Raw genomic sequence first — 144,179 nt, forward strand, 5'->3', positions numbered from 1 at the left:
TCATTGAGAATGATCACCATAGAAACATGCATCAGATCAGGCCATTCCTTTGCTTGAAACTGTCTGATGAAGTTGATTGGTTTGTTTGTAATTATCTAATTGGCAAATACTGTATGTGTTTATGTATGTATATAATGTACATCTTGTTTTGACATATGTACCTGTCGGATGGCTAAATAGAGTTAATCAGCATATATTTCCCCATGTCCTTATTGCTTTGTGATGAGAACACTTAACATTTTATAGTCAGCATTTTCAAGAATGTATCACTTTTGCCAGGCATAGTGGTACACACCTGTATAAGAGATCTCTAAGTGGTTCATGATATATGTTTAGTTAACATTCATTTGCTGAAACAATATGCAACTTGAAGCATCTCTTGGACTATTTAAGGTTGGTCAACCCATTGTATCAGTACAAAATGAGCTGAAATATGTAGCAATAATATGCACCTCCAAATCTGATTGTTTTCTCTTTTACTAAGCTCCATAGGTAATGTGAGTTTCTTTCAAAATTGTTCAGCTATATGATAATCCTTAGATATGACAATAAGAATTGCATCTATTTCTATGCAGTTTGAAATAGTTTCTATGCAAAGCCACTCTTTTTTATTTTTATTTTTTATTTATTTTGTCATATTTATACAAACATGTAGTACATCTTCTAATTAGGACCTCATTCTTGTGATTTTACATGATGTGGAATTCACTAGTCATGTATTTCATATAAGAACATAGGAAAGTTATGTCTGATTCATTCCACTGTCTTTCCTATTCCTATCTCCCCTCCCGTTCCTTCATTTCCCTTTGTCTAATTCACTGAACTTGTCCTCTTCCCCTTTCTCCCCCATGCAAATTGTGCATTAACATCTGCATATCAGAGAAAACATTCAATCTTTGGTTTCTAGGGATTGGCTTAACTCACATAACATGATAGTCTCCAGTTCCATCCATTTACCAGCAAAGACACAAAGTCATTTTTTTTTTTAAAGTTGAGTAATATTCCATGGTGTATAGAAACCACATTTTCTTTATCCATTCATCTGTTGAAGGCACCTAAGTTGGTTCCATAGTTTAGCTATTGTGAGTTGAGCTGCTATAAACATTAAGGGCTGTGTCACTGTAGTATGCTAATTTTAACTCCTTTGGATATACACCAAATGGTGGTTCCATCCCAGGTTTTCTAAGGAATCTCCATACTGCTTTCCAGAGTGGTTATACCAATTTGCAGTCCAGCCAACAATGTAAGAGTGTACCTATAAGAGGCAACTAATGATTACAGGTTTATTTGAATGGTCCTAAGGCACAGGCGATACCTTCTGAGAACTCGGGAAAGGCACCGATGGAAATTGCTTAGTTGATGGTGATACTTGTTCAAAGGAGATTCTGAGCAGCTCACAGAATTCGTTGGTTCATGAACTGGACTTCAAACACCAATGGTCTGAAGAAGAAGAGATATGGGTGCAAGCTGATAAGTCCCAATTAGGCTGTTTGACTCACAACTTTTTTTTTTTTATCTTGAATAAGCTTTCTCACAGTACATCCTTCTGATGTTTAATCCTATATAATAAACATGTAGACCTTCATGGCCAGTCTCCTCTATCAGGAGTTTGGTTGATCCACCCAGTCTCACTTTCTCTATATTTGTGTCTGTTTGTCTTTTTTTCCAGTCGTCTGACTGCCTCATTCATGAAACTGGATAAACATAGTGCTGGCTACAACATATACCCTTTCCCCCACATCCTTGACAATGTTTATTGTTACTTGTATTCTTGATAATTATCAATCTGACTGGAGTGAGATGAAAACTCAGTGTAGTTTTAATTTGCATTTCTCTAATTGCTAAAGATGTTGAACATTTTATTTTTATTTTTTGGTATGTTTGTTGAGTATTTGCATTTCTTCTGGAAAGTGCCTATTCCATTCCTTTGCTCATTTATAGATTGGGTTTTTTTTTTTTTTTTTGGTATTAGGTTTTTGAATTCTTTATATATCCTGGAGATTAATGCCTTACCTGAGGTGCAGGTGACAATGATTTTCTTATTCTTTAGGCTCTTTCTTCATGTCCTTGATTGTTTCCTTTGCTGTGAAGAAACATTTTAGTTTGATACCATCCTATTTATTGATTCTTAATTTAACTTCTTGCAAGTCTTGTTGAGGAGTCAATTCCTAAGCCGGCATGATGGATAGTTGGGCCTACTTTTTCTTCTAGGAGGCACAGGGTCTCTGGTCTAATGCTTAGGTCCTTGATCCACTTTGAGTTGAGTTTTTGTAGAGTGAGAGAAAGGGGTTAAATTTCATTCTGCTAATATAGATTTCCAATTTTCCCAGCAAAGTAGCAGGATATAAAATTAACACCCATAAATCAATTGCATTCCTATATAGCAAAGATGAATCATCTGAAATAAAAGTTAGGAAACCTATCTCATTCACAATATCCTCAAAGAGAAAAAAATAAAATAAAATACTTGGAAATCAATCTAACAAAAGAGGTGGAAAAAATATCTACAATAAAAGCTACAGAACACTAAAAAAGAAATTGAAAAAGAGCTTAGAAAATGGAAAGAGCTCTCATGTTCTTGGCTAGGAAGAGTTAACATTGTCAAAATGGCCATACTACCAGAAGCACTATACAGATTTAATACATTTTCTATAAAAATTCCAATGATGTTCTTCATAGAAATAGAAAAAGCAGTGATGAAATTTATTTAGAAAAACAGGAGGTCCAGATTAGTCAAAGCAATCCTTAGCTAGAAAAGTGAAGTAGGAGGCATCACAATACCAGAACTTAAATTATACTACAGAGCTGTGGAAAAAAGACAGCATGGTATTGGCACAAAAACAGACATGATGTCCAATGGAACAGAGACACACCCCCATAAAAACACTTGTCTCATACCAGACAAAGGCACCATAAATACACATTGGAGGATAGCCTCTTCAATAAACAGTGCTGGGAAAACTGGATACCATTGTTCTCTTTTGTTTTCCACAAAAGAGAACAATGGTATCCAGTTTTTTTTTTTCCATTTCTTCACTCTCAGTTCATATGATACTTTAATGGTAAAATCAGTCTCGCCTGGACAGCATACACTTGGGTCCTGTTTGCTTATCCATTCAGACATTCTATGTCATTTAATTGGAGAATTTAATACATTCACTTTCAAGATAATTATTATTAAGTAAGGACTTACTACTGCCATTTTATTAATTTTTTGATCATTTCATGGAGGGTTTGTTCCTTTCTTTCTATCGTGTTGGCTTCCTTAGTTATTACACTGAATGATAATAAAACCATAATGCATTACATTCTGTGGTATGCAGCTAAACAGGCTTTGGATGGAATTTAAAATTTTAAACACTCATATGAAAACTTTGGAGAGAAATCTATAGCTTTAAATGCCTATCTGAGAATTTAAAAAATTTACAATAAATCATCTAATTCTCTACCTAAAGAAGCTTAAAAAGAAGAGAAAAAAAGGGTATATCCCAATAGAAAGAAATGAAAATAAGAGTAGAAATCAATGGAAAATATGTTAAAAAAGAAACATAAAAAATAGGTAAGATTAACAAAGTTGAATCTTCTGAATTTGCCTTTCAGAACATTACCATACCATCATGCTGACACTAGAATCTGGAAAGAGAGTTTTTTCATGATCCAAGGGTCTGTGGATGAGGGAGAGTTTTGAAGCTCAGAATCACTGCTGAGTGGTAACAGATGTTTGTCCAGAGAGCAGCCCCTGGATTGCCTCCAGGAGCACAGAGAACCCATTTTGAAATTTAGAGTTCCCAGCTTCTAAAGCATTGTTAGGTGCATAAAACCACTGAATACTTTATGAAAGGCTATTTGATCACAATAAATAGGGCTGTTTTGCCCAAATTCTCCTATTAAATATATTATGCTGGGTGAAAGAAGTAGGTAAAAGTCACCAGCCTGGGAAAGACTCAGGGGATTCATGTGCACGTGTGAGCATAAAAGAGAAGTCTTAAGTGATCATGGGGTTTCAAACTTTGATCTTCTGTTCGCTCAGAATGTTCTGTGCCTTACCAGTGTTTTATAGAATCTGACAGATGTGACATTTAATTATTACTAAGAACTGTTAAGTGGAAAGATATTCTGGGAAATGGCCTCTCCATAGGCAATCAAAATTACATGAGTGCAAGATGTTCAAGCCACTAGTTATAAAAAAAGAATATGATTTGTTTCAAATTTATTTCTTTGTAATTTGAAAATATAGACTGTAAAAAGATTCAGGCAGTAATATCTTCCTATTTTTTAGGATGATATATACACAGAAGAGTAATTTGCAACAATTTTCATTATTAGTTTTTCATTTCCTGGAAAGTCACTTGACACAAAATAACAGGATTTCATCTTTATTAGGGAAAGACTTCAGTTGTAATAGATTTATGATATATCATATAAGATAGGAATATTGAGAGAAAACACAGTGACAAAGTGATTACAGATTTATATAAAAGTTTTGTTTTGTTGGAGTAAGAAAACTTAAAGATCTACCCTCATCACAAATTTTGTGTAGAATACAATATTGTTAATTATAAAGACTATGTTGTGTAGCAGAGCTCTACAACCTACCCATCTTGCTGTAGTAAGGGATTTATGTCTGTTGATTAGCATCTTTGTATTTCCCCATCCCTTGTGAATTGGTCATCAGGTCAAAGATCTGACAACAAAAGTACAGGGAGAAATAACAAGCAGGATGACATTGAACCAATATGCTTATTCATAGCAAAGAAGATAATCAACCAGTGAAAAAGCAGTCTGCAGAATGGTAGGAAATATTTGCAAACCATATATCAGATAAAGGATTAATATCCAAATTATATAAGGAACTCCCACAACTCCATGGCAAACCAATAACAAAAACCCTCTAATAACCCAATTAAAAACAGGACAATGATTTGAATAGAAATTTTTCCAAAGAAGACATACAAATTGATGTGTAGGCAAAATGGGTCCAATTTCATAAATTATCAGAAAATACAAATCAAAACCACAACAGGATATCACTTTATATCTATTAGAATGAGTATTTTACACACACACACACACACACACACACACACATGCACACACTCTGTTGGTGAAAATGTAGAGAAATTGGAACTCTTGTATAACAATTAATGGGAAGACAAAATGGTGTAGCCATTGTGGAAAACTATGTAGAGATTCCTCAACAACTCTCATCTGGGTTAGAATTCTTATGCCTAAACTTTTTATTTTGAAAGAAGTATGTAACAATTTGCAAACAGTTGCATAAAATACTACTGATAGTTGCCATGTATGCTTTACCCAGTTTCCCCATTGTTAACATTTCATAAGATTATACAGCCAGGATAATTGCCAGGATATTGGCCTTGATATATTTAAGAGACAGAATATTTTTATTATTGCATGTTTTTTTTTAATATCACACTCACTCCCCCCTCATATGCCTTTAAACACTGGTCATCACTGTTCATCCATTTCTATAATGTTTTTATTGTAGGAATTATATAATTTCGGAGGTTGATTTTTTTTTCACATGGCATAGTACACTGGTACTTTGTTACTGTGGAGTATCAATAGTTTATTTTGTTTTATTGCTGAGTAGTTTTCCATGTTGATGATATACCACAGTTCATTTAACCATTCATTTATTGAAGAACATTTTAATTGTTTTTAGTTTGTGGCTATTGTGAATAAAGTGCTATAAATATCTATGTACAGATTGTAGTTAAAAATAAATATATATTTTTTTGTAGTTGTTAATGGAGATTAAGCCCAGAGGAACTCTACTAGTGAGCTACATCCCACATACTACCTTATTTTTACTTTGCTGAATTGCTGAGGTAGCTTTGAACTTGCCTCACCTTCCTGAGTTATAGGGATTACAGGTGTGTGCCACTGTGACTGGCAACACAGTAAGTCTTACTTTTTATGAGATGAATGCCTAGGAATGTAATTTCTAAGATTATAGTAGCTGCATGCTAAATTTTAAAAATTTCAACTATTTTCCTGAGTAGGTATCCCATTTTAGATTCTCATCAGCAATGTCTCAATAATTCAGTTTATCTTCATCCTCATCAATATTTGGTGTGGTCAGCTCTTCTGATATACAGAATATCTTCTCTTTGTAGTTTTAGTTTTCATTTTCACAATGGTTAACAATATTGAATATCTTTCATGTGCTTATTTCACAATTGAATTCCTTTTTTGAGATGTTGCATGAACATATAACTTTCCATATAGAGGAAAACTATGTTCTTCTGCCCATTGATACCTAGGTCTGAAAACCAAGTATATCTGAAAACAGCTAACAGTACCTTTTCCATGGCAATTTTTTATTTCTTGAACTGGCATTTTCTAGATAATCTTATGCATCATCATGGGAAAGCAGACCAATTGCTAAATGTGTGCTAATATCTTCCAACACCTGGAAAGAAAAGAAAAAAAAAAGTGATTTCTATCCCTTGAATGCAGTGCCTATAGTAGGCAGAATAATGCCCTTTTCTAAAGATGCCTATATCCTATTCCCTGAAACCTAGGAATATATTTTATTATACAACAAGGGGGTTGATAATCAGATGACCTTAAAAACATAGGGATTAGCTTGAATTATGTGGAGATATCCAACCAATGAAAGGCATCCTTCAAAGAGGAAGAGGGAGGCAGGAGAGGAGACTGGAGTCTGAGAAAGATCTGAAGATGTTGTATTGCCAGATGTGTGAACTGGTCACAAGGCAAAGAATGAGGGGAGATTTTAAAGAACTGATAAAGTGAAGAAAAGGGATTTTCTCCTCAAAGCTTCAGAAGGAAGTCAGCCTTGCCAACTCCTTGATTTTAGCTAAGTGAGACCCATTGTGGAATTGTTACCTCCAGGAATATAAGGTAATACATGGGTGCTGTTTTAAGTCAATCAGTTTGTGGTAATTTGTCCAGAAGCAAAAGGAGACTGACTCAATAATGAATTATTATTATTATCAACAAATTAAATTGATATAATTTAAAAAAAAAATTCCTCAAATTCTCAAAGTCTCTTATCTATCCATATTCTGTCATTTGTCTCTGGGGTTTACTGATGGATTTCCAACATCTGGTATTGAGCATAGTATGTATAGTTGCGTAAAAAAAAAAAAATGCTGATTGGGGGCTGGGATTGTGGCTCAGCGGTAGAGCGCTCGCCTAGCATGGGTGGGACCCAGGTTTGATTCTCAGCACCACATAAAAATAAAGGCATTGTGTTGTGTCCATCTACACCTAAAAAAATGAATATTAAAAAATATTAAAAAAGATACTTCCCTTTTTAATACAATAGATCTTGTATTTATTGGATACCAATTATGTACCAATCATTGCAATTTTCTGGGTGCTAGGGTTAGAAAAAAATATTGAATCAGGTACAAGATATTCTAGGAAGGAAGAGGGATAAAAAAAAATTGTACCATACAGAGTGGTGAGGAATATGAATAGAACTTTGAAAATTTTATTGGGTATATGGAATAGGGTATGATATATATATTTTTCTGTCCAGAAGAGAATAACTGCACAAGACTTCTTAAAAACAATGACACATGAGATAAATTCTGAAGGATAATTATATAGTTTTTGTGCAATGCCAGAGGTTTTTAGGCAGAAGAAACAGCATTTGCAAAGGCACAAAGATGTGAGATCAAAAGGCATCTTTGGGAAAGGGCTCATGGTTGAATGTGGTGTGTGAAAGGGAAAGACACTGGAAGAGAGGTTTGTAAATAATCTTGAATGACATTCTGCATAATTTGAATTTTATCCTGAAGGCAGTATAGAGGGAATAATTGCAGCATTAAGAGTGACACTCAGTAATCATTCTTTTAGAACAATAATGCTGTCTACCAGGTGGAGGATGGATTGGATAGAGGCAAGAAGGCAATTAGGAGGCTGTCACCCTAGACAGGACTCTGTGTGAGGGGGCTGAAGTAGAGCAGTGAAGAGATGAGAGAGTTTGCAAAACCCTTTGGCAGGAGCTGAACTGATGGCTGATTTGTTTGGGTATATGGGGTGTGAGGGAGATGTAGATGTCAGAAATTTTCTGAATTGAGGTGACTGGGTGGATGTTATGATATATTATGATCTGTGATACACCCTTAAGGAAGAACCATTTGAAGGATCAGTGAAAATTAAAGTTGGAAATCTGAGTTTGATAGCAAGAAATACAAGTAAAATATGAAGTAGGTAGCTACATTTCAGGAAAGAGATTAAACCTAGGAATATTGATATGAAAAATCTCAGGTATCATATTGTGGTCTGCCTCCATGGGAGCATGTAATGGTCAATAGCTTTTGCAATTAGATGAACTTGAATTTGGATCCCAGGTCCACCACTCATTACTAGGGTAAAATTATGTACACTTTCTTATCTGTGGAATAAGTACAACAATCCTATCTCAAAAAATTTGGAAATTTTTAAAATATATAATGTACATAAATTATCAAACATTATATATACAAAAAGACTTTTCTTCTTTTGTAAATTCTTTTTTCCCACCCATTTTTTCCCCACTGGATGTTAAAGTTCTTGATAATGGAGTTACTTTATTAGTCATTATATAACTAAATACATTGCATATGCTCAGTTAATATCATGGGTGAATATAATTGACTATTTAGAATATTTTAGATTGAAAATTTATGTTAAAAAGATTCAAATTCTAGTTGTAAAATTACAAAAGAATAAAAATTTAAAAATTATAAAAATAAATTCAAAGTTGAATAAAAAATTTCATTTTCTGCAATCCATCCTAATGTGGCTAGATACTGTCAACAATTTAACATAGTGAAGATTTTTTCCTCCACAAGCATTTATAAATAACAGATCCATAGATTAGTAAAATGATGTCATTTTAATATATTGTCCTGCAATTTGCTTATGTCAGTTAGAAGTGCCTTTACAGTAGATATCATTCAGAATATGACTATTTTTTTAAACTGGATGAACACATTTTATAGTATTAATATACTACCATTTATTTAACCATTCCCTTACTGGTAGATATTTGCATCCTTCCTAGCCTTTTGCTATTAAATATTATGTGAAGCATGTTCGCTTTACACTCAATACCAACTAGACGGAGTCAATGAGAAAGAACAGCCATATAGACAAGTTACATGAAGTAGATTTATCACAGACAGGTAGCAGAAGAAAACAGAAGGCTTCATTGTGACCTGGTTCCTCAAGGCTTAGGAAAGCTGCTCAGCACAGAGGGAGTCTTGCCTGCAGGTGCCCCATTTATACCACAGCTGAGAAACCCCAGAAAACAGCCTTCCCTGGATTTTGTACCTTGGGGGCAACGTGACACACTGGACTGAAGTGTTGAAGGACAACCTGTTTCTAGGGGAGACTGAAGTGGAGCCTGAGCTGCTCTGGTCAGTGCAGCCGTATCACAGGATATTGCATGCCCAACATATCTTACTTATTCCTTGAAGTATAAATGGGTAAGGGGAGAACTGGGCTGGCGCAAAGCCACCCACAGAACTGTCCTGCATGCTGCAATACATATTCTTAAATATACCTTTCTACACTTATAATATTTTTATAGAATATTTTTATAGAATATTTACTTACTTATGTAAAAGTGAATATTTATGTACTTATGTAAAAGTGAAATTACTCAAAAATGGTTTTGAGTGTGTATATAATTCATTTAATAGACACTCATCACATTTTAAAATGGTGATTAAAAATATTCACTCCTCCATTGCATAAAGTCATGCCTGCATTTCCCCCTTCTTGCCAGTATTTTTATTTATAACATCCAAATGGTAAGCAAAAGTTATTCAAATGTAATTTGAATCAGATTTTTAAAGTTATGTGCCAGGTTGAGCTTTTGGGACATTTATGTATTTTTAAGTCTGTGAGTGATTGATTCTTTATTTGTTGTTCAATGATTTCTTTATTGTTTTCCCAATGTGATTATAAATGGGCACAGAGAAAATGTTTCAGTATTTCTTTAAAGGAATAGGATAGACCTGAATTTTGTATAAAAGTGAACCTATTTTCTAAAATGTTATATTAAGGTCCCAAAGATTGCCATTAACAGTGACATGTTGTGATCATCTCTTGCTGTACAGAAAATAACCTTGTGGGGTAAAGGACATATATGTGAATTCTGTTTCTTCCTTTTAGGAAAATATTAAGACAAAGGAAGAGAAACAAACATTATCAGACAATTTCTAAGTGCCACATTTGTTACACACTTTATCTTATTGAATTTTCTCAGTAATCTCATTATCCACAGCATTTTACAAATGCATTATCAGAGGTACAATGACACTAATTAAGTGTCTCACATTCACACATTTTTTAATGTAACTTTGAGTTTAAGTTCCAGGCAATGCAAAAATCTTTACTCTTTGACCATGCGAGTGTACCCCATGGTTTTTTGTTCATTTATTTTTAGTGGGGATTGAACTCTGGGGTTCTACTGCTGAGCAACATCTCCAGCCCTTATTATTTTTTATTTTGAGATAAGTTCTCATTAAGTTGCCCAGTCAGGCTTTGAACTTTCAATTCTCCTCTCTCAGCCTTCTGAATAACTTGAGGTACCACATAAGCTTGCTTCATGTTTTTTAAATAAACAAATCCTAAAATTTTTAAGCAGAAAACTCCTTGTACTTATACAATATTGTGGAAGATTCTTAAAGGACAGTTTGACTTTTAGCAAAAATTGAAGCCAAATATACTACCAAGGTAGCAAATGACTACTCAGTGAGTATTGTACATAACAGCACTGCTGTAGCTCAAAAGAAGAAAGAGAAGAATATCAGCGATGGTGGGTCTCTAACTAGTCTTAGAGAGGAAACAGTTTTGACTATGTAGAACAGATGTGAAAAGGCAAGACAGGGCCCTCTAGCTGGGATGCTGGGTTAGGCAATAATGAGTGGATATATAATATTGTGTGCCTGGGTATGGACAATTTTGCTTTCCTGCTGGTTATGATTGAAAAAAAAAGTCATAAGTGAAGGGATCACTTTTTCTCAGTTTTCCCTGAGGCATGTGAAAAATACTATGTGTATAAATACATGATGGTGGCATTTACCTAGTCCCATTGGAATTTCCCAGACAATGATAATAAATATTATAAGTAGAGGGGTATTGCAAGTACAACAAATACTACTGCACGCAGTATCCACAAGAATGAAAGGATGCAAAGATTCTTCTCTACTGCTTTAAAGTATCACAAATATATGTGAAGGTGAACCTAAGTTTTTGCAGAAAAGCTGACTGAATAAAAATTACTTAAAAGCAAATTGAAGATAATACAACCAAGGTTGCTTTCTCTGGTCATTAGAGGTATATATAGAGAAAAGACTATTTCATAGAGATAAGGAAATGGCATTAATGTTTTCTGATATAGAGTCATCAAAATCTATTTGATTTTTATGGCTAGATTAAGTTTTTGACCTTATTGGGGACTTCAAAGACAGATAAGTGGGTTGATAAAACATCTCAACAGAATTTAATTAAAGCTATAATGAACATTGGTTTTGTGTTATCCAGATGAATTTCTAGTTTCTTGCAATTTGTGTAATGCTGGTAGGCTTCACTGTAGTCAAGTTCTGCATCTGTTTGTGAGATGTTTGTTGATGGTATCCAATGAACTGAATAATCACTTAGTTCTACTTAGAGCACCTTTACTTTCTATGACACCATCACCATGAAAGCTATTTGTAGAGCTGTAAAGGTCAAAAAGCACAAGATAGTAAAGTTAATAGCAATTAAATTTTATTGTGAGCTTCTTTATGCCAGGGATATTACATTCATTAGCTCATCTGACCTTAATAATATCGAGGTAAGTAAAGATAATAATTAACTTGATTTTATAAGTGGGGAAACTGAGGTTAAGAATAGTAATCAGTTTACCTAAGACCACCTGCCTAGCAAGTGGCAGAACTGAGATTCTAATCCAAGTCTGAGTAACTTGGTAACGTGAGTTCTTAGCTACTCTGCTGTATTCTTCACACTATGGTGGACATCATCTAGTTTAATTTGGTAAGCAGCCATGGGGAAAAGGACAGAACTCTGAAGAATCAGAAGGACTCAGTTTGTAACTATTAACAAATCATTCCCTGAATGCCGATTTTTAGAAATGTCAAACACAGACAGCAAAAGCTGTCTACTTGTGGGGCTTTAGAAGTAATAGATAAGACAACACACATGAGAGTGTCTAATGCAGTACCCAGCAAATATACATCAATCTATTGAACACAGACTATTGGCCTGAATAAGCACATGCTTTGCCATCAAAAGAAGATAATAGGATGGAAAGGAGATCCTACATATGGTAATTATACCATGACATCACATGACCTAATTATAGACCTCTCCGGACTTTTTCTCTTTACTTTAGATGTCTAGGTGTCTCATCTTCTAAAATGGTCGAGATAGAAAAGGATTTGGATTTAAACACAACCAAACACAGATTTCAACCCAGTTTACCTTCCTATTAATAGCACTAATGTTAATATTGGTTCTTCTTTCTAAGCTTAGCTTTCTTGTTTTTTAAAAAATGGTACAATGATAATGTTATCACTGTTTCGTGAGAGTTATAAATACATATGGTTGTAAAAATACTTTTCAACTCTGATCTACTTTTTTTACTAAAAATGGAAGCTCTTTGAGGATAGGTACAATGTTTCTTCATCTCTCTATTCTTGGAGCCCGCCAGCAGGTGCTCACGTAGGCCTGACAATTGATAAGGAAGATTTATAGTTCCCTAGGAAGCTATTCTTTGCTGATTTCCATTACTGAAACCTTTCACACAACTTTTAAAGACCTATTTGGTATGGAATTAATCACTTAGGATTTGTGGTGACTGTGAATTATTTTCCTTCTGATTAAATGCAAACTAGACTACTATGAAAATTTGGTCTTGTTCTCTGGTATTCTGGAGAGTGAATTAGAGGTCAATTTACTCCAACAGTAGAGGTCAATCTTCAGCTTGTACTCTCAAGGGTTGAAACCAAATCTTGGAATATTTTTTTTCAGAAGCTAGACATTGTCTTCAAAGCAGTTTTTAAAATAAATTCTGATGAATAAATACAATAAGGTAAACCTTCCATGTTACCATAGTATTAAGAGGTCAGGGGCATATTTGTATAGCAATTATCCTATTCATCCAAGTAAAATTACTCTGAGTAGATTCAGAGTTTGATAAAATTGCCCCACTAAATCATGATGGAAGTTTATGAGCCTTTTCACTCTTCACTTTTGTTTTATTATGGGACATATTGACAATAATACCATTTACTTGTTTGCATGAACCTGTAAAGGCTGAAAATATTTCCAAATGCACATTATTTTCTTTATCAGAGAGATGCTGCTGTGTGAAAAAGCCATCTCAGTAGAATTTACTATATCCAAAATCTAATAGAAGTTGTAAAAATTGTTGTATATGTCCAACTAAATATTTTAGAAGTAATAATGTTTTTAACCACATATGTATACTTAAATATATATCAAATAATTGAGTCATGATTCAGTCATTTACTCATTCAGGACCAAACATTTATTGGATACCTATTTATGCACTAGGTCTTGAGGAAAAGGATAAAACCTTTTTATAAATCAATTATTTTTAAGAAAACACTCTGATAAAAGTGATTTGTGGGTTGTGGATGTGGCTCAGCAGTAAAAGTGCTTGCCTGGCTTGCATGAGGCCCTGGGTTCAAATCCCCAAGCACCAAAAAAAAGTGATTAATGACCAAATATGTCATCAATATAAAACTAGGATGTACATGCAATAGTAGAGATAGCTGTGTGAAAAATGACACAGAGACATGATTCTGCTTGAATGTCGAAAGAATTCTTTATGGAAGATAGAAACAGTTGATCTGTGTCTTGTGAAATGCAAATGATCAGAAACAATAAGGTTGGAGAGGGCAAAGAGCATCATAGTCAAAGTGGACAACAAATTGAGAGAAAGTCAGACATCCTGGCCAGGGTACCATGTCTTTAATGTGGGAAGCTATTGGCAGTTTGGGGGAAGAAGTGTTCCATGATCAGAAAGTGATTTACAAAGACACATGCTGCTATAATATTGAAAAACAGGAATAAAGGAAGGAAAACCAATTTGATCATTACAATATTTTAGGCCAATGGGAATAGAAGATATGAATCTGAGAAGGGACTGGTTAACAGTGGTAATGCAAAGTGGAAATGTATGGGATTTGAAATTAGGTTGTAGGGTAATGAGAGAGGAAATGTAATATGTTTTACACTATGATTCTTTGTGACTAGGGAGATAGAAGTGGAATCAGCATAGATTCAATAGGAAGTAAAGGGAGAAAGTAAAGGTAAGTCCCCTTTTAGATGATACACATGGAACACCAGCCACGATTCTACTGCTGCAGGAGATGCCACACAGCTTTGCTCAGAGACGAAGGCTTCCTACAGCTGACATCCAAGCAGCCAACATCTTTGCAAACTGGTCCATGAATTTTAGGAAATCCAAATGCTATGCCAGTAGGAGCATATTGCAACAGAAATTCACATTTTATCTTTAATTGACACACAAAGGCAGTAAATAACATAATTTGCATTTTGGTGACAAAGCCAAACCAGTGCTGAGTTGGAGACAATGGTTGGGATCTCTATCTGGTCACACAGTCTTTGCCCACACCAATGAGCACAAATGTAGCAGGCATTTTTTTTTTTTCTGTGTATGACTAATAATGCCTCTTTTTAGATTCTGAGCAGATTTTGTTTGCTTGTTCATTGTATCTTTTCTGATTTGGGCATGTTATGTGGCATCACAACCCCTATTCCAGCTGCAGGAGAATCAAAGAAAAGTTAATCAAGTAGGCAATTTACATACATCTTCACAAAATAAATTCAAACACATGAACAGAAATAATGCTATGCATGTAGCATGATTTTAAAAATATATGTTTCCTAGTTGTGAATGAACAGGCATTGTCTTCTCTCATATAGCTCTTTTACAGAATATCAAGAGCAGTAATCATAGTCAAAACCCAAATAAAAAATACCTTAGAGTTTCATCTCCAGCACACACACACACACACACACACACACACACTCCATATATATGTATATGGAGGCAGAGACACACACACACACACACACACACACACACACACACACACGTGTGTGTGTGTTGCGGGGAGTGCGTGCAATGCGTGCAAGCATCCTTATGACACACGAGGGGAGCTTTTGCCTTTCCCACTGGTCTCCATCTGGAAACACTGAAAACTCCTCTTGCAGAGATCCAGATCATGTTGCTTCTAAGCTCGTCTTGAACAGTGAGGAAAGTAGTCATTTAATTGCTCAGCAGTTTCAGGTCTTTCTTACAATAGGATATGCAGTTAGTAGTGTTGTCTATATCACTTGTAAGGGACAAGGTTTCAAGGGACAAGATCAGACAACAGGAAAACTTGGTTTTACTAAACCATTGATGAATTTCACCACCAAGCCTACCCCATAAGAATGACCTTCTGCCTGAGCTTTGCTGTCCATCACCACTCAGGAGCATCTATTACCTCCCTGCATATGTACGTCTTCGGCTGTGGAAAACAGAGCTGAGCCCTTGCAGCTGCTTGTACTTAGCCTCCAGAATCAACCCAGGTTTTCTCCCTACCATCTGCTTTGAACCATGTCTCATTTGGCGTTGGGTCTTTATTGGTACTTTCCCTACACTCTTTGGGACGATAACTGAATTTCAGTCACGTTTGGCAGTGTTGATTGTCTCTGACTCATGTTGCCACTGCAAACATTGCCCTGTTCTAGATGCCATTTTGCCAGGTGTGCTAAACCTTACTTCTGGATTCACAGGAAGGAAGAATAATCACATAGGGACTCCTCCTGAGCCCCAGAGTTCAGGTTGCCCACCTTCCTCTTGAGGTGTGGCTCTTCCAGGATCTTGGATCCTGCTCTCAAATTACATCCTTCTTTTCCTCAGTCTTTTTTTATGAATGCATGATATCCTAGAAAAAAGAATGCTACCCAGTTAGCTTCTATCATCAGTCCCGACTTTCTTTCTGTAATCACTTTATTAGATGTATGGGAAAGTCATGGACATTGAATTCAGAAGTACCTGGGTTAAAATCCTGGAATTCTATTACATATTTTATTACACATAACTTTGAAAAATTATTTTTTTTTTAATTTAAGAGTCAGTTTTCTTATCTGTCAAATGAAAGAAATAGCATTTCTACATTTTTCTCGCACACAGAGAACTTTCTCTAAATTACTATGTTCTTGTCTGAATAAAGTAATTGAATTTATAGGTTGTTTAGTACCACATAGGCACAGTCTTATTACACAATTATTTATGTCTCTTTTCTTCAAAGTAACAGTATCTGAGAACCTCATAATTGGAAAGACATTTAAATAACTTTGAGACCACGAACTAATTCAATGTATAAATGATAATTGTAACATCCCCAGTAAATGTCCATCAAATATATATAAACAAACACACACACACACACACACACACACACATATTCTTTTTTTAAATTTTTATGGTACTGGGGATTGAACTCAGGGGCACTCAACCACTGCAGTAGTTTGTAATTTATTTAGAGGCAGAGTCTCACTGAGTTGCTTAGCACCTCACCTTTGCTGAGGCTGGCTTTGAATTTGCGATCCTCCTGTCTCAGTCTCCCGAGCCACTTTGGATTACAGGTGTGCACCACTGCACCTGGCCATCAATCATAATTTAAACATGCCCATCACCAGGACAACTCTTTACTTACAATCTAGCTTATTCTGTTATTGAACAAGTTTGACAATTGGAGGTTTTTTTCATGTAAAATCAAACTCTACTTCTGATTATAATTTTTTCTTACTCTTATTTGTTATATTTATTAATTTACTTTTAAAACTTTTTTCTTCCTAATTTTTCATTTTTTTTGTCCATTATGTTTGTATTATATAAACCTGAATTAGAAAGAGTTACCACCACTTGATTGGCTGTTGAATTTGCAATTTTTATTTATCACTTTAACAACATATGTAAACCATTAAGAGGGGAGTGAAAACCACCAAAAACTATGTTTTAAACATTCTATATTCAAAGCCATCTGCTATATCCAAAAAAAGACAGAGTTGACGGACAAGACATAAGGGGTTTCTTTTTCATAAATGAATCCCCAAATGACAGACTTCCAATAAGCAAATCAGTTTCTCTGCTGATTTCTGGTGGGATCTAGTGAGTTTGTTTTGCTATGATTATGAGAGCTAAGGGATTTGTTAGGTGGTCATTGAACTTGTCAATCAAAATCTAATACAAATGGATGACCCTTATAGAGACTCAAAAGGAAAGAAGACAGCACAAACAGAATCATACAACTCCAGAATATCATACTATGTAGCAATTATTTTGGTCTAAGACTAATTTCATTTGCATAAATTTTAAAAAACAAATCTTTGTCTCCGCTCTTGAATACTTTCCCTGGCAGGAAGCTCAATCCCACATATGCAGGTAGGTCTACTGATGAATAAGTCTGATTGTACTAAAGTTTTTCTTTTCTTTTCTTTTTGAATGACATGTGGCTCTCCTATTTTTTAATCATTTAGATCAAATTATTCATATCAGGGCTCGTGTTGTGGCTCAGTGGTAGAGCACTTGCCTTGTACACATGAAGAACCGGGTTCAATCCTCAGCACCACATAAAAATAAATAAATAAAATTAAGATATCGTGTCCATCTACAACTAAACAAAATTAAAAAAATTATTAATATAAACTCATTCATTCAAACTTCATTCATTCTTTTTTTAATTCAAGAATATTCTTTTTATTAGCTGAAAAATAGTTCTATTTCTTCTTAAAAACATTTTTTGAATTGAAAGTATTAGTTGATTTGGAATACAATACAAGGAAAGATATACTTTATAATATCTTTTTACATAAATAATTTGAACTTGTAAGTTTTTTATTATACATGTAGTTTTTTGCATTACAATTCTTATTACACATATATATCACAATTTTTCACATCTCTGTTTGTATATAAAGTATGTTGACACCCAATTCGAGTCTTCATACATTTACTTTGGATAATGATGTCCATCATATTCCACTGTCCTTCCTAATCCCCTGCCCCCTTCCCTTTCCCTCCCATCCCTTATTTTATGTTATTTTCTTTGAAAAAAGTATTTATTAAATTTTTTTTAGCAAAGATCAGCCTAAAACCTAAGGATGCAATACTAAATAAAGTAATGCTAGTTTATGCTCTCAAGGCACTTGGGAATATGTTTCCAATAGTAATTGGAAAATTGCATTAAAAACTAAACTTCAAGTTGCAATAATTACTATGGAGTAAAACTATTGTGATTTATAGATTATGTCACTGAGTGAATAGACCAATTGTGGTAGCAGAGGACATAGAAGTGGTGATGATGGACAAGACACTTGCTGAGGAGGTGATCTTGAAATGTCAAGAGCTTTGTAATGTTTTGAACAACCAATAATAAAAAAAAAGAAAAAAAAGAATAAAAAAAAAGAAATGTGAAGAATGAGTCATTGTTAACCAAGTAAGAGTTGGGAGTAGGAACAGGGAAGAGTTCTGACCTCCTGGACAGGGGATAGCTGGTGAGAAGAGTTTGAGTTGGACGAGATTAGGACAAGTATACAACATTCCTCCAAGGCAGGGCACTGCTGCTCTGTTTGAGATCTTTTCAGTCTACATATCTTGTGTCTTTCAGCTTTTCCACATGTGGCATGAACTCCAGAACTCTCACTCCTCTTTTTAGTCTTTTCTGTCTATGCTTTGGCTCGTCTTTTTCTCCTTCATGTATTTTCATAACAACATAATGCTCCAGTTATGCATGTGTGTCTGTCCCAAAATAAATGTCTCTGGGCCAATGGCCTGTGACTGGGGAGGATACAACTCAAGTTGTAAAAGGGACACCAGGGAAGCCAGTATTTACAGAAAGGGAGAAGCTGTCACCTCTGTCCATAGAAAAGGAAAGAGTTGACTCCTCAGTTTCTTCACTGGGAAAAAAGAAACAAAGCTGAAGAATTTGGAGTCTGACTTCAAGTAACTTTGGTCAATATAAAGAACATTTTGAAGTAGAACAAAAAGTGACAGAACAAAAGAGATCGTTCATCAATTTCTACTATCTTTAGTGGCTGGAGTTGTGGCTCAGTGATAGAGCGCTTGCCTGGCATGTGTGAGGCTCTGGGTTTGATCCTCAGCACCACATATAAATAAATGAATAAAATAGAAGATCCATTTACAACTAAAAAAGTATTTTTTTAAAAAGTATCTTTAATTTTTTTAACTTCTTTTCCTTCAACTTGAAGTTACATGGGGCCTGTTTTTCTTCACAAACAGTTCTTTCCTTAGACTAGAATATGCCACCATTGGCAATGAATCATTCCATGTGCACAAGGTGCCAAGTGGCTTCCAAAGGTTTCTGGAGACTTCAGCCAAACAGATAAGAGGAAATGTCCTAGGGAGAGGGGGCTGATCTGGTAAATAAAAATTGACTGGCCTTAAGTATTTAATGTTGTGGTTGGCTCTGTGAAGCCAGTACATAAAATGCCTAATGGTGCAGCATCCACTTGGGCTTTACTCCATGTCTGACGAGCCCCAACTAGGCTGCATGACATTAAATCATCAGTGACAAGTTCTGATAGCCATGGCAGCTTGAGAGGTTTACTTTAAAGCAAGCAGAAAACACTACAGGTTCTTTTTTTAATAAAGTAATATTCAGTTAAAGAGAAGAGGAAAGGCAGTGGGATATAGTCAAAAACTCTGGAATCAACCAGGCATGGGTTTGAATTGCTGTCCCTGTTACTTATTGCTGTGTAATCAATCCTTTGGCAAATTGCTTCACCACTCTGAGCGTCAGTTTAATAATGAGTAAAGTGGCAATAACCTATGTGTCCAGCTCATCTAAGGTAAGGTTCTGAGGAAACAATCTCTGTGATGAAGATTTGTGTTCAGGTCATTTATTGTGGACTGTTATTGGAGATGGCAACTACAGGAGAGTGAGGGTATTGTGTTGAGCTGAGAGAGAAGCTACCTTCCTTTAACCATTTGTAGTGGTACCAATTTAATTTTTAGTGCTTAGTGTTCAATTCAGCTGAAAAAGTTCAACACTGTCATAGGTTAAGTCTAAGAAATGGATGGAGCTTGAGAGAAGGTGGTTTATTGGGGAGAAGGTCTCAGGTGTACCTCAAGGATCAAGGGAAGTAGGATTGGGGACAACAAAAGATGGTTCTGCAGTGCAGTTGTGATTCAGCTAATCCCATGAAGAGCTGTGACACCAGGAAAGCACTTCAAAGGTGTCTCCCATTGAAGCAAAGGAGCTGGGTCTACGTCAGCTGCATCAAGACTAATCAATAAATGCTGGCTGCCTTTGTGGATGTAACTTTGGGAAAGATTGCTCCTTTAGGATTTGCACAATTCCCAGAGGTGGTCTTCAGGTATGAACCATAAGCAGATACCACTCTTGGAAGCCAGGAGGTAGGTACCTTGGTTTTAAATAATCTACCATACACACTGATTAGATCCAATGCTTCATATTTTGCATGCATATTTAACTGAGACAGTTTCCCTTGATCTGGTTTGGTTACTTCCTGTAGACACTCACAGAGAAAGATTAGCAGATTTGTCTAGTAATCTGGGAGTGATTGTGAAAGCTGGTAATCCCAGTGATTGAGGGACTGAGGCAGGAGGTTTAAGTTCAAAGCCAGCCTCAACAATTTAATGAGACCTTCAACAACTTAGGGAGATCTTGTCTCAAAATAAAAATTAGAAAAGGACTGAGGACTTAGTGGTAAAGTTCCCCTGGGTTCAATCCCCAGGACAAAACAACAACAACAACAACAACAACAAAATCAAAACAAAAAAATAGAATTGAAAAAAGTAGTCTATATTACTTTTTGTATGTCAAAGCTATGATGAATAGAAACCTGTCCTACCTGATGTCTAGATGGTATTTCTATTTACAGTAGTGTTTTTAGTCAATGACACAAATGTTAATTCCTTTCCACTGGCTTTCAATTATATGTGGTTGGAATAAAAAAAATCCTTTTGATTACCCTCATGATCTCTAGGAGAATGTGTCAGATAATAAAGGTAAAATGGAACAGAGTCTTGAATGTACTTAGTGTACTCTTTAAATTGAATTTTTTTCAGTGATTCACACTTCCCCCATGTTGGAATGGGCATCTTTGATTACATCTTCCCTAGTGTTGAGGTTGTTCATGCTCTGACAAGTGAATAATATGGAGTAGCATAAACAGTTGTGGGCAAATGAGGAACCAAGGAACCCTTTAATTCTGAAGCATTTTAGTGTGTAGTAAGACTAAATGAAAAAGGAAAGAAAATAATATGTTAGTTCTATCATGTGCCAAATTCTGCAGGATGCTCTCAAATTACCTTGTCCCAGTAACTTACCATGACACTTTGTGAAGTAAGAGTTATCTTCAATTTAATTTATGAGAACACAGAGCCTTTAAACATGTTACGAGTTTCAGAATGTTCTGTTCAAAGTGATATATATATATATATATATCGAGAGAGAGAGAGATGTATATATATACATCCTTTTTTCTCCATTAAATTTTCCGTATTTTGTTTTGTGTGGACTGTTTATAAATTGTGATGTTTCTTCTTTATTATGTAAAAACATGACACCACTGCAGAGATGTGATGCTTAGCCCTTCACGTTGGTAAATAGTCCAATTCCATCTGTTGGTTTAATACACATGAAGCACAAGACATAGGTAGACGGTGATATTTTCATTGCTTACTGTGGCTTGAGAAGACTTTTTAAAATCTTGGTTAACTGTGAGTTTTACTCTTTCTCTCTCTCCCTCCTTATTTTGCTCTAGGCTGCTTCTTTTTCTAACCAAGCTTTTATTGAGTGTGACTCTGTTATAGGCATTGTTCCAGGCACAGGAACTTCAGTGATGAAGAAAGCAGACAACATGTGTGCTCTCATGGAGCTTGCAATCCACTTAGGGGAGGCAGGAAATAAGCAAATAAATAAGTAAAACTTTGACTTCTGCTAAGTTCTTAAAGACAAAACTATACATGGCAATATAGTGGAGGAGTGGGAGGGAGAGGCAGCTTTCTGACTGGGCAAACAGCACTTTCTGAGGAAGTATAATACTTGCATTGAGTCTTGAGAATGAAGGATGCATAGATCTAGGGAAGAAGCTTTGAGACTCAAAAGACAAGTGCTAATATCTTCTGGTAGAATTGAATGTGTTGAGGAATCCTTTGAAGACAATGTCAAGAAGAAAGTTAATAAAAGGTGAGATCAGAATAAAGAAAACAAAGTCTATTTGGAAGCATTAGAGTATTTATAGCATGTAATTAATTTTACCTGATTTACTTATTTAAAATCATCCTTCTAGCTATTTAGACTATGTGTAAAGAGTCCAGTTAAGAGGTTACTGCCATAATCCAGATAGAAGATGGTTATATCTTTGGCTAATGTTGTAGACACAATAGGGAGACTCCAACACTTTTTACCAGTAAAGCTGACAGTGATTGCTGATGATTGAATCAAAAGAGGTTAAATTTCCAAAGCATGACATGAAATAATATGGTTTAGTTTAACAAATGGTGATTGAAGGTGTCATCTGTACCAGATATTTCCAGTTCTTGTTGGAGTTCTAGGAGTGAAAATGTCACAGTTCCTTCCTCAAAATAGATTGGTGAATTTCACCTCAGACTTCCTATCTTCATCTCAGACTTATTGTATTTCAGTCACAAGCATAGGAACCTAAATCTGATGTAGTTCAGTAACCATTTATGTGCTGAATACACACTTGTTTTCTCATAATAGAAGGAGAGAGGGACAATAGAAAATGGAGCTGCCATCTACATTATCCCTCCAGGGAAGAGACAAGGCTAGGGGAAAGTCCACTTGTGCAGACAGTTCTTCATGAGAGGCTGGGCACTGAAAATAAAACAAGAGGGGTTATATGCAAGGTAATTTGAGGAAGAGTTACTCATGTGGGAAGGCAGATATTGTGAGAAAGAATTAAGATTACACTTGGAAAGAAAGTAGCATATGCCTGTCTGCAGAGCAACAATGACAAGGGAAGAGAAACATCAAGAAAAAGAAAGAAAACATCAAGAAGAATTGAGAAAATTACAGACTGAGTTTCTGAATGAGTTGTGTATTTCAGAAAATAATTTGATAATTGAGAATATAAATCTTGCTGTAACAATTGGTGAACAAAAATTTGCTAAGCATGAGGGTACAATGGTTTCATTAGTCATAAACTGTATTGTTTATTATCATAAGTTTTATATTCATTAATAATTAAGTAACAGTTGTGTACTTTTTATGAGGAATAAGGTGATTTTTTTTAAGTGGATGCACTGTGGATGAATCAGGTCAGGATAATTAGCATGACCATCACCTCAAATATTTATCAAATTTTTTTGATGAAAACATTTAAAATCTACTCTGTTAGCAATTTTGAAGTATATAATGCTTTATTATCAACTATAGCCAAGACAGGGATCAACTTAAGTCTCTATTGAATGATGAATGTATTTGAAAAAGTAGATAGCTACTACTGGATATTTTCATGCCTTTAGGCAAGATTGGTTGTGAAGCATAATGGAAATAGAACTGAACATGCTGGAATATAGACACAATAAAAATTCCAGAACAAAATCATATAGTGGCTGGTTAAGACCATTCTTTCTCTTACCTGAATAGTACCAAAAATAGCGGAAAAGGTGGGCTGAGTCTGAAAATGTTGATATTTCAAAAGGAATTCTGAGGGGGAGACAATGCTCAGAAGGAAAAGAAATCATTTATTCATTGTCTTATTGGAGGGGGGATTGTCTAGAGCTGGCTTGTGACAGTTTTAAAAAATCAACAGGGAGACTTTCTATTACAGTAATGATCAAGAAGCTTGTATTAGACTTATGTGCCTGTAAATGACAGTCATAAACTCTGAATGCAGTTTATTCTAAATAATACTCTTTGAAAACACTGAAAATCAACCCAAAGTGGCTATGGTTCTTATGATTCTAACATTAATATACGAATGCAAAAACAACAAAATTAAATAATAAAATGGTCAAAATAATTGTAAAAAGAATAACAAAGATGAAGAATGTGCATTATCTAACTTTAAAGCTACAGTAATCAAGACAGCATCATGTTGGTATGAAGATGGAATTTAGTCTAATGGACCAGACGTGAGTTTATAAAGCATTCTCAAATATTCAACTGATTTTTTTCAAATATACAAAACTATTTGCATAAGGGAAAGAAAACTTTTTAACAAATGACACAGGAATAATTGGATATTTGTATGATGAAAAAATAATGAACTTACAACTGTTCCCTCCTACTGTGCATAAAAATTAAGCCCAAAATCTAAAATATCAGGCTCCTAGAGGAAAACAGGAAATAATTTTGCAGTCCAAGGGTGATTAAATATTTTTTTAAAATCAGAAAAGTTTCTGTAACTATAGGAGAAGAAATGTATAAAGTAGACTTCATCAAAATAAAAAATTCTGTTTATTAAATATACAATTAAAAGTAAATTGTCCAGAAAAAAAAGAGTAAGTTGTCATGTTACAAACTAGAAGAACACATTCAGAAAAAAAAGAGTAAGTTGTCATGTTACAAACTAGAAGAACACATTCAGAAAGTTGTCATGTTACAAACTAGAAGAACACATTCTGAATGTGTTCTTCTAGTTTGTAACATGACAAATCTTGATCAAAAATATGGCAAATCTTGATCAAAAATATATAAAGAACTCCTACAATTCAGTAATAATAAGTTAAATAATACCATTAAAATAATAAGCAAATGACATGAATAGACATCTTTAAAATTGTAACAAAATGATATATGAATGGCCATAATCCATTAAAATGTTTCATTATTAATTATTAACATAATGAAAATGCATTCATTTGAATAGCTAAAATGAAAGAAAACAAAAACTAAAACAAAACAAACTTGAAATAAAAACACCTGTCAACACTAAACGTCCTTGAAGCTGTGGAAAAATTGGAATTTTTGTACATGGTTCATGGGCGTATAAAATGAAACATTTTTTTTTAAATGAAGTCAAACATTCAGAATGCTCTCAAGATGCCCATGCTTCTGTACATGTATAGAAATTCTTTCCTCTTTAGTATGGTTAAGACCTATGCAAATGATGGAGTAGCATTTTCCTTGATGAGGTTACAATATTAAAGACCCTGATCAACCAGACTAGAGTAAGTTTCTCTACAGGATTTGAAGAATTTCATCTGCCATGTTATGAGTTGGTCACTTGGTTAGGACTTGCAAACATCCTCTAGTAGCTCAGAACAGTCCCTGACTGACAGACAGCAAGAAAAACAGGTCTTTAGTGCTAGCACCTCAAGGAACTGAAAGTTAACAACAACTTTAATGAGCTTCAAAGAAGGCACCATCTTTCAGATGAGAACCCAAGCAGAGAACTCAGTTGCACTGAAACAGGAAATAAATGGATATTGTTTAATCACCAGATTTGTGGTAATTTATTACAGAGCAATAGAAAACTAATTCACACTTGTTATTTATCATCCTCCTTTTGCTGAAATTTATTCAATACTTTTCACCTACAGATCTTTTGGACACTTTCTCTTTCTTTTTCATCTTCATCTCTCTGACAGTGTGATATATAAGTTGTAAAATTCTGCTTGGAATTTCTGTAGAGAAGGAAGAAGTGAAGTGGCCCATCGTGTTATAATCAATTGTAATGTATACAGAGTCCCTATTCCAAGTTTGCAAATCATAGTGTCCTTATTCTCAGTCACTCTATACCCTCATACACATGTCTAATTTTATTCCTATGCCAAGAAAGACTTTTTAATTAATTTCTCTGGGCTCTTACCTCCACCAAAGTTATGTTGTTTCAGATTATGTTTTCCTGGTTCTATGATCTCAATTTTCCTCAGTGTTGAAGCTCATTTATCTACTACTAATACAGAGGTATAATTCCTCCAGTATCTCTTTTTTTTAATTTTTGTTTTTAATGGTGCATTAAAAAATCTAGGACAAATTTAGAAATGTTTCGAATATTTGTATTCATTAAAATAGCCAAGAATTTTACTCATGAAAATTAAAATAGAGGCAAATGGATTTTAAGGGAGAATTCAAAATGCCTTCTTCAAATATACAGATTAAATTAATATGCTTTTAGCTTATTTCTCTGATTTATTCCACTTCTCAATGCAGAACTGAGTAGATAAGTGAATACCAATTTCTGACACAGATGAAAGGTCATCAATGAAAACATTTTAGAAAAGAGCTATTGTCACAACTTCCTCACTTTGAACCAAGATTTGTGCTTAAGCTCAACATTAAGCAATAGATTCTTTTGGGTAGGCTTTCGCCAGATTAATACAATTCTGTTCACATGGCAGCCAACCTGGAGCACTGTCTTGCTTGAGGAGTTCTGAGACTGCTTGATTCATGATGGCTTAGTAGAAGAGTGCTAGAATGGAAGCCATAGATCTGGACGCTTGCTTTGGCTCTCTAACTTGATCATTCATTTTTTAGGGAAGAGGGATTGCATTTCCAATTTCTAGGTTTTTAAAAATCCTTGATGATGTTGCTTTTGTAAGCAGAAGGAGCATCATTTAACACTAGTTCTATGGAGCCAGCTTGTTCTATGGAGTCAAGGCTGGGAATATAAGCATTAAATTTGTTGGGAAATCAAGCATTAGAAATAAGAGAAGGTATTCCACTCTTCAGCAAAGTCCAATAATGGCATGAAAAGCAGAATTCCAAGATGGTCCTACAGGTTTTTTAGATTCTTGTGTGCACACAGCTTCCACCAGTTATTCAAATAAATGCTGATGTTAGTTATTCGCTGTCAACATGATATCACTATCTACTTGACTTACTACTGTGTCAACTTAGGTGTCCTGGCTGACGTACAGTTTGTTAGGTTACTCTTGTTTTTACCATTTTCCATGCTGTTTACTTTGAGAAGAAGTTGCTATGAACAATTCACCCCTAAGAGATGAGGAAAATGCTTTTAAAAAAACTATACCTCAAGGTAATTATCAAAACATCTGCCTTCCCAAACAATTGAGGGTCATTGTACATAATATCTGATCTTTAATTGTGTTCAAGATAGCCAAGAATATAAAAAAAAAATGGAAAGTCTGAGAAACTGTCAATTCTAGAAGAGGCTAAGGAGATACCACAACAGCTATACCAGAAAAGACGTCAGACTAAGAAAATCTGAATAAATCATGGGAGTTTAGTTAATAAAAATGTGTCAATATTGGTTCATTAGTTACAGAAAATATTCTATACTAATTAAGATACTAACAATAGAGGAAATGGTGTGGTGTGCATAGGAATTATGTATCACCTTTGCAACTTTTCCGTTGATCTAAAGTATCTAAAATAAAAGTTTATTATACTTGAGAGAATGAGACGACAAGCCACAGACCAGGAGAAAATACTTGCAAATGATATCCCTAGGGTGGTAGTGTAGCTCAATGATAGAGGATGTTCATAGCAGGGATAAGGTACAGAGTTCAAGCACTAACAACAACAGCAAATAAAATAAAATAAGATAAAATAAATAAGTTTTCCAATAAAGGACTATAATCCAAAATGTGAAAAGAACTCCAAAAACTCAATAATAAGACAATTTTAAAAAATCATTAGAAAACAGGGAAGAGAACTTAATAGATGAACGGATGTCATATGCACATGAAAAGTTATTCAACATCACATTTTACTAGGAGATTACAATTTAAAACAATGAGATGTCACAACTATTTTAATGGCAAAATACAGAACACTGACAATTCCAAGTACTGATGAGGATGCAGAGCAATAGAAACTCTATTTATTGCTAGTGGAAATTCAAAATGACACAGTCACTTTGGAAGACAGTTTGGTCGTTTCTTACAAAATATAATATACTCTTATTATTTCATCCAGCAATTGCATTCCTGTGTCAATTCAAATGAATTAAAATTCTACATCCACAATCCCTGTGCTCAACTATTTGCAGCTGCTTTATTCATAATTGCCCAAACTTGAAAGCAACTGAGATGTCCTTTAGTAGGTAAATACATAAACTATGATGCACCTAAACAATAAAAACATAAATGCATATTATTAAGTGAAAGAACCTTATCCCCAAAGGCTTCACACTGTATTAGTCCAACAATATGATATTTTGGAAAAGGCAAACTGTGCAAATAGTAAAATGATCAGTGGTCCCCAGGGTCCTGGGGAGAAAGGGATGTATAGAGCACAGATGATTGTGAGGGAAGTGAAACAATTCTTTATGGTTCTATAATGGCAGTTACAAGTCATCGCATGGGTCATTTTGTCAAAAATCTAAAGGATCATTTATAATTCCAGGAGTAAGCTAATGGAAACTGTGGACTCTGAATTATGATGTTGTATCAGTGTAGCATCAGAGACTGTAGCAAGCGTATTACTGTCCACAGTTGTGTGGGACCTTGGAAATAGAGGAAGTTTGTGAGGATGAATCAGTGTGAGTGTATGAGGGAACTCTGTACTTTATTCTCAGTTTTGTTATGAATATAAAAACATTTCTAAAATAAAGTGTATAAAAATGAAAAAAAATTATACAAAAGGAGTACTGTCTAAATCTGTTGAAAGGTTGAATCTGACTGTGAATTCTAATAATGACAATTATGAAGGTACTGAAGAACAAGAGTGGGGAGATGGCTAGAAAAAAAAGAAACATGAGGGAGAGAGATCCAAGATGATGGGCTAGAGGGAAGCTGCATTCTGTGTTGCTTCATGACCTGGGATTCTAGCAGTGGGAATACTGTTTCTCTGCCAGTTACTAAAGGACCCCCAATAGCTGCTTCTGCAAAGAAATCCCAGCCTCCAGGCTGCAGGTCCCCAGGTCTCAGCATCAGCCTAGGCCCCCCAGGTGCTTGCCCATACAGGACCTCTGGCATCAGCACACACACAGGAACCCTGGCCAATACACAGGGACCCTTACTGACGCTCACACAGCACTTCCAGACTCTCTCCACACACGGGACCTCTGACCATCATTCCCCTGTGGACCCCCATCTACTAATATGGGGTTTCCCAGGTCACCTCCATCTTGGGACACTGAAACCACTGCCATAATTTCCTATATGAAGTAGCTTGCACCTGGGACACTGGACGGGGTTGGAGACAGCTGCCAGCCAAAACACTACATGCCACAGAGCTGCATCTCTGAAAACACTGCCCAATGCTACTACCTGGCCTGACCCAACCCAACACCCCATCTCTGAAAGCAGCTGCCTCCATCTTGGGACAATTTTGTTGCCATCTTTAGTTGGAGTAACTCCCAGCTTGGGACACCAGTTGGGGCCTAGAAGAAATATCAAGGTACCTACGGTTTCCCACTCACCTCTGTCCCCCACAGCCACTAACCTGGCACAGTGCTTTTGGCTCCATGGTCAGTCCATAGCTCACAAAGCCTGGTCCTGATCTACCTGATACAAAATAGCTCTCCACAACAGTTTCACAGTCCCCAGAGCTTCGCCCACAAGGTCTGCAGAGAGAGAGGTTCCTGACTGGGAAGAAGAAAGGAAGAGGGTGAGTAGTGAGATACAGTCTAGAGACTAAATTAGAATCACGTAACTGTGAATTTTATAGGTGATATAAGGAGATAAGACCAGGTGCCCACATCACACAAGCAAGCCCCAAGGGAGATCCTTGGGGTGCAGTCTCCCATCAGGACTGGCAAATGCGAAACCCCACATCCAGGAGCTCTGTCCTCAAGACCAACTCACCCACTCTAATAACCTTCAACCTTCACCATCCTGAGGGTGGAGATATCAGAAAACAACAGACAACCCCACCTATTGGACGAGAAGGGAAGCTGGAAAGATACTGAACTCCAACAAAAACAATCCTTGTGTCTTCTTTCAAGATTTTTTTCCTCTTTTTTTTTTTCTCTCTCTCTTCTCTTCCCCTCACATCCCCAATATTTGTGAAATCAAGTACTTTTCATTGATTAGGCTACTAAAGACTGGGATGTCTGAATAGTATATTACAGTTGAGTTGTATATTCTTTTATCTCTTATTTTTACATTTTTATTTTTCTTAATTTTTATGTTTGTTTGTTGTGCTCTCTCTATTGTCTTCCCACTTAATTGTCTCCCTAAAATAACTTTCTCTCTTTGCTTCTGCTACTAGCCAACTTCTTTAGATTCCTTTTTCATGCTTCCTAAGATCTAATAACTCTGTATCCTCACCTCCTTCCTCCTTAACATCTCATCCCAAACCCTACCACCAGTTCTATCATTGTCCACCATTAGAAACTGTAGCCCCTTTTGCAAATATAATGTTTATATTGTAGATAATAATTGAACTCACCATTTGTGTATATTGTGAAAAAAACCCATAAATGTCTTAATAGGAGCTATTTGTATTAAGGCTGTATATTGTTTGTATTGGGATCTGTTAATATTGATCACCCCTTAAAGGAGAGGTACTGTAACTTTGTAGGGACAATATAAGCCTATAGGGTAAAAATTGTAATACCTAGGATTCACAATGCTAGAAGGAAAGACATATGAACAACATAAAAAAAAGGGAAAAATGGCCTCAAACAAATCAAGATACTACATTATTAGACTCCAAGGCTAGCATGACAGAAGAAATTACAGAGAAAGATTTTAGAATGCACATAATTAAAATATTCTGTGCATTAAAGGATGATATAAGAGAGCAGATACAGGCATCAAAGATCATTTTGATAGAGAGCTACATAAGCAAATACACGAAGGAAAAGATTACTTTAATAAGGAGATAGAGTTTCTGAAACAACAACAACAACAACAAAGCCCCCCAGAAATCCCTGAAATGAAATGAAGGAAACAATAAACCAAATTGAAGCATTACCGAGAGATTAGATCACTTGGAAGACAGAACCTCACACAATGATGATAAAATATATAATCTTGAAAAGAATGTTGATCACACAGTGAAGATGGTAAGAAATCATGATCAGTACATTCAATAATTGTAGAATAACATAAAAAGACCAAATTTAAGAATTATTGGTATAGAGGAAGTCATAGAGTTACAAACCAAAGGAATAAACAATCTATTCAACAAAATAATATCATAAAATTTTCCAAACATGAAGTCACCAAATGTACAAATTCACAGCAGATCTATAGAAAGGCACATTAAAATGAAAATGCCTAGTGTACAGAATAAAGAGGAAATTTTAAAAGCCACAAGAGAAAAGAATCAGTTTACATATAGGGGGAAACCAGTTAGAAACTCCATAGAATTCTCAATGGAGTCCCTGAAATCTAGCAGACTCGGGAGCAATACTTACCAAGCTCTGAAAGAAAATGGATGCCAACCACGAATCTTATATCTAGCAAAATTAAGCTTTAGATTTGATGATGAAATAAAAATCTTATATGATAAACAAAATTTAAAAGAATTTATAACTAGACAGCCTGCACTATAGAACATCCTTGGAAAAATATTCCATGAGGAGGAAATGAAAAACAACAATGAAAATCACCAAAGGGAGATATTACACTAAAGGAAAAAATGAATCAAAGGAGAAACCAAGTCAAGTTAAGTACCAACAATAAATAAAAATGACCTGAAATACAAATCATGTCTCAATAATAACCCTGAATGTTAATGGCCTAAACTCATCAATCAAAAAACACAGACTGGCAGATTGGATTAAAAAAAAGACCCAGCAATCAATAGTATACTGCCTTCTCATAGGAAAAGATATCCACAGACTAAAAGTTAAAGTTTGGGGAAAAAATACCACTCACACAGACTGTGGAAACAAGTAGGAGTTTCCACCCTCATATCAAATAAAGTAGACTTCAAGTCAAAGTTAATCAAAAGAGATAAATAAAGATATTTTATGCTGCTTAAGGGAACTATACATCAGCAAGACATAACAATTATAAATATCTGTGGCCCCCATTCATCAAAAAAAAAAAACTCTTCTCAACTTCAAGAGTCAAATTGAACACAATATAATAATTATGGTTAATTTTAATATACCTCTTTCACTACTGGATAGATCTTTCAAACAAAAGGTGAACAAAGAAATTACAGAACTCTATAATACAATCAAATGGGATGGGGACATAGTTCAGTTGTAGAGTGCTTGCCTCACATGCATAAGGCCCTGGTTCAATCCCTAGCACCACACACACACACACACACACACACACACACACACACACAAATACAATCAATAACTTAGAATTAACTGACATATATAACATATTTTATCCATCAATGAGTGAATATACTTTCCTTTCAGCAGCACATGAATCCTTCTCTAAAATAGACCATATATTATGCCACAAAGCAACTCTTAGCAAATGCAAAAAAGTAGATATTACCCTGAATTCTATCAGATCATAATGGAATGAAATTAAAAATCAATGATAAAATAAAAAATAGAAACTACTTCAACACCTGGAGACTAAATAATAAGCTACTGAATGAACAATGGACTGGAGAAGGCATCAAAGAGGAGAATAAAAAATTCTTAGAGGTAAATGAGAATATTAATACAACATATCTCTGGAACACTATGAAGGCAGTCTTAAGAGGAAAATTCATTGCATGGAGTTCATTCCTTAAAAGAAGAAAAAGTCAACAAATAAAGGACTTAACATTATATCTCAAAGCCCTAGAAAAAGAAAAGAAAAGAAATACCAAAAGCAGTAGAAGACAGGAAATAATTAAAATCAGAGCTAAAATCAATGAAATTGAAACAAAAGAAACAATTAAAAAATTGACAAAAGTTGATTTTTCAAAAAATATATAAAATTGATAAACCCTTAGACATGATAATGAAGAGAAGGAGAGAGAAAACTTAAGTTCCTAAAATCTGAGATGAAAAAGGAAATATCATAATGTACACCACAGAAATACAGAAGATAATTAAAAATTATTTTGAAAATTTGTACTCCAAATACACAGCTGAGTTCTACAAGACCTTCAAAGAATCAGTACCAATACTCCTCAAATTATTCTATGAAATAGAATAAGAGGGAACACTTCCAAACTCATTCTATGAGCCAATATCACCCTGATTCCAAAACCAAACAAAGACACATCAAAAAAAGAAAACTTCAGACCAATATCATTAATGAACATAAATGAAAAAAATTCTCAATAAATTTCTGGCAAATCAAATACAGAAACATATTAAATAGATATTGCGCTATGATCAAGTGGGGTTCATCCCAAGGATTCAGGGTTGGTTCAAAATATGGAAATCAATAAATGTAATTCATCACATCAATAGACTTAAAGAATTATATGGTCATCTCAATGAATACAGAAAAAAAATTTGATAAAATACAGCACTCTTCATGTTCAAAACATTAGAAAAACTAGAAATAATAGGAACATATCTCAACAATGTAAAAAAGCCAACATCATTCTAAATGGAGAAAAATTGAGAGCATTCCCTCTAAAAACTGGAACAAGACAGGCTTGCCCTATTTTACCACTTCTATTTAACATAGTTCTTGAAACTCTAGCCAGAGCAATTAGATAGATGAAAGAAATTAAAGAAATATGAATAGGAAATGAAGAACTCAAACTATTACTATTTTCTGATGACATGATTGTATACATAGAGGATCCAAAAAATTCCACCAGACAAATTCAATAACTAATAAGCGAATTCGGCAAAGTAGCAGAAAATAAAATCGACATCCATAAGTCAAAGACATTTCTGTACATCAGTGACAAATCCTCTGAAAGAGAAACTAGGAAAACTACTTCATTTACAATAGCCCCCTCGCCAAAAAAAGGGGGGGGGAATCAACTTCATGAAAGAGGTGAAGGACCTCTCCAATGAAAATTACTGAATGCTAAAGAAAGAAATTAAAGAAGACCTTAGAAGATGTAATGTTCTCCCTTGATCTTGGATAGGCATAATTATTATTGTCAAAATGACAATACTACCAAAAGCATTATACAGATTTAATGTCATTGGAATTTTGATCAGAGCTGCATTAAATCTGTATAGTGCTCTTTGAAGTATGGTTATTTTAATAATATTACTTCTGCCTGTCCAAGAGCAAGGTAGAACTTTCCACTCTCTAAGGTTTTCTTTGACTTCTTTCTTTTGGGTTCAGTAATGTTTATTATAGAGATCTTTTACCTCTTTCGTAAAGTTGGTTACCAAGTTGTTTTTTTTTTTTTTTAGGCTATTGTAAACAGGGTAGTTTTCCTCCTTTCCTTTTCTGATGATTTGTCAGTGATATACAGAAATGCCTTTCATTTATGTGTGTTGATTTTTATATCCTGCTACTTTGCTGAATTCAATTACTAGTTCTAGAAGTTTTCTGGTGGAAATTTCAGGGTCTTCTAGGTGTAGAATCATATCATCATCAAATAGTGCCAACTTGAGTTCTTTTTTTTAATGTGTAAACCTTTAATTTCTTTCATCTGTTTTATTCCTCTGGACAGTGTTTCAAGAACTATGTTAAACAGAAGTGGTGATATAGGGCATCCTGTCTTGTTCCAGTTTTTAGAAGGAATGCTGTCAATTTTTCTCCATTTAGAATGATGTTGGCCTGGAGCTTAGCATAGATAGCCTTCGTGTTGTTGAGATATGTTCCTGCTATCCCAAGTTTTCCTAGTGTTTTGAACATAAAGGGATGCGTATTTGTCAAATACTTTTTCTGTGTCTATTGAGATGATCATATGATTCTTATCTTTAAGTCTATTGATGTGGTGAATTACATTTAGTGATTTTCTTATGTTGAAACAACCTTGCATCCCTGGGATGAATCCCACTTGATTGTGGTGCACAATCTTTTTGATATGTTTTTGTATTCAGTTTGCCAGAATTTTACTGAGAATTTTTGCATCTATATTCATTAGAGATATTGGTCTGAAGTTTTCTTTTTTTTTGATGTATCTTTTTACTGTTTTGGGGATCAAGGTGATATTGGCCTCATAGAATGAGTTTGGAAGTGCTGCCTCTTTTTCTATTTTCTGAAATAAATTTGGGAGGGGTCTTGTAGAACTAAGCCTTGTATCCATCCAATTCAGGACTTTTCTTTGGTGGTAGACTTTTGATGGCATCTGCTATTTCGTCACTTGAAATTGACTTGTTTAAATTGTATATATCATCCTGATTCAATTTGGGCAAATTCTATGACTCTAGAAATTTGTCAATGCCTTTGGTATCTTCTATTTTATTGGAGTACAAGTTTTCAAAATAATTTCTAATTATCTTCTGTATTTCTTTAGTGTCTATTGTGATATTTCCTTTTTCGTCACATATGTTTTCTCTCTCCTTCTCTTCATTAGCATGGCTAAGGGTCTGTCAATTTTATTTATTTTTTCAAAGACTCAAATTTTTGTTCTGTCAATTTTTTCTATTGTTAGTTTTGTTTCATTTTCATTGATTTCAGCTCTGATCTTAATTATTTTCTATCTTCTCCTGCTTTTGTTGTTGATTTGTTCTTCTTTTCTAGGGCTTTGAGATGTAGTGTGAGGTCATTTATTTGTTGACTTTTTCTTCTTTTTAAGTAATGAACTCCATGCAATGAACTTTCCTCTTAGTACTTCTTTCATAGTGTCTTAGAGATTTTGATATGTTGTATCTGTGTTCTCATTCACCTATAAAAATTTTTTAATCTTCTCCTTGATGTCTTCTGTAACCCATTGTTCATTCAGTAGCATATTATTTAGTCTCCAGGTGTTGGAGTGAATTTTATTTCTTGTTTTATCATTAATTTCTAACTTCATTCCATTATGATCTGATAGAATGTAGGGTGGTGTCTTTACTTTTTTATATTTGCTAAGAGTTGCATTGTGACATAGTATATGGTCTATGTTAGAGAAGGATCCATGTGCTGCTGAGAAGAAAGTGTATTCCCTTGTTCAAGGATGAAATATTCTATAAATGTCAGTTAAGTCTAAATTATTGATTATATTATTGATTTATAGAGTTTCTTTTTTTCGGCTTTTGTTTGGAAGATCTATCTAGTGATGAAAAAAAATGTGTTAAAGTCACCCAAAATTACTGTGTTGTGTTCTATTTGACTCTTGAACTTGAAAAGAATTTGTTTGATTAATGTAGATTCTCCATTGTTTGGGGCATATATATTATAATTGTTAAGTCTTTTTGGTGTATGGTTCCCTTGAGCAGTATGTAGTGTCATTCTTTATCCTTTTTGATTGACTTTAGTTTGAAGTCTGCTTTATTTGATATGAGGATGGAAACCCTGTTTGCTTCCACAGTTCATGTGAGTGGTATGATTTTTCCCAACCCTTTACCTTCAGTCCATGGATATCTTTTTCTATGAGATTAGTCTCTTGGAGGCTGCATATTGTTGGGTCTTTTTTCTTGGATCCAATCTGCTAGTCTATGTCTTCTGATTGGTGAGTTTAGGTCATTAACATTCACAGTTATTATTGAGGCATGATTTGTATTTCCAGAAATTTTTGTTTATTTTTGGTATTTAATGTGACTTGGTTTCTCCTCTGATTAGATTTTCCTTTAGTGTAATCCCTCCCTCTGATGATTTTCATTTCCTCTTCTTGGAATACTTTGCTGATGATGTTCTGTAGTGCTGGCTTTCTAGTTGTAAATTCTTTTGTTTATCATGGAAGATTTTTATTTCATCATCAAACCTAAAGCTTATTTTGCTGGATATAGATTCTTGGTTGGCATCCATTTTCTTTCAGTGCTTGGTATGTGTTGTTCCACGATCTCCTGGCTTTGAGGGTCTAGGTTGAAAAATCTGCTGAGATACAAATTGGTCTCACCCAATATGTAATCTGCTTCCTCTCTCTTGTGGCTTTTAAGATTCTATCCTTATTCTGTATACTAGGCATTTTTATTATAATGTGCCTTGGTGTAGATCTGTTATAATTTTGTACATTTGGTGTCCTTTAAGTCTCTTGTATTTGTTTTTCCAATTCATTCTTCATGCTTGGGAAATTTTCCCATATTATCTCATTGAAGAGATTGTGCATTCCTTTGGTTTGAAACTCTGTGCCTTCCTCTATCCCAATGACTCTTAGATTTGGTATTTTGATACTGTCCCATAATTCTTGGATTTTTTGTTTATAGTTTCTAATTATCTTCACTGTGTAATCAAATTTATTTTCCAGATTGTATACTTTGTCTTTGTTATCTGATGTTCTTTCTTTCAAGTGATCTAGTATTTTGGTTATGCTTTCTATTGAGTTTTTTATTTAATTTATTGTATCCTTGTTTTCAAGGATTTCTGACTTTTTTTTCAGAGTCTCTCTCTCTCTCTTGAAGTGATCTTTTGCTACCTGTATTTGCTCTCTTATCTCATTGTTGGAGTGATCAATTTTTTGCCTGTATTTGCTCTTTAGGTCATTCTTTAATTCACAGATCATTTTAATTATGAACCTTCTGAACTCATTTTCTGACATTTCATCAACTTCGCTGTCAGTGGGTTCTGTTTTTATTGTGTCCTGGTTTGTTTGGGGCACTTTTCTCCCTTGCTTTTTCATGTTGTCTATGTGTCTTCCTTTCTTGCAGTATGGCTCTGAGATATTATAGTTTCTTCCATATATTCTTGTAGTACCTGTGCATATTGTCTGTTCCTCACCTTGATGTTGGACTTCCAGACCCTGCTGGTGTCACTCAATGTATGATACTGCATCCTGGACCTGAGTCATGTGCAATTTGGCATGGATGGATCTAGGCACTGGGCTTGACCTCCTGAGGTAGTCTGCTGGTTCAAAGGGGTGGTGCTGTGCCAGAGGCTAGACTCTGGTGGGTGTCTGCCCTGCTGGGGGAGGGGTAGACCGAGTCTACTGTGAGCCTGGGTCCTGCGCAGGCTGGTGTAATGGAGAAAGTTTAGATAAGGCAGAGGGGAAGGAGGTAAAGAAAGAGGCCATGGGGATAAGAAAAATGGTGGAATCAGATTGATATCATTATCCTAAGTACATATATGAAGACAGGAACAGTGTTACTCTACTTTGTGTAGAAGCAGAGAAATGAAAAATTGTGCTCTATATGTGTACTATGAATTGAAATGAATTTTGTTGTTATGTCTAACAAATTAGAATAAATAAAAAAATTTAAAAAAGAAAGGAACATGGGGGAAGTAGAAGAATGAAAACAGGGTAGGAGTTTAAGAAGAGCTAATTTGAAGAAAAGCCTCTCGTAACTTTGGATTTTTCTCCAATAAAATTGAAATAAAGTCATATTCTATATAGAGTTATTGTGAGAATTATATGTGATATCTGTAGTCCAGTGTTTTATCCATGATAATGGACCAGTAAATCATCCTTTTATTATCATTATAAATACAATTTGATACATTGCAGATGAGAAAAGAATGATAAAGCATTAACACTAGTGGGAGGACAAAATACTTCAGGAAAACTACACACATAGTATACTTATTTCTTAAATTTGGAATCTAGACTAAATACAAATGTGTAATAGGCAAATAACAATTGTTTTGTTCAAAACTACTATTGAATGAGTGCCATTCTGGATTTAAAACTATTTTTTTAAAAAATAGGATATGCAACAGGTGTGATGGTGTAAGCTTGTAGGCTCAAGAGTCTGAGGCAGGAGGATTCCAAGTTTCAAAGCCAGCCAGAGCAACTTAGCAAGGCCCTAAGCAACTTCGTGAGAACCTATATCAAAACAAAAAATAAAAAGGACTGCAAATGTGGCTTAGTGGTAAAGTGTTCTCTGGTTTAATTTCTTTACCAAGAAAAAAAAAATAGAGCATGTAATCTGGGCTAAGCAATCAAACACAAACATTCTAACTGAACTCGTCTCAATGAATAAATAAATTTGGCCCACATGTTGAAAACAGAGTTGTTTTCATGGAGATCCTGTCAGGATTCTAATTGTAATTTTCTATTTCCTTTTTCTTCATGTCTTGAGGTAGGAAATAAATTGACTTCAGCCTTTCTGGTTACTATTTCTGTACCATCCATTGCCAAGGACAATGATCATACTAGGATTGATAAAGACTGATTTTCTGGGGTCCACAACTTTTGTGTATCATAATCTCTTCCATTTCTTGAACCACATTCTAGGAGGAGAAACAGACATATAAACAGATAAGCATACGATGGGTTAAAGGCAAATATAGCCATGCACCCTGTAATGATGTTTCACTAACAACACCTTGTACGTATGATAGCAATTATACATACATAATTATATAATTATGATGATATTATCCCTAAGATAATGCAGCTGAAAAATTCCTGTCTGTGGTCAACTTCACAGACTTTACAACATCTTAGTATTACGTGTTAGTCAGGTGTGTTTTTAAAAAACCTACAGCACTACTAGTTGTATTGCCCATGGATTGTTATATACTATATAATGCTTGATAATAAACAACTATACTACTGATTTTTTTTATTCATTATGCTACATTTTTGTTCTCATTTTAGAGTGTACTCCTTTTATTTCTATATATAAAAAAAGTTGACTCTAAAACAGCCTCAGGCAGGCTTTGAAGAGGAATTCCAGATGAAGGCTTTGCTCTCATAGGAGATGACAACTCATGAATGCTAATGCCCTGAAGACCTTCCAGTGGGACAAGATGATGATATGGTATTTTGTACCAGAAATTGAACTAGGGGGCACTCAGCCACTGAGCCACATCCCTAGCCCTATTTTGTATTTTATTTAGAAGCAGGGTCTCACTGAGTTGCCCAGCTCCTGAGTTACTAAGACTGGCTTTTAAATCGCAATCATCCTGTCAGCCTCCAGATCTTCTGGAATTATAGGCATGTGCCACCACTCCCAGCTATTTACTTATATTTGATGTTTTTTTTTAACTTATGCATAAAGATGAAGCTTGTTGTGGTATATTTGTATATGTACATAACATGATTTCCAAAGAATTCATTCTGCATTGCCTCCCATTTTCCTTCCATACACTCTGCCTCTCAATCTCCTTCTTTTACAGTACTGACGTTTCCTTATTTAAAATGTCATACCCTTTCCTCCCTCCCCCTTTCCTTTATTTTTCTCTAGCTTCCACGTATGAGAAAAAAACTTTTGACCTTTGAGTCTCTGAGTTTGGCTTATTTCACTTACCATGATATTCTCTGTTTCTATCCTTTTCTGGCAAATTCCATAATTTCATTCTTTTTTTGTGGTATAGCTAGATAGATGATAGGTAGGTAGATAGGTAGATAGATAGATATCACAATTTCTTAGTCCATTGATGATACTTAGGTTAATTCCATAATTTAGCTATTATGAATTGTGCTGCTCTAAACATTGAGGTGGATGTAACACTATCATATGCCAATTTTTTATGTTTTAGGAAAATACCAAGAAGGGGATAGCAGGTCATATGGTGATTCCATCCCTAATTTTTTGAGGAATCTCCATACTGCTTTCCAGACAGGTTGTACTAGTCTGCAGTCCCACCAACAAAGTACAAATGTTCCTTTCTCCCCACTACCTCATTAGCATTTATTATGTTTGTATTCTTGATCTTTGCCATTCTGACTAAAGATACAATCTTACTGTAATTTTGATTTTCATCTCCCTGATTGAAAGAGATATTAAACATTTTTTTCATATATTTGGTGGCCATTTGTTTTTCTTTTTTAGAAGTATCTGTTGTTAGTTCTTTTGCCCATTTATTGATTGGGTTATTTGGGGTTTTTTTGGGGGGGGTGTGAAGTTTTTGTGTTCTTTATATGTTCTGGATATTAATCCCCTATTAGAGGAGTAACTCTCAAATATTTCTCCTATTGTGTAGGCTCTCTCTTCATATTCTTAATGATTTCCTTTGATGTTCAGAGCTTTTTAATTTAATGGCCTCCCACTTATTGATTCTAGGCTTTATTTCTTGTGCTTCGGGGGTCATGTTAAGGAAGTTGATTCCAGCATCTATATGATGAATTGTAGACTTTATGCTTTCTTCTAGCAGTTGTAAGATTTGTGATCTAATACCAAAGTCTTAAATCCGTTTTGATTTGATTTGGGGGCAGGGTGAGAGAGATGGGGCTCTAGTTTCAGTTTTCCACACACAGCTATCCAGTTTTCCTAGCACCATTTGCTAAAAATGCTGTGCTTTCTCCAAAGTATATTTTCCTCCAAAGTATACTTTTTTCAAGTATCAGATGGCTGTAGGTATTTGGATTTGTCTCTGTGTCTTCTGTTCTGTTCCATTAGTCTTTGTGTCTATTTTGAACCTTTATTCTGCTGTTTTCTATACTACAACTTTGTAGTATGATTTCAGATCTGGTATTGTGATGCCTCCTGTTTTACTTTTCTTTTTTAGTATTATATTGGCTATTTTGTGTCTCTTATTCTTCCAAGTGTATTTAAAAATTGTTTTTTTCCTATTTCTGTGAAGAATATCATTATCATTTTGATGGAAATTGCATTGAATCTGTATATTGCTTTTGAAGGTATGGCCATTTTGACAGTACCAATTCTGCCTTCTCAAAAACATGGTATGTCTTTTCATCTTCTAAGGTCTTCTTTTTTTTTTTCAGTGTTCTATAATTTTCATTGTAAAGACCTTTTACCTCCTTTTTTAGATTAATTACCAAGTATATTTTTGATGTTATTGTGAGTGGAATGCTATTCCTAATTTTTTCCTTGGTTGAATCACTATTGGGATATAAAAAAGCTATTGATTTGGGGTATTGATCTTGTATCCTGCTACTTTAATTCATTTATAACTTCTGTTGGAGTTTTGGGGGTCTTTTAGAAATAGGGTCATGACATCTGCAAACAGAGATAGTTTGACTTCTTCTTGTCTATTTGTATCCCTAACTAGAAATATATCTTTTAATAAGTTTAGTGTAGCCTAAGTGTATAGTGTTTATAAAGCCTATAGTAATGTACAGAAATGTCCCAGGCTTTCATATTCACTTTATGCTTGCATACTGACTCTACCAGAGCAATTTCCAGTCCTACAAACTCTACTGACAGTGAGTACCAATACAGTGCACCATTTAAAAAAAAAAATCTCGTATATTGTGTTTCAACTGTACCTTTCTGAGTAGATATTTTTAGATGCACAAACACTTATCTTAGTATTACAATTGCCTACAATATTCAGTATGGTAACATGCTATGTAGGATTTTTAGCCTAGGAGCAATAGACTATATAAAGGTCTGTGGTAGACTAAACTGTCTAGGTTTATATACCTAAACTCTGTGATGTTGCATAATGACAAAACTGCCCAGTGGCTCATTTCTCAGAACACATCCCTGTCATTAACCAATATTAAACGCACAAGGTAATTCACAATGCTTGTCTTCCAAGTCAATCTTCTACATGTAAATGCAAAACATACATAAGATCAAGTTAATTCTGAACAAGTCTTAATATTTCTTTCTTTGCGGGGCAAGTTACTGGAGGCTAAACTCAGGGGCACTTGACCACTCAGCCACATCCCCAGGCTAATTTTGTATTTAATATTTTTAGAGACAGAGTCTCACTGAGTTGCCTAGCACCTCACTTTTGCTGAGGCTGGCTTTGAACTCGAGATCTTCCTGCCTTAGCCTCCCCAGCTGTTAGGATTATAGGTGTGCACCAGCACACTCAGCTTAATATTTAAGGAAACCTCTTTGTAAAAGAATGATGGAGTAGATGAAATATGGTAGGAAATGACAGTCTTCTACTAAGTCCTTATCTCAAACTTAATTTACTCAAATAAAAAAGAAATGGCAGTGGAGTGTGTTTGAAAAGCTTTATCACCAGAAGTGCTTTATAATTTGAATGGCTGCACTCACTACCTTACTTACTTTCATCTCTGTAAGCCTTAGTGCCATCCATGTAAAGCACAGAAGATTATAATAACCACAAGTCAGCACTGCTGGAATAATCTAAGCTATAATGCATATAAAAGTATTTTAAAATACAAATAAAAGAGAGATCATTACTGAAAATTAGGCTGTTTTCTCTTCCTATATAGCTTTTATTGAATTGCCACTGTATTCCTCAGAATAATCATGTCAGTGTATTTTATCCTAAAACATTTGTGTTAATAAAGAGTAAAACCTGTCATAGTCACTTAAAACAGGGATAACATTCTTTTTGATTGCATTATTCCTGTACTTTTCAGATCACCATTATTTTGGTTTATTCATCTTATCTAATAATCAATAGGAATTAATACATTCTTGAATTGTCTTGAATATACAGAATTGAACATTCTAAGTTAATAAATGTTTCATAAACGAATGTACCATGCTTTTCCTTTTCATGCAATTTAATTGAAAAGAGATCTAAGATTTAGCAGCATAAAATAAATGGGCTAATTTTCAGTACAGTAGTCACTTAAAAAATGGAAATAAAAGCAGTGTTAATGAATGTCTTTGTTTTTCCTAAGAAAACATTTGAATGTACCTACTATTACTTTAACTTTCTATGGTTTTTCCCTAGTATATTTTAAAAAATGTTAACCTTTTGAATTTGTAACCAATTGTTTAGCAGAATCAGTGTTTTGCTGAGCTTAATAAGCAACTGTTATATACTTTTCATTGTACTAATTCTATTTTTTAATTTGTTCTTCCTAGATGAACATGACAGTAGGGTGTATTTTGATCTATTACACATACATAGAATACAGTATAACTTGTTCCAATTAGTATCCCATTATTGTGGTTGCATATGATGAGAACCCCAAGGACTTAAAATCAGCATACTACAGTGACACAGCCACTTCTCTGAACTAATTCTAAAACTGCATCAGATAGCCCAGCCCTGTTTGCAAGGCTCCATTACTTTCCTTTTACCATGAGTCTGAGTCATTGAGGTTCCCAGCATGCCCAGGAGCTAAGACCACAAGAAGAATGAACTGACATGCCTAGAATTAGACAAAATGGGAAAGGAAGCAGATGTCTGAACCTGTGTTACTTGTTCCTTTGAGTGAAGTGATCCTTTCTGAAAGACCTTTCAGATCTCTTCCCCATTTCAAGTATTATTTCCTAAGACAAGTTCTCCCATCAGTCCTGCCCCTAAAAAGCACCCAAAGAATCCCCTTCTGAGTGATGGTGCCAGGTAAGCAGTTTTCTGACAACATGAAGGCCTGTCATATTTCTTCTGTGCCACCAACCTTCATAGGTACTAGCCCCACCAATAAATCTTATGGACATGTACTGCTCTCTGTCTTGCACTTTCATTAATTTTATTTTTCACTGGAATTTATTCAAATACCTGCTTTCAAATGTTGTACCAAAGTAGAATATGGAGATAAATAAGTGTAATGGTGTCATGTGTGCACACACTGTCAGCAGTGAGTGGATTGGAGTAGATAACTGTAGTGTCATGTTATATATTCAGGGGCATGGATAATGAGGTAAGTATTTTAATTGTCTATGGAAATAATGAGTGCTTACCAAATGTTTCCCTTCATGTGGGCTAGTGGGGGCCAGGGAGCACATGACCTGGTTCTTCTAATTCCACCAAATAATCAACTGTTTTGGGCATGGTTGAAGTAGAAACTCCAATAGTATCTTATCAGTAACAAAAATAGGAAAATTAAGAAGATTTGAATATATACAGAGATATTTGGGGAGCTTAAGAAGTAGAGAAGGAGAATTGGGCATAGAATATTTGGCATCTTCAATGTTTGTTTCATCTTTGAAAGAGAAATATCAAAAAAAGTTTTGACAATCTACCTTACCCAAATAGGGCTGGCAACTCATGACCCTGATTGTTATCTGTGCTCTGAATTTACTTTGCTTTTTTAATGACCTTAACCCATTTCAAGAAGCATTACTAAGTTGAAAGTACTATATTTTCCAAGCAATGAGAGTAAATATATGAACTGGATTTATACTACTTTTGGCTTCTGTATTAACTTTAAATAAATCATCAGGCTGAAACTAGGCTAGGAAAACGTTTCAGCTGTGGATCACAGAGGGGGAGGGCAGGAAAAGGAAAGGTAGGAGGGAATAAGATTGATCTAATTATGTTATGTGCATGTACAAATAATCCATAATGAATCCTCCTATTGTGTGTAATTATAATGTGCCAATTAAAAAAAGGAAAAAAAAGTTGTTTCCTTACTTTGCTTTTGGAGGAAAAGGGTAGTCAGAGGAAGAAGAAAAAATGCATGCACACACACACAAATTTTTAAAAATATGAAAAAATGAGTGTTTGTTCATTTTGTCCACAGCTTAGCTATTTCATGAAAAGGTAAGTGATTTTCTGTTTGTAATGTCATGAAAACCGTCCCCAAAAAGATGCTGTTTGATCAGGATAAATAGAAGTTATAGAGAGTGTTTAAAAGGTGGAGGTTAGACATCAAATGAAGGAAATGAGATATTAAAGGCCCACAAATGTCAGTAAGCTTGAAGCGCTTAGTAACTATCACTTAGTTTTCAAAGGCCAAGGCTTGAAATTCAAGATAAAGAAGTGGAGTTGGTGTGTGTGTGTTTGTGAGTGTGTGTGTGTGTATGTGTTGTGAATGTGTGTGTACATACACAAGCATGTGGGAGAAGGAATGAGTCATTTATTTAACATCTTGATGGGCATTCTCTTATTTCCAAGGGGGCCTGTGCTACAATACATATCCTCATAAATATATTGTTTTGGTTTTGAGCTGGGATATTTTTAGTATACATTTTAAGTAATGCAATTGTCAGGCAAAGGATAAATGCACATGTTATTTTGTAAGTTGTTGTCCATTTACTCTATATAAGAGTTTCATTTTTATGTTCCCCAAAGTAATTAAAGGCTTTTATTGCTTGGTCCTACAGTCTTACTAGAAATGTGTTGGCACATTTGAATTTCTGCTAATTTGACAGGTGGAAAGCACCATCTATCGTACATGTCTCTTTTACTAGATAAAGTTGAGCACCTGTTCATATATCTAATGGTTATGGGTGCTTATTTTCATATAAACTGTCTCATCATGCCTTTTGAATTCCTTTTCATTGAGTTGAGTGCCCTTTTCTTCCAGATTTCTGGAGTATGTTTGTGTATTTAAATATCTTTTTCTCTCATAAACATCAAATACTTTTTCCAGTTTATGAATTGTCTTTTGACTTTGCTAATGGTATTTTTTCTATATAATTAAAAAAACAAAAAATGTGGAATTTATCAATATTTTAAAATAGTTTCTTCATTCAAAGAGATATAGAAGGGACTTCCATTACAAGATGTATATATAGGAATTTGTTCAGGTTCTGTTTTACAGACTTTGGTAGTTTTAATTTTTAACTTAAATTAATACATTTCACATAAATCCTATTGGGCAATTGGTCATGTGTATCGAACATTTCCTTCTTCTTTTTGCAATTTTTCTTTCTTTCTTCTCACACATTTGCATCTCCGGTAATTACTGATGTGTCTATATATATGTGTGTGTTTATGACATATGTTTAAAAACATTTACCATCTCAACCTTTTATAAATTTATAGTAGTGTTAGCTATAAGCCCAACATTGTATAGCAAATCTCGGAACTTCTTCATTTGGTAAATATGAGATTCAATACCATTAAAATACTCTTTTTACCTAACCCCCCATGCCAGGTGACCACCATTCTATTCTCCGTTTAACTTTGATTACTTTAGATACTTCATATAATGCAATTATGCAGCATTTGTCTTTTTGGGACTGAATTATTTCAGGTAGTATAATATCTTTCCAGTTCATCCATATTATAATATATGACAAATTTTCTTTATTTTTTGATACTCAATAATATTCAATTGTATGCAAATTTCTTTCTCTGTTGATGGACACTTGTATTGCCTTTACCTCTTGGCTATTGTGAATAATGTTGCAGTGAGCATGGTGTGCAAAATCTCCCTTCAAGATCTTGTTTTCAATTCTCTCTCTCTCTCTCTCTCTCTCTCTCTCTCTCTGTGTGTGTGTGTATGTATGTATTTTCTGGATATATATATATATATATATATATATATATATATATATATACACACTCACAAACACACACACACAGAATGGTAACTATAGTTTATAATGATGTGTTATATATTAGAAATTTAATAAGAGGGTAGATTGTGTGTGCTTTCGCCACAGACACACATACACACATACACACACTACCAATTTTAAGGCATGAATATGTTAATTAGCTTGTCTGTGGTAATCATTTCTAGGTGTACAGGTATATCAAAATAAATGTTTTTCATCTTAAACATTTAGTATTTTTATTTAAAAAAGTGTTGGCAAGGATGTGAAAAAATTCAAACTCTTGTGCCCATCATTGATCCAGCTATTTCTCTACTGTTTTTCATAATGTCAGCAATATTTTACATTCCTACAAATGATGCACAAATGTTCCAATTTTCCACATCCCTGCCAACGGTATTTTTAAAAAATAAAAATGGTAAGTATTTAAGTTGAAAATCATCTATTCTGATATACCTGTACACAGGAAAATGATTACCAGAGACAAGCAAATTAACATATTCATGTCTTTATAATTATCTATGTATGTGTTTGGTGAAAGCACACACAATCTACCTTCTTAGTAAATTTCTAACACAGCATTATAAACTATAGTTAACATAGTGTACATTGCGGAAAGGCTATAATCTCTCCACATCTTCACCAAAAATTCTTGTTTTCTGATTTTTGATAGTGACCATCATACAGCATGTGAGGTGCCATTTCATTACAATCTTGATTTTCATTTCCTAAAGGTGGAACATCTTTTCCTTAAGGTGGAACATCATTTCCTTAATGATGTGGAACATCTTTTCGTATGCTCATTGGCCATTTGTAAATATTCTTTGGAGAAACAACCTCCTAGGCACCCCTGTGCAAGCAGAGTGCCCCACTGGTCTTTTTTCAAAATAATTTTTATTTGTTCTTTTTAGTTATACATGACAATCTGTTATCATGTATATCTAAAAAGAACAAATAAAAATGAAATCAGAAAAACCAGGGTAAAAGAAAGAATTTTTATTTTTACACCCCTGAGCCTGAGATGGGTGTGGTATTACCAATTTCTGAAATGCCCTTAAGTCATCTTTCTTATTGTCTCTGGACAAAGTTTTTAGTTTTTCTTTAGTGGCTGTAATGACTTTTACAACCACACATTCCTTAGCCTCAGTTTTACTTTCAGTTTTATGGTTAAACTACAAGTTTTTCAAATCTCTCTGAATTGTTTTATGCTCCTGATTATCACAATAAACTTTGTTAAAAGCTGCCAGCAATATCCATGGCACCACCTAAATGTTATGCTGCCTAGAAATTTCTTCTGACAGATTAAGAAGTCCATCACCTTTAAATTCAGCTTCACAGAAAGTCTCAAGGCATAGGAGAAATGTAGACAACTTCTTAGCCAGAAGGTAACATGAATGGCTTCTAGTCCAATTTCCATTAGATTTCTTCTCCTCTGAGACCTCATGAGCCTTGTCTTACTGTCAATAATCTTATTGGCATTCTGGTCTTCTGAACTTCCATCAGAATCACCCATTAAGTTTCACTTTCAACATTCTAAAGCTTTTCTAATTTTCATTGCTATACATTTTGAAGTTCCTCTCATAAATTCCAAAAAGCTCCAAAATCTTCTAAACCACATGGTCAGGTTAGTCACAGCAATGATCCCACTTCTCAGTATCAATTTTTGTTTTAGCCAGCTTTTCCAATCATTTCACCTCTAAGCTTTCTTGCATTGTCTCACACATGAGCTTCTGGGGGAAGCCTCACAACTGAACCATAATGAGTAAGAATATGAGAATAAAAGATTAGAAAACATTAGATTAAAATGGTATCTAGAATAGGTTCTACTTTTAGGTATTTATGAACTTTTTTGTCTTTATCATGGGTGATAGTTTGCAGGTTGCAAACTTTCTGGTTGATTTATGTCATGTGTAATCTGTAATAATTATGTAAAGGGAAAATAGGAATTTTAATATAAACATAGCTGACTGATACTCAGTGGTTGATACAGATATAAACATATACATCTTAATATTATAGATCTGAGGGATAAATATAAAACAATATTTCATAACTCAGGAGAATGATTTTGCTTGCATTACACTTTCCCAAGCAAAATTTATATAATTACACAGCCAAATGCAGTATGTGCTTAGCAATTTTAAGCATGTTTGAATAAGTGGGAAAAAGGAAATGAGTGACTTGGCTAGCTTTCAGTAACACAAAAGAAATAAAAGGCCTACATCTGTAAGATTTAATTTTGGTTCAACTAGATTATGTTGAAAACTTTGTCATTCAGTCAATTACTTCATGTGGGGAGATGCAATTTCATGCTGTGTTGCAAGAGTCCCTGGTGCATTTTCTATCTACTCTACAATGGATGGAATGTCAACACCTTGTTGAATAATCGAACGACATCGATTAAAAGAAAAATCTGGAGATTTTTCTCAGACATGTTTTTCTATGGTGAATAGGAAATGGCAAAGACACACAGAGTAAAAAAATATACATATCAAAATATGAAAGCCCAGAATCAGGAAAGACCTGATTTCCAATACTTGTCAGGAACTAAGAAATTGTTTGACCTTGAGAAAATTATCATCAATTTTTTAAAATTTCAAATTCTTCAGATGTAATATGGTGAATCACTCCTAATAGACTTGTGTTTAACTCATCCACTTAATATATGTCTCCATTTCCTCTGTAAAATGTACTAATGGATGAACAAACACTCTGATTTCTTGATGCCTATAGAGCACCCTACCAGCTTACATGCTTTATCCTGCAAAGCTAATTTTTTAGAAGTCAAGATTTAGGTGCCTTTTCCCTAATAATATTTTTTTGTGGTTATAATTTATGTTGTAATTGTATAATTTAATAAAATTTAAATGAGTTTTAAAATATGAGAATATAAATAGTTTTGAGTGCTTTGGAAAGGATAGAAAGAGGATGAACAAAAAATTATACAACTTTGGGTAACATGATGGTGAATGATTAGAAACATCATAGATAATTAGGGTTTGATACTCAAAGAACTTCACAAGTCTTTTAAATTATCATTCCACTTCATAGTAACAAAAGCTAAGCATTAACAAAAATCAATTATGGCTATGATTCATGCAAGAATAATAACCAACATCTAAGCTATAAGCCAGAAAAAAATGGAATACTTGGTCCCACATACGTATTTTTTAAATGAAATATTAAAGTGAATGCTGATAATGTTTTGTAGTGAGTCATCCTTAAGCCCTGTCATGGGGTACAAAATATTGGGGTAAATTTTTAAAGGCACTAGAACTTCAAACAGTAGATGAAATCTTGGAGTTTACTCTTAAAAAATTCTTCAACTTCAGCCAGGTGCAGTGGTGACACCTATAATCCCTCCCTCTCAGGAGACTGAAGCAGGAAGATCGAAAGTTCAAAGTCAGCCTCAGCAATTTAGGATTAGGCAACTTAGTTACACTCTGTCACAAAACAAAATATAAAAGGGTTAGGAAGATCGATCAGTAGTTAGGTACCCATGGGTTCAGCCCCAGTACCAATAAATAAATAAATTTTTTAAAAAAAGAAAAAAAAAAAAACAAGAAAACCCTTCAACTTCAGTAGTTAAGAGCTAAGAGTTTGTGACTATTTTTCTCTTGTTTCCTTCCTCCCTCCCTCCCTCCCTCCCTCCCTCCCTTCCTTCCTTCCTTCCTTCCTTCCTTCCTTCCTGTCTTCTTGTTCTTTCTGAGGATATTAGTTTAATCTCCTGGTGAAGGCAGCAGAAAGCTATAGCCTGATCAACTCCAGGTAAGGAGTAAGAGAAGACTTTAAGTCATCTATGACACATATGTTATATAATTAAGGAGATGTATGTTCACAGAATTACAGAAAACTGCTTTTAATCAATGAACACACAGGAAATCTTAAAGGATATAGACACTATGGAGAAAGAGGAAACTATAGACTTGAAAACTACAGTAATGAAGTAAACATTAATTTCAGGTGGCCCAAAAACATGATGATGGGAGATAAATTAGTGAACCTGAAGATAAATCAATTGAAATTAAATACTCTGAAGAAAAGAAAGAAAGAAAAGAAGAATGAAGAGTTTCAGAGATCTGTGGGACAACATCCAGTGATCCAATTGCTGTGTGTGTGTCTCTCTGTCACACACACACACATACACACCTATATATACATATACATACATCTACTAAAGAGATTGTATCCAATCTCACAAATAAGACACAGCTCAGTAATAGGACATACAACAACGGCAAAACATTTGAACAAATATTATAAAAGAAGATGCACAGGGGCCCGATAAGCACTTACGAAGCTGTTCAACATCTTTAGTCATCAAGAACATGCAAATTACAACCACAAATATGCTACCAGACAATACTGATGGGAATGTAAAATGAAATGACTGTTTTGTAAAACAGTTGGCAGTTTTTAAAAATTTAAACTTACTCCTAATATGCTCCATATGTCTCCATATTCTTTTTTGAACAAAAGGCTGCCTGGAGCATATTCCTATTGTAGATTACAGGATTTCAAGAAAAAATGTAGGAGTGTTGTGCTATCTTTGTGGCATTGGCTATAATTGAAACTTTATTCCTCATTTCATTGGCCTAATCAAGCCATGTGATAAAGTTCAATATTAATAGGTAGAGAAAATACATTGTATATCTCCTGTGAGGGTACTTCAAAGTCAGATGGCAAGCTCAGAGTTATTCATTCTAATGCCAGGGTAGTATGAGAAATTATATGTACCACAGGTGATATGTTATGGTACTATAATTATTCAGATCTCTACCTAGGGAATAAACAGGAGAGAGGATTCCAGTATTGATTCATGGAAATGAGAGAAGATCCGAGTCCTCATGCAATGATGACTTGGTTAAGCATTTCCTAAAAGAAGGAGATAGACATATTTCCTGATTAGATTTTCAATAATTTTAGTGTTTAGAAATGAAGAACTTTGTGACAATGTCAGAATGATGTTCAGATCCTTTGTTTTTTAATCAATTTTATCTTATAGTTTATTAATTATGTTCTTGTATACTAATATTAACCACTAAGGACCCTGAAAAGGAAGATTTATTACTTAAATAATTTTACAAATTAATAAAAGGGAGTAATCACAGAAGTAGCTCGTTTGAGTTTACATAGCCAGAAAAAGAGTGGTGCTAGGAGTCAAACCTATATCATCTTATACTATTCATACAATTTTTACATTATTTGACAGTTATTAATCCAGATTTGAATACATAGGAAGGGCTTAACAAATATTTTCATAATTGAAGTTATATAGGTCAGCAAATACTGCTTTGGTTAAGTAAGGAGAAAATAAACTTCGTGTCTAAAGACTTGTTTCCTTTAAAATCTACCTTTTATAAATATACATTAAATAAATATTTACTTTTTCCCAACTTTGCCATGAAGGGATAGAAAATAAAAAATTTTCAAATTTCCAACTGTTAACATACAACAATTTTTTTATGCCATAGAGACGGTGAGACAAGTAGCTTCATTGACTCCATCTGCCTATAGAGGTAGAGGACTGATGGCCCATGAGGGTTTACCCAGTGTCTCAGCAGCAATGATTAGTAGCTAAACTCAAAGAAGATTTGTTATTTTTATTTTTCCCATTTGTCTGATTATTCAAAATATAGTCTCACATGTGGAATTTTTTCGTCAACTCTAGGGAAATAATTACATTTGGAGACCATTTAATTACAGTAATCTTAATGTCTTCATTAAAATTTGTTATATTCTATTCAAAATATGCTCATGTTTTCTAGCAGTTCTTAATGTTTTAGGCTGCTGCGTTCCCATGGGACTTGCTGCAAATATTTAATTAAGACATAATTGTTTCTGCATATGTTAATTTTTTACTTTCTTAGGTGTTTATTAGTGTAGATCCTCAGTTGATGTACTCATTCCTCCTTTCTCATTTTTTTGGGGGAAATGTTAATTTGTCTTTTCTTCATTATTCCATAGGAAACATCTTTTGAAGGAATGCTACAATCCTCATATGTCATCCCCACATCCCATTTGCCCCTTTTTGCTGTTGCAACCAGATAATTACCTGATGCAGCAAAACTGAATTCCCCAAAACAGGTTGCACATAGCAAAAAAAGAATTCTATTGGCAACTACTTTGGACTGTACTAAATATAATACACCAATCATTTTAATATATCTGATGTACATAGTGAAGCTCTGAGGAGAACCTTAATAGGAAATTTTGGTAAGTCTTTTAAATCCATGACTTAAAACTTAAAATGAATCAATTAAAGATATCTTCAAATCAGTAAACAAAAAAATAATGAAACATTGTGGATGAGAATGTGATGACAGTACAGAAAATCTTTTTTTGTGTACTTTATGGATAATAATTTTGTTTCTAGAAATTAGGTCTGAGAAAAATTAACATATATGCAGGAAATCCTTTATACAATGACCTCATGTGTAATAAAAATGAAGAAAATGTAAGTTTTGAGCAATAAAGGACTGCTACATAAAACTAGAGCCAAGTAGTAAGCATTCTTCAGCTGTTCAAATATTTTCTTCAAGGATGCTATAGTGGGGAGAGAGAGAATGGCAATTTACAGGAAAGGTATATTTTCCAGCAATTCCCCACCTCCAGATTTAGAAAACAGAAAGATTACTCCTCAGCAAGTTGAGTAGCTAAGAGAACTCACAGAAATTCAATACTGGACAGTAAAAGAAACCACAGAGACTCAGAAATCAGAAACTTTGAACATAACATTATAAATAATATGTTAGAGGCACACCTTCTTGGCTGGCAGTGGAGATGGGGGCGTTGTGAAGGTTGCAGCCTTGGCTACTGAGGGGAGGGATAGCCCAGAGAGAAAGAGGAAAGTATGGTGAAAAAAAATGGACTTGGGGGAACCTGTGGAATTAAGAGGGAGGCTGAGCTTAATGGACCTAGAGTTTGTTGAGGAAGTTGTTGAGTGAAAAGTAACCCAAATTGCTTAGTCCATGGGCAGATAGTTTCACAGCAACTGGGATCACCAGCATGGCAACTACTTAAAAGCATTGCATGGCTGCAAGCAGAAGCATAAGATTGGGAACTCATGAAAGAAGTTGCCAGCTTGATCTTGGAGTTGCCTACTGTAGGCTCCACAGAATACTTGGACCAGTATGACTGAAATAGGCTCAAAGAGAATTGTGCCTGGGGCATCCAGGCTCCAGATACCAAGGACAGAAGGGGTGGGGGCAGGTGTTGGTGGTGGGGGAATCCCTTTGTTGCTGGCATTCCATAATCTCTATTGGAAAGATGCTAATAATGGCTAGACAGGAACATCTGAACTCTGGATCTGATCCTGGGTAATTCATATCCATAGTGGTGATGTGAAACGTGTAGAAATTTAGACTGTCTTAAAAGTGAAATTTATAGGTGGTCCCAAGCAACAGGGGTTGTGATTCAAATGTCAAATACCCAGGGATAGAGTGCAAGACATCAGCCAAGATTAAATCCCACCTGCTGGAACTTTCAATTTAGAACCCTGCACCAACCCTCCTCCCCATAGGAATATACAATTTGTCAGCACACTTCAGTCCATCCCACTCTCCATTAGGCGATGGGAAGCTGAGGTCTACTACGAACACCTAGCCACAAAAGTTGGTTGCTAGGTGAGGAACACTAAGGAACTATTGAGGAACACAAATACCCAAAATAAATACAAGGAATGAAAATCCATCCCTGCCAACTATTTTGACCACCTTTGTCAAAACAAGTCCTTTATTACCCATTTAGATTTTTTTCACATCCCCCATTGTTTTTAATATTATTTTATTTTAACTTTTAAAATTTTTAGAAATTTCATTTCATTGTTTCATTTTTTACTGTTTTGCATTCTGTGTAATTGTGTGTGTGTATGTATGTTTACTCTTGATGTATAGGTAGGTTAAAAATATATACATACATTCATATAATTTTACTTTCATTTAATTGCTCTCTGCTTCACCCATTATTTAGCCTTGGTTTGATTTAGGTGGGGTAAAGTTATATGTGGATTGTAGTTGTTTTAATCTTATATTTGTTTCTTCAGACCTTAGTTTTTGTTCCTCTTAATACCTTTTTTCATTCTTCCTCAACTAATAGCCATTTTTTTCCTGTTCCCCTTTCTCTATTGTTACTTTAAAAAACTTTAGGTATTTTATATTCCTCTTTCTTTATAACTATCATCTTTTACCAATCTTCTCTCTCCCTTCTGTTCATTTTTCAAACTTTTTAAACATTCTATTGCCTTTTTACCATTTTTTTTCATTTAAAAAACCATAATCAGACTGTTGGATAGAATTAAATATTTTATGTAATTCCTACCCCATTCACATTTTTCTGATTATTAATAAACCGGATGATGGTGGTAGACTCCTGCTATTTATTGTCTGATCTAGTGAATGGTTGTTTATTGCTGGTGCTGATATTAAATTCTGACTCCATCATTCCTTTAGAGGGGATAACTAGTGTTATAACTGTCAAAGTAGACTCTGATCATTTATCTTAAGGCTGTACATCTATTACTAACATTATTGCTATTTCTGACTTTCTGATTCCTCTAAAAGGGGCTGGAAAGTGATTAAGTCACTTTAAATTCACAGAATAGAGATCCTCTTGCAAAACAATTCTCACAACTCAGCCAAGTAATGGCTAATCTCATTTCACACAAAATCTAGCCCCCCTGGAGCCTCAGCAGTACATCGTCATATATTAGAGAAGACAAAATCCTCAAAGCAACAACCCAGGCTCCAGTTCAGACCAAGCACAGTGGAGCCTCTGGACATCTATTCATATATTAAAAAGAGAGAAGTCCCAGAACAACAACAACAAAAATAAATACATACAAAAATACATGGATATAAAAGGGGAAATGCAAGTCCAAGTCTTCTGAAAACATAAACAGGTAAAAAAAAATCTCTCCGCAAATTTACAATCTCTGAATGAAGTATCCCACAGATATGGAAGTGGAGGAAATTCTAGAGAAAAATTATTAAAACACTGTTTATTAAAATATTCAGTAAACTAAAAGAAGATTTAAGGTATGTATTAAGAGAGAAAATACAGGAGATGAAAGACCATTTACAAAATGAAGTAGAGATATTAGAAAAATAATAAAAAATCTTAGAAATAGAATACACAATAAATGAATTAAAAATTCACTTGAATGCATCACCAATAGATGGCATCACATAGAAAATAGAACTTTAGATCTTGAAGACAGAAATTCAAGCATTGAAGAAAAGGTATATGAACTTGAATACTTAGCATACATTGCACAAGAACCACTATGATCAGAATGTACAAGAACTCTGGGACAGCTCCAAAAGAAAAAAATGACAATCACTGGGATGGAAGAGAACATGAAAACAAGCTAAAGGCATTAAGAATAACTTCTTCTGTCCAAGATAATATCAGAAAAAATTTCCCCTATTAGAAATGAGATAGACATCCAAATACATAATGCATATAGGACCCCAAATAGAGAATATCAAAACAGAACCTCTCCAAAACACATGATAACCAAATGCTTAACACAGAAAAATAAGGAAAGAATGTTAACAACTGCAAGATAAAAGCATCAGGTCACCTTTAGAGCCAAACCAATAAAGCTCATTTCTAAGTTCAGACCCTAAATCAAGGAGGGCCTGGAATGAGATATCCCAAGCCCAAAAAGTAGATGATTGCTAGCCACATTTGCTATTTAGCACTCTTTTTGATGAAGAAAATGATGAAGAAATTTTTTGATGAAGAAATTGATGAAGAAACAAAAAGTTTCCAAGGATAGTTGATAAGAAGGATAAACTAGAAGATAGGAAGTAATTAAAGTCAGAATAGAAATTAATAAAATTATAATGAATTTAAAAAGAAACAATACACGGAATCAATTCAGCAAAGAGTTGGTTCTTCAAAAACATAAATAAGAATGATGAACCCTTAGCCTAACTAGCCAAAGAGAGAGTAGACCCAAATAAACAAGGTATGGACCAAGAGAGAAATTTAGAGATGAAAAAGGATATATCACCACAGATACTTTGGAAATCTAGAAAATTGCTAGAAATTATTTTAAAAATTTATACTCAAACAAACAGAAAATCTGTAAGACATTATCAAATTTGTGGATATATATATGACCTGCCAAAATTGAACAAGGAAGAAAAAGAAAATCTAAACAGATCAATAACAAGTAAGGAAATTGAAACAACAATTAAATGCCTTCCAATAATGAAAACCTCAGGGCCAAATGGATTCTCAGCTGAGAACTGACACCAGTCTTTCTTAAATTATCCTATGAAACTGAAAGGGAACACTCCCAACTGTAGTCTGTGGAGCCAGTAACACCACAATAATAAAACCAGACAAAGACACATCAAAGAAAGAAAACTACAAATCAATATTCATCAAGAACATAGACAGAAAAGTCCTTAATAAAATATCAATAAACCAAATTCAAAAAACATATCAAGAAGATAATATACCATGATCAAGTAGTTTAATCCCAGGCAGGCATGCAAGGTTGTATAATATAATTAATAAATATAATTCACTATACAAATAGATGTAAGGACAAGAATAATATGATCATCTCAACAGATGAAGAAAAAAGTTCTTTTCAAAAATCCAGTACCTATTCATATTAAAAACTCTGGAGAAACTAAGAAGGAACTACCTCAATATTAAAATGGCTATGTGTGAAAAACTCAGTCAATATTATATTAAACAGAGAAAAGTGAAAAGTATTTCCTCCAAAATTAGGAACAAGACATGCATCTCTGCTTTCATTAATTCTACTCCATATTGTTCTTAAATTACTAGCCAAAACAATCAGGCAAGAAAAGGAAATTGAAGAAAAAATAGGAAAAAATTGAATTATCTCTGTTTAATGATGACAAGATTCAATATGTAGAAGATTAAAGAAATACTTTACCAGAAGACTTCTAGAGGTAAATGAACTCAACAAAAAATAAATTTATCACCTTTTATAAATTGATACCTTTCCTATATTCAAATAAGCAACAGTCATTCTGCTGAAGAACAAATCAGGAAAACTGGCTCCATTTACAATAACCTCAAAAAATTGAAAATTAATCTAACCAAGGATATGAAACATGTAATACAATGATAATTATATAACATCAAAGAAAGAAACTGAAGAAAACCTTAGAAATTGGAAAGACCTCCATGTTCTCGCATAGGCAGAATTAATATTATTAAAGGGGTTATACTGGGTTAGGGATATAGCTCAGTTGGTAGAATGATTGCCTCACATGCACAAGGTTCTGGGTTCAATTCACACATACACAAAGGATCATACTATTAAAAATCGTATTCAGATTCAATGCAATTTCTACAAAATATCACTGACATTCCTTACAAGGTGCCAAAAATATGTTTTGGAGAGAGGGTAGCCTTTTAAAAAAATGGTGCTTAGAAAACTAAATATCCATATGTAGAAGAGTGAAACTAGATCCCTATCTCTTAACATATACAAAAGTCAAATCAAAGTGGATCAAGGACTTAGGAATTAGACCAGAGATTGTGAACTAGGAGCAGAAAACATAGGGTTAACACTGCATCATATTGGTGAAGGCACTAATTTCCTTAACAAGGCCTGTGAAGATCAAGAAATAAAATCAAGAATCAATAAGTGAGGTTCCATCAAATTGAAATGTTTCTATATAGTAAAGGGAATGATTATTAGTGTGAAGAGAGAGCCTTCAGAATGACAGAAAATCTTAACCAGCTGCTTCTCTGATGGGAAATTAATAAATTCCCAGAATTTATAAAGAGCTCAAAAACTTAACACTGAAACAAAAATAAAAACAAACAATAAATAACTCAATCAAGAAATGGGCAAAGAACTAAAGAGTCCATTCTTAAAGAAACACAAATGGCTAACAAATAAAATTTTAAAAAATGTCCTCTATCTCTAGCATTCCAGGAAATGGAAATCAAATCTCACTAAAATTTCATAGCACCCCAGACAAAATAATGACTATTAAGAACATGAGTAACAATAAATGCTGGAAAGGATGTGGGAGGAAAGGTACATTCATACATTGTTGGTGGGACTGCAAACTAGTACAACCACTCTGGAAAGTAGTATGAAAATTCTTCAAAAAAATCTAGCAATAGAATCACCGTATGACCCAGTTAACCCACTGCTTGGTATTTGTCCAAAAAAAAAAAAAAAAAAAAAAAAAAAAAACCACCCTAAAATCAGCATGCTATGGCAATACAGCCACATCAACATTTATAGCAACACAATTTACAGTAGTCAAATAATGGAACCAGCCCAGATGCCCATCGACAGATGAATGAAGAAAGAAAATGTGGTATATGTGTACAATGGAGGTCTATTCAGTCATAAAGAAGATTGAAATTATGACATTTATTGGTAAATGGGTGTAACTGAAGAATATCATGCTAAGTGAAATAAGTCAGATTCACAAAAGCAAAGGTTAAATGTTTGTTCTCATATTTGTAAGCTATAACAAACTAACAAAAGAAGTGGAGGGGGGACCAGATGACACAAAGATATAGGGAAGATTCATGGAATAGAAGAAGGAGATCAATAAGGAAGGAGGAGGGGTGGGATAGGGAATTGTGGAATGAATCTAGCAAAACCATGCTACATGCATGTACAAATACACCACAGTGTAATCTACATTTATGAATATGTACAAAACTCCGATCAGAAACAAATAAATGTGTTAAAAGAATATCATTAGAGTAGAAGAAGAACTATGTGAAGGGCCTCTTCAGAAAAATATTGCTAAATCTATGCACAAAGTCCTGTGAGGTCCTCTGTGAGGTATGGGATGTGTGCTTCTCTTTGCAATGAGTAGGCTTGTTGTGTGGTTGGGAATAGGATGTGTACACATGTAATTACAAACTGAAAGAGACCAGTACCATGCAGAGGTTAAAAAAAAAGGAGAAGGAATTCATTTATAGATGAAGTAAAGGAATAGGCATGGGGGAATCGGAGAAATGTGTAAAGGAGCAAAGGTATGGTAGGCAGAATAATGGCTCTCCAGAGATCCACTTCCTAATCCCTGTAGCTGTCACAATGTTAGGACGAATGACTCAAAAGCTATTATCCTGGACTATTAAAGGGACCTAGTGTAGACAGAAGGCTCCTTAGAAGTGGAAGAGGAAGGCAGAAGAGGAGAATGAGTCAAGATGTTTATGCAAGAGGCACAATAGGATGCGATGTTGTTAGTTTTAATGATGGGAAGTGTGCCATGATTCAAGTCTGATAGGGGCCGTCTAGAAGCAGGAAAGAGGACCTTCTCTCTGGAGCCCTCATAAGGCACACAGTCCAGCTGCACAGTGAGCAGAACATCCCGAGACTGGCACTGTACTTCTATCATACAGACTGTCAGATGGCAGATTTTCTTGAGCAACTATGTTTTAGATAATTTGTTACAACACCAAGGAAAACTAAAACAGAAGTTTTAAAAGTCTTTTTTATATGGAACTCACTCACTCACTGGCTCCTTCAATTGTCTTTCAAATAAGTAGCTTTTGATTACAATTCCAGACACAATTTCAGAAGCTGGAGATGCACTTGAAGTCAGAGAATATTCCTGCCCACTGAGAGCTCATGACTTAGTGGGAGAGAAACAGGAAACATAGACATTTGTTTCAACAAAAAACGAACAGTTAGGACAAAAATGTTACTTTTTTGATGGCTTTGTTATGTGCCAGACTTTGGGCTAAATTGAGGATGCAACTGATCATTGGCAAAGAGGAGTTCTTGAAATCAGAGGCCCTCAAGCCTGAAAGTCTGAATTTCATCCCAATCTTTACCATTTATTAGTTCATAACATTGGGCAAGTTACTTAATTCCTGTAAATCTCAGATTCCTAGTCTAAAAAAAATGGGGATGATAATTGGTTTCTGTGTCAAAGGGCTATTAACAGGACTAACCAGTTTCAGTATTTGAAAAGCACTCAGAATAGTGCCTAGATTATAATAATTGCATGTGTAATACAATGAAATTGTTTGCTATATTAAAGAGAATAATAAAGTATAGATTGTCTTGTATGCAAAGGGCTCACAGTCAGCATTGGACCAATATAGAAATAAAAAAAGGTATACAAAGTATGACAAATGTTTGATATTAATGTTCACAACAGAAGAAGTTCAGAGCATCAAGGACTAAACAAAGCAAATTTTCCTGGAAACATGGAAAACTTATGCCTTTATTCTCAGGAAAACCACTTTTGAACTGGTCTGACAAAGGAGCTGAGTCGGCATCCTCCAAGCAATAGAGGCTGACGAGATCGTGACACTAGTTCTTTGTCATCCTCTATACAATCCAGTGTATTAGGAATGGGGGAAAGACAATTCATTTTTCATAGATCCTTCATGTACTTTTTGTGTGGGCTGGATTCTCTAATGCATTATTTCAGGCCATTTCCAGCTTTTCTGTAAGATCGATATTTCAAACTAACAATAGATTCTGGATATGTGTACGGGGCTAAATGTGTGTGTGTGGTTGTGATATTATGATTCATTTCCAACCTCTATACTGTTGGCACCCTAAAGAACTTTAAAAACAGCGGGTGATCAATAGCATAGAAATCCTATTAATTTATAAAAGATGAAACTACAGGTAGGAGAGAAAAAAAGAGTGAAGAAGAAAAAGAGGAAAATAGACCCTAAGGGTTGTCCCTGGAGATGTCCAGTAGCTGAAGAAGAATCTTCTGAGATTGCTGAATGGTTTTTCTTCATTAAAAAAAAAAAAACAAAATAAAGAGTAAAGTGCATCTGAAAGCACAAATAGTAGATGTTTCTGGGTTAACATCACCTCTTCCTTAGACACAACCTCCACAAAACAACATCTTTCCATTTAACTTCCTTCCCATCCATATATCCCAGAAGGAATATGAAAAGCCCATTTCAATCAAGGGAGTAGAAGAGAAGTAATCACAACATGAGCCCAGAAAATCCATTAGATTGTACTTGTGGAACTGAAATGACAAGAAAGAGAAGAAAGATTTAGGAGCCACTAGGTTTGAAGCTCTTAGAAAAATGATCTGGTAGATTGTGAAGGGGTTTTGGACTCTCAGGGTCATCAAGCTTAGAGCTCAACCCAAGTCTCTAGGGTGGTCTACTCTCATCCTGCATTTGAGAACTTGGTGAGACTGTTTATAGTATCAGCTTTCACACCATCCCATTCTACCTTCCATCCACCCTGTGCAAACCTATTTTCTTCTCTATATAACGTGCCTTTCCATCCACATTTCAGAGTGTTTCTCATATCTAGAATGCCTTTCTGTTTTATTTATTTAGCTTTTGGTACCAGGGATTGAACCCAGCAGTGGAATCCACGTTCTCTGCCCAAATCCACTCTCTCCCAAATCCACTACTCTGCCAAAATCCACTCCTCCACAAAGTTCCTCTGCCGCTGCTCTTTCTTAGCCTCGAGCCTTCTCTTGCTTTGGGTTCGAATCCGTCTCTCTTCTTTTGTCCTTGGGAACTTCAGCTTCAGAATCTTATTTCTTTTGGTCTTTTTCTCTAGAAGAATCTCATTCAGCCAAGAACCGGTGATGACTAAAGCACGGTTTTCACCAGGTGGGAAAAAAGGTTCGTACACAACAGGTGCAAATTTTGCATAAACTCCACCTCTGTTTCTCTGGTTTTCCACCCTTGTATGAAGAAGAGAATTTATATCTTCCCCATAGCAGATAGTGGTGTCTTCTGTCAGAAGTTCACAAGCAAATCCTATGTTTTCTGCAGTTTCCTTTTTGTCTCCAGTGAGCACCCAGATTTTAATGTCAGCTTTTGCAAGTTTTGATATGGTTTCTGGGACCCCATCCTGCAGTTTATCTTCAATAGCTGTAGCTCCCAATAGAATTAAGTCTCTTTCAATCTCTTCATATACTTTATCTAAAGCTTCATCTCGATTGGTTGAGGCCACGCTGGCTGCCACAAACTTTTTATTCCATTCTGCAAATTCTTTTTCTTCAATTTCTTTGTAGCAAAGGCACAGGGTTCTAAGAGTTTCATTCGCAAAGATATCCAGGGCATCCTGTGTTTCTTGCTTTGTAGGATTCATTGGATGTAACCGTTCATAAATGACAGTGTCAGCACCTTTACAATACAGCCTGATGTTGCCTTCCGGGGTTCTTACAATGATTGACATTCGCTTCCGGTCGCTGTTGAAGTCTAAAATGGCAAGAACACTGTAGGTCCTCTCGGTGCCCAGCTCGCTGATGGTGATGGTGTTCTGCGTCCTGGCCAGGAAGGCAAAGCCGAAGTTCCTGGCGGCATTGACCAGGGCGCCCTCGTCGGGAGAAGCCGCCTGGTAGTTGATCTGACCATCAATTCTTTCCACCATGACCATGTGACAAACAGCAAGCAAGAAGAAGAACTGCCGGACCTCTGGTTCTTTCCCTGACTGGATTTGCTCAATAAGATAATGGTCATAAAATGCAAGTTTCCCATCAGCAAATGCATTCCAGCTAAAATCAACTTGCTCTATTTTGCCATGAGTGTGTTGAGAAGCATCTCGATGGTCTCCATAGATTTGCCCGTTGATGCAGCACTTTTTAAAGGTCATGATGTTCTGCGTGAGTGTCCCTGTCTTATCAGAGAAGATGTACTGGATCTGCCCGAGCTGCTCATTCAGCGTGGTGGTTCTTGCCTTTGCAGGTGTATCCTTCTCAGAATAGTACATCTGCAGGTCCCAGTTAATAAAGTGACTTTGTCCCAGACGAATCACTTCCACACTGACATAGAGAGAGATGGGTACCATGGTGTTCAGCACGATGATGTAGCCCCAGAAATTCAGGAATCCACGGTAGGAGGGGGTGATGTTTTCTCCATCGTAGAGGTACCAAGAATAATTGCCAACTTGTGCTTCCCAGTAAGCATGGCCGATGGCAAGACCCGCAGAAAGCAGAATGAGAACAACAAAGATCGTGTAAACCATGTAGTTCATCAAGTAATCAATTTTAGTTCTTTTAAATCTGGTTTTCCCACTGTTCTTCATTATCTTAGTGTCAGCACCTGCAAAGATTACCAGTCCATGGCAGACATCAGTATTTCTAATGACACAGCCACGTAACAGAATTTTATCAGCATCCAAAGGAAAACTTCTCTTTCTCCAAAACAGTGTTCCTGTGAACTTATCTAATCGGTTATTGGGTTCTTCACATTCAATAAAACCATCAAATGTTGCTAAGTTATCTTCTCTTTGGAGATACTGGTCTGTGATTTCCAGCGCCATTTTGAACTTTAAATTGGTCTCTCCATCTAGCTCGGCCGTCTCCACATAGCAGAGGCTGTTGGGCTCAGAGCTGGACAGCAGCAGAATGCCAGCTGGAATAAAATCATTTTTCTTCAGACGAATGACATCTCCAACTTGAATGTCTTTCCACTTGGTAACTTTGAACCTGCCATCCTTAATGACTTCACATGTTCTGTTGTTGATCTCCTTATCCATTTTATGGCGAGCCACATCGTCCACCAGGTCTTTGATTGCAGTGATGCCAAGTACCAGAAGTAGCGGCACAAGGGTGGTGTACCATGCCAGGGTAGAGATTTGAGGAATTGCCTGCAAGATAAGAAGAACCAGGAAATAGAAGTTAGCTGCTCTCTTAAACTGCTCAAACAAATTCATTGGTAGGAAGGTGAGTACGTTGTACTTGTATGTTTTAATTGCATTACTCGCATATTTGCTCTCCTTAATACAAAAGAACTTTGTGTTCATAAAATGAGGTTGTTCGTGGTACTTTCGATCATTTGCTTTAACTTGCCAAGTACAATCTTTCCTGAAGGTGTCAAGGCCTTGCTCGGCTTCTCTGTTGATCCGATTCTGCTCTGGCTCAGCGGCAGGCCCCTGGTCATTCAGCTCATCTTCGGTTTCATCATCGCTGTAGGGAACCACTTCATCATTGGGCTGAGAATCCTCCTCAAATGTTGTTTCTGAGTCTCTTTCCGTGGTCATTCTGCTGGCGAACTGGGACTATCTAGCGTTCGCTGGGCCCCGGTTGGGGCATCCGCCGGGTGCGCGCCGCTCCAATCCTCGCTGCGCACCTGGCCGCCGCCCGCCCGGCCCCAGCCCTGCAGCCGCGCTAGCGCTTCATGGCGCACGGGGGCTGGCCGGGGGCCCTGGGAAGCGTGTCCAGCTGGCGGCGACTCCTCCGGCTGCCGTGGCTCGCCAATGGCTCCCGCCTTCCCCCGCCCCGCGTCAGTGCGCCCTTCCTCTACGGCCGCCCTTTTCCCCTGAGCTACATCCTTACCCTTTTAAGAGTTTTTTTTGAGACAGGGTCTTGCCAAGTTGCTCAGGACCTTGCTAAGTTGCCGAGGCTGGTTGTAACCTTGCGATTGTCCTGCCTCAGCCTCCAGAGCTGCTGGGATCACAGGTGTGTGCCACCATGCTCAGCCTGGTTTGGCTTTTGACTTGAAGCTGTCCATCACTGACTAATCCTCAGTTCATTTGCTCTCTTTTCAGCCAAAATTTTAACTTAGATTGTCTTTCAGTCAGTGCTTACTAGGTTCCAGGTGCAGGAAGCACTGCTTAATATACTGTATCCGATTTATTTTAGAAAATGCATTTTAAGAACATATGTTATCCCAGTCATGTACAAGAACCAAATAAGGCCTGGAGAATTAAAAAATTCAGATCACATGATTAGAAAGTGGTAGGTGAAACTTGAACACCAAAGCCTTTGCCCTTAATTCCTGGGCTCTGTGGCTGATATGTGCTGGGAATAGGGACTGGGGATATTGAGCTCAAATCAGCTAGCCTCTTCCTGGAGTGTCTTCAAGTTCAGCAGGCTGGACAGTGAAACTGGTAATTTCTGTATGGTGGAATTAAAACCTTGGTGGAAGAAGAGATTGGATTTGGAATACAGGGGAGGGATAGATTTGGTAGACTTTCAAACATAATCTTTAAAACTGGATAAAGGCACTAGAAAATGGTGTTCCAAGCTGAGTAAAGAGAGTATATTAAGAGACTTGAATTTAGGAAAACTGAAAATGGATCACTGGAGCGGCAGTGTAGCTATAAGGTGGAAAAGTTTTATTTTTGATTAAAGTTAACTCAATACTGTGCATAAAGTTTGAGATGTATGTGGAACATTAGAGTTGATTGTTCAAAAGACTTTGGAAATCTAGAAATTCAGTTAAGAAATAGGCCAAGGGTATGCCTGTCAATAAATGCTGGGACCTTTATCCTCAACATTTCATCCTATATTAAGTTGTTTGTGTTTTCCTTTTCTAAATAATTCTAATGATATTTAACCTAGTGGAGGACTCTTAATATTTAAGGTGGAGCCAATTGAAGTTTACAAGCTACAAACACAGTATTTCATCAAAACCCCAACTAAACATTTAAAATTCATGAGTATGGATGATAGTAAGGAAAGACCCATCTTTTAAGCTATTTTTAGAGCAAAAAAAAAAATGCAATAAATTTTATGGTTTCTTACTCTCCATTTTTCTTCTAGAACCACTGGCATCCTATTTGCCTGACCAAAACTCTAATTATAGTCAGGGATACATTTAGATCCCTATAGACATTACTGTTATCACATGAAGCTACTCTCAGTTATACATGATGCAAGGCACTACTTTCTGGGCTACTGTGAATGCTGAATGGGTTGGAGGTACTCCTCTGTCACTCAGAGTGTAACAAACCCATCAAATGGCACCTTACCAAGCTTCTGCACATGCATGGCCTTAATATTATTCTCATGATAAAATTTTAAAGTAAGGATTACTGTCTCTTTAACACAATTTTCTCTGAGATAAATACTGGGCTAGGCACTGGAGATATGACGATAATACCCAAGGTTCACTAGTTGAAAGATTAGGAGGGGTGACAAGCATAGATATTTTCAAGGGTACAAGGGGGACTATCCTAGAGACTGTGAAGTTAGGTATAATAGGTGAGCTGTTTTGGAATATTAATAAAGATCTCCTGAACCACTCAGATTTCTTTACTATGTAACATCAAGCTTGTGTAGCTAGCCTTGTTTTAAACCTAGATAGAACTGACTTAAAAACAAACCTAAAAAAATCAAAATGTGATAAAAAAATTATTTTGCACTCAACTCAGAGTTTGTGTAAGTCTAGATTGCCAGTAATGCTCTCTCTAAATGGGCAAACTTAATAAGAAGCATTCTATTATAATGAATGCACACATTTCAAATGTTTTCATCCCATATGGTTGTAAAATATCAAATGACCTCTAGAGGTCGCTGATGGGCTAATTTGAGAGTGGGCTTCTCTGTGGTTGGTTTATCTTTGCTCAGAATTAGACATTATAAAGGATTATGTACACACACCAGAAGTGGTGGAAATAAGAAATCCCCCTTGACTCTTCTCTAACATTTTAACTACCCATAGATAGTTATGACCCCCTTCACTATGATGATGTTTCTGATGTAATCGACAACACAATTTCATAGTAGCATGATCTCCAGACTATAGAGAAATGTCCATAAAGTTATTATTCTAAATGCCCTGAGCATTGTTTATGAACAAAGCAATGTGAAACTTGAGTTAATTAAAGCTTAGTAAGTTTATTTATTTTCATATGAGACATTGAAGCCCAGAGAGAAGATATGATTTCTAAAGTCACGCAGATGGCTACATATAGAACGTTCATCAGAACCTGTATATTCTGACACCCTCTTGCTCAATTTTCTCTTCTCTATTAGAGTGATTGGAGTTCTGAGTCCAGGGTACTTCAGTTAATGAAACTTTAAAGAGAATCTAATGTTAGCCAGCCATATGCCTCAAAGTGTAATGCTAATGAATTAGGGTCCCTGACCTGGTAAGGACATGAACATATACATAGATAATTAAAAAGCGGTTATATAGAGGCACTTACCTTCTTGTGAACACAGGGTGCTACCGGAGCACAAGGCATCACCTGACCAAACACCTTGCTGAGAATTCAGGAATGTTTTCCAGAATGAGGTAATTTCTGAAATTATAGGAAAAAAAATAGTAAAATTTAATGAGGAAGAGAAGTTGGAGAGCTGAAAAAGAGGCCATTTTAGGCCTTCTGGAACAGCAGCAATAGGATCATGAATTTGTGCAAGAATGTCTTCCATTTTTGTTGTTGTTGTTGTTTTGGTTATCAAAGCTTTTTATTTGTAAAATATATTGCTTTCTTTTCAAAAGCACTAGAGTGGACAAACTAGGCATGTGACTTTAACTGTCAGCTCAATTGCAGAAAAATTATAACCGATGTTAAATGTGGTGAATTGAAATATCTGCCTTTTACAGAGGGAGAAATTACCTTTCCTTTATGTCAACTAAAGCTAAAGGAACCAAATCTTTCAGTTTTCCAGCAGACTTCCTCGAGTGGAGAAATTGCAGATATCTTCCCTGACTCCTATGGGCCATAAAATAAAAAGGGGTAGGGGCTTTTTCATAGTCAATGTTTCTTTGAGGGTTGTTTACTGGGGAGTTGTATTAGGATAAGTGGAGATTTGATCAAATATAAATTCTTAAGCCCTGTCCTAATAGGTTGTTTTAGTAATACAGTACTGGCCTGTGAATTTGCATTTTAAACAATGCCCTGTGTGGGTCTTTCCTTCAACTTACCTATACCGCACTGCTTATATCAGTATTTGTGATCAAAGAAATATTTGCTAAGTTGTGGCTGAAGAACTGGCAATGGAAAGACAGAAAATGGGTGGTGATGAGAGGGGAGAAAGACACTGAGGGCAGAAACAGAACTTGGCATATTTGGTGAATTGAAGCACACAGCTGAAGCTACACTGGGCCATACAGATGAAGCAGGGCAAGAGCTAAGGCTCAGAACAAGGCATTCTCCAGGTCACAAGCATTTGGCATACCATGAGCAGATATTCAGACTCCAACCTATACATTTCACATAAGAATACAACACATTTCATTCTGATAACCCAAAACCTTTCAACTTGAGCTTTTGACACATATAGCCAAGAAGAACTCAAATAAAGACCAATGTACTTTATCCTAATGATTGAGATATTTTCATTGTTAGAAAAATTTTAGTTCCTTTAGACTCTCTCAATGAAGCAAATATTTCTGAGAGAGTTAACTTTTCAAAGGTTCATCAAGGGTTATATGCTGGTACAAATAGGAGCAAACCCAGGCATCTTAGTTCCTGGTTCACTGCTTTGAATTGTGCATTCATTTCAATAAATAATACTTTACATTTATATTTCGTCTGACAGAGAAACCTGCTGGGCACTGACTAAGAGCCCTGGGGTTACATGCTGTCCAAATTGTCTCATTTCATTTTGATTTACATATTTTCCAAAATACTGGCACCTTGAGTGTATTTTTCTTCGTTTGGACTTCTTCTGGTAAGCTTATTTTTGCAAAAGGAAAAATTCTCATTATATTGGAAAAAACACAAAAATCTATGGAGACTGGATATTTATGTTATCTAAATATAAAGGATAATCTAATATATATGTATATATACATATTAGTAATAAATGCTCATAGAGCTCTATCAATAATACATCATGTGCAAATTAGTGCCTGAATTAATGTTGTGTAGCTGGAGCTAGAAAAAAGAAGCCTATTTTATTACATAATAAAATGTTTCTAATTGTTGGAGGAGAACAGCTTTATTACACACCATTACTTTTAGAAACACCAACCTTTTCATTGATCAAAAAAATGTTATCACTCACACAAGACTAAAAATAATCTAATGCATAACACTCCAAAAAAGATAGAAGAAGGTAAAATAAAGTGAAAAGTATGTTTAAATACAAAATGGAGCATAATTAAGAAATAGGGTTATAGCAGAGTTCACATGAATTCAACTTTTTCAAGTCAGTTGTTGAGAGCTTTGAAGTGTAAGCTTGTGTTTGCATTTTAATTCAGGAACGAGGACTTCTATATAACTATTAAACCAAATTTTAACAAAATAAAGCTAAGTTCATTTGCTTTACTTCTTTTGGTGTTTGATTAAAGACCCTTGTTATGCTGTATGTAAATCATAGTTTAGATGTAACATCAGAGACAACTATTTACAAAAGAGTGTCTATGTTAATATATCAGTCATTAAAAACACTCATGTACATTTATGTAGGAAGCATGATAAGTGCTAGTATCGGTAAGGAATGGTTCATAATAATAATTGTTCTTAATATAATACTTATTAATAATTTGCATAAACATTTACAGGTATAAGTAACTTTCAAAAATTTTGTCACACTTAAATTTTATGCTTAATTCTTTCCAGGTACCATCTGAATATATTAATTTTGTTTAATTCAAAAAATATTTATGAATGCCTATTGTGTATCAGGCACTGTTCACAATAGACCTAGTCTTTGTTGCTATGGAGTAAATGATTTAATGGTCAATTTATTTAAGTTAGTAGTCAAATGGAAGCTTTGTGGAATTTAGTCTTATCATTTATAAAATGAAGACAAAAATCTGTTCTAGTTTTTTCACAAATTAAATGAAGTGATTATGAATATTTTTAAAAAGTTAGAAGTGCACCTTGAGGCCTGGGGCTGTGGCTCAGTGATAGAGCACCTGCCTAGCACATGCAATGTGCTGGATTTGATCTTCAGCACAACATAAAAACAAATAAATAAAATAAAGGTATTGCGTCCAACTACAACTAAAAAAAATTTTAAAATAAAGAAGAAGTGTACCTTGAACAGTATTCAGTAAATGGGTATGGGAAAAAAAATTGTATTGACAAGAGTTTGTTTCTCCTTCTTCTGTTTATGAGGTAAGCCAAATGTCTACTAAAAATTTATTTGGAATCTAGCTTTGATCAGAATAAGAAGGCACACCCTAGACAGAGGCTTATGCTTCTAGGGTAATATGTTTGTTTTGCTGATAATTGCTAATAGTTGAATGATACTGTATAACGATTTTTCACACAATAAATACCATCATAATGCTTTTGATTTCATTGTAGATTTCACCATTAATTTGTCATTATCTCAGCATCTGAACAGTTATGTGTCTCCAATCAAGAAGGCTTTTTCTGTGGCAAAAGTCATAGCCTCAGACATTATCAATTAATTATTTTTGGTGGAATAAACAAAAATCTTATATTGGGAAATGACTAAAGATCCTGGAAAGCTGAGGTAGGAGGTTTGGGGTGATATAAATCCCAAACTCTCTGCTCCACACTTATTTCTTTACCACTTGTCATTATCTATAAGATGAGTAAAAAGCCTCTTGAAAATGGGATGTTGGCTTTGAGTAGGGGAAGGTGGGAGAGCTTGGAAGGGAAGAGGGGAGTTAATAATATAAAAAGTGCTTGCCTTGAAGCAAGTAGGTGAGGAAACTGTTATAGTTTAGAGTTGGACTAAAAGTAGAACACTTTTTCTCAAGAGTTCTCTCTAGTTGCATGAGGTGGATAATTGCCTTAGAAAACAGAAAGATTTGGGGAATGGAATTGCATAGTTCCTGCCAAATGACATTGATGCATTGGAGAAAGTAAACAAAAGTGTGTGGGTGATTAATCTTCAACTGCAAATGAAGGGTAAAAGTCAGAGGGGCTCCGAGGCAACGTGTGAGAGACTTCATCAACGGAAGTCCAGAAAAAGCTGACCATCAGGATAGGGAATCAATTATGAGAGTGATAAACCTGCAAGAAGGTTGTCTTTTTAGTTCTACCAAGTCTGTTATGCCAAGGTCACAGTCCTGGATGAAAATGTTTGAGACTCCAGAGTTAGGATCTGAGGCTACAGCTTCTGATCTACTCTTCACTCTCCCTTCTGACTACATGATTACTAGCAAGGATCAAGCTACAACATAACAGGTACAGTGGGGCTGGGGATGTTGCTCAGCAGCTAAGTGCTTACCTGACATGCGTGAGGTGCTGGGTTTGATCCCAGTATCACTCCCTGAAAAAAAGTAGAAAAATTTAACTAAGTACAGGAAAGCCCTGGACTGTGAAGGGAGGAAAGACACACGATGTTAAAGAAGCTACAGATCCTACTTTTACTGGCAGGATCCAGAGAATATATGAGATTATATTCAGAGAGTGCTGAGTTAAGGGAGTAGAACAATAAATCTAGATAAGGGACAGTTTAAAATGATGTCCCTGGTTTGAAACTATGTCTGATTCTGAAGATACCAGGATAAATATAACATAGTCTTCTGTATCAAGCATCTTGTATTTTAATAAGGGATTTTCGAAAGTGAATTACTTGAAGCAGTTCATTAACATGGATCTCAATTGACATACTATTAAGAGAAAATGTTAAAAGGTCATTTAAAATATTTTCAAGTATGTTAAAAAACATTGGAAGAAGATTATAAGGAAATACACCAAAATGTAATATCACTAGCTTTTGACACTACAAGTTTTTCTTCTTTAGATTCCTTATATTTTTCAGGATTTTTAATTTTACATTAAATAGTATTATTTTTGAAATAATAAAATTATAGTCTTAGTCAACTTTCATTCTAGATGTATATTTGCCCATACATTTATGTGTGTTTGAATTATATTCATGAGATAGTTTGTTTTTGTTATGTGAATTATCAAGTTCCTGATTTTGCTCAGTGACAATCCTGAAAGTATCAAACATTCCTTCATCTTCCATCCTTCAGAGAATCCAAGAATAGCATTGGATCTATTATCTCATTGTCATTATTAACTTTTTCATAATGTTGTTAAAATATAAACCATGAATACTTTTGTATTTAAGACTAGAGAACATTTAAAATGGTTTCCAATTTACAAAAATATGCAAAATTATCTTTAACACTCAATTAATTTATGATTCATTGAGTAGCTCTAATATTTTTAATACAGGTAGATTTACTAAAATATATAGACTAATTCAATGACTGGTAATTGGCACTGTTACTAGTCCTCCATTGTTGAACTTTAAAAATATATTTGAATAAACAATTATTTTGTTTTTGTAAAGCACATTGTTGAAAAAATTACTAGAAAATATTATATTACACAGAACAGGTTGATTTTTCTATTTTCCTGATGGTAGAAACTAAGAAATTTGTTTTCTAAAATTTAGACTTGTAAGCATCATTTATCTTATTCCTGAGCTTCTTTATATAGTTCTCATTATTATGGTTCTGAAAATAAAGTATCATGGATTGTAAGTACATTTTCAGAACCAGTTTTGGATCTGTAAATTTAATTATTTTACTCTATTTCTATTTTCATTCATTTTAAAATTTTAATTAATGTATAAAACCACCATAACATAATAATCAGGACAAAAACATTTGAATTGCTTAAAATATGAATTTACATTATTAAAAAATTAATGACATGACTAAGTTGAGCTGTATTGTTATTAGACCAAGAGTTTGGTAGTGTTCCTTCTAGTAAAAGTGGTCTTGCAGTAGTATGTGTTAGACTGGTGAGTTTTTCACTCAAAGTCAGATAACTGATTGAGAAGATTCTGATTCTCTGGTTCTTTAACTTTTTCAGAATATAGACAGCAACTCCAGAAATCTCACAGGCTCTTGGAGCTTGGAACTTTTTCCTCTGACCTGACCTAGAGAACTTAAGCTACTCAATGAATCACAGGGAATATGGTATTCACTATCTTGCCTGTTCTCTCCAAACCATTTCCTTGTACCTATCCGTAAGTTTAAAACTGCCATTCAAATGTAAAATCTGGACAGAGGGGCCAAATTACCAATCATATAATTTTCTAATTTGTAATACTTCTGAGTATGTTATCTCAAGGTTTTATAGAACTAATATTTACAATGGACACAGCACTGAGGTGGCAGATTTACAGTTAAACAGAGATATCACAGTAACTAAAATGATGTGTTGCACTGTGTTAGTCAATTTTTTAGAATAAGTCATTTAAATCTTCCATCAACACACATTGTTTTTTTTCTGTCAGGTACCATGCTACACCTTAACAAGACACAGCTGAAAAAAGCACACTCTTTAACCCCGACAAACTCAATTGTCTCATTATCAATAAAGGTTGCAAATCAAAAACTCCATTTTGAGTGAGGAATGCTCTGGTGTTAGTAATAGAAACTACAGAAATATAGAGGAACATTCCACACTAGGTGGGAAAAATCAAACACTGGGAACTAGTGAGAAAGAGGGACAGATATGTTGAAATGGACCAGTTGTAGAGATAGTTTGGACCAATCCAAAAATTTTCTTTATAATTTATTATATAGAACTCCATGTCATTCTATTTCATATTTTATGTAAACAAGGGATTCTAGTAGTTGTAAACTTATTTTAGAAGAGTCTGGAATTAAATTTGTTTTTTAAGAGATAGTTATATTCACAAATTTAACCACTGGAACAATTTCAGACTACTTTTTGATCTACCATTATGTGGTAGAATGGATGTGGGTCTGTTTTCCTTTCTTCAAATATGTACCCCATTTTGTGGTTGTTAACACAGAACCTCTCAATTTATTTTGAAAGCATAATAAAGACCACTCAAGGAAAACAAACAAACAAACAAAAAATCCTTGTGTAAAACAGAGAATTCCAGTCTCTAGCACAGTTTGAAGGGACTGATACCAAAGAGTTTTGGCTACCTCTGAAGCAAACCCATTTTCTGAACTGAAACATAGTCCATCTTTCTCTGACCATTTTTTTTCATCAGTTTTTTAAAATGTTTTAGTGTTGCATTATAGTTGTATATAATATTGGTGTTCATTTTGACATAATCATATATACATGGAATATAATTTACTCCACTTCCCTAGGTCTTCCCCTTTCCCTTTCTTTCTCCCTCCCCATGTTCCCACTCCTCTATTCTCCTGGTCTTCCTTCTATTTATTTATATCTTTTAAAAAAATTTAAAATGGTATTTCATTATAGATATACATAAAGGAAAAATACACTGTGGTATATTTATACATGTATATTGCATAATTTGATTAATAATTGGATCAATTCCACCGTTCTTCTCTTTCCCATCTTCACACCTCCTTCTCAATCCCCATCCTCTATTCCACTGATCTCCATTTAATTTTCATGAAATTCCCACTCCTTAACACTGCTAATTGAGGTTACATTTCCATTTTATTTAGATTGGCATACTTATTCTTTTTATTTTTAAAAGGACAAACAAAATTATACATATTTATTGTGTCTATTATATTTTTAAATATGTATATATTGTAGAATGGCTCGATTGAGTAACATACATTTCCTTCACATTATTTATTATTGTTATTGTTATTATTATTTCTTTTTGTGGTGAGAACAATTGAAATCTGTTCTCTTAGTGATTTTCAAAATATGGTACTAACTATAACCACTGTATTGTACAATTGACTCTTGAACTTATTATTCCTTTCTAACTGAGATTGTACCATTTGACCATCTTCTACCCAGTTCACAGTTGCAGATCCTGAAAACTACCATTACAGTCTCTGCTTCTATGAGCTAAACTTTTTTAGATTTTGCATGTAAATGAGAGCATGTGGTCATTGTCTTTCTGTGCCTGCCTGTCTCATTTCACTTAATATAATGTCCTCCAGGCTTATCCATGTTGTTAAAATAACAAGATTTTCTTATTGGTAAAGGCTGAATAGTATTCCATTGCATAAATATACACCATTTTTTATTCATTATGCAATTATTAATGAACACTAGTTCATTTTGTATAGGAGCCAAACCTTATCTTGAATGATAAAGAGCCAATATGCTATAACAAAAACTGGGAGAATGTGACATTGTGATTTTTTTCATGGCTTTACCATCACAATACAGGACATTCCTCAAAATTATGTAAATTTAATTTATGCTTATATGATATATAGATATGTTTTGACAGTAAAGTCAATTTGCATTTTAACATCTATATGATAAATCATTATGTCATTAGTGAATTCTGGTAACATACCAGAACATCAAATAGAGCAAAGATAGAAATTTATTATCTCTTATATGAATAAGTTCAGTTGCAGGGAGGTCAAAGTTAATTGTGCATGTGCAGTCTTCAGAGCCCTAGGCTTATTCTCCCTGCACAATTGCTCTAGAAGGAAAGTCTAAAAGAATTTATTGCCTGAATCAACTCTCTCAAAACAATCTTCCTAGAAACCAAACAACTTATTGTCTCATTGGCTAGAATTTGTCACATATCAACAGTAATGATAAAAGAAGATAAATTCAATAAATAGGTATATCATAGACTCTCATAAAATGGAATTCCATTGAAAAAAAAAAGTGGTGTGTTAGTCAGATTCTTGTCACTGTGACAAAAGACCTGACAAAAACAATATACAGGAATAAAGATTTAGTTTGGTTCTTGGTTTTAGAGGTTCAGTCTATGGTCAGCAGGCTCCAAGGCAGAAACATAATAGAAGAACAGGGCAGTGGAAATCTGCTCAGCTCCTGGCAGTAAGGAGGGAGAGATACAGAGAGTGAGAGGGAGACAGACTGGGGGAGAGTGAGGGAGAGAGGCAGATGGAAAAGAAGGGACCAGCGATAGTATAGTCCCCAGGGTCATACCTCCATGACCTGCTTCCTCCAGCCACCTGTCTATAGTCACCACCAGTAGTCCATTTGCATTATTAATCCATTAGATTCTATTCACTGGTGAGCTCACAGCCTGCATGATCCAATCATTTCACCTCTGAACATTGCCAATCATCATTGCATCATCCAATCATTTTACTTCTGAACATTGCCACGTTGCTTAACACGTGAGCTTTTGGGGGATATTCCAGATCCAAGTCATAATAAGTGGAAAATAGATGTTGCATGGAAAATGGTTACCTTATGTTGACACTTTTTGCCTGCAAAGGTCAGAAACTTAACTAAAAGGTTTTTTAACAATTTTTTTGTTCTCTCAGGCAATAATAAATAAATGACATTATAGTAGATTTAGAGTTGAGCATGGCTGTGTCATTGTTAATGTTGGTCTATTCTCTCAGGCAGCTATCCTTATGGCCTAAGTTTCAGACTCCTCATGACTGGTGACATATCCAAAGGACAGGAAAAAAGAAGCTTTCTCTATTTTTAAACTAAAAAAAAAAAAATCAAAAACCAAAACAACACATCTTTCCTGCAGCTTCCCAGCAGTCTTTCCATCATGAGTCATTTCCCAGCATTACTTTCCACGTTCGTGCCTGCAGGACTAGCTACATACTTTACAGGGCCAAAGGCAAAAATAAAAGTTCAAGTCTCCTTGCTCAAAATTAAAATTTGAAGGTGAGGATGGCAGAACATTAAATCAAGCATGAAGACCTTCTAACTATGCCCATGAAGTCAGTCCTTTATGCCTGAACAGATCAACTGGCAAGGAGAGTGAGTTCTGCATGATTGGCTTGAATCTACAAAGTTTCACACACTGGGCTGAAGGAATCTTGCCTCCCGTGAATAATATCCCCTATAAAGAAGACAGAAAACACACTCAGTATTCTGTTGTAAAGGACAATGATACCAATGCTTGTTGTATAGGCAATTCTAGTTTATCACCTTGGATATTATGATGAATTTGGGATTATATTCTTCTGGAGCCATAAAATAATATTGGTCCCCAACTATCATAAATCATGCTGAAAATATATCTGACTACTCAAAAAAAATCCCTCATATTTTAATAAACACAATAAGAACTACTAACTTTGGTTTTTATTTGTTCACAGTCAATAAGGGTAATTAAGAATATGCATAGCTATGCCCCTTGTGAATTACATAATTAAGAAGATTTCATACTTAAACATGTATCCCAACTGATGAAAACAACAGCTGGGGTGACAGACAGGAATTGCGATCAGCATCTGTTTGTGAGGTATATCATAAGACTATGTGAACAGGAGAATATTAGAAAGCAGAGACATGCCAGTTGTCAGCGGACATTTGTTTCTGTGGATGTTGAGTTTTGTTTTCCCCAAATTAGAAATTGTCTCAAATTGAGAGTAGGTGAGGAGAAGTAGGAAAGAAGTACCAGATTCTTCACTTAGGCTATTCTATTTTAATGTATACAATTTTTTTATAGAGTAGGGCTCCTTCCTTCAACTTTGAAAATAAGAAATACGTCTCTAAGGGCTGGTAAAACACAGCTGCAACATAACTCAAGTGTGTTGGACTCCAAAGACCAGGCTTTTCCTACCGTGCCATTAAGCAATGTAACTTTTCAAGTTCCAGACTTATGTTTAGAAATATTTTATCTGGGACTGTTGAAAACTATAATCTAACTGGCAAGTTTTGTCTAAAAATAATCAATCTTTTCAAAACAAGGTTTTTTTTTTTTTCATCATCTTGAAAAGAAAGAGAAGTTGAATCTTTGCCTCAAGTAAGGGTAAACTGAGATGGGAAGAAATCCATAAATGCATCTACAAAGTGTTCCAGAGAAGATTCAGCAGGGAAGATCACAGGAACATAGCAAAAAATGGACTTTATTACCATTAGGGTATGGTAAAAACTGAACATGTATCTTCAGGAGGAAAATGCTGAAGGAAATGAATGAACTTCTGTAGCATCAGCATGAAAAATGTAAGCTAAAGAATATAAAGAAATAAGAGTCATGAATTAGTGGAATACATACCACGTAGTCCTTAAAGAATAAAAACCAATCTTCTCTAGGCATGACTTTTACAAAACATTTGTATTAGAGCTGAGTGACAGCTATATAAAACTGTAAATGATAAAAAATGTTTAAGATAAAAGGCACATAAAAGCAATGGTTTTTCCGTTTTATCAGATGCAGAAAATTGATTTAAACTTAAAGTTCTTTATTTTGATTATCATATTTCTCAGTTCTTACATGTAAATTGCTTTCTTTTTCGGGTGTATTTTCACTTTTTATAATTTCTGGGTACCGTCAGAAAATTTCATGCTTGCGTTTTACTCCTTAAGCAAAACATCATAATAGTCTTACAAAAAGCCTTAATTTTCTATTGTAAAATGTTCAAAACTCCCACAATTGGGTCTATTTATGTTATTTGTGTTGTTTACTTTTCCTCTGCCTCTTTCTTTTTTCTTTTTATTAATTCTTGCTGTTATGCCTGTTTACTTTGATTATCTATTTGAAAATCTATTGAAAAAGTAATTTGAAGCATAGGATAACATTGTCCTTGTCTCAAAAGGGGAACATGGTGTTCATGTTTCCAAGGTGTCTGAGCTCATTGGTAAACTGGAAGCCGTGCTTTTAAGTTCCAGGCTTGAGGTTTAATTCACTATTAAAGGATGTGAACCAAGGAGTGAAGGGGAAGTGTTTTGTTGTTTGTTTGGGTTTGGTTTTTGTATTGACGTGGTCTTGACTTGCATGGCTCATAGCCCTTTGTGGTCCAATCATAAGGACCAATTTTTACCAGACTTCAGACCTTGTCAGGACACAGACTTCAACTTCTAGGCCCTGGATACTCCAGGAAGTCCCCAAACACTGAATACGCACCCAGTGTCTCCTAAAGATAAGTAAAGTTCCCAAGACTGAACTGTCCTTATTGTGTTGTTCCTGTCTTTGGGATCCTAGCATCTTTTGGATCTTGGTCTTCATAATTACTTGATGTTATATTAGCTTCTTGATACTTTTATAGAAGATGCAATTTTTATTTCAGTCACCTTTAAACAATACCTTCAGTGAAGCAGTTGATCCAAATCATGTAGCCTATAATTACCTGAAGCAAAAGCCTTAGTTTTCTATTGCAAAATATTCAAAACTCTAAGATGTAGTAAAACCAAAATACAAGAAACATCACGAATAATTTTATATTCTGATTTTTAGAACCTTAATTTTCTTTCTTTATCCACATGATAAATTCACCAAAGGTGGGCATCTTGTTACTTGAACTCCCCTGTAGTGACTTCTATGCATGGCCCAACACTTAGTTGACACTTATCAAATGAATGAGTGAATTGTGGAATGCAGCATGTAAGGTCATAATGGAATGATGAAATTTCTCCATCCAACAACCTAGAATACTAGAGTAAACCATCAGTAAAGGTTTTCTACTTTTAGTATGAAGAGAGAAATAAAAGTCCATTGAACAAACCAGTAGCAATATACTCAGATTCCAAATGGCTTTTCTTTTTTTGTCTCAATCTCTGTTTTTCTGTATTATTTGAGGGTTGAGGGTAACCTTAATACTTCTGAGAAGTTTTATACCTTCTTTAAACCAAATTTTAGTGAGATCCTGTCTCCTTTGAACCTACTTACTTCATCTTACCATCCTCAACATGCTCTCTATGGGGTTCACCCTGATGTAGAACTGAGACCGTTTCCTTATTTCCTTATCCAAACCTACACTCTTCTGGGCATGGGTGTTTGTAGGTAATAGAGATCATACTATACATGAAAATTTGTATCCTGCTATTTTTTCACCTGATATTTTATTATGATTTTTTAATATAATGAAATACTATCTAAAACAAAAATCTGTACATTGTAGTCATTGGTGGAAATGTATCTTATTTTGCTTTAATCATTCTTTTATATGCAGAAAATTTAAGTTGTTTCCTATTCTGAAATCACTGTGCAATAAGTAAATTGATCCATAAATCTTTGTTAAATTTTATTTGTTTTACTAGCATGAAATTATTTCTATGGGGGACTTATAAGCTATTTATTATATGAGCTTGTTGAAAAGTTTAAATACATATTCCAAAATACTTTTCCCGTAGAGTTCTGATAATGCCAGTTTTGTGCTACACTTGAAAAAATTCTTGAAAATTGCTAATCAAGTAGATTAGACCAAACATTATTGTTTGAGTGTACATCATTTTGACTACAAGTGAAATATTTTGTCGTGTTTGGCCTGATAAAATAATTTGTAACTTTGCATTTCACAGTGTAACACATTGTTTAAGTGAATGGATCATGAAACATAATCTCTTTTCTTTTCATAAAGATTTAATTGACAAAAGATCTTCATTGTGTTCCTCAGTGACTGTGTGGTGGCTGGGAAATGAAAAGGGACACTGACTTTGTCTGAAGGCCCTAATTGTCTTCAACAAGGCAATGTAGTCACAAAAAACCATCAGAGGAACACAGGCATCAGGTTTAGAATGTGAACAAAATCCACGTGCAATGAACCACAGAATTTTGTAGAAATAAAGGGGAACAAATATCGCTAAGAATGGTTTTATAAAAGCCAAGGGAAGGATGTGTTTCAGGCTGCCTGAGCATATAGAGAAGAAGACTGACCCAAGTGACCTTGCCTCTTCTCTCTGAAGATATATTATCTAAGATTTAACTCTCAGATCTGAAATGTAGTGGAGAGTGTAAGGATGCAAGCAGATAGGCTAGCATAGAACTGTATATTATGTGAGGGGTGTATGTGTGTTAGAGATAGTTGATAATTTTTTTTTACACTTTCTTCCTTAAGTTTTCATGTTTTATTATCATTTTCCCACACTGTTATGAGAAAGAAAATTTGCTTTACGTATAAAGGAAAATGAATTTGAAAAAATAAAGGTTTAAATTAAATTTAAATCTTAGCTCTGTCCCTTTTTAAATTTTTTTGTGATTAGGCTGATTTCCATTCTTGCTGAGATTCAGTTTCCTTTTATTAAAATGTAGTTCAGGAACCAGGCGAGGTGGCCCAATCCTGTAATCCCAGAGGCATGGGAGGCTGAGGCAAGAGGATTACAGTTCAAAGCCAGGATCAGCAACCTAGTGAGCCCATAGGCAACTTAGGGAGACCCTGTCTCTAAATAAATAAATAAAAGAGCTGGGGACCTAGCTCTGTGTTTAGGCAATCCTGGTTTCAGCCCTGGTACCAATTTTTTTTTTTTAAATGTAAGTAAGACATTATCTTTTCCTTTCATGTAGGATGGTTTTGGTGATCAACATGACATAGATAAAACAAATTTTGAGATTTGAGTGTTATCATTCCTTTCATGTAGGATGGTTTTGGTGATCAATGTGACATACATAAAACAAATTTTGAGATTTGAGTGTTTAGCTCATAAAACACAAGACTTCAACTAGTCAGAAAACTGCATTCCTTGGGTGAGTGGTTGTTTACTGTGTATGAATTAAGATCTGACTTATTAAAACAATTTTAATGGTTCTGAAGTGATAGGAAGAAGATTTTAAGCCATTCCATAAAGAAAAAGAAACACAATGCAATAGACTATGGCCTCACAGAGTTTGTCTGCTTATTTTTAAATGTCAAGTTAAATCCCTTTTTTGGAAGCGATAAGAATAACCCATCACTTTGACATGGTGACAGCCCAAAAATCATGATCACAGGAATGGATAATATTTTTTAAACAAGCACATTAACAGGGTGCTGAGCACTCCCTCTGCCCGAGACAAAGGCTACATAGCAGCTAGAATGCAGAGCAGTCTGGGCGTCAGCAGGTATTTCTGACACATCACGCACCTTGGAGCAGCATGGTCTTCTTCCATAACAGATGATACAAAAGCATCCTTCCTACTGGGAGAGGTGGCTAGAGAGAGAGGGACTCTGAAAGGGAAGAAAGGCTGATCCCATCAAAAATATCTCAGCTGGACCTATACTTACCTACATTTCTTTCAGCAAAAATAAAAATATTTATCTTCCATAGGATCAAATCATCAGAGGTTTACCATTGTTTAATTGGGCAAATTCCATTTTGTATAATTTCTATCCTTGGCTTCAGAGCTATGGTGATTCTGAGGCAATGTCAGTATTTTTAAACTTTTGTTTGAAGAAAAGATACATACAACTGTGGCTTTCATTTACTCTATAGAATCCTTCACGATCAAACATTTGAGAGCGCCAAGCTAAAAACATGCAGATAATCTTCTTTTACAGTCCTCTTGCCCTTCAGTTAAAATGTCATCTGTATCATCAATCTTTTTTTTTTCTTTGCTCTCCAATCTTTCCATTTGAAGGAACCATTGTTGCAATTCCCTCCTGTGCTTCCTGCCCATTCTTGGGGCTAAAAATCATTCTGGTATACTACATCATAAAAAAACTATGTTTTGATCTTTTTCTTCTTTTTAAACACAACAGTAAACTGGTTTAAGTAGGAGCTTGGGAGTCCAGTAGTTCTAGGCTTGGGTCTCTATTATATTTACAATCTCTGTGACTTTATGTATTTGAGACCCTGGGGCTTAGTTTCCTCTTCTGTAAAATGAGGATGATGACTGTACACTCGTTGGAGGGCTGTGAAGGTTAATTCAATATGGACTACAAAGAGCGAGGCAGAGTCTCTATCACACCTGTGAACATCAAGCCTGAATTCACCATGACAACTCTTCATCAATGGGCAAGACTTCAGTACAAGGAAGTTTCTGATTGGCCTTGTTCATTGATATACCCATACTGCCTAGAGTAATGCCTGATACATAACAAGTGCTCAACAAATATTTTGTAGAATGAATGAATAAAATAGATGAAGAATCTCTACTTAAATTTCCATGCTGCCTTTCACCTCCCAGAATGCAGTGCTTCAGAGCCAACCTGCCTGTTGTTGAATCTCAGGTCAGTCCCCTCACGAGTTGTAAAACCGTAGGCAAATTTCTTCAGTCTTTTCACCTCAGTTTCTCCATTTGCAAAATGTGGATGATTATACCAGTGCCTATTTCCCAGGATTATGAGATTTAAGTTAATACTTAAATGACACTGCAGTGCAGGCTACATTAGTCATGCCAAGCAAGTGTTTGCCACAATAATCTGACTCTCAGAACTTTGCTCCTTGTCCTTTACAGCACTTTCTGTCTTAGATGGACTTTCTATAGCTTGTCATATCTCTGTATTATTCACTCCTATTTCTCCAAATTGCATTATGAGCCTAGCACATACTAATTGCTCAACATATGAACCTCAGGTGTGTGTTTCTTCCTGTGCTTAAACAACTCCTCTAAAGGTGGCCTGTCAATAAGGTCCATTCCCATTGCCCACCACCTTCCCTTCTCCGATGTTTCATTTCCAATAGCCACTCAGAAAACTTGCTGCATGAGCTCATGATTGCCTCATAAAGCATCCATTACATGACTATCTTTCATCATCTCCTACATTTCCCATATTATTACAGACATTAAGATTACCAACACCACTTTCTCACCCTGTTATAATTGTGAAATTTTTACTTTAATACCACTTCTTTGACCTTGGGCAAATTAATCTCTCTGTGCCTTCATTACCTTGTCTATAAAATGGAAATAATATAAAAAGCCTTTGGCATTTTCTGTGGTTTCTATGTCTTGTGAATCCATTTTTGTAATAGATTACTTGGGATAATTTTTAACCCATAATGAATATATACAGTAAATCTTATCAAATATTAATATTATTGTTGTAATTGTTGAAATATAACCTGTTCTCTAAGGCACAAGTTTTAATTGATTATATCTGGGTTTAAAACTCAGACAGGTACATGTTTAATATTTGACTAGCACATTGTGATGCTGATTTTTTCCAACTAGGTAACACAAACTTGAGGATTAATCCTCCCTCTGCAAATTGAAGTGTGGGGTCTTTGTAGATCAGTGTGCCAAGAAAGTATTTTACACCTTGAATCTTGACCTGATTAATATGAATGACTTCCTGCATGCTTAAAACATAATGCTTTCATCAAGTTTTCCTGTACATAATCACAATTTTTTATACTACTTTTTGTTTACCACACTTATTCTTTGCATGAGTGGCTTCCTCCTCTTGAAATGTCCTTTCACTGACTCACATTTCATTATCAAAATCAAAATCAAATGGAATTTTTTGCTATCCCTTGAACATCCCTTCACTTTTGGGTTTTGCATATATATTACATGCAAAATTATTTCTTTCCTATTCTTTTCTTTCTTTCTTTCTTTCTATTTTTCTTTAGTAATGGGAATTGGACCTAGGGTTTCACACATTCTAGGCAAGTGCTTTACCAATAGCTACATTTACAGCTCTTTAAATTTTCTTCCTTCCTTCCTTCCTTCCTTCCTTCCTTCCTTCCTTCCTTCCTTCCTTCCTTCCTTCTTTCTTTCTTTCTTTCTTTCTTTCTTTCTTTCTTTCTTCTCTTCTTTTACATTGTGAGACAGAGTTTACCAAGTTGCCAAGGCTGACCTGTGACTTGCGATATTCCTGCCTCAGCCTCTCCAGTAGCTGGGTGTAATAGTTAATTTGAATTGTCAACTTGAATGGATTAAGCAATGCTGAAGATTATGATGTTTCTGGTTGTGTCAATGAGGGTGTATCTAGGAATGATTGGCATGTGGGGTAATTAACTGTAGTGGAGACACTCCCTAAACATGGACAGCACTATCCAATAGAGTGGAGGCTTAGATGGAATAAAAATTGGAAGAACAAGGAAGCAACAGCAGAAGCAAGCTCCATCTTTCCTGAATGGGTTCTTGATTGCTGCAGCAATTGCCTGAGGACATCAGACTGTTGCTCCTTCACTCTTCCAAAGTGGACTCTGCCAGTGATTCTCCAGGGAGTTTCCTGAAGTCTTCAGTCTCAAAATGGGTAGCATCATCTATCACTCTTGTTCTGAGGCTTCAGCATCTTGGACTATGTGGCTACTATTCCCTTTATTTCTCCAGTCTACAGACAGCCATTGTGGACTATCCAACTTTTAGTTGTAAGCCAATCTAATAAATTCCCTTTTTTATGATCATACATCCTGTTAGTTCTGTTCCTCTAGATAACTCTGATTAATCCACTGGGGTTAGAAGCATGCACTACCATTCCTGGCATATATATATGCCAGGAATGGCATATATATTTTCATTTTCAGTATTTATGCAGTATTTACCTACATGTCTGCTTTCTCAGACAAAATTTAGTAGTTCATTCTATAATTACTTCCATATCCATAATAAATAGCACAAACTCTCCTGTATAAGCACCCAATAAATGCTTACTGAAGTGAACTGTATTTTCAAAATTAGATACTATCAATGAAAAAAAAAAGACTGTTGATGTGCATTTCCTTAGTTACAGTATAATGGAAGAGCAAGATTCCTGAAGAATCTTTGAAGTAATTTTAATACTAAAGGGATTCACCTGAATTTTTAAATGCAATATAATCTCAGATGTCTGAGACTTGATTAAGATTTAGAAATGAGGTGGAAAGAATTCATGCACTTAAAGGGAAAAGGAAGTGTGAGTGGAGGATGCTGAAGGTCCTTCGAGAGCTTACATTCCAGTAGTGGATTCAAGGCATAGTCGTGAACAAAAATTACACCACTAAAATTTAATAAGGTATAGATATTAATAAGCAGCATAAAATAGGGAAAGGCAATAAGCTATGGGATTTCATATATAATTTGATTTGGAGGTAAATCAAAGCGGCAGTGTGCCATGTGTTTGAGGGGAAAGTTTCCAGTGCTGGTAATCCACATGGCCAGCCTGGTGCCGTGGTGCTTTGGAAGGGGTAGTGGCCCAGATTTGTTGGCAGAGATATCTCCCTAGGCATATTCAATCACACAGTTGAGAGCTGCTGGCCACCATTACAGGATCAGAGTTTCATGGTCCAAAATCAGAACTGAGTCTGTCAAGTCGTAATGTTCTTCTGACAAAATTTGGACAGAAAAATTTAGATAGAGCAGTTCCCAAATGTATGCATTCTTATAATCCACATGGGTTTCTCTCCCTACTCTTTCATTTTTCAGAGTCTCAATCTTATATTCAAGATTTTACTTTACTTGTACACTTTATTGTATTATTGCCATTCCATAGAGCAGAAACTAGGGTCAAACTTGTATCACTCTTATTCTCATACCTCTGATATGTCAGCTGATTGTTCTGTCTTCAATATATATTTGGATTCTTTTGTGGACAGGTAAGCTTTTATTGATTGTGGAATCGATCCCTATTGAGCTTGTGCCTGCCATTATGTGAGGCAAAGAGAATACAGTGTTGAGTAGACAGATTATTCCCAGTCCATGGGGGGGAGGGGGGCTTATGTCCTAGTTCCTGATCACAGACTCTTGCCTCTGCAGGAATGGGTATTATGAATAACAGGTGAAGATTGCAAAAGGCTCAAGAAACAGAAGTGCTTACACATGTTCCTTATTACCATCATTTCTAGACCCACATCATCAGGTGTCTAATGTTCCACAAAGTGAATAAGGGTACCAGGGGCCACCATGCTTCCTTAGGCTGTACTCACTACACTGGGTAGATCTGGACCTGTGAGCTGGGAGGCCTGTCAGTCAGAGTCTTTGTCCTTGCTGCTTCCAGTCAAACTTGTTTTTGTAACTTGGTCTTAATCATCCAAGCACCTGACATGTCACTTAGAGATTCATACCTAATGCTTGAGCAATAGCTCAAACCTGATGCTCTCCCCTTTCTTTCTTTGATTTACTCTCTGCACTATACTTCAGTATCTCCTTAAGACTACATTGACTTCCTTCTTGGGCAAAGGCCCGCCAACATGGCACAGTCCTTACAATTCTATGTGTGACTCTGCCTGCAACCTTGCCCATGGTATCCTATTTTGTTTAAGTCTGGCCTCATGTTTACTGTGCAGACTTTTCAACCATTTCACTGCTATGGGCAATGTAATGTGTTTGAAATATGGAGGACAGACATTTTACCCTTTTCACTGCCCTTTCTGTTATTAATAATCACCGTGACTTTTCAAAGTCTCACCCTTCTCTCTCCACCCGCCTCTCCGTGGAAGTGTCCTGTCTCCTGTCTAATTAATGACCGTAGTTTACAGACAGTGCAGCTGTCTACACATATGGTTCATTACCCTTAAGACAGAAAACGATGTAAGAGTTGAAGGTTTCTTTCTCAGGGTTCTTTGGGCAACTATGAAGGATGAAATCATTAACGTGACTTTTAACTAAAACAAGGCCTTGTGGTGTTGCTTCATCCAGTTGCAGTTCTAATGCGCAGATTTGAGGCCTTATGGCTTTTAAATCAGTGTTTATTAGCTTATGTTTATAGCCAAATTTGCTTGGTGCCAGAGAAAACTGAAAAATAATAATAAAACACTTTACATTGTTTCTGAGCTTTCTAAATGTCTCAGATGAACTAACAACAATAAAAGAAATTAATTAGAAAAACAGCTCTGGTTCTTTCCTAGAAAGAGCACAGGCTGATTACTAGAGCAGTGGGCATGTTTATGAACAGGGTGACATTTATAAACCTGAAAAGGGGGATGTGGTGCTCCACAGTTGCTTTCATTTGTTCATGTGACTCATATTTATTGATATTGTTGACCACATTCTGATCTAGGTATTGAGTACTAGTACTAGTGACGAAGAAATATTTTTTTGCTGTCTAAGAAATTAGGTCACTTTGCTGTTTGAGTATTCATATAATAAGATTCTTTTGCTCATCTCTCTGTCCAGTTTCTTCCATCTCTGCAGTTCTTCAAGGTGGCTTGTGGCAGTTGACAGGTAACTCTGCTGACCGATTCTGCAGCCAGGTCCTGAGCCACACCGGAGGTTGGGTGGTGTAGTCACCCCCGCCTTTCATATGCCAGTGGATGAAAGTGAACCTGTGTGCCTAAGGTTGCCCTGAGAAATAGGTGCTAGTCAAGAATCATATTGTCCCTCACTGTCTTGTTCTTTTTCTCCTTTACCTCCCAGACTGCTTTTTACTGAAGGTCAAGTTTAAACCTTCCTCTGTGACAGGACTTTAGCACTCTGAGCTCCAGTGAATGGCCCAAAAGTTCAGATTTGTCTCTATTCCATGACCCACTCTGTTTGCTGTCTTTTATTTGTTATTTTTCTCTCTGCTTATCACATATCAGGATTTAAAAATCTAGCTTTTCCGGTCTTTAGAGGGTCTACAAATAGACATTAGTCTCCCTGGAATTGTAATACAAAATGCTAGGAGAGAGCTCTTGGGTTGCTTCACATTGTTAAAGTAACTCTAATATATCTCTTAATTACAATTTGAACTTTTCTTTTCACTCAACACTTTTGCTTTCTCTAATCAGTCACCATAACACAACATTCACAGCCATGTAAATACAAATCACTCTTCAATTCTACCTCCAGATTGTACCTCTCTCCTGCCTAACTTCAGACCTAATGGGACATTTTCCTCTTTGGAGTCTCACAGGCTACTCATACCCAAGCTGTCCTATTTTTCTCCTTCCACATTTTTTTCCCCTTCCACTACATTTTTTTAAATCCCTTGCTTTCTTTGATTTTTCTGGATAATGATGTCCTCAGCTAAAATGTATAAAAGAGAGAAATTGAGCTTACCTCTTTTTTCATCATTGCTTTATACCAGTTTGTAAATATGGTATATATGCCCATTTTTCTCCTTGCCTCCATATCCTCTGGTACTGCCACTGCCTTACCTAAAAACCTTTGAAGACTCTAAGCTTCTTAGCTGCTCACCTGTCTATTTCTGAGACCTTCTAAAGTGTCTTCTATATATAGGCCAGAGAGATATTTCTAAGATGCATAGGCAAACACATCATTTATTTATTTAAATTATTTTACTGCCCATGTTTCCTATCGGGTGGGATAAAATAAAAATTTCATTAGGATGATCCATATTGCATCTCATGATCTGATTCAGACCTGCTTCCCAAACTCATCTTGGTTATTTCCTATGTTTAATGGTGTCTCCAATGTTTCAAGTTTTTTTTTCCTGACCTATTTGGTGCAATTCCCTCTTACTGAGGGTGGGGGGTGGGGCTCATTTCTTCATTCCTTGACTTTATGTCCAATCATGTCACATGCTTGGTTAATGACATATTAGTATATATAGCACAAGCAGTATCCTGAAACTACTTGTATTGCTAGCCTGATTTGTTTGTGTTTCCACCACCACCATGAGCAGGGCATGCCTAGACTATCCTACTGTTCCTGGAAGGAGCAGGATGGTCAAGTGGAACAGGGTTGCCCCATATGAGTTTCTCCAGCCAAACACTGCTTAGAGCAGATTCTCTGCAAATGGGTGAGTAAGGCCAGATGGCATAACCCAAGCTCATGGTCTGTTTTTGTGTACCTTTGAATTTTGGCCAAGAAGATACAATTCCATAAAGCTTCCTTTACTGAGAACCTATTTAACTACCAAGGGCTACCCATAAATACAAACTTCTCAACCTTTACTTTTAGGATTTGTCACATTGGTTTTCTTCAAATTCTTGTCTACCTAGTGAATTCTTACTTCTACTTTAAGATTCAAATCAAACATTGATTCTTCAGTGAAGCTTTATGTGAATCTGTCCAGAAAGTTGTTATTGTCTCTCCTTTGGCCTTGTGGTACTTTGCACGTATTAACCAGTATATTTGCATTTTATCATACATATTTTCCTTATTTTTATGTCTGAACACCCAAAGGGCAGGACTGTCTGTTGTCTAACTTTGGGCAAGATCAGGGAAGCCTTCACAGAGGAAGACATATTTAACTTACACAGAGGAGAATGGACATGAACAGGTAGGCAGGAGGTTGCTCATGAAAGCTTTCATCAAGGGGCTAATGAATTAGAAATGGTAAATAAATAATCACATTTTCCTCAATGTTCCTCCTTCTTCCTGGTGTAATGGAACCTGTTGTTTGGTGCAGTGAAATTCCTCTAAAGGCTTGGTGCTGGCTGTGGCCTGAAACACTGTGCTTTTTTTCCCTCTGGGCAGCAAGACCATGTGCTGCATGGTTAGCACCTGCTCTGCTCTGGGCGTTCTGTCCAGCTGTCCAGTCTGTGAGAGATTGTGACATTTACAACTGTTACAAGACAATTGTCCTGGCTGCCTTCCACAGTACCATCCAGGTCCAAGTGGCTACCATCTGGCAGGGCATCTGCTCAGCCACTAGGAGGGCTTTGGATGCAGCAACATGCCCATGGAGAAGACATTGCACTCTGGCCTTTGGGGGAGGAAAACACATTGCATTTCCACCCATGCAAGAGAGGCACATTGAAAGGAACTTAAAGGGGGCCTTTCCAATGTGGCAGTGGTTCTTCATAGTTTTCAGGATGGAGGCCCCTGACAATATGTTTAGAATGCATTTGATGAGAATGCAGCCTTTGGAGCCAGACTATCTGGGTTCCAGTCCTGGCTGCTTTACTTTATTATGTGACCTTGAAGCAAGTTTCTTAGCCTGTGGCTAGAGCCGAGTCCATTGTCAATTGATAGTCTCTATTTTTATTTTTAGACAAAACTTTGGGGGTTTATCAATACTTAAAAATTCTGAGGCTGCCTAGGGTTTCATTGCAGTGTCTTTCAATGATGTTCAGGTATTACATAGCCTTGCTGAATCATAGCCTTAAATCATAGCCTTGCTGAATATCGGTATTTCTGTAGATTTGTGATGCTTGCTGACACATCTGGGAATGGACACATAGTTTCTATCTGCTGGTACACTCACTTCCTCTTCATCAATGGACTGCTCCAACATTCCAGACACCTTTCAGGTGTTATTTCCTCCTGGAAGCCATTCTTGATTACTTGCAATCTACATATTGTCATATCTTTCTGTACTCTCTGTATGTGGATGGATGAATGAGTGGAGTACATATGCATCTGATCTCTATTGCTTTCATTTACTGAATCAATAAACAGTAAAATGAAGTATTTTGCTACTTTCTTAGAAAAAGAGAAACATCTATTCTTTCTTATTTAGATATGAATTGTAGCCAAGAAGGCAGAGAATTATAAAACCAATTCTAGAGAAGGAAATCAGAACACTTACATGCTACTTTCATATCCTAGTCTCCTCCTGTCTGTGATTATCTATAGCCAAAGTAAGCAGCTGGAAAAGCTATATTTAGGAAATTGATATTATTGATCTAACATAGAGATTTGCTTGAATGAATCTAGTTATTTTTAAAATTGATTGTTGTTAAATGAAATTATGGTTACATGCAATTACTGAATTTAGGAATAAAGATTAAGCTATTTGGCCTCTAGATTTTTCTTTTTTTCTGTAGATGAGTCCAGATATGGTCTTAGACAAGTTGTCTAATTTGTGTAATTTGAATTATTATATAGAGTTTACTCCCAGAAAAAAATTTTCTTTCCAGCCTGAGATCAGATATATGATTCTTACCACTTTCACCAGTGCTTGAGTGAGTTATAGTTCTAAAAAGTTTCTTTAGAAAGATAAACTTGTCAACTGAAATGGATAGTATCTTAACAAATACAATTAAAATAATAACAAACATTAATAGACTTGTTTATTTGATGAATATTTCTTGCTTATCTAAACATAAACATGTTTGTTAATAAATATTCAGAAAAAAAAAACAGTGAGCAAAACAAATAGATTTTTTCCCTCTAGGATTTCTGAATCTTCTAAAGAGACAAAGAAACCAACGAATGATCATAATAAATAAACAGAATGGAAAGACTGTTGGAAGGCAATAAATGTTAGGAAGAAATTAAACTCATTAAGATACAAATGTCTGTGCTTTACACAATCCTTCCCACAGTCTTGTTTGATCCTTCCCCACATATTTTGATAGGAGGGGACATATTATTTCTACATTATAGATGAGCAAATAGAGGCAAAAAGGCAATTTGGTATTTAGCCTTGCCCGGTCTTGAGTTCTTTATACATGGCATTAGTATTTAAAAGAACTTATTCGCTTAGATTTAACTAAAAACTTATGGTCAATCCTAGAAATAGAGACAATCTTAGCTCTAAGAAAACCTTCTTGGAGTAAACGCTAAATACTTTGATCTTAGTCTAGCTCAAAATTGTATACTGATTTTAACAACAGTCACTTCCTTCCCTTCACCTGAAGCTTTAGTTCCTGGTTTATAAATTAGTTTTAGTAACCGGCTCTTGCTTTTTGAGCTTGAATCTCTGCCAGATTATTTTGAGAAAAAGACCTTTGCTAGTATTCATGCAAAGTACCCTGGACCCCGAGCTAGGGTTTAGAGCACTCTCCTGTGGTCTTGACCCCTAATGATAAAAGCAGTGTGGTAAGATGCTGTTGGTGATGGAACATTGAGTTAATGAAAGCATACTGACCCTGGAATTGGGGCTATCAGGATCTGAGTGAGAGAAGTGCCCCAAAAGAGTGTCTAGGTTGGAGCTCAGAACAGAATGTCATCTAAATGACACAGAAGCAAGGGTGGCAGGAAAAGTAAGATTAATTCAAAAGAAGCAAATTTAGAGGAATTATAAAAAGTACTCAAGGATTCAAAAATTATTTATTATTTATTCATCATACAGATTGCTGATTTAGTCTCTCTCTGGAAAAGATATGGTCTTTTCCTAGCACATATTATTAATAATAAAAGTGCTGATATCATTAAAAATAATAATATTCTACATTTATTCAGTTTTTTGGGAACTATATGATACATTTGCCACACTTAATTTAATCCTTCAAAGAATCATTTGACATAAGTAATATTTTAAGAAGCTACAATTTGAGAAAAATCAATTGATATTGCCAGTTTTAGAGTTAATAAAAGGAAATTTCTAGAAGTTCTAGAGCTGAATTATGAATGTATACTGAATAGTTTTTGTACCTATAACAAGTTCAAGTTTCTTCATATATACAAAATAGAGTTAATAAGCTTACATTAAGGAGTTGTGATAAAACTCAATTATGCACAAAATAACCCAGGGCCTGGAATATTGTACACATTGAAGATATTTGTATAACTGTTATTCATTTTGTGTTCCTGCATCTATGTTTACCCAGCTGGGTCTGGTTCGTAGCAGTTGGGTCTGGTCCATAGTGCATGGCAGAACCACTGCTCCTTGTATCTAGGGCAAATGAGGGGTTGAATAATGACCGTAAAAATCTTATTGAGTGCAATTCATTAATAGTTATGGTTAGATACCAAAGAGAGGTTGGCAGCACATTAGTATTCATGATGCCATTTGTCTTCCTATTCATTAAAGGCTGTCTTGAAATTGATGCTGTTAGTTGGTTTTCTGTTTTCTGTTTTGGTGTCTTTGCAGGCAGGACATTAATTTCATAATTACTTTGAATATTTTCTTACAATAAATAGAACAACCTCCAGATATTGAGCCAGGAAACCTCAGTTCCTTACATGCAGTTCTTATAGTCACCTTATTGTGGGAGCTGAAGCAAATCACTTCTCCTTGGTGGAGAAGAGATGTTAGAGAAAAAAGGTCAACAGTTGGTTCTCTCTCCTGCCAGCTCTGTGAACATGAACAAATCATTCAACTTCTTGGAGTAAAAACTGTATATGAATAGCTTGTACTTGCCAAGGCTGTGAGGTTAAAAGGAATAATACATTAAAAATGATCAGTACATTACATAAATGCTTAATAAATACCATTTTCTTTCCCAACTACTTGAACTCTGAGCCTTTTCTTCATCTGAGAAATGATTGAATTAACTAGAATAGTAGACTAGATATCTCCATCTACTAATTATGTATTTCTCAGGAACCTCTTTTCCTAAATCTGGAATAACAACATGAAAAAGAAATAAAACGAATTTGCTCTGATTGAATTTGCGAAAGGAGATCTGCTCACATTATCTGTTTATAGATTCCACCTCTTCTTTTAAAATTATTATTTTAATTGTACATTATTATAGGGTAAAGTATGAAAATATGATATGAAATTAAACATTTTTAAAAAATTTTGACTTAAAACATAATAATTGTATGTACACAGTATGCTATTTCAATACATGTGTGTACAATATGCTGCCTTCTCATAGTACTGGTGGCCCCTCAGGCTTCTCTTCAGACTACTAAAGTTCCAAGGAACACAACTTATAAATAAATATACATATATTGCACATATACATATACCTATTACATATACACACATGTATTACCTATTAGGCTGTGTTATTCTTAATGAGTAGATGAGTTGTCTTTAAAATAGGTACCCTTTGTGTTTTGGAAAAGGAAGTAGAGAAAGCTAATCATTTTATTATATTACTCATAATGGTAGAGCTTTTCTTTAGAGTGTGCAGAAGAAATATAGCACAATGACTTAGTTATAGTACTGGTTCTTATTATCCTACAGACTCAGTGACTCTAATGGATTTACTTTCATTATCATGCTAGTGAGTGCCATATTGAGCAGTACGTCAGTTACCTATTGCGACAATAATGCTACATGAGAAAAATACCCTAAATTCAGTTTCATGTAACAATAATTATTCTTTTATAATTCAAAAATCTGTAAGTCAATTATTTTGACTCATGTCATCTGGGACGAACTTCTGATATTTTCTTAGTGAATTCACATATGTGGTGATTGACTAGGTATTAACTTTGGTCAGTGGGAGAATTTGATCACATTTGTGTCTCATCCTTATTTTTAGTTAGATTTTTTTTACTGCTGTAGCCAAAAGACCCAATAAGAACAGTTTAGAGGAGAAAAAGTTTTATTTGGGACTGACATTTTGAGAAATCTCAGTCTATAGACAGCCTACTCCTTGGCTCTGTGCCCAAAATGAGAAACACCATTTCGGTAGAAGGGCATGAAACAGCTTAGGACATGTCAGGAAGCAGAGAGAGAGAGAGAGAGAGAGAGAGAGAGAGAGAGAGAGCCAGCCAGAGAAACAAAGAGAGACAGAGAGACTTACACTCAACAAGGACAAAATATAAGCCCCAAAGATATGTTCCCAGTGACCTCCTTCTTCCAGCCATACTCCACCTGCCTAGGGTGACCAACCAGTTAATCCATTCAAGTAGATTACTACACCGATTAGGTCACGGCCCTCCTATTCCAATCATTTCACCTCTAAACTTTCCTGCCTTGTCTTAAATATATACTTTTTTCATGAGGAGGAGGGGAGGGTCGTCATATATAAACCATAATATCCTCCAATTAACGAGGCCAGGTATATTATAGCAAGTAAATCAACAAGCATTTTTCAGGCCTAAATGTCTTTGGCCAAAGTAGGTCACACAGTCTGTCAGACTGGTAGAGATTTAGAAACTTTCATGACAGTGGGTGTCCTTGTAATGAGAAAACTCGAAACATAAATGTAATCAACTTACCACTGCTAAATATATACAAAAATATGAAGCTACTAATATATTAGCCTATACATTGGCCCATCTCTGGTCTTTCACTGATATCTGTAGAAGATAATGGAATGGGAAGCTCACATGCCAAGTCTGAGTTCTTCCGTCTACTATAAGGGCACTGAACTTCCTATGTCTCAGTCACTACTTCTATAAAAAGAGGATAGTAACGTTCTTTTTCTTGTAAGGGTATTTTCAAGTTTAAATTAATCATTGTACATAAAATGTTTAGACCCTCCTTATATTTAATGTGTACTATATAAATGTTAGAAATTATTAGGTACTAATAAAAATAATAGCGATTTTATGATTATCATTCCCTGAATTATGAGCATCTATCTGTACACAAAAATCTCTGACATCATCACTGTAAGAGAACCATTTAATGTGTCAATGATGAGCACAAGATTTAGAGTCAAACAGATATAGATTGAAATCCCTGCTTACCATAAATCATTAATATTTTTGTTATGGGCAAGTTATTTTTCCTGCCTGGAATTCAGTTTTCCCATATGGCTATAGGAACTCTTAAATAATGAGAATGAACTATGTTTTGTTCACTATTTTATTCCCAACATAAATACAAAGACATAGCATTAATACATCCTGAATAAATATTTGATGGATGCTTATAATATTTTCCTTCTTTCCTTCCTTTCTTTCCATATCATTTCCTGTTCACGAACACGAGGCTGTTTCCATATGTTGTCTATAACATGCTGCTGTAAACATTTGTTTCCAAGTCTTTGTGTGGACATATGTTTTCAGTTAAAATGAGCAAATATGTAGGAGTAGAATTGCAGGATTTTGTTCACCTTTATAAAAAACTGTAAACAGCAATCCAAATTACTACTCACATAATGTATGTGTGTGTGTGTGTGTGTGATGTCTAGCTCTTTATTTTGCTCATTTTCATTTGTTATATTATTGAGGCATAAATATTCTTCATAAAAAATCTAGATAAAATTTCTTTGTTACAGGGCTGGGATTGTGGCTCAGTGGTAACGTGCTTGCCTAGCATGCATGACGCACTGGGTCCGATTCTCAGCACCTCATATAAATAAAATAATGGTCCATCAACAACTAAAAAATATTTAAAAAAATTCTTTGTTAGATATATGGCTTACAATTTTTTTCTGAAACTGGGGAGTACCTTTTCATTGTCTTTGTTATGTCTTTTGATAGAAATAAAATTAAGGAATATCAAATTATCCATATTTTTATGAATATTACTTTTGTTGTCTAAGAAATTTACTCCTACCTTAAAACCCAAAACTTTCCTCGTAAGTTTAATATTCCTAGCTTTTGTTTTTATATTAATAATATATCTTAAATTGTTGTTGTGGGGCAATGCAACTCCTTCCCTCACAGTATAAAGATAGAAATAAAACCCTAGTGACTTTGTCTTGTATCTCTGTTGCCCACAAAGTGGGAGACACAGTACTAGCTTCAAGCTGTTTTACTTTCCCTTTTCTTTGCTCTAAACTGCCATTCCCTTCTCTTTTCACTCTCTTTCTAGACATGGTACATTTTATAACAACTTTGTATATAAATTGAATATTCTTCCTGGACAGTTTTTATCTGATTGAGCCAAGGCCACCTTGTCTTAGAATCTAAGATGGTCCCAGACTCCTCAACCCTCACTTACAGAGTATCTCCTGTTTCTTTCCTTAGATGAACAGTTAACAGAGCATAGATTATTCTAATTTAACTATTGGAAAGTATCAATATTGCTTTTATATTTGAACACTTGACTTCCTTAATGCCATGTTGTTCTCAGGGAAGAGATGTGGTGGTCATTCACTTCCTATGAGTACAGAGGAAAAGAAAGATACTAAAATGGTTGAGCCAGGTACCAGGGATTCAAAAGTGCTGAAAAGATTGAACCAGATGAAGGGTTGGAGACGATTAGAACTACTGAAATAAGAGGCTTATTGTTCCATGATGATAGAGCTATATTAATCATATCATAGCTAGTTTTTAAGATATCAATGTAGGGTATTAGGCATTACACTTATAATTATAATCAAAGTATAAAAAGGAAAACATGGAGCTCAATGACTTGCTAATAGATAGAACATTGTTTAATTCCATATAATGTTAAGAGTATAATAACAACAACAGTATAATATGGAAAGCTTAAAATTAAACACACACACACACACACACACACACCCCTTCCCTAAAACATGGGTCAGATTCAAGGAAAAAAAAAAAACTGATATTGTACCTGGTGCTAGATTTAAATCCTGAAGTCCTAGTTAATAGGGAAAGAATTAAAGGACATTGAAGATAAAAAGTGGCTCTTACCTTAGAACTGGTCCTCTCTTCCTTAACCTAAGCAGTGTGTGATATGATGCCCTGGGGAAAAATGGGATGGTTTATAGGAAATGACTCGCCTGATTTTAATATTGCCCTCAGGGGGATATACAATGCATCTTTGTAGGTATTCAATGGCTTAGTCTAACTTACATGGAAATTATATTGGTATTTAAGCCACAACTCCAGCAAGATATTGAAGAACATAAAAATGATCTCTAACTTGGGTGTTTTCTCTATACTGCTTACCCAGAAGCTTCTCAAAGGGATGAGCAGAAAAAATATAGTGATATGATTGTCCTATTTATTCTTTCACTCCCTCTCTCCCTCTCTCTCTCTCTCTCTCTCTCTCTCTCTCTCCCCCCCCCCCCCCCTGTCTCTCTCTCTCTCTTTCTGTATTAAATCTAGCATACATTAGATCCTGGAAATACTTCCACTCTACATCTATCAGTTTCTTGTTGCTGTATGATTCACAGTAAACTATACAATCAGGATCATCTAAGGGTGATAACTTGGTTTTGTAAGTTGAATTTAAGGATTACTTTGTTATGAATAGTTGAAGTTATTTATCAGTAGTTTTTGAATGTTAATAATTGATTTAGAATAATAAAAAGAAATTGAAACTAAACTACGTGCTTCTGCAAAATTCAATGTGGTATTGAGAAAGAGCACTCTGCCCTTCTGCTTTAACACTAGTGAATAGAATTATGCTTGGTCAGGAAGCCACAACTCTTGTAAAACTTTATTAGTGTTCAAGATCATTAACGGGAAGCAGAGGGGAAAAAGAAGTAAATATAAAGTGTCAGTTTTAGACAGTCAGAGACAAGTTCATTGAGCTGTAAATTAAATCAAATGCCACAAAATATGCAGATTGTAAAAATGTCCATTCTCTGCAAAGCTGTTAAACTTTAAAAGGTCTTTTCAATTAAAATGACTAAGATGAGTACTGTGTCATGTTGTGTGGAAAGGGCTTGCCTAACAGAGATGATGGTTATGGGAAAATAGTGGGGGATAGCTTTTTTCTGTGTCCAAAAATATACACTGGCAACAAGTATACGCTCAACCTTCCAACTACAGGTTCAAGTTTCTTGTCTGTTTGTTAATCTTCTATACATGTTATTATATTTTTGAGGAGTTTTCAATAATAATAATTTTCATGCCTGTTCTAATTTTGCCATCTGCTTTGTTCTATTGTTGTCTTTCAACCTGACCCTAGTTTTGGGCTATGAAGAAAGGTATTAGTGCATCCATATTTGAGATCTTGGGGGAAGGATCTTGTTGAGTACCAGGTTCTGCATCTTGCGGTAGTCATCATAAGTGGGGAGGTAAGACACCATGCCTTTCTTATAGGAAGCACAATGGATGTCTCTCCAAGACTGTATCTGGAGGCAGGATGGTCAAAAGTTGGCAAATGCCCACCCATCTATTACTCTGGTTGCTTAATCCAATATATATATATTAAATATTTTCTAATTTCTATTATATATTTTCCAAAATATATTATATATTTTCTAATTTTTAAGAAAGGGAGAATGGGGGAAAATGGAAGAAAGAAGGAGAAAGCAAAAGAAGAAAAGCAGAATATACCACAATAAAAAGCCAATAAACAAAAAGTTACACTGCCTCCTCCAACACACACACACACACACACACACACACACACAAAACTTGCCCTCTGGGAAAACACTATATAATTATTTCTCCTACAAGCCTAAACAAACTCTTATTTTTCTAAAAGGAAGACAGTATTCAGTCAGCCCGTGCTTCCTCAAGCGTTTTGGATGATGTCTACTTTACTTTTAGTATGTACGGTCCTACAATCAACAGATTAAGTTTCCATACACTGTGTCTAAATAGTGGGAATCATGTGAATAAAGAAATGGAAACACTGTTAGGAAGGAAAGACACGAAGGTGTTTGAATGTCTGGGTAACTACAAAGCCATAGCTGACATTTTTATCATTTTCATTCATCTCCTATTCCACATTCCTTTGCCTCAACTTTCAGATCTTTATTGAATGATCACAGGCAGGCTTGAGAGGCTTGGGCCTGGCTAGATCCTGTGCCATGGTAGATAAGTAATAGCCCATGCCCACAAAATAGTCCCTATTTGGTTTCAGTGTGATTGCACATCACTCAGAAGCTAATTATTTGACTATACAAGTTATGTGTGTCTCTTAAAAAAGGAAAAAAAAATATGAGAGCAGATAAGGAAAGCCCATGTTTTGTCACTCCTGAACTAGGGAGGATCTTGGCCTAGGACAGAGAGCCTACCCAGCTATGTCTCCTGTGTAGTGACTGAGGCAGCCATGAGAAGATGTTTGCAACAACTGTTCCTTCCATGATGCCTCTTGGAGTAAACCACATCCTACAAGCCTGATGTGAGTATAATGTACCTGCTACAGTTGTGTCTGAATGGTTGCTCTTATTAATTATCAAACCGACTCCTCTGTTGAACTAATTCAATTCTATACCCTTTTGTCCTTGAAGTATTTCTGCCAATGAATTGAAGTAGTTTATCCTACTAACACAGTACCTAGGAAAACTCCAAGTAATCACTGAGAATTCACTTTTCTTCCTCTATGTTTTGTGAAAAGTAACTAATTTTCTTTCTGGTGGTCAGGACTATTCATTTTAGCTAACGTGTGTATTTTAATTCAAGGGAATGAGGAAACTGAAATAACTGTGGCAATTTCAACTTCCAATTCAAAAGAATAGTTTTTATGTCTTCTTCATGGAAATTCCCCTCTCTTCATCTAAAATTATTTAACCTAAAAGAGTTTAAAAAGTAGTTGGAGAAAAATTGGGCCATGGATAGAGTTTGTAAAGAACCTCCTCTATTTCTAGCAGACCTATACATACAGACTCCTATATCCAGTAATAAAAACCACAGACATGGGGCTAATTCCATGACAAATCTCTAAAAAGTATTTTAACAATTTTATTAAACCAATTGTTCCTTGGTGTTATGAAGTTAATAGAATTAGCGGGGATTAATGAATTATATGAAGATAAGTGCTTCACTTCTCCTGTGATAAAATTAGTTAATTGGAAACAGAAATTTTGTGTGAGATTCCATGAAATGTTTTCTTGATGTGCTGTCCCCTAAGCCTAACCAACCCTAACCACCTGTCATTAGTATGCAGGCAAATATTAATGGGAGGGAAGACACACTTATACAGAGAGAGAGAGAGAGAGAGAGAGAGAGAGAGAGAAAGGGAGGGAGGGAGAGTGAGGGAGAGAGAGAGAGAGAGAGAGAGAGAGAGAGAGAGGTGTAAATATTACCATTGTGGCTGCTTTTAAATTTAGATGTAATATCACTAAATAAAGAGTTGGGAAGAGATTTACTTATTGCTTTTTGTGCTGCAACACAAGTAAATAAATTTTGACTGGCTAATTTATAATAATTATCAAAAATATATCACCTCACAGGTATGGAGGCTGGGAACTCCAACATCAGTACTGGTATTTGACAAGGCATCTTGTGGTGTCATCTCACATTAGGAGAAATTGTACTGTAGAAGAACAAAGAGAAGGGAATAAAGAGAAAGTCAGGGGAGATCTCATGCCTGAGATAAATGCGTTAGTGCATACATAAGGGTGTTTTTTGTTTGTTTGTTTGTTTGTTTGCTATGCTGAGGGTTGAACTCAGTGAAGTAGGCATGCTAGGCAATTACTCTACCACAGCAATGCACCTCCAGCCCCTGTGGGGGATTAAACACAGGAGTGTTCTACCACTAAGCTATATCCCCAGCTCTTTTTTTTTTTTCCTTTTGATTTAGAGACATGGTCTTGCTAAATTGCAAAGGTTTGCCTCAAACAAGTGATCCTCCTGCCTCAGCCTCCCAAGTAACTGGGATAACATGTGACAGCATGCCCAATGAAAACTAAGTTTTCACATGAATTTGAGAGAGGACAAACATTCAGATCATAGCAAGAAGGAAGACACACAATCAGGTATGGTGAGCCAATCAAGATGGGTCTAGTAGAGTACTCTTCTGCTTTTTTTTCTCTGTAGAAACTTTGAGTCTGGATGTGAACCTATGGAAGATTTCTCAGCAGTGAGATTTAGGCAGAAGTCCCAGAGGAACATCACCTTTACCCAAAGACAAATTCTTGCTAAAAACCAAAACCAAACAAAACAATTTTACTCCTCCTCTCCCCAACACCTTAGGCCTACTATTTTATTTAAGCACAAGTATTAAAATGGAATATATTGTGATGGCTTTGCAATATGCACGAATTTAGCTCCCACTGGAATTGTGGAGTGAATGTATAGCATTCACCATTTAATTTCTTGTCATGTGATATCTTTTTAAAACTATGTTTATTGGGTTATTCTTTTTTGCATTATTATTTGTTCCTTCTAGATATACATGACAATAGAGTGTATTTTGATATATTATACACTGAAAGAATAAGCAATATTTATTTCAGTTAGGATTCCATTATTGTGGAGTTACACTGGTCATATATTCATATATAAGTATAGGAATGATATGTCCTATTCATTCTACTGTCTTTCCTATTCCCATATCTCCTCCCTTCTCTTCATTTCCCTTTGTCTAATCTAATGAACCTCTATTCTTCCCCTTCCTTTTGTGTGTTAGCATGCACATATCAGAGAAAACATTCTGCCTTTGGTTTTTTGGGACTGGCTTATTTCACTTACCATGATACTCTTCAGTTCCATCCATTGACCTGCAAATGCCATCATTTCATTCTTCTTTACGGCTGAATAATATTCCATTGTGTCTATATACCATATTTTGTTCATCCATTAATATGTTGTAGGGTAGCGAGGCTGGGTCCATAGCTTAGCTATTTTGAATTGCTATAAACATTGATGTGGCTGTGTTACTGAAGTATACTGATAAAAGTCCTTTGGATAGGAACTGAGGAGTGAGATAACTTGGTCAAATGGTGGTTCCATTACAAGTTTTCTAAGGAATTTCCATACTTCTTTCCATGATCGTTGCACCAATCTGCAGTCCCAACAACAAAGTATGAGTGCATCTTTTTCCTCACATCCTCTCCTACATTTTGTTACTTGTATTGTTGATAATTGCCATTCTGACTGGAATTAAATGGAATCTCTGTATAGTTTTGGTTTGCATTTCTCTAATTGTTAGAGATGTTCAATATCTCTTCATATATTTGTTGACCACTCATGTTTCTTCTTCTGTGAAGTGTCTGTTCATTTCCTTAGAGACTTACCCACATAAATACAGTTATCTCATACTAGACAAAGGCACCATAAACATACATTGGAAAAAGTTAACCTTTTCAACAAATGGTGCTGGAAAACTGGAAATCCATATATAATAGAATGAATTTGAACCCCTATCTCTCACTCTGCACAAAACTCAACTCAAAGTGGATCAGGGACTGAGGCTTTAGATCAGAGACACTGCACCTACTAGAAGAAAATGTAGGCCCAACTCTCCACCATGCTGGCTCAGGAACTAGCTTCCTCAATGAGACTCAAAAAGCACAAGAAGTAAAAATCAAGAATCATTAAATGGAATGGTATCAAAGAATCAATGGAAAGCTTCTGCATAGCAAAGGAAACTATCAAGAACATGAAAAGAAAGCCAATAGAATGGAAGAAAACCTTTACCATCAGCACAGTAGATAAAGCATTAATCTCCAGGGTATACAAAGTACTCAAAAAACTTAACACACACACACACACACACACACACACACACACATAATACACACACATACACAACCAAATTACCCAAACAAGTAACACTTCTTTCTTAAATCTTGTTGATTTTGTTGTTGGTGCTATTTAGTCAACAGTACTTCTAGCTATACAAATAGCAAGACATTTGTAAGAAACTTAGCATGTCTATAAATTGTGTCTATAAAAACTTGAATAACAGAAGGACTAAATACAAGTCCAAAAATGTGTGGCATTCCAGCTATTCCAGATCACTTCTCTCTCTTTGAGGAAAGGGGTTATATCCAATCCAACTTACCATATGTAGACGGCTTCTGCACCAAGATCCGATACCTATGAAGAAAGCATTTGTTAATTCGAATTCTTCATTTTTCTCCAGTAATGTTATGCATCCGCATTCTTGCTGTGGTCTTTAGAAGGAGACTTCCTTACCTCTTGATTTTGATTTTGACCATGCTGTTTACTTTGGCAGTCATAGGTCAGCAGCCCCTTTGGGTACATGTGATAAAGTAACTGCGAAGGTTGACCTTCTTGTGCACTTATCTTCAGAAGGAGAAGATTTATACATTACTTTCACCAATCCAAAAAGGATGCAAGACATACAACAAGCATGGAATCAAATTGGAACTTTGAAGTCCAAAGCCGAGTCACCCTAAATAACTGAAATTCAGTCAGCCTGCACGTGAATGAGTTAAAAACAAATACTGTGATTGTGTGCCACTAGATTTGTGGTAAATTGTTGCATAGTAAATGCTGGCTGTGGGTGTGAGGATTATTTGTTCATGGGAAACTGAACCTACATCAGTGACGATTATAACACATTCCACTGATATAGAATACACCTCAGTCAATCAAAGACCTTTGCACAACATCCCTTTATTCAATTATAGAGATCTTAGGGAAAAAGAATGACTGAAATCTACTAGAATGGATCATCTTATCTACCTTATTACTAAGGAAACCCCCAAACCATCATAATGTTCACTCTTTGAAGAACATTCACATGGATGTAAAAAATTCTCACATTTGGGTCTGTTGTGAGAGGTTCTCCCATAATTTTAAAATATTTTCTTGCATCAGTCTTCAATGCCCCAAAATTCTATGTATCTTTTTACCTTGTGTCTTCTTTCAGAATCAATGGATGGAGAGAAGTATTACTTAAAGCTCTGTATGTTGAAACAATAACAATAACAACAACAAAACCCAAAACACCACCAATAAAAAGTACATTACACAAAGTTAGTACCATTAAAAAAATAATAAAACCCCAAAACAAAACAAAATTAATTCTTCTTCAGGGAATTCTAGAAGGTGCAAATAGCCCTCTAACATAAAAATATACAGTTTATTTGTGTTGAGGCATCAGGAAGAGTCAGCTGTACATCTGATTCTTTTCTTCCTTAGATAAATGGTAATAAGAATGATCCGTAACACATAGGTCTATTTTGAGGAAGTGGTGGCAGAAGAGTTGCATAAAGCATGATTGAAATGTGCACGTTTGTTTTTAAACTGGGGCATGATTTCAGGACTAGCCTGACATGCTACCTACCATCACTTCCTGATAAGGTATGTATGGGCATCCCTGTGCTTGTGGCCATGGGGACAGAGCACCACCCAGTCTACCACGGCCAGCTCAGTGAGTCCTTGGGTGTGCCGTCATCAGGAACTTAGTACAGGACCAAGATTAACCTAAGCTATTTTTCTCAAAAGGAGAATACTTTCCGTGGGTAACTTAACTTTACTCTAAAACCTTAGAGGCCTCTTAGGAGTTCTCCTAAGGACATATGATGCAGACTTCACAGACTATTTTAAATTTCCAGAGATATTTGTAACACCATGGGATCCCCTGGATCACAAGGAACAGTTAAGCTATTGTAGTTGCAATTTGAACAAGGCATCATTCTTCTCTTGGTCTGGATTTCATTGAAAGTATCACTAAGACACCAGGCTGGTGAAATGCTGCCATCTGTGTCATGTATGCACTGTCTCTGAAATCTAGGGGTCACCAAGTATAGTTCCACTTTCTTAGCTTTGAACTGCTGAGGTGTCATTTCAGTATATCCTCATTCAGTTTTACTGAACATCCAAAATTTAACCAAGATGAAATATTTTTTTTGTCTTGGGGCTTATTATTGCATTTCATATCTTATCAGTGTGATGTTATCAATGTAATGGAGGAGTATAATAATTTTTCTGATGTAGAATCAAGAGAGATCCCTGTGACCAAAACTGCAGTGCAGTCCTGGAGTGGGAACACAGCTCTCAGGCCAGCACATGAGGGAATCTGTTATCATAGCTATACTCACTATCTCTTATTTTCTCTGTTAATTAAAGGAAACAAATTAAAGACAAAGCAAAGCAGAGCAAACAAGAAAACGCATTTTCCCCATATTTAATGTTGTAACTAATGTTATTTGCCTCATTTATATCACAATAAAATTGTTGCAGAAATTGGAATTTCTCTCTGTTTAGAGACGTACATATTTACTATGATTGCCCCAGAAATATTTTTTTCTCAGCTTTGGACTAATTGGAAGGTTATATTAGCTCATGATGGGAAACAATAATTCCCTGTACTTCTTTAGGTATTTTGTTTTGTTTTGCTGTGTTATAATTTTTTAATGGTACTAACTTTATGTAATGTACTTTTTACTCTTGGTGTTTTGGCTTGTGTGTGTGTGTGCATGTGTGTGTGTGTGTGGTGTGTGTATGTGTATGTTTGTGTGTGTGTTTTTTACTTTATTAGGAAGAAATGGGGCAACCAAGGTTTTGAAACTGAAAGTGTGTATGAATATATCTCCTAATTACATGCTTATGATTGAGAGAAGTAAGGGTTTGGGAGCCTGTGGGAGGCTGAATAGTGACTTCCTAGAGATGTTTATCCTTAATCCACACTGTCAATATTCACATGACTTTCATGTCAAAAGATAATTTTTCAGATGTGATCAAGTTAAGGATATTGAAATGGGGAAGATTATCCTGGATTATCCTGGTAGGCTTGATAAAATCATAAGGATTTTTATAAGAGGGATGCAGGAGTAGCAAGAGCCAGAGAAGTCATGGTGTGGTGACCTAAATGGAAGCAGTGGGGCATAGAGAATTATTTAAAGATGCTGTACTTCTGCCTTTGGAGATGGAAGAAGGAGATGTGAGTCAAAAAACATAGGCAGCCTCTGGGTGGGACTATCTGAAGGGCACGAGGTATCTTGGTTTCAGTTTTGGTGTATAGTTTCCCTGCTGGTAGGCGCAGAAAATTTCAAAGAGTATGAAAAATTGTGTAATATGAATTGTAATGCATTCTTTTGTCATATTGATGAATTAAAATCAAAAAAAATAAAGAAAGATGAATTACATCTGAGATGGAAGATATGTCCATAGCAATATGGTTGTGCTAATGGGAGTGCTCAAGTGCTAATGGGAGTGCTCAAGTGCTAATGGGAGTGCTCTTTAGGGCCATTCAAATTTGGCCTATTGGCCCAGTGTTTGAGTTCAACACCTGAGAAATAAGAGCTCTTGTGTCATGAGTGGAACACGTAGGGAAAGGGTAGTGAGACAAACCATAACCTTTGAGAGACTGAAGTGTAAGTCAGATGTTTTAGGAGCTTACATTGGTGGAAAAAGATAAGCGAGTCTTGATATTTTGCTAGTGGTTGTTTTTAATATAAATGATGGGAAGTTTCCAAATACTGAAATGCCAAGTTTCAGTATTGGTAATGTTAGAAATACTGAGATGCCCACAATAAATCAAACATATGCTCGGGAGTGGGAGTGCAAGGTGAAATTTATTTTTGCCAGTAGGGCATGCTATGGCACCTGGCTAGCAAGCATACCTTGGTGGGCAGTGGGCCTTCTTTTATCCCTAATGCAGCACTCCCCCTTGCCCTAATTGGAAGAGTTCAGGGTTACAATCTACATGATAAGCTTATTTTAAAACTGGGATGGGCAAAGGGAAGGGCTATAATTTAAACGGCTACAATTGGATCTTATATCCCAATTAAGGCTAAATTGTATATTCTGAAAATGGATGTCTAATGGATGTCTGAATGTTCTTTTTTTTCATAGTATGCCAAGCTTTTAACTGTTTGTCAAAGAGAAAAGAAACAATTCTAACTTGACAATATTTAGAATCATTTTATCATAAACCTAGATTAATATCATTGTGTGATGGTGCCATGATGTGCTTCAGTCCTCCAGAACTTAGGCTCCATGAACTAACATAACAGGGAAATTTATGTTGATGCTGGAGTTCCCAGAGTTTAGAGGGGAAAGGTATGTTCTGGTACTGGGGTCAACCTCATGAGATGCAGAACTCACCAGGCTGAAAGTGATGCTTTATCTGGATTAAATGCAGTCTTTCTTATAAGCTATCTAAATACTGGATCCAAAAAATTGGCAAAGAGCTTTTAAGCATTTCTTCAGTGTGGGCTGTGCACACTAATGCATCCCGGAGCGGGGTGGTTTTTGTTGTATACCATATAATGCCTCATATATGCAGATGAGTGTGAGGCTGAACTTAAACATTTGTGTTTACCTCAGTGATTTCCTAGCACCAGATAAGGGCAGTTCCACCTGAAAGGAAAACTAATTTATTTAGTAACACATGTAGGAAGGCATTCTTCTTCCATGATAATGCCATTGGCTATGTAAAAGGGAAGCAGCATTGAAACCAAAATTAGACACCTGTCCCCACCAACACACTGAGCTTCCTGGGAGGATCACCTCTTCAGAAATAAAAACACTGAGGGATATTGCAGAAATCTTAAGGAATGTCATTGTATAATATTTTAATCTTATATTCCTCAAGCATCACTGGTGGCAGTATGTAAGTGATGTAGGATGTGTGGAGCTTGTCACACATTGGCCAAGTGACAGACAATTTGAAATGTTCTGGACTACTTGACAGGAAGACACTTTTAGTCATTGGTTCTAAAACTTTTATGTTCTTTCCTTGTTTTAAATGCAGGAAACTGTTATTGAAAAGTCCCCATTGACCTGCTATAGAGTCTCTGCCCCCTGGTGGTAGGAATGTAAAAAACCCATGGCATTGTCCATTTATATTTAATGAAAGGGAATTAGCAGAAATTCACAGCTAAGGAAGATAAAGCAAATAGAGAGTACTTCAGTGATTCTCCAGATCTCTACCCACTCTTCAGAGGCAGGACAAGTGGGGCATGGACTCCTTAGAGGGCAGTCACACAACTGAACCCAGAGAGTTCTTTGTGAGAAAGTATTTCTACAAGGTGCTGGCCCACCTTGAAGGTCCATATTAAAACTACTTCTTGCTAAGTGTCGATTGTATTAGTTCTTGAGATTAGTAATGCAAGGTTTCTAGTGATCAAGTAAATGCAGGTGCAGAAAGCCCTTTATCCCCCGCCTCTGTCCTTCATACTTATACCCTGGTGAGTTTGATGCTTTTGTTTCCATTTGCAAATAAAGAAGCAAGGAAGGAGTCACAGTCACAAAGGCATTTGTCCAAGTAGACTGGTGAAACCCCAGAATACCGGCTTATAGCTCTCTGGCTTTACAGTATGACAGATGTCCTCTGTCCTGCTACTGAGAGTGTTTTGACTCTCAGAACCTTCCCTTCTTTGAAGTGTCCAGTGATTGCAGTTGTGAAAACATCTCCCTCTCCACACCCTCAGCAGTGTGTCCATCACGTAAGTAGCACGTTGGCAACATGAAATACTCTGGCACCCTGCTGCTGCTCTTGCAATGGAAAGGAAACAAAACAAAACAGATAGGAGTGCAAGTGTCTGGGTGCCTTTCAGGGGAAAGTCATTAAGCCATATTGAGGAGTATCTCAGTTATCCACCATGGAGGGTAAATTCATCCAAGTATATTTAACCTCAAAAATGTCTCCTCAGCTCATCTTCTTGGTCAACAACTAAATTGTGTTTTTGCCTTTTGACCTAAGCCTCCCGGTTTCCCATCGCTTTCTCACCTTAGCTGCAAATTGTCTATAGCCTGATTTTAAATCTCCAAATCAAATCTTCACTTTATCGCTAGTTCAGGAGATTAAAAAGCAAACCTCCAGGCAGCAGTTAATAAGTAATTGTTTATTTAGCCATCATGTCAAGAGTGAAGTTCACAATCAATCCTCTAGAGGTCAACTTTAGATTTCACTTAAATACTGTTCTCCCTTCTCCTAGTGAATAGCTGCTCAGTTGCTTCCTGAGTTTGATTAAGGTTCCAGTAATAATTGTCTGTTTCCTGTAATTAAATAGAAGAAAATTCTTCACTTAAGAATTGGACTTACTAACAGGGATTTTTGTCACATTTTCCTTTTACTTACTAGATAACTACTAATATTGATTGAATGCTATATGCAATATGCTGCTTAAACATACTTTATGAATTTTCTTGCCAATTATGTTCATCGTCCATGATGTTCATCATTCATGTTATATAAATCCTATTGTTATTTTATTTTCACAGCAGAGAAAATTAATAGGTTTTAGAAAAAAATTTTAGGTCTTCACAGATAAAAGTACAAGATCAAGGACTGAAGTCCTAGGTCTTTGTCACTCCAAAGTGCTTGTTTTCAATCATAGCACCTGATAGTATTAGGTAATCATATGCATCTTTATTGATAAATTTTTTATAAATATAATTTATCTAATACAATTTAACATCTACTAAGCAATTTTTTGAGGCATGGTACTAGGATAGACATCAAAGATACAAAGACATCAATTTTTTCTGCTGCCTTTAGGAATATGGTTTATGGTTTAGTTGTAGAAGGATGGGAAGGATAGAGAAATAAAAATTATAGGAAAAATAGTGTGATCAATGTTAGTATAAAAAGGTCAACAATTGCCTTGAAGTACAGGGGTAAAAGAAATAAATTCTAAGGACTCTGAGTAGATCTACTCTTGGCAGCTTATTAGACGAGGCAGTAACTGTGGTTATTAGTCTTAATGGGATAATTCTACCACTGAGAAGTATATCAGTCTCATAATTGCTCAACCAGGCAAGCAAGGGAAGTACTGTGAGAAACTTTCATCTCTTTATCCCACCAGTAGAGCAATTCACTTATTCTTTTTTTAAAAAATTTGTTCTAATTAGTTATACATGACAGTAGAATGCATTTGACATATCATACATAAATAGAGTATAACTTCTCATTCATCTGGTTGTGCATATTATGGAATTACACCAGGCTTGTAGTCATATATGTAAATAGGGTAATAATGTCTGATTCATTCTACTATCTTTTCTACCCCCATCCCCCTTCCCTTCACTCCCCTCTGCCTAATTCAAAGCACCTCTGTTCTTCCCTAGCTCCTCCCACCCCCTGCCTCATTGTGAATTAGCATCCACATATCAGAGAAAACATTTGGCCTTTCCATTTTGGGGACTGGGTTATTTCACTTAGCATGATATTCTCCCGCTGCATTCATTTACCTGCAAATGCCATAATTTTATTCTTTTTTAATGCTGAGTAATATTCCTTTGTAAGTCTACAGGGTAGAAACTGTACTGATTGTTCTTCTAAAGACCCAAATGCATAATGCATGTAATTTCACATGGCAAAGTCATTTACCAGGAACAAAAGAATGGTGTGTTTGAAATTGCACATTGAAAATGAAGTCATTTATCATAAGCATCCAAGCCTCTGTCATTTGCAGGTCTATAGAATTATGTTCACCTCTGCTCACATTCACACAGCCTTCCCATTTTTCTCCCTTGAGATGAAACTTTTCTATAGTTTTAGAGTTGCTATGTCAGAGGAGATTTCCATAAGCCACAAGGAATGCTGGGAGCTGTTTCCTCTGACATCCTAGATCCCATTGTCATCTGCATGTGTCCCTTTGTTATCATGAATTTCCCTGATTAGTCAGTGATAACCTCCCATTTCTGCTGATCCAGCCCATATCAAGGGTTAAGACATTGGAAAAACTTTGATCTGTCATTTTGCAGAGGAAGTTATGTGTGAACTGGGTCTTACAAGATAAATTGTTCACTTCTTAATTTATTTTGAAGTAAACATTCATTTCATCAGTTAAAATCTCAAATGCTTCTCATCAAAGGAAAATCTAATTCCACCAGGCACACACTATTCCATAAACTTCCAATATCATCTGTTACTGCTTCATTTTGCCTAACAGTGTTCAGCAACAAGATTCAGTCATAATTGGACCTTATCTCTGACTTGTCCCTCGGTATCTTGAATCTTGGTTTCTTTTGCTGTCCTGGATTATAACCCAAGGTTGTTCAGTCCTCTTGTAAGTGCCCTAGACATTTGGCTAGACAGATTACAAAGACAGTTGAATCTAGTGGTGAAACTGATGTGGTATGAAAGACACAATTCAATTCCTTTTTGAATGTTTTTATTAGTGCATTATGTTTATACATAATATTGGAGTTCATTTGACATAATCATATAAGCATGGAATATAATTGGCTTCACTTCAGTCCCCAGTACTCTCTTCCCTTTCATCCTCCCTCTTCCTGTTCTCCTTTCTCTATTGGTCTCACTTCTATTTACTTATAGTTTTTTTTTAATTGCTACATTATAGGTACACATAATGGTGAAATTCACCATGATATAATCATAAATGTGCCGCAGTCTGGCTGGGCACAAATCACGAGCCACTCACAGCTTTGTAGATTCAAACAGCAATTCTTTATTCCCGATCTCACACCGGCACTTTACAAACACATTCTGGGGAAATCCACGTTCTCTGCCCAAATCCACACCTCCACTGGGCTTCTGTCTCCCAAAAACTACTGTCCCTAAGAACTCAAGAGGAACTCAGGCAGCAGGATACGCCCTATTCCTGGCAGGAATAATCTTCCTAAACCAGCAACGCCCTAAACTCAAATCCGCCCTGGTCCTTGAGCAAGGTCACCTTACATGCAATGTCGCTGCAAAATGTCCTATTTCCAAGAGTCCTTCCACTAAAGAAACATGGGGGTACGCTGGCAAGGAAATTGTCATACCTACTTGGCTAATGGCTCCCAGCATAAATGTACATAGGATTATTTGACAACTTAATTTCACCATCTTCTTTTCCTGCCTCTTGTCTCTCCCCATCAATCCACTTTCTTTCTTCCACTGATTTAACTTCTATTTTCTGAAGATCCGCTCCCCATCCTTCCCCTGTACTTTGATCTATCTTTTGCATATGAGAGAAAACATTTGACCCTTGACTTTCTGAGTCTGGTTTATTTCATTTAGCATAATGAGATATCTCTATACTGCTTTCCAGAGTGGTTTTACTCATTGTCAGTCCCATTAAAAATATATGATTGTAACTTTTCTTCTAGGTCCCCACCACATTCATTGTTGCTTGTATTCTTGATGATTGCTATTCTGACTGGAGTAAGAGATGGAATCTCTATGTAGTTATTATTTGCATTCCCCTGATTGCTTCACAGACATCAACTCAAAGTGAACCAAAGATCTAGGAATTAGACCAGAATATTTGCTTTTGCCAAAAGAAAACATAGGGTCAACATTCTAACATATTAATAGAGGCACCAAATTCCTTAATAAGACACCAAATGCTCACAGCATCAAATTGAAGCTCATAAGACATCAAATTAAAAAGCTTCTGTGCAGCAAAACAACAACAACAAAAAGAAAAAGAAACAAACAAAAACAAAAATTAAGGGCATGAAGAGAGAGCCTACAGAATGGAAAAAAAATCTTTGTCGGTTGGGGATTAAAATCTAGAATATGCAAAGAACTCAAAAACTAAACATCAAGAAAAATTAACCTAATTCATAAATGGGGGGAAAAAACTAAAGAGATAATCCTCAAAAAAAGAAACTGAATGGTCAACAAATATATGAAAATATGTTCAATCCCTTTTAATGGTCCACAATTTCTACTTCCACATGATAAGCCTCTTGTTTTAAAAACTGAGCCCGTGTGATGGGAAAGGTTTTACTGGCCACCTTCAATATTTCAGGAAGCAAGACAAATAAAATGGAATATTTGCCAAAACTTTGGAAGGAACAAGGACTTTCTAATCTTAAAAGTAACAGAATAACTGTCAAATGAAAACAGTAGTACATTTTTTATAAAGAGAGAGAGAGAGAATTTTTTTAATATTTATGTTTGAGTTTTTGGTGGACACAACATCTTTATTTTTAATTTTTATGTGGTGCGAGGATTGAGCCCAGCATGGCACGCATGCCAGGCGAGTTCGCTACTGCTTGAGCCACATCCCCAGCCTCAATATTAGTACTTTTGACTGAATAAAAATTAAAGGCTACTGTATACCACCAAACAAGAAAAAAATTAAAGAATATATATAACCAAAACTAAAACAAATTTTTTTAAAAAATGGCTTTACGTTAAGTGAAGTGTAACTGTAACTACATCTAAAAGGTCATACATATCTATTTATAGCTCTATGTAACATTCCCCAAAATAACTCAGTAATAGGAAAAACAGATTAGTGGTTGTCAGGGATTAGAAATTGGAAAACAGGAAGTGTAAGGGAGATATTTGTGGTTATAGACTATGCCTGTATTCTGATTCCTATTGTGGTTATAATAATCTACTACATATGAGATAAAATGGCATAGAATTCAACATATACACACACATAGTACTACTGCCAGTTTCCTGGTTTTGAGATTACATTGAAGTTGTGTAAGTGATTATCATGAGGGGAAATATATATGTATATATACATATATGTGTGTGTGTGTGTGTGTGTGTGTGTGTGTATATATATATATATATATTTATTTATATAAAATCTCTTTGTACTACTTGGATAAATGCCTGTGAGTGTATAATTGTTTCAAAATGAAAAGAGAGAAAGTGGAAAAAATTTAAAATATAATATTGAAGAAATTGAAATAAAGAAGAAAATAAAAGATTATTGCTGACCAGCAATGATGGAAATGCTACTTTTTAAATGATGGGAATACAACAATGATGGAGAAAACTACTACTAAATAGAACAAAAATTGCATTAAGCAGCAAGGGGCATATAGTTCAGAACTAAAATTAGAGAATGGATTCTTAGGATTAACAGGAGCTTCTCTGTGAGGAACAGGGAAAGCCAGTATATACAACTGTGCCATCTGAGCTCCCAGAATTTTTTTTTTAACTTAGTACAATAAAGGGAATTATGACAAAAAAAGAATAATGTTTTAATAGCACTATGGGGTGCTCAAAGTCATACTAAACTAGATATTTTTTCTTTCCTTCCATCTAAAGTATATGAGGGGAATTCCCTAGATTAAAAAGATGTTTAGCTTTAGCATTAATTATAATGGTAAAAAACTGCAAAGAATCAAATTGTGCAATGATTGAGTAGAAAATTCTCCATTCAGATACTATATCCATTTAAAACAATGTCTATTGTAAAGAAGGTTCACAGAGTATTACAAAATGAATGAATGAGCAATTTAATGTTTAAGTCCATCATCTAGTCCAGGAAATCTAAAGTACTTATTGAAATGATTGTGATAATCATAATATTAAAATACAAGTATGATGATATTGAGTGAAAAAACTCAGAATATAAGATAGTGACTGAAGAAATGGTTCTTATACTCAGTTTATATCTTGTTATCTAGAGGGCTTGTTAAAACACAATTGCTGATCTCAAAGTCAGTTTCTGTTTCAGTAGGTCTGCCATGGGGCTCTCTAATTTGCATTTCTAGCAGGTTTCCAAGTGACATTCATGCTGCTGATCTTAGGACCACATTTTGAGAAGTAGTCATTTAAAGGATGATTGTGAGTATGTTAAACAAGCAAATAAAACTGCATATGGAAAAAGTATAGGGCAAACAAAATTATACTTGTTGAGAATACAGTGTTAGCAGTGGTTGTCTTTGGGAGATGGGATCATTATTTACAACATTTTTCTTTCGACTTTATTTTCCAAAATTTCTTTGTGGTTATCTATTACTTCAACGTGGAAAATAAAAATGTCACGCAATTTAAATATAAACAAACAAATCACAAAAGATACATAATAAAGGAAGATACTAATTTTATTGAGAGGAGGGTAATGAGATCTAGGGTGGTGGGCTTAATGTTAGTGACCAGTGTGTGCTTGTTTTAGTGTTATGTACAATGACTTTGCAGAACCCCTACTCACTGAGACCAAATTGATCCTGCATCTGACACCTGTGGTCATCATCTTCTAGAAATGTTTCTTCACTGTTTTAAAGCAGACCCAATAGATGCTGATGACTGCTCAGAACACACTTGATTTAGCTACTTTTGGAGGTGAGAATTTACTTCTGATCAGGGCTCAGCTTGTAGCTTGTGTAACATGTCATTGAACTGGGAATGCAAAATTTCTTCAGTTCCCATGCTTATTCTGAGTTTAATTGAAGACATAAATTTGGATATTTTATATATCCATCATTGACTGTATTCCAAAAGATAGATAATTTTGGACTACACCATGTCCATTGCTCCCTTGAGTTCTGCTACCAGGTAGTTTGACTAATATAGAAAATGGGAAAGAAGTCAGGTTGGTGTATTTTTCCCCGACTTCTTCCTGCTAGGCTGTGATTGGCAGTGGTTGAATTCCTCTAGTGAAGGCCTTGACTTCTATAGGATTGTCTACTTTGATCTGCATTTGCATAGTTCTGGTATCAGCTCCTTTCATTTGACCCTTCAGATGTAGGAAAGCTAGTTGCTCCTTTTACTGTGAGTTTGATGATGCATTTTCTATTGTTTTTCTTAATCCTACACATACTTTTGTACATAATCTATTTATTCAACCCTTCTGAAAATAATACCACTTGAGTAGGCCTTCTGTTTCCTGCTGAGAACTTTGCCAGTACACCTCCCTTTCATTTTCAGTTATGTGTGTATGGATACATATTTTCTACTCACAGAAAACAAGAGGCAAAATGACCCCCTGCCTTATCATGGAGTATAAAGAACATGGACTTCAGAGTGAAATGTACTAGTTCAAACCTGCATTTTGCCATTTTCTTACTATGTAACAGCAAGTTTTCGTGAGTCTCATTTTTTTCTCTCTAAAAAAGAAATGGGGATTATCATTTCTTCTTTATGAAGTTGTTGCAATGGTTAAGTAAGAAAACATGTCAAGAATCTAGCACTGGGCACATAAGTATGTGTTCTCAAATTTTTATTTTCTTCTCTTCTCCCTTTTCTGGGAAAAGTCTCTCTAATAATAGAAGAAGATATTTTGTTTTCTCACTGAATCTTTGCACTTATTCCAAGCATCTTTTGTTGCAGTTTCAGTTCTCCCTAAATTTATAACTATTTTTGCCTTTCTGGATAATGCACTTTTATCTTCCATACATTTGAACTGCCTGGGAAGTATTGGGGATTAATACGTCTAGAGAGATAGACCTGCTTTCCATAGAAGAGCCCTACAAGAAGACACATTCAGTTGCTAGCTTCTCCTCAAAAATATAATGACCTCCCCTATCAAGGGAGCAATGTATTGCTTGCCTTGTTGAACAGAAGCACGGAGTCCATGAGAGCTCACCTTTATCAATAAATAAGTAATTTTTCAGTAAGAACACTGGTTCAGGATTTACAGATAAAGCATTGTAATATGACATGGCAATTTAATGTTTAAGTCCATCATCTAGTCTAACTTTATGTGAGATATAGGACCAGATGATTGATATGTGTTTGTAATCTTAGCCATTGAAATAAGCCTCTAAGAGTGTGACAACATTATCATTTTTAGAAGATTAAATTGAGGTTTTGAGACATAAATTGTTATTACTAGAACATAGTGATAAAACATAGGCCTGTTTGAGGTTTATTTATGTTCTTTCCAACACCTCACTCCTGTTTTTTGAGGGCTAAGTGTTTAAACAAAAGACAGTAAAGCTCTTAGGTATCACTAGAATAAGTTTATGTGATTTTTGTGATCAGGTGGGGTGGATGGCATGGTCTCAGAATCCCTGAGAGCTTATAAATAAAAAATGCAAGTGATGTTGGGGAAAAAGATCCAGCCCCTTTATACAAGCACACTGTGTGATAATGGATAGAGGTATTTGACTGACCCTTAGTTTTCTCATCTATAAAATAAGATATTGTCCCATACCTGCCTGTTAGATTAATTGGCTTATAATAGTGGCCACAAAGAATTTAAATTTCTTTCATGTCTACATCCTATCTTCTAAATATATCATACCTTTTTCATTTTTTTTTCTGTATTGCTTTTGATAGATTATACATCAATTCCTGTCAGTACTATTTTTCCTATGTTTTAACTACTCTTGACCCTACCTTAACTCTCATTACTTTTTCACTGTGTAATCCTAAAACATGGATCTTATCAACCTAAATACCTGATAGAGCCACTTAATTTGTAGACAAGGCAAACCAAGTAGAAAAGAGAGATTTTTTTCACACCTAGAGTACAAATATAATTGTGATAACACTTTAAATATTTCTGCTTGCATGAACTAATAGTAGTTCACCTACCTCTGCAGAGCACTGCAACCGTGCACTGCACAATACAAATTCTTGAAGATACCACCATTCAACAATGTGTAAATTCAGATAATATCACCATTGTCCAAGAAGAAAGACATGCCAGAGGAAGTTAGTGAAAAATGAATAGAGATATGAAATTGGAACTAAGCTCATTAGTCATTCTCTGGATTCATTAAGGCCTTAGGTATTAGAAATCTGTTATAGCAAAACTATCATTGTGTATGCAAAGGCAGTCAGAGAACTTACTTTCCGTGGCAAGCCTTAGCCATAGTACATAGTACTATGTACCATAGCTTCAGTACAACTTTTCAGAAGTGGTTTCTAAAGGGACAGGAGTGCATGAGAGATGTAGTGACTCATTTATGGAAAAGTCTGGGATTTAATTCTGTATCTGAAATTCCATGTAAAATAACTTTACCCACAAATACTTATAGCATTACTTCTAGATGAGCCTGAAGAGATGTTGGTTGTGAAAGGTAAGGTAGACTTGAGATCTAAGTTTCTAAGTTAACATTTCCACTCCTGGCCAGTGAGTACCCACAAAAGGACCAGAGTGTAGACTTAGCTGTGGCAGCTCAAACTCTCTTTCTGGATCTACCAGTTTCTCATTGGTAACACAATATGGTAAATGACCTTTCTGCCTGATTATTTTCAAATGCAAAATATAGGTTAGGAAGGGAAGAAAAAATGTAACTGACTGCTACAATCCAAATATTATGCTTAACATTAAATTCACCTCTCTGCTCCCATTTTCAGAGGCACAAAGTCTTAAACAGAGACACACATGAGGAAATAGAAACTCAGCTTGCTCACACCCAAGTTGGTAAAGATGGGATAGGATCCCAGGTTACCATGTAAAGCCTGTGTTTTTCTCACTACATAACATTGTAAATAATTCTATTCTGAGAAATAGCATGTATTGCAATATTCAAAGAGTTGTATTCTCCATGTTTACTTTTATTAAGATCTCCAAATATTCATTAATATGGAGTTGAAAACAGCAGTATCGTTGAGATTAAGAACTGAGGACACTATATAATTTTCCTTGAGTTAAGAAAGGACAAACATGTCTGTAAAAGGATCTGGAAGCAGATTTCCACTATTTTAATTAGGAATTTTGCAAGACAGTCTAAAACAGACCTAACCACAGTAGAAATGCTTCTCCAGAAAAGATTCTGTGAGGGTGAGAACATAAAAATTCAATAATTGATTAAGATAGAGGCAAATTGCAGTATCAATTTTGGAAGATTTGCCATTTGTGGACATGTACCAGGATGAGACCATGAGCTGGATGAAGTTCAGGTTTGCCCAAAATATTTTCCTTGCAGGTCCTTTCTCCAAGGTTTCTTCTTATCCAGTTATTAGTAAACTCAACAATGAATTCCATAAGTACTTTCAGTGTTCTCAGAATATGCCAAGCTCCACACTTGACTTTAAAGGTAAAAATACCTCAGTTGCATTCCTGATTATGAGGAACTTATAAGTGATATTTTGATATGATTCACATTTGATAAGGGCAATAACAGATGTATGTACTTTGTATCTGGATATATCTTTGCCTAAATCTAAGAAATAGCTATCCAGTAGAATATAAAAATAAAATAAAAGAAAACAAAGAATAAATATCAAAAGAGTATAAGAAAAAAACCTATCATTTATCTTGCCCAGATCCCTGTGGTGTGAGCTATTTATACATCACAGACTGTGGCTCACCAAGGCATGCACACTTCTCTCAGTAACTCTTAGAAGTAATTCCTTCTTTTCCCTATCTACATATAATATCTTATTCATCATTTGAAACTCATCTAGAGCCTCATCTCTTCCATGGAACTCTTTTGCTAACAATTTCCGACTCCCTACTCCTCACCATCACCACTTCCTGCTTTGTTCTTCCATGTTACACGCAAACTTTTATTACAAAACCAAATTACAGGCTAAGAAATAGCATTGTTCCATCCAAGAAATGACAAGCTTCTGGAGAAAAGGGATTATAACTGACTTTTTATTGGACCTCAGTGTTTTGAAAGGTTTTTGTATAGAGTTTTAATAAAAACTTTTAAGGAATGAATAAATGAGTTGAATAAATGAGTTGCCTCTTTAGTTCTTTTTGTTGTTGTTGCTATTGTTGAAAGAAAAGTCTACAGTGATTATCTCCAAATCATACCTTTCACTAGATTATTCTCATTATTCTCCTTTCATTGATTTATCTCTGTGAAGATACCAGTGACCTCATCATCAAATCCACTGGCTTTCAGACTAAATTTAACACAATTTATACTTTTTACTTTTCTCTTGGCTTGAATAGCAGGGCACTATACTTGATTCTTGTTCTCTTTCAGCCTCTTTAAAGTAAGTGGAGGAGGGGAAAGAGACCACAGTTGATAACATAAATTAAGGACGCTAAATATCCTGATACATTATTTACTGAAATAATGAAACCTAATAAATGGGGTAATATTTTCCTTGGTAAAATTATCTTCAGAGTGAAATATCAGAACATGGAGGTATAATGCTTTTTTTTTTTTTTAGTACTGTGAAGCGAAACAGCAAGGTTTGATATCAAACAGATCTATTTTTGAATCTTTGGAGTTGAATGAACTAGATTTTTATTGACGTTAGGAAACTTACAAAGCATCTATTTTCTTTGAAGTTCAGTATATCTTCCTTAAAATGAGAAAATAACATCCTCTACACACAGTTTATTTGATTTATAATATATAATGCAAACAATGGGTGATACACATTGAATGTCTTGAAATTATCTTGCTTTATAAGAAATAATTCAGAAATTTATTACTTTCATTTATAGTTAAGCAACAGCTGTCATTATGTATGTATATAAATAAATAATTGGATGGGACTCATTTTGATATAGTCAAACAGGACATTTTGAATGACTTTTTTGTTGTTTCTCATATTTGTTTAAAATGTGAGAGTAGAGCTGGCATCTATTACTACATAATGAAAGGAAATGAATGGATACAGTAGATTATTTTAATTAAATGTTTAGTTAAATACAGCATTCATATGTATTAGTGTTATGTCTTCAAGATTTTATCACTTTTTTAGCCAAAAAAACCCTGACCAAATAAATTGTCAAGTGCTCTACAATTTAATAACAAAAATTTAACACTAATCTAAGCTTAATATGTGTCGAGACTATGTATGTTAGACTTACAGTGTATCAAGGTCACAAAGGTTTATTCTGATGGCTTATACTAAGTATTTTATAGTCTCATCTTTTTTATTACAAAAACTGTGAGATAATTGCTTTTATATATGTATACATATTTATATTGTAGTAAAGGAAATAAACTCTTAAAGATGCTAGAAAGTACATAGGTTCAAACACCTAGTAAAGCCTATTTAATATAAATTTCATACTCTGAACACTTATAAATATACATGAAATATTTAGATGTCAGTAATCATTCCTAAACTCATATTACTTAGGTTTTGAGTGAATGGATTACAATGGAAAATTAAGGGCCAAATTGTTTTCTTTATGTACATACAGATTTTAAAAATTCAGATTCATTTTATTTGCAGGATTAAAACCATCAAAGATGGTTTAGAACTTGGTAAAACTGTGTTCAAAACTGTATTTCAGGCACAGAGTTATCAGTGAACACAGAATAAAATGAAGTGTAAGCCGGGAAAATGGTTAATAGGTTATTTTACATTACAAGGGAGGAAGTTTTGGGGCAATGAATAGAAGTATAACAATAAGAAATGGGGTACAGAGATTAGATTTAGAAGATAGCCAAGATAAAATAAACCTAAATTGTTAATCATGAAGAAGGATGCTGATCCAGTTCCAACTAGGGACATTGATTTATAGTGATTTTACTAATAAAGTCAGGGAACTGCATATTTCATAAGCATTTAATTAAAAAATCTACTGCATCCATTCATTTCCTTTCATTATGTAGTAACAGAGGCCAGCTCTACTCTCTCACTTTAAATAAATTTGGGAAACAATAGAAAAGTCACCCTAGAAGTCCATATATCACTATATCACAATGAGTCCCATCCCATTATTTATCTGTATATATATATATATATATATATATATATATATATATATATATATATATATAATGATAGATACACACTTATATGAACTTATAATATTTATTATTGTATATAGACTTATAATGATAATGGACCAAGTAAGATCCTCATAATAATAATAAAAGGGAAATCAGCTAGAGAGTCCAGGAAAGAAGGAGGCAAGGAAAAGGGAAGTTAATGGGGAATGAGATTGATAAAATTATGTTATATGCATGTCCAAATACAGCATTATGAATCCCACTATCATGTAAAATTAAAATTACAATATTACAACAAAAATTAGCAAAAAGTTAAAAGCAAAAAGAAAACTTATCCTAAAACTGTAATCTTGACCAGAAAAACAAAGAAACGAACTATAAATTGTTCCTGTTTATTTTAGATCAATTTCTATTTTTGCAACACTGTGAAAAACAATATCCAAACAGAAACTGTTGGTCAATAAATGGAAGGGTTAAAATTAAACTCATGAGTAAAAGTGTTGATGTTTTTTAGGTTGAGGTTTCATTTGGAAAATGAGATAAAAATGTGGGATAGAAAAAAAGGAAAAAGAATCTTTGGAGAATGTACACAAACCCAAGGCAGAGGTGTGAAGTCTTGATTTCTAAAATATGTATATTCATGTGGACATATATTTGTATGTATATACTTGCAAGTATAAAAGTATATGTGTGTGTGTGTGTGTATGTATGAGTGTGTATCTCTAGGTATATACATGTGTATATACATATAGACACACATGTAGACAAATAAATAATTATATTTATCTTTATTCATGTATATATATACATGTTTATGTTTTCTATCATTTTTCCATGAAAGACTCATGAAATACCGACACCTAAATAGCAGTGAGCACTTACTGTTCAAATAATTTCCACTAAAATGTGTCCAGGCTCACTGATTCTAGGGCTGATGCAAGAAAAATACAAGATAAGCCTGGAACATGTGGTTCTTCCTAAAAGAAAGAAAATGCTTAAAAACAAAGATTACACAGCAAAAAAATGAACTATGAATTGAAGAAAATTATTTTCAAGTAATATATTTGGCAGGAAATTAATATCCAAAATATATAGGAAGCCCCAAATACTCAATAGCAAGAAAACCAAACCAAAACAAAACAAAAAAACATGGTTGAGACAGAACCAGACTAGGTATCCATCAACAGAAAAATTGATAAAGAAAATGTAGTGTATATACACAGAAGAATTTTATTTAGCCTTGAATAAAAATAAAACTATGGCATTTGCAGGAAGATAGATGGAACCAAAGGCCATACTGTTAAGCAAAATAAGTCAAACTCAGATGATCTAGAATAGTATGGCTTCTCTCATATGTGGAATCTAGAAAGGAAAAGGGAAAAGAAAGGTGGGGTGGATCTCCTAAAAATCAGAGGGATAGCAGTAGAGAAAAAGGGTGAAGTCTGGGAGACAAGCAGGGAGGGAGGGAATGTTGGGGAGTGATATTGACCAAATTATTGTGTGCATTTATGAACATGTAACAACACATCCCACCATTATGTACAATGATAATGCACCAATAAAAATGGGGGGGGGGGCGTGTGAATAGACATGTCTCAAAAAGAAGATATAAAATGACCAACAATTATATGAAGAAATGCTCAGTGTCTCTAATCATTATAGAAGTGCAAACTAAAACTACAATGAGATATTATCCCACACCTCTGAGAAGGGTTATTAGAGAAATGACAGAAAAGAACAAGGGATGGTGAGGACACCATTGCAGGTCTCAGTGTAATTTAGTGAAGCCACTGTGTATGGACTGTAGGTTCCTAAAAATGATCCAGTGATCCCACTTCTGGATATTTATCCAAAAGTGTTGAAATCAATATATCAGATGTATCTTCATTCCTTTGTTCATTGCAGTGCTATTCACAAAGTTGTGTAATAAACCTAAGTGTCCACCAGCAGAATGAATAAAGAAATAACATAAGCATAGGAATCCAGATAAGCCTTTTTAAAAAAGAGAAAATTCTGTCATTTGAGACAAGACAGATGAAATTGGAAAACATTATGCTAAAGTAAGCAAGGCACAGAAAAAGATACTGTATATTTTCACTTACACGTGGAATCTAAAACGATTGAACTCATCGAAGCGGACAGTGGAAGAGAGGTTACAGGAACTAGAAGATAGTGAGGAGTAAGAGGTCATGGTTAAAGTCTAAAATTGATATATGCTGCCAATTTATTGGTCTTCTGTGACATGGTTAAAAGACACAGAAATCTCAGATGGGAGGAATATGATGCTTTTAAGACGTATTGACCAATGTGGTGAATATAGCTAGTAATGTGGTACTTTTCAAAAATTGCTAAGAGAGTAAATGTAAAATGATCTCACCACAAAAATTTTAAGTATTGGGGTGATAATTGTGTTAACCAGCTGTATTTTATTATTTTATTTAACTCACAAATCATTATATCACTTTGTACCCCACAAATGTATGCATTTATAAATTGTCAATTTAAATAAAAAGTAAAAAAAAATGAGAATGAATCCAAAACATATAGAAGCTACCTTTGATGGCCATTAATTACCAAATCTCAACAGCTTTTGGACCAAAATAATTAAGTACCATAATGGAAAAAAACCCACATTTTTTAAAATAGGAATTTTTGCATCCTTATTTATAATAAAGAGAGGAATACAATACATGTATTGAAATACTGGAGGCCTCATATTTGGAATGCAGATTGCCTACTGGTAAATATAGGATTATCTTTGAGAAGGGGAAGGCATTTGCATTGTCTTAAAAGCATTTAAGACTGTTTAATAGTTTCAAGACAAATAAAATAATATAGTAGAGGAATTAGATGACACCTTCACCAAGTAGTCAGAATTAATATCACAATTGTAAGGATAATGGGCATCATGTATTTTCAGAGGGGATACCTTGAGTAGCACACATGACTTATTTTATATTACTCCTAAGAATGCATAACCTGAATGTAATCAAGAGGAAACATTAGAAAAAAAATGGATTAAAAAATAAATGACTGTTTCCAAAAAATGACATAAAAAGAAAAGAAAAAAGAAAGGCTGAATATATTTATTTTTCTAATATTTCATATTTCTAATTAATACTACCCCTCATTCTAGACATGATTATGTGCTAAATAAAAACATGTTATAAATGATGTTATCAGACAATTGAAAGTTTTAAATATGCATGATAGATTGAAGTAGTATAACAATGTTATATTTAGTGGTGTTGATAACTGAGCTGTAGTGATAGACTACATTCACAGGAAATGTAAGAACGAGTTTTTATAGTTTAGCAAACATGATAGATATAACTTACATCAAATGGTTCAGAAAATATAAGAGGAAGGGAAGAAGAGAGAAAAAATAATAGATGAATAGAGCCAATGGGATGAAATGTTAAGAACAGATGTTCTAAAGAAAAACAATTTGGCAATAACTTCAAGTGAACATCAGATTCCTTAACCAAATAATACCACTTTTACAGAATTCTTTTTACAAATATTGGTAAAAATAATTGATAGATGACATAATTTTAATGGACAAAAGATTTAAAGATTTATTTTATCAGAAAAGACATAGAAAGGGCAAATAAGCATGTTAAAAGTTGTTCAATGTTAATCAAGGAAATGAAATCATACCACACAATGTTTAATTGTGTGTCAAAATCACAGAAATTTATTTTCTCACAGTTCTCAGGATGGACCTTCAAGATCAAGGTGGGTTTCTCCCACGACTTCTCTCTCATGCCAGGGACCAGTTGTCTTCTCACTGTGTCTGCACATGTTTTTCCTCTGTGCATGAATATGTCTGTGTTCTCATTCTTTTTCTTTTAAAGACACCAGACGTATTGGATTAGGGACCACCAGTATGAAACTATTTTCCCTTATTACTTCCTTAAAAGTCTTGTTTCCAGTAATATTCTGAGGCACTGATGTTTAGGTGTTTAAAATATGAATTTGAGGGAGACACATTTCAGCCAGTAATACAATTTTGCAGGAATGTATGGAGCAATAATAAGGATTATGGGAGTCATTAACTGGGTTTGAATAGACTCAGACAATGAAGTCTTTATATGACACAGGCAAAGTCTGGGGGCATTTTGTTTGTTTTTCATCAGCAGCAAAGGTGCAGGTAGGAACATCCACAGCCCTGGCCATTCTCTGAACTGCCCTGTGGTGCTTCCACTACTTGAAACAATTGAGACAGGTCAATGAGAGGATTATAAATGCATGACCAATTTCTTCAGAGTAATAAACATTTGGTATTCTAGAGTCTAAGATTGTTATATACAGATGATTTATTTCTTTTTTTGTGACAAGGATCACCAAGATTAAGTCACACATGTGAAGAAACCTGATATGGCAGACTCCTTTGATTGCCACCTTAAAGATCATTTTCAAACTCTTCCTTTGTCCTACATGGTATGTTTGCTAAAGAACACTGTTCAAAATCAGGTGATCATGTGCTTCAATGAAGATGGTCTCTTCCTAATCCAGAAATAGGAACATACTCAATGTATGCTAGTTATGGAAATGTTTTGCTTGATTTTCCTGATATAATTAGTGCTTTTAACTTTTCTCTCCTTTTCATTTAAATTAACTGACACATAAAATATAAAACTGTACATATTAATCGGATTCATGTAATGTTTTGATATATTTATACATTGTATATGTAGTATTTATATCAGGTTACAAATATCTTTCTGCAAACATTTATCCTTTCTTTAAGGTGAAAATATTCAAAATCCACTCATTTATATTTTTGAAATGGACAGTATATTATTATTTTATATATAATCCCTCTATTTTACAATCACATGCCAAAACATCTGTTACATACTCTTTGATACAACTTTCCCTATCCTTCCCTCCCCTCTACTTTCCCCCGCCTCTGGTGAACACCATTCTAGTCTCCTATGCAATCAACTTTCTTAGATTCCACATGGGTGAGATCACATAGAACTCGTCTTTATGTGGCTGGCTTATTTCGCTTACACCATGATCTCCAGTTCCATCCATGTTGTGGCAAATAAAAGAATTTCATTCTTTTTCTATGATTGAGCAGTATTTCATTGCCTGTATGTACTGCATTTGCTTTATTCATTTATCAGTTTATAGACATGTAGGTATTTTTTTCATTTCCACAGTGTGATAGTTTAATAACACTGGAATAGCTACAATGAAAAAGACAGATGATAGCTAATATTGGCAAGTTTATAAAGCACTAAGATCTCATATATTTCTGGTGAGGATGCAACAACAACAACAACAACAACAAAAATCAAACACAAAGACTCATGTTTAATTGTTCATAGCAACTTTATTTAGTAAATCTTCAAACTGAAAAACAGTCTTCCAGATGTCCATCAAATGGTGAATAGATACCTAAGTGTGCTGTATCCACAAATCAAACATTACTTAACTATAAAAATAAACAAACTACCGGCATATGCAAAAACATTTTAAAACATAGAAAATTAATGCTGGGTGGGTATTAAAAATTGTTGTTTTAGTCATTTTTTCATCTTTGTGGCCAAAAGATCTGACAAGAACAATTTTAAAGAGAAATGGGTTATTCGGTGCTCATGGTTTCTGAGGTCTCAGTCCATAGATAGTTGGCTGCATTCCTTCTGGCTCAAGGTGAGGCAGAACTTCATGGTGGAAGAGTATGGCCGAGAAAAGGATCTCAGGACATCACACCGCAGACAAAATATATGCCCCAAAGGCAAGCCCACAGTGACCCATCTCCTCTACCACACCCTACATGCCTAGTTACCACATAGTTAACCCCTTCCAAGGGATTAAATTGCTAATTAGATTAAGAATTTCATAACTCACTCATTTAACCTATTATCTTTCTTGCATTATCTTAAATATGAGCTGTTGGGGGAACACCTTATATTAAACCATAACAACTGCATTCATAGGCAGTTAGAACTAGAGAGGAAGAAGGAGATTCTGATTTCTGAGGTTTAGTGATCAAGTTAAAGAATTGATAATAAAGGTTCAAAAGAAAACTTTTTGGCATGAGGGAAATGTGCTTCATTTTGGTGGGAGTTACAATACACATTTGTTAAAATTTATTAAATCATACACAAAATGATACCAATTTTAGTGAGAATTTTGATGTATATTAATTTACTTCCATAAGTTTATGACAAAGATTATCACTAGAAGGTCAAATGTCTAGCTACAACTCCTATAATATTTTAGATTAAAATCTAACTTTGGGATTTATCTTCAATTCTATGTCTTATCTTTTGGACGCAGCTGAGGAAAGATAGTAATTTTAATCACGTGTATCCATTTTAAGTGACTAGAGGGATTTGTGGGCAAGGAGCAGAATTTTTAGTGTTGTTATTATCTCAGAAATTCAATTTTTCACAGGTAAGTTCAGGAAGAGGCTACAAAGTGATTAATAGTTGTTCCTTACCCATCAAAATAACCATCTCAATGATGGAAAAATAGCAATTGTTTAATTAATATTAAGTACTTTATTAAATTTAACAAAATATGTGGAAAATGCAAGGGTTTAAAAAGTTCAATATTTGTGGGAATTTTTTTATGGAATATTTCTAGGGTATAGAAAACACATTGGCATGGCTTCCATAGGTAATTTTAATAATTTTTCTGAATTTTTCTTGAGAAATATGAGCCAGAGTCATATTTCAGAGACATTTATATAGAAAGTTTGCTTTTATATTTTTTCTTAAATAAAATGGGAATGTTTCTAGTAATTGCATCTTATTCATCTTATTATTACAGTTGCTCCTTGTCAGTATAAAATTAAGAGGGACAAAAAATGAAATTAGGATATAGACTAGTAAGATCATCTAGATAATCCTGCCATTTTAGGATTAATCTAAAATATTTAAGCTAAATATTAGACTACATATTGGATCAGTAGGAGGTCTTGGTCTAGGGATTTTTCTTCTTAATCGTAATTCAGTTACCATTTTTTTTTTCAAATAGTGTCTGAAAATGATTTACTCTTGAGGTTACAGAAAAATAATGTGAATAGGTAGCTTTTCACATACTGATGAATGTATCAAATGCTCAGGCATGTGTATAGCAGGCAGGTGTGTCTAATCAGGAGGATGGGAAGGAACAGCTGTATGGTGAAAAAGGCTCATTGGCCACCAAAAAGATAAATGGAGAACAGTTGGTTTTCCACTAGGGGCATACTCCCACAATGTCCTTGTCTCTACTTTTCCGAGACATGAATATTCTCCCAGGCTAAAGGGGAAGACACATTTATAGATCACGGAGACAGCTGCTGTTGTTCTTAGAGAGGATAATTTGTCCCAGCTTTGGAAATTGCTCTTATTGGTCACCATGGGAGTGAGCCCAGATGCTTTGTGTTATGAAATTCAATGTCAAACCAATTATGGGTGTACTGATGCATCATAATATCTTAGATGAAGAAATTGCAAATTAGACCACTTCCTTTTTGTAAATTTAAATTCTGACATTTTATTCTCTCATGATTTATCTTGACTTCCAGTCAGTAGCAGTGCTGTTTGACTGTCTCTAGTTCTTCTAAAAGTAGATAAATAATGTCTGAATAGGCAGCAAAAAACATGAACAATGTTGATTAAATTTATTTTTTATGTCTAGTATAGCATAGATACATTACATCTACACAAATGAGAGGGAAAATGTTTTGGTTCTAGTTGGGTAATTCTAGAATTTGCCTGGTTCTGGTGAGAAGAGTGAAGTTCTTGGAGCTAGGCATACCCTAGAACTCATCGTGGCCATGATTTCTACCTGTGTGGCCTTGGAAATGCAGCAAGTGGTTTTGGCAAACTGTTTAAAGTTCATTTCTAGCATCAGTTTTCTTATTTGTGAAATAAGCATAAAAACACTAAGGATTCTACATTTTGCATGATGTTTCAATTGAATTGACTTGAGGTTGCTGAGAAAGTTTTTCTGAATGATTAATGCCAGAGACGTAAATATCAGGAAACTGATTCTCTTAAAAAGTATATAGTGTTCTGACATTATTTGTTTTTGTTATTTGGACCCTAATTTAATTGAAGTTGGATTTCTATCACTTCCAGCCAAAGTCCTCACTGATACAGAAAGAGAGATTGCCATTAAAACAAAGCTAAGAAATGAAACAAAAGGTAATAAGATGGGTACTGATTGGAAAACTGTCCTTGTTTATTGAAAACCAACCTCTGTTAGTAAGCTTTTTATTGCTGTGATAAATATCCAAGAAAAACAGCTTAGAGGAGGAAAGATTCATTTTGGCTCTTGGTTTCAGTCCATGGTCAGCTCAGTCCTTTGTTCTGAGTCTCAGTGAAGCAGAACATCATGGTGTAAGGAAAGCTGCCCAGCTCATGGCAACCAGGACGCAGAGGTGTGGAGGGGAGCAAAGAGAATAAAAAGAAGAGAAGAGCAGGGTACAGGATAAAATCCCTACTCTTTTTTTTCTAGGTCCCACCTCCTATACATTCTACCACCTCCCAAAAGTTCATTCACATTTTGAATCGTTCAATGGATTAACTTACTGAGGATGTCAGAGTCTGGTTCTTCCAATCACTTCCCAAAGGCACCACCATCACTTCCCAAAGTTACCACCTCTGAATGCTGCTACCGTGGGGACAAAGCTTTTAACATATGACCCTTTGGGGGGACAGTCCAGATCCAAACCATATCATAGCTCTAATACTTTCTGTCTAATAATTGGCTCCTTTTTTAAATATTTATTTTTAGTTTTAGGTGAACACAATATCTTTATTTTATTTTTTTATGTGGTGCTGAGGATTGAACACAGTGCCTCACGCATGCCAGGCGAGCGCGCTACCACTTGAGCCACATCCCGAACCCCTTATATTTGGCTTCTATATGTACATGAGTCTTTTATTTTTGCATATTCTTTATATGAACATGTTTTCATATCGAGGAGGGAATATCTTGAAGAGGATGTTTGGACACAGGATAAATGCATGTGTATTTATGAAAATACTTGGTTTATTCCAAAGCAATTGTTACATTTTACACTTTTCAGTAATATATGTGATTTTTGAGGGTTCTGGTTTCTTCTAATTCCTTCCAATACTTAGAAATTATTATTTTTTTTAATTAGAGATATTCTAGTGAGTGAATAATAGAATCTCATTCTTCACTTTCAATGTGTTTTCATTTTGAAATAATTTTAGAATCAGATGGAAATTGCAAAAAATAGTATGTCCCTTATGTGACCCTTATTTTCCACCACACCAATTTTCATGTCAAGAAATAGACAATAGTGAAATACTGTAATCTGCAGATCTAATTTTGGATCTCACCAAGTTCATATGCATGCTTTTCCTGGCAATATTATTTTATAAAATTTTATCATGAGTGGAGATTCATCACCAAAACCAGAATATGAATTATTCCATCACCTCACACATACACAAAATTCTCCAACATACTACTTATATTTCCACACAACCCAACCCAAACACATTAGTAATTTTGCCATTTCATGAGTGTTGTATTCATGGAATCACATCATCACCTGTTGAAATTGGCCTTTTTCACTTAGTGTAATGCTCCTTTGTTTCAACCAGGTTGTTGGGCATATCATTAATTCCATATTTTTCTTTTATTGCTGAACCTATTGTATGAATATGTTACAAGTTTTTATTTTCTTTTAAAACCTTAACATATTATTGAGCATTTGAGTTGGTTTTAGTTTTAGGTTATTACAAATAAAGTTGGTATTAGTATTTGCATGTAGATTTTTATGTAAATGTAAATTTTTATTCCTGTAAGTTTAGAGTTGGAAAACTATAATCAATGGGACAAATCTCCCCACAGTTTCATAAAACCCTCAAGTTGATCACTGTTTTTGTAAAGTACACACTGACTAGAAAATCTGCAATCAAAAAAGAATGATCAAGTACTGAAGAGATCTAGGAGAAACTAGAACCCTCATAAATTAAGTACATTATTTACTGATGGGAGGTAAGATACAAAGACTATTAATTTGATGTTTTCTTAATTCAATATGCATTAACTCTTTGATTTACCAATTCCATTTATAGATATTTACACACATTAAATGCAAACATATGTTCACTTGAGTGTGAAATATTTTTAACCATTTTAAGTGGTTAAAAATAAAATAAAGAAGAATATATAAAAGAGATGGTATTTGGCTCATAAAACTAAAAATATTTGTGATCTGGCACTGTACTGAAAAAGTTTGCCAACCTCTGCTTTGGGGTAAATACCCACAAGGGTGTGTTGTTGGATTATGTAGTAAGTGTGTATTTGACTTGATAGGAAACAACCAGATGGTTTTCCAGAGTGGCTGTTAAAATTTTCATTCCCATCAGCAGTTTATGAAATTCAGTTGTTCCAGATCCTTGTCAGCTCTTTGGAAGAATTGTTATTACAGAGATTTTAACATAGATGCAGTAGCATCTCATTCAGATTTTAATTTGCATTTATCTAGTACCCAATGATGTTGATATTTTCATGTGTTTGTTAGCTATGTCTTTTAGCAAAATGTTAAATTATTTTGCCTATTTTCTTATAGAGTTTTGTATTTCTTTCTTTCTTTTTGTTACTGGGAATTGAATCCAGGGGTTCTCAACCACTGAGCCACATCCCCAGTTCTACTTTGTATTCTGTTTAGAGAAAGTGTCTCACTGAGTTGCTTAGTGCCTCGCTAAGTTGCTCAGGCTAGCTTTGAATTCATGATTCTCCTGTCAGCCTCCTGAGCTGCTGGGATTACAGGTGTGCACCACCATGCCTTGTTGAATTTTGTATTTCTTACTGTTAAACTCACAGATTTCTTCATATAATTAAAATTTCCTTCGTTGATTTTATGATTCACAAGTATTTTCTGTCATTCTGTGACTTTTTATTTCCTTTTTTTTAAAAAAATAATGTTTTAGTTATAGATGGACACAATACTTTCATTTTATTTATTTTTATGTGGTGCTGCTCTTGAACCCAGTGATTCACATATGCTAGAAAAGTGCTCTACCATTGAGCCATAACCACAATCTTTATTTTTTGGGAGGTGGGTTGGTCCTGCATATATTTTAATTTTGTATGAAGTTCAATCTATTGATGTTTTCTTTGACATATTTTGTTTCAGGTATAATGTCCAAAAACTCTTCATCTAATTATAAGTAATAGAGATATTCATCTATTTTTTTCCTCTAGGAGATGAATAGTTTCTTATTTTATATTCAAATTTAAAATACAGTGTGGGTTAATTGTTATACAATGTTTGAACTTTTCATTTATGATGAAAAAAATTCTTTTTTTTGGTACCAGTGATTGAACCCAGGGACGCTTAACCATTGAGCCACATCCCGTATCCTTAGCCTTTTAAATTTTTTGTAAATATAATTTCTTTCCAATATTTTAAAAATATGACACAAACTAGTTGTTTTTTTTGATATTATAATAATGTTATGACCCTAGGATAAACTCCATTTGGTCAAGTTACAGAATTCTTTTTGTTTCTGTCCTTGTGATATTTTTGTTTATTTTTTTGTGTCTGGGTAGTTAATAGTGGCTATTTAAGTGACTGGGACATATTTTTCTTCCTCATTACTATAAAATAATATATGTAGACTTGCTATTTTTGTTTAATTGTTGTAAAGAATATATTTGGAAGCCATCAGGATTTAGACTTTTCTTGGTACACAATTTCTGAAAATACTCAATATATTTATTCAATATAGTTTTTTTCCTTTAGATGTACATTGCTCACTCAGTTTTCATAATCTATATGTCTGAAGGAATTTGAAAATTTCATTTCTACTGCCTAAAACATTGGTATAAGGTTTTTCTTAATATTCAATTACAATTTCCTTTCTTCAGTCTATAGTGGTGATCATCTATCTATCCCTTTCTGATTTTGGCAATTATTTACATTTCCATTACTTATTTTTTTTTTTCTTGGTCAGGCTAACTAAATTGTGTCCATTTCCTTTACCTTTTCAAAAAATCCACTTTTTTTTTTTTTGGTTTCATTAAGATTTTCTCATTGTTTTCTGGTGTTTTTTTTTTTTAATTTCTGCTTATTATTTTCCTTCTATCTAATTTGAATTTGATTTGATTTGAATTTTTTTACCTTGGTAGATTTAAAGCTTAGAGTGTTGATTTAAATGTTTTATTTTTTCTAATATGAATTTAATCTCTAATTCCTTCTATACATTATTTAAAGCCTTAGCTGCAATGTCCATATATTGAACTATTTTTTTCATTTTCATTCAATTCATTTCTTTTTTAATTTTTTTGTGTAATATCTTCTGTAATTTGTGGAAGATTTAGAAGTATGTTATTTAATTTTCAAACATTTGGAAATTTTTGACATTCCTTTTTGTATTGTATTTGATTTGTATTTGTATTTGATTTTTATGCTAATTCTATAATTTGATAATATTTTTGCTCATTTGTATTTCAATCCATTTAAATTTTTGAGCTTAGAAAATTGTCTATGCTGGAGAAAAGTATATGCATGCTTGAAAAAATGTGTATTATGCTATGAGTGAGTGATATATAAAAGGTAAATCTGCTGCTAGTGTTTATTTTTCAACATTCTGTGATCATTTAAATCTTTGTACCATTTTTCTGTCAGTTACTAATAGAGAAGTATTGAATTTTCCACTAAAAAATATTGAATTGTCTTTCTCTCAAATTCAGTTAGTTTTGATTTGTGTATTTTTGGACACCTGTGTGAGATGTATATTTTATTGTATTTGTTATATATTATTGATAAATTTACCTTTTATCATTGTGAAATGCTCTAGAAATGTTTCTTGCCTTAAAGCCTATTTTATTTGATTTATAATGTGTTTTTAAAATTGTCATATGTTCAGAATTTTTTTGACTTCTAATCTGAAGTTTGTTTCAGAGCCTCTTGGAGTGTTGAGTATTCCTTGTTTGATATAATCTGGAAATTCTACCTTTTATGCATATGTACCTTAATTACTATTATGTCTGGATTTATGCTTGCTTTTTATTCTATGTTTTCTATCTAATTTATAGGAAATTATTATTTTTTTCATTTTGGGGGTTAAATGTTCTTTGTTTTTCTTATCTACCTTTTTTAAAATTTGATCTAGCATCAGATTTTTAGTACAGTACTTTAATATCTCTATAAATCTTTTAATTTTTGGTCTGCTTTGAAATAATTTTATCATGGACATTTCAATTATAAAAATATACCTGCATGTCTTAACACATCCAATTTTTGAGCTAACACAATCTTGATTTTGATAAAATACAGCTACATTGCTCCTGCAAAACCTATTTATTTTCCATTTCTTTGTATTATATCTCATGTTTCATATTATGCTATAAACCCATGTATAGAATGTTATAGTTGTTTTAAATGAAATTAAGATATGAAATTATTATATCATCTAAAGTTCTATTCTCTTTACATACATTTATCATATCCACAGCTCTCCATTCCCTCATATTGATTCTTCTTACTCTCTGTTATCATTTTCTTTTAGCCTGAAGATATTCTTTAGTGTTACTTATAGGACGGATTTGCTAATTACAAATTCTCTCCAATTTTCTCTGACTAGGGACATGTTTATTTCATCTGCCATTTTGAATGATAACATTGATGGATATAAAATTCCTGTTTGAAACTTTCCCCGAAGCATTTTGAATGGCATTCCTCTGTCTCTGGCTCCCACTGTCTTTGTTAGAATTCAGTCTTTAAGATGGGTGTTGTGTGGCATGTTCCTAAATCCCAACTACTCTGGAGGCCTAGTCAATGATACAAGTTTGAGATCAGTCTCAGCAACTTAGTGAGAACCTGTCACAAAATAAAGAACTCAAGAAATGATAGAGCAGATCTAGGCAGCAACCCTGGATTCCCCCACAGCTAGAATTGAAAGAACAGCTTACCAGAGAGCTGGGTGAGAAAGTAAACACAGTAAAACTCAATATTGGACAGCTTGAGACTTTGAGACTTGGTATTTGGTTAACAGAGCAGAAAATATGGACAGAATTTGTTGAGCCTCAAACACTAACAGGGTACAGTCAGTGGGAGGGGTAACAAATCAAGGCAGAGAGAGAGGGAAAAAAAGCCCATAATCCTACCTTCTTAACACAAGCTGGAAAGAAAATTGAATTAAGTTATATTAAGATGGGAGCAGCAAAGACATTGAAGGAGATCACACAGATTAGCCCAGAGTGTGGGCTGAAAGCTGTGCCAGGCAGGGCAACTGTTGTGAGCAGTATATAAATCTTTGCTTTGAACTGTGTGCACCCTGGACAGTGAGGTGCTGCTTCTGGAAACCCTGTGGTGTGAGAGCGCCAGTGGAACACCCATTTGCAAAATGGCTCCTGTGGATAGGGAGAATTCCTACTTGTCATGGAATCTACTAGTTCAAAAGCCTTCATTTTCAAATCCCAGCTTCCTGGAGATAGAAGAGATGGGCATATACTGCTAAGCCCCCACCAAATTATTTTTTCTCAACTTCAGCCTGTTTACCAAAAGAAGTTTTCCACACTGAAGCCCTTTAATGCTCATTCCTATATAATAAAAGCACTGGCTTTAATTCCTTTGTTAGATCCTGAATCTATCAGAGCTTGGATCACCCACTGGATCCCACTGCTGCTCCATTTTTGTGTCTTTTGTCTTTATTATTTAATATTTCCTTTGACTTTTATTTTCTCAAGACAGCTCACAGCTTATGTTTGTTTAACTGTTCACTTGCTGCTCGGACGGACAGCAGATAGGCAACTATTTTGTGGCATCCACAACTAACCAGTCCCCCAGAAGAAATTAAATCAATACAGTTTTGTTTTTTTTTTTGTTGTTGTTGTTGTTGTTTTTTTTAAAAACCACTTACAGATAGTAACAAATTAAGCCACAAGGAATGCCTCGGAAATGGGTTGTCTCCGTAATTGGTCTAGAGGGAACTTGTAGGGATCACTGCTAGCTGAAGCTTACCAAAATCCCTTAGTTCTCACCATGGACTAGGTGGGGAGAAGTGGAGCTGACCCAAGAACAATTTGCTTCTGGGGAGTACTACCCTCAACCCAGCACTCCCTACAGCCTCCACAGAAATTCAAACAAAGACAACATACCCTACCCCATCATGGTGATTGCAAACTCCACTGGATGATCTACTGCAGTCAGGTTGGAGGCATCTGGCCATAGACCATCCCCAGAAAGTCTATTTTCATAAGACAGAAAGTTGCCTGCTAGACATTGCTGAGAGCCACAGACTTGGCCGTGGCTCTCAGCAAGACATGATACACTTAGAGCTGCTACAAAGAAGTGGAGAAAATTGAGGAAGTTTGGCACTCAGCAAATCACAATTGCCATCCATAGAAGCTCAGATGAAGGTAGACCAAATGACACTGTACTGCAGTCACTGGGATGGTACCCTGGTGATCTATGTCAGCCATGAAGGAGGCTTCTGAGTCACAGACTGCCCTCAGAAATCCTGCATTCACAGACCACACAGTGGCAGACAGCCACCAAGCTCCATATCACCATAAATATGCCCCCAGGAAGGGAGTGGGTTCTTAGCATTGCACAGGAGGCAGTGACTGCCAAAAATCTTGCATCCTGCACCCTTAAAACCAAACAGAAAGCGTAAACATAATGAAGCATCCTGTGAGCTGTAGAAATGATTTTCTCAGCTGACAAACACTGTCTAGTGAGTAAACCATAGCAACCAGATAAGGAGCTCTTGTACCCCAGCCGCTTTAGAAGGGTAAACAACTGTAAGTCCCAGAGTTGCCACTTAACTCAATTCTCATTCAGACATGTAGACCCACAGAAGGCATTTTCTGAACATAAACCCAAGTACTAAGCAGAGAAACTTAGCACCTACACAATGGCAGCATGTCCTACATAAACACCAACCATCACCCAATGTGCCCAGATACAACCTACTGACCTGCAACCTGTGTGCTCCATAGCAGGCAACATCCCTTCACCACCACCACCCACTGAGGTCACCTAGTGTTACATCAACCAGACATACTACCTCCACTTTAGACCTGCACACTCCAAGATATACATAGGGGTGACCAAATTGTATTTGATAGTGGTAGATACATAGAACTTTTCTTCAGGAGGCCACACAGGACTGGGCTCCTTAAAAGGGAGTAATCTGTTTGGTAAATTACAGACAATGATGGTCTCCTTGTCCAATCTAAAATCTAGTAGATTGGAGGGGTCCTCCTGGAATTATATCAGAGGTAAAGCGGTGTAATCACTACTTCAACATTCAGGGAAACAGAGGCAAAGCTGAGGACTAGTAGGCATTTTCTAAATATCCCAAATCCTGAAAAAGTCCAAATCAGGAAGACTAAGTAAGAAATCTCCATACCATGATATGGAATATCATAAACAGCTCTAATGTCAATTTTGATCTTATAGATATTATTTTTTGAACTGAATAGATAAATATTCTGTTATTATTAAATATTACAGCCCTAAAATAAATTATTGTATTTATTCTAATATTTTAAAGCATTAACTGGAATCATTTTTTTTGTCTTTGCTTTCCTAAAGCAGGTTTACACTTGTTCCTCTCAGGTTTGCTTCTTCCTCTTGCATTATCTTTTCTGCATCACCCCACCACCATACATTTTTCTTCTCTTTATCTTAGTTTATATCATTCTCTGTCTTTTCTTTTCTTTCTTTTTTCTTTGTTCACTTTTTCCTCTTCTGCCATTTTTAATCCCTGTATAATTTAATAATGATTAACTATGTGTTCTATAATCAATTTTACAACCTACTCAAGAATAATACAACAATTTTATATTTTGACTAGAAGAACTGTGGAGAACTTTTTCAATATGCTCCTCACCAAGGTTTATTAGTATATGCCTTTACTCTGAAGTGAGTGCAGTTAATAGGGTTTAGTTCTCTCTTTCAAAGTAGTGCTGATACTGGACACACTAGGGATACACATCAATGGGAATATCAAGACTTGAATATTCACTAAGCCTGGGGCACTTAGGAAAAAGAAACTCAGTAAATAGTCCCTTGCATAAAAATAGAAGAGGTAATCATCCCAACAAATCAGTGGACATAAAAAAAATATGAGAAATTGAGGTAACAAACCACCCCAAACAGCCCACAGCACTTCAACAAATGAGTCCATTGCTGACACATTGGAGGAAATGTAAGAAAAAGAATTTAGAAAGTTCATAGTTCAAATATTCAACAAACTGAAAGAAGACATAAGAAATAAACAAATAAAAATAAAAGTAGTAAAAGATTATTTAAGTCATGAGAATTTATTATGAAAAAGAATCAAACAGAAATCTTGGAAGTAACTCAATAAGCTCAATAAGAAATTCAACTCAAGCAGAAACCACCAATAGATGAGACCATATGGAAGATGGATTCCCAAGCCTTGAAGACAAACCCCATAATTGTTAAAATAACGAAAAGATGTGAAGACACTTTCAAGACCAAAATCTTCAAGACATCTGGGATAACATTAAGAGACCAAATAGAAATCATTGGCATAAAAGAAAGCACCAAAATTCAAACTAAAAAGAATGATTAATCATCCACAAATTTTTCAATGAAATATCAGAAAAATTTCAAGCTTTGGGAATGAGCTAAAAGTCCAAATACAAAAGGCATTTAAACCCCAAATAAACAAGATTATAATAAAGATCCTTTCTAAAATGCATTATAATTAAAATGCCTAATATACAGAAGAAGGATGGAATTTAAAAAGCTGCAAGAGAAAAATGGCAGTCCACATATAAAGATAAGCCAATTACAATTTCAACCAATACCCTAAAATCCAGGAGGGCTTGTAAGAATATATACCAAGCCCTGAATGATAATAGGCACCAACCAAGATTGCTTTATTCAGAAACCTAAACTTCAGAATTGAAGATAAAATGAAAAATTTCCATATTAAGCAGAAACTAAAAAAATTCAAAACTACAAAGTCTGTACTATCAAGCATACATGATGAAATATTTCTTGCAAAAGAAATGAAAAGTAAATTTCAAATCAGATATGCATGAATCTAATAGAAGAACAGTCACTTAAAATGAGAATCAAGTCTGAATTATGCATTATAAATAAGTAAATTTTTTAGGAATTAATTTTTTTGTTAAAATAACACTGAATATAAATTGTCTAAACTCTCCAATCAAAAGACATAGATTAAGAAATGAATTTAAAACAGATCTAACCATACATTGTTTACAAGTGATTCATGTTACTGGCAAAGACAGCCACATGTTTAAGGTGACAGGATGCAAAAAGATATGCTACAAAAATGGAGACCAAAAGCAAGCAGTAGAAGCTATTCACACATCTGACATAGTAGACTCGAAACCAAAATTAATCAGAAGTGTATGAATTAATCACTTCTTATAGATTGTGAGAATCATCCAACAAGAAATAATAATTGTAAATATTTTTGTGGCAAGTATTGGTGTATCTTTTTACATAAAAAAACCCTACTCAATATAGATAATCAAATAGATCTCAGTATAATAATAGTGAATGATCTCAACACATCTCTTTCACCAGACTATAAATTAAGTGAAATTTCTTCAGAACTAAAAATCTATTAGTCAAATTTACATAAAGACATGTGTAGACTATTTCATTGGGCAACAATTGAATTTACTTTTTTTCTCAGCAGCCCATGGAACCTTCTCTTAACTAGACCATATTTTGAAGTACAAAGCAAGTCTTAGAAAATACAAAAAAATAGAGATAATTCCTTGCATTCTATAGGATAATCCTGGAATGAAATCAGAAATCAATGAGAGGATAAAAACAAAAATCTTTTTAACAACAGGAGATTAAACAATGTACTTTTGAATAAGGAATGTTTCATAGAAGAAATTAGGACAGGAATCAAAATATTTCTAAAAACAAAGGAGAATAAAATATAAAATATAAAAATATCTGGGTCAGCAGGAACAGAGTTCTAAGAGGAAAGTTGATAGCATTCAGAGCTTATGTTTCAAAAAATCCCTTAAAGATCTCAAATAAATATTCTGATATTAGACCTCAAGCCTAAAAAATGAAGAACAAACTATTCAGCATGACATGGGAATAATTAAGAGTAGAACCAAAATCAATGTAATTGATAATAAAATAAATACAAAGGATCAATACAGTAAAGATTTGGCTTGACAGAGAAGACCCAAATGAATTTCCACTGAACTCCTGAAATTGAGAGGATCATTAGAAGCTATTTTGCAAACTTATACTTCAAAAAAGTTGAAAATCAAAAATATATTGAAAAATTTCTAGACACATACAATCTCCCCAAATTGAACCATGATGATATAAAAAACCTAAATACACCAATATGAAGCAATAAGATTGAAGATGCAATCAAAAGACTTCCAACAAGAAGAAACCAAGGACCACATTAATTATCAATTGAGTTTTACAAGACCTTTAAGGAAAAATTTATGCCAATTCTCTTGAATTAATACATGAGATAGGATGTGAGGGAACACTCCCAAGTTTATTCTATGAAGCCACTTGGCAAAATCCAGCTCTTTCATGTTTAAAACATTTCAGAATCTAAGGATACAAGAAATTTACCTCCACATTATAACAGCTGTATATGACAAACCCAAGGCTAACATTATACTTAATGAAGAAAAACTGAAAATATTTTCTCTAAAAACAGGAAGAAGAAAAGAATTCCCACTTTCACCATTCCTATTCAAAATAGTCCTTGAAACTCTATACAAAGCAATCAGCCAAGAGAAGAAAATTAAAGGGATACAATAAGAAAAGAAGAGGTAACATTATGTCAGTTTGCTGATGGCATGATCTTAAATCTAGAAGATCCAAAAAACTCTAGCAGAAGAACTCTTCAGCAAAGTAGCAAGATATAAGATGAATGTAAAAAAAAATCACTTTCCAATAATATTCCCATAACAAATCTGCAGATAAAAAAATCAGGAAAACTATTCTTGTTCACAATAACCTCAGAAAAGTAAAATACTTGGAAATAAATCTAACCAAGGATCTGATACCTCTACAATGAAAACCACAGAACAAACTGAAGAATGAAATTTTAGAAGACCATAGGAAATGGGTAGACCTCCCAAAATTCTTGGATAGGCAGAATTAATATTGTCAAAATGACTATATTACAAAAAATGCAATCCCCAACAAAATATCAATGACATTCTTCACAGAATAGAAAAATTAAAAATAGTTCTAAAATTCATTGTAAAGAATAAAAGACCCAGAATAGTCAAAGCAATCCTGATCAAGAAGAGCTATGGTACAGTCATCACAATACCTGATCTCAAATTGTACTACAGAGCTGTAGTATAAAAATAGCATGATACTGGCATCAACAGAGACATAAAGACTACTAGGAATAGGATAGAAAACATGGAAATAAACCCACATCGATATAGACATCTGATACTTCACAAAGGTGTTAGAGAAAAGATAGCCTTATTAACAAATGACATAAATCTGAATATCTATGTGTATAAGAATAATATTAGATCCTTATCTTTCACCCTACAGATGAGAATCAATGACCTAAGAATCAGACCAGAAGCGTTGCATCTGTTAGAAACAGGTGTAGGCATAATCTTCCAACATATGGGTGCAGGTATGCATTTCCCGAACAAGAACCCTAATGCTTGATATATGAAACCAAGAATTCATAAGTGGGACAGAATCACATTGGAAAGATTCTCACAGCAAAGAAAATAATTAAGAGCATGAAGAGAGGGCCTAATGAATGGGAAAAGATCTTTTCCAGTAGCTCCTCTGACAGGAGATTCATATCCAGAATATCTTGTCTGTTTCTGACTCTGACTCACTCTCTCTCTCTCTCTCTCTCTCTCTCTCTCTCTCTCTCTCTGTTTTTTTTAAATGTTTAAAAAATTAAATAAATGGAAGTCCAGTAGCATATAGGAAATGAAACATGGGGATGGTGGAAGGGAGAAGAAGAGGAGCTAGTGGGGACAGAAATGGAACAAATTATATTCCATGCATATATAATTACATCAAAATAAACTTCACTTTTATGCACAATGATAATACACTAAAAATCATTTAAAACTTTTTAAAAATACTGTGAATGTAGCACAGTGATAAAATGTTCCTGGGTTCAACCCCCAGTGCCCCCAACCCCCAAAATGTATTCAATTCTTAATTGCATTGTTCTTCAATTTTACTTCATGGCTTATTTTCTTTTGCTGTTTTCAAGGTTTTTCTCTTCTTTCTTAGTTTTTAACAGTTTATAATAATTTTAAATCCAATCCTCCTTGTGTATTAATTTAAGGATTTTTTTTTATTATTGTATGTATAATTTGGTGTTTGTCAACAAATTTGGGAATATGTTTTAGTATACGTTTTAAAATATTTACCTTGAACTTTTCTTCAGTACATTGGTACTTTGATTACATATGTATTGGTATGATATATTTGATAACGTCCCACAGATCCCTGTGACTGTGTTAATTTTCTATAATTTTTAAACTTTTTACTGTTAAACAAAACCTAATAGGCATACATATTAATGGGATACCATGTAATGATTGACACATGTGTGCACTGTGTAATGTTTAAATCAGGCCATACATATTTATCTCTTCCAATAGTCATCATAATTTTTTGTATTGAAAACTTTTGATGTCCTCCCTTCTAACCTTTGAAATATGTGGTATAAAATTGTTATCTATAGTCACCTTACTATACGATAGTACCCCAGAATTTCCTACACCTCTCTAACTATAACTTTGTATTCATGGACCATTATTTTCCCATTCTTCCATCCAATTCTCCCTGAACTTTTCTAAACCACCATTTTATTCCAACATTTTTGAAACCAACATTTTTAGATTCCACAAAAGAATGAGATCATGAGGTATTCGTCCTTCTGTGCCTGGCTTATATTAGATAGCATAATAATCTCCAGTTCCATCCATGTTGTCAGAGATGTCAGGATTTCCTTCCTTATGTCTGAATAATACTCAGTTGTGTATATATACTACATTTTATTTATTCCTTCAGCAATTGATGGGCAGTTGGGTTCTTTAGATTTCTTGGCTTATCTGTCAAATATTGAAACACACAAGCAAAGATTAAGGTTTCTCCATTAGTTTACT

The 144,179-nt window shown here is 35.0% G+C and overlaps 1 pseudogene; it reads right to left on the minus strand.

The window, feature by feature from the left end:
- Positions 1-62,251: 62,251 nt before the first annotated feature.
- Positions 62,252-65,043, minus strand: LOC143388088 (phospholipid-transporting ATPase IC pseudogene; annotated as a pseudogene).
- Between the last annotated feature and the right edge of the window lie 79,136 nt (positions 65,044-144,179).

This window comes from Callospermophilus lateralis, chromosome 2 (genome assembly GCF_048772815.1).
Source record: "Callospermophilus lateralis isolate mCalLat2 chromosome 2, mCalLat2.hap1, whole genome shotgun sequence".
In the NCBI taxonomy this organism is placed as follows: Eukaryota; Metazoa; Chordata; class Mammalia; order Rodentia; family Sciuridae; genus Callospermophilus; species Callospermophilus lateralis.